Genomic DNA, 144,179 nt, shown 5'->3' with positions numbered 1-144,179 from the left:
GTACACATTACTGTACATGTACTGTAACATAGTGTACCATACACATTACTGTACATGTACTGTAACATAGTGTACCATACACACTACTGTACATGTACTGTAACATACTGTACCATACACATCACTGTACATGTACTGTAACATACTGTACCATACACATTACTGTACATGTACTGTAACATACTGTACAATACACATTAATGTACATGTACTGTAACATACTGTATACACATCACTGTACATGTACTGTAACATACTGTACCGTACACATTACTGTACATGTACTGTAACATAGTGTACCATACACATTACTGTACATGTACTGTAACATACTGTACCATACACATTACTGTACATGTACTGTACCATACTGCACCATACACATTACTGTACTGTAACATACTGTACCCTACACATTACTGTACATGTACTGTAACATACTGTACCATACACATTACTGTACATGTACTGTAACATACTGTACCATTACTGTACATGTACTGTAACATACTGTACCATACAAATTACTGTACATGTACTGTAACATACTGTACCATACACATTACTGTACATGTACTGTAACATACTGTATACACATTACTGTACATGTACAGTAACATACTGTACCGTACACATTACTGTACATGTACAGTAACATACTGTACCGTACACATTTCTGTACATGTACTGTAACATACTGTACCGTACACATTTCTGTACATGTACTGTAACATACTGTACCATACACATTACTGTACATGTACAGTAACATACTGTACCGTACACATTTCTGTACATGTACTGTAACATACTGTACCATACACATTACTGTACATGTACTGTAACATACTGTACCATACACATTACTGTACATGTACTGTAACATACTGTACCATACTCATTTGATAGTTGGATTGATTCTTCCATAAAGATACATTATTGATAGGTATTTTGTTATGGTTCATATCATCTTTTTATCAATACATATTGATGGCACAGTGACTGTGTCATATAAGGTCATGTACACTACAGTACCCACAAGGTCTCCGTCTGGTAGAAATCAGACCTTATCTACTGCCATGGAGCCTGTTCCGAAAACAATGAGAATTGTTTTGGTATTCTAAGGCTCGGCCTGGAACATTTGGTGTCATCTAGACACCAGCAAGGACACCTCTCCCCCCAGGAACCCTGTGGACTCTTAGTCTTGTGATGTGTGGACAAGAAACATATCCTATTAACTGTTGAAACGTCATCCACTGACTGATGAAATGACCATACTTATACTCATGTCAAAACATAATTTGTCAGAGAGAGCACGAACCATTGATTATTCTGTACTGTACCTGTCTTGAATACTCTCTCTCCATAGTAAACATACCATTCTCACTCTGATCACTCTCCTGTCTTATTTCTGTGTGATGGATTATTGTATCTCATATGGGAATAAGAAGGTGTTGTTGTTTAATAATAATATATCAATCAAAATGGTCCTACGTCGCCGCATACAGATGTAATCTTGGCCGACCGATGGATGGACAAGTGACCGTGGGTGCACTTTCTCTCCCCCGGTGGGTCGGTTTTACAACACGTATAAAAGAACCAGCTGTGAGTTTGGAGGTTTACTGTGTTTTCAGACAAGGTTATTATTTTGACAACAGTACAATTTATTTTATAACATTCCCTGCTTGGACATCCGCCACTGGACCGCTGGACACATGGTTTTCTGATTGCATGCTCCACGGTCCGAGGACGGATCTTTATGCACCACTGGTGACCGGAATAATATTTTAAGATAAGTATACTGTTTTCTTCAGTTATCTGTGCGCGATGAGTCGCTTCTCAGTTTGAATTATTGTTTTGATTTTTGATATTTCAGGGAGTCGGACAAGGCTAAATAATGTTTTAGTATCGCTCAGTCTATTTTACCTTCACTTGTTTTAACACATAAATTGCTCGGACACATCCTATCATAGGCTATTGTCCCCGCCAGCCCAACATAGGGGAAATACAGTAGGACAGGAGACACCATTCATTATAACATTCTTTTAAATTATAACATTTGTAATTACTTATTAATCCTTTATAGTTTACGGTTGGCCCCTGTAACATTATGTGTCGTGTCTTTGAATTTTGAATTAATGATGAATTATTGTTCTCCCTCCGTCGAGGAGCCGGAAATCTCCTAATTATGTTCTGGTTTGACACGCGTCGTAAATTAACCCTTATCTGATAACAGTAGATGGTCATTTTATCGGTCGTTATTTCTGTGATTTTCAAACTTCACAGAAACTATTTTTTTCTCTCTGTACCTTTTTGTTGCTTTTTGTTGCACATTGTTTACCAGAATCAGAGGGTTTGCCTGGTTCTAAAGAATTTGGACATAGCCGCCGGTGGTCACGGTTGATGTTATTTTTATCAATAATTGTCCAGTATTATTTTGTTATCTGTCTGTTTTGGTACCGAATTCGCTCCGTTTACTCTGCGCCTCTCACCCCCTCGCTTGCCGTCGCGAAGCAGAGTGAGAAGCTATATGTTATTTTTTAGACCGTATTTTGACCATTTCTGTTCTGGTAAAATAATTGGCATGAAGGCCTCTAATAATATTCAAATGTTTAAAATGTATCTGACAATTTAAGTTAAGACAGAACTAAAATGTCTCCTTCTCCACTTTCTCAAGGAGTGGACCGATTGGACGATTGGACCTGCTGTCGGTGGAACCCCCAGGATTTTTTTTCTCCCCACCATGACACGTGAGCTCACTGTTTTATCATACATGTCACTCAAATTGGCAAAGGGGCAAGCCGACAGCAGAGCCAACAAGATTCACCACCCAGGTACCCTAATACAACTCACACACTGCTCAGAGACAAAAAAACTTGTATAAATGTTGAATTTATACAATTCAACATTTATACTCTTCTCTTTCTCTAATATGCTCTCTGTCTCTCAATTAACCTAAAATAAATCAATATTGTTACTTCCTGTCTTTCTCTCTCTCCCTGAGAAAGAAAATAACAGCTCTACAAGCTCAAATAGTAGTCTTAAAGTCTAATAATTACTGTTACCCCATGATTCTAGAGGAAATAACAGTCCAATATTTGTCTTAAAATAAAAAGAAATAAAAATACTGAAACTTGGAACTACTCAGAAAACAAAGAATATACCTCAAAACCATACTTGATTACAGAACCCAAGTAAATGTACTCAATTACTTTCATCACTGAATCACAGGCAGTCTTTGCCTTGTTTACATTATAAAAGAACACAGTTCCATAACAAACGTCTCTCTGCTCTCACCACTCCAGGCAGGCCCGTGTCCCCTAAAGAAAACCGGTATGTCTCTCATTACAGTTTCCTTCGATAGTTATGAGACAAAAACTTGCTTAAGTTGTTATAAATCATATTTTTTTTTCATCCATGATTTAACCTTGTCCATGAGGCCCCTGTGTCCTAAATAATGTGTTCCAAATTCCGTTGTTTCGTCGTTCCGGTTTGCCTTACAAATTACTTTTTATCTGCGGCCCTGTTAAAAACAGACATTAAATCGGTCGCGTTATTCTTCTTAAGTCTTTGAAGTTGGTTTTGTACACCTTAACTTTCTAAATCTATTTCTCAGTTTTCATTGTAGGCTATTCATGCCTTTTTGGACTGTAAATCACAGAGGTGTCCAGTACTTAAAGATTTATACCTGCTGTCTTAAGAGTCTAGCTAGCTCTTAACACAGCTGCGTTTTTATTGTTTAATGTTTTGTAGTCTATTGTTTTATCGCTTTTCGTTGCACGTTTGAGTAACAGAATAGGGACTGCGGTTTCCTGTTCTGAGGACATAGCAGACTGTTGGTCACAGATTCATGCTTGTCCATATTATTAGTTGGTGTTATTTAGCACGAGACTCCAGTTTAGTGTTGCCAGGACGAAAGTTATTTCTGTCCTGAAGGAAATCTTTACAAGATTTCGTTTAGTGTACCCAGAACAAAAGCAATTGTTCTGAAGGGAGAATCTCTTGGCCAGTGCATAACCCAGCCACTTAATCACATAACAAATCGCGTGGTTATTTTATTAATAATAGCTGTTTCCAGCTACTTAATCACATAAGAAATAGCGTGGTTATTTTAATTGGTAGATTTCCTTTATGTTCCAGAACAGAACGTTCTGACGGAAATCTTCATGCTTTATGCTTACATGTCTTTGTTTTAGTCTTATTATTATTTTTAATTCCATCTCAGGCCAGCTGAGGTGTTGAGAACTAAGAAGCCCCCTTCTGAATGATGACCTCTAAACTGACTGACCCATGTGTGTAAATGTATGAGAAATTGTCTACATGGATACATGTACTGTATGTATGTGTGTTTTAATCCTATTTTTCTCCCCTGGTGATAACCTTGTGAAAGAAAAGGGAAAAATCAAACCCAGTATGAACATGAGCAGTGGTGCATGTGTGTTTGTCCGGCCGTACAGTACTGTACGGTATGTGTGAGTCGCTGGCTCGCATTTAGGCTTGCTGCTTAACGCTTGCTGCTTGCGCTAGCTCTGCCTATGTTTTATTTTATTTGGAGAAACTGTGGGGATCGTTATAAACTTCAAGTGACTTGTTACATACTGTTTCTCTCAAAATGGGTCTTATTGAGTGAATCTGTTTCTATGTGTTTCTCCTAAAAGGGATGTTTGCCACTCTATGTTCCTTAATAACACATCCTGGTATTCTAACATTGTGATTCCGACAGCCTTGACACTGCAACAAGTGTCTGATATTTCACTGGTAAACCATATTTCAGTAAACAATCTTTATCCTCATGGGGTGACGGCAAGAGCTGTCAACAACAAGATTCACCATCATGTCAACAACTCAGTTGTGTTCTGTCCACTGATTAAGGTCAACCCAGCCCATGAGGTGACCACTTGACATGATATTACATCATGTCTTACAGTAACTATATAAATTCATGTCAACTGTTCATTTAATTTTGTTTTGTTTTTCCAGGTTTATGACAGGTTTATTTATTTTGGTTGGACTGGACGGATTTGACCTCATGTTTTATTTACATTTGATTTTGTCCGTTTTTCTCTGTCCTCCTGTCTTGTTGAGAAAGGGGCACCATGTCCGGTGGAGCCGTTCATTTTGTTTTTTGCTTCCCTAGGGGCTGGTGTCCATTTAATTATATTTTATTTATTTTGTTATTATTATCTTTTATTTGTATTTAAACCTTCTGTCTGTGTTCTGATGTCAAAGGGGCCCTGTTCATACAGTGCCTATGTTACAGAAGAGGCTCGGACACTTTACTCCCTCTCTGCCTCTGCGTGCGTGAGCGTGCGTGTGACGGTGCCATGGCCATGGCGGGTTATGTGTGAGAAAGTGTTAGATGTTTTGTCTTCCTTTCAACTGATTTCATCAACATTCTGATTGTTTACTGTCTAAAGTATTTTGTTGATGTTCCATTCTGGTACTGTTATGAAACATTTTAAAAAGACTCGATTACCCACAATCCTTCCTGAGAAGGATGGCTGATTAAGCCAAGGTCCTCTTTGGGTGTCTTACTGGTAGGCCTACTAAGAAACATTTGACACTGACTGAAGATGTAACTATCTTATGATTTTAAGTCATTTTTGATTTTTTTTTGAAAGTTTTGAATAATTGAAGAACTGTGAACAGATTATAAATCTGTGGTTTAAAAATTTATTTTTATTTTTTTATTATTTTATCCATTTAGCCCCAAACATCAACAACATGTTTTCTTGACACACCTTGTGTCAAGAGGGGGGAGTATGCTTGATTGTTTGGATTAGGCTTTGATTTTCATCGTTTAACGTTTAATTTTGATTTTGAAACTTTTGATTTTAAAACTTTGTATGTTTTGAGTATGTTTGTGTTGTGTGCATTAATCCTTCTGCCCAACACAAACAGACTATCAGAACGGCTTACAGCCACTCAACACCTATAAGGGCTAACCATGACAACACCACAGCGGAGGAAAAAATACAGAGGGCGGAGAGTGAAAAGGGGCACCACCAACAGACGATGGGTCACCAGTGCACGAGCCAATCAACCGCAGGACCAGAGCTATGCTCTGGTTGTCGGTGGGTAACGGAAATGCACTGTGAAGAAAAACATTTAGGTGGAGAAATTATGATTGTAAATTGTTGAAATACAAGTGATCTGCCGCCAAGCACTGTCATCCTCTAGGCCCGATGGACGCCAGGCGGTGCCAAGGAACCACCAGAGGCCAGAGGGCAGTGCGAACGCGCCATCATCACAGCGGGGGGCTATTGCAGCCTCCCGGGCCTGTGAGTATTCTGAAATCGCACTGTCGAAGAATTAAGCCGCTATAATTATGACTGAAGAATCCATTGTATCGATATTAGTGAACTGCCGCAAGCTTCTGTCCATAGGAGCTGTCTGAAACCCACCTAAAGAACCCTCTTCCACTCTTCGACCCGTCTCCGCCCATCTCCGACCCGTCTCCGCCCATCTACAACCCATCTCCAACAAAACCTCAACTCGATCCCTGGACTTTGCTCTGTCTCTAGCCCTCATCATATCGAGGACTTATGGACTTATGGACCCCTTTTTATTTTTATTCTGTCCTGACAGGTTGCAGGGGAAGACTGATCAACTAATCTTGACGTATCAATCTGATTACAAGGGGTTATTTCATTTATGTGTAAACATGATAACATTTTTGTCATTAATGTCATGTCAACTCTAACCCTAACGATAATTACAGTCCTTTTACTATTGAAGAAATGTTTTAACCCTAACCCTAACCCTAACCATCTTTCATCCCACTGTTTGCCTATTTTGTTTTCTTTTGTTGATCTATTTGATAAAAAGATCAATATTAACCAGCCGGTGGATATTGATAGGTATTTTGTTATGGTTCATATCATCTTTTTATCAATACATATTGATGGCACAGTGACTGTGTCATATAAGGTCATGTACACTACAGTACCCACAAGGTCTCCGTCTGGTAGAAATCAGACCTTATCTACTGCCATGGAGCCTGTTCCGAAAACAATGAGAATTGTTTTGGTATTCTAAGGCTCGGCCTGGAACATTTGGTGTCATCTAGACACCAGCAAGGACACCTCTCCCCCCAGGAACCCTGTGGACTCTTAGTCTTGTGATGTGTGGACAAGAAACATATCCTATTAACTGTTGAAACGTCATCCACTGACTGATGAAATGACCATACTTATACTCATGTCAAAACATAATTTGTCAGAGAGAGCACGAACCATTGATTATTCTGTACTGTACCTGTCTTGAATACTCTCTCTCCATAGTAAACATACCATTCTCACTCTGATCACTCTCCTGTCTTATTTCTGTGTGATGGATTATTGTATCTCATATGGGAATAAGAAGGTGTTGTTGTTTAATAATAATATATCAATCAATTATAACAAGATTTTACCCATGAAATTGTTTTGCAGTGTTGAAGTGTTTGAGACAAATGTCTGAATGCTTTTTTCATTGACGAAAGCTAAATAACTAAAATCAAGCTAGGATGACTAAAACTAAGACTACATAAATATATTGACATTTGTCAATTAAATACTAAACTAAAATGTTAGGGAGGGACTAGTGGAGAAGAGATCCAGTAGAACTAAAAGACAAGTTATTTTATGTTTGGCGGCACTCGGTTGTTGCACTCTGAAAATAGCAGATCTACAAGCTCACAACGCGCTGCAGTGAGTTTGTAGATCGGCCATTTCAGGGGAAAACCATGTCATTAATATTGAACTATGTCATTAATATACCTTAGAGGAGTTTTGTGGAAATAAAAAAGTTCCCCCCTTTCTGTGTTCCTAGAACTGAGGATTGATTTTGAGGTTTGTATTATAAATCACACCGGTGTGATGTGATCACTCATTTTCAATCTTGAAAATGAGTGGTTTTCCTCTTTAACCAAGTGTAATCTGCCATGACGATGCCATCAAGGCCCGCCAAAATACATTTTAGTCTTTGGTCAACTAAAACGTTTCAGATGACTAAAATATGACTACTAAATGGAAATGAACTCAAAAGACTGACTAAATCTACACACACGCATGCACAAATCTACACACACGCATGCACACACGCACGCACACACACACGCACGTATGCGTGCGCCGCATGCACACACGCACGCACACACACACACACGCACGTATGCGTGCGCGCGCGCACACACACACACACACACACACACACACACACACACACACACACACACACACACACACACACACACACACACACACACACACACACACACACACACACACACACACACACACACACACCTGTTTCTCTTGGCTGTTGATGATGATCAGGTCAGCTTGTCTGGCTTTACAGAATCGTCTGCTTTCATCCCAGGATTTATACCCATCAGCAGGTTTAGAGAAGTAGTAACACACTCTGACTCCATCATCCCATGTAAAACCAACAGACACTAAAAACAAAAAGAATAAAGTTAGTCACGCCAGCATTTTCTTCTCTCCATTTGCTCAGATTAATGATAAATGATTAACATGATGTAACAGAGAATAAAAACACTGATGTCTCACTGACCACACAGCCTCCTCAGTGTTTCATTGACCGGGGTCACAGTGACTGGGTTTACAGGGACCGGGGTCACAGTGACTGGGTTTACAGGGACCGGGGTCACAGTGACTGGGTTGCATGTGGATTCCAACTGTTGATATCTGCACTGGAGCTGATTGTAACGGTCAGTCAGGTTGGCCAGGTTGTCTTTCACCAATTCACAATCTGTAAGAAGAACAAGTAGGTCGGGAGTGGCTTATTGTCGGTATCAGCCGGTAACACGCGGGAGTCTGTCCCCGTTACAATGCGCTAGACCCCTGGGAGATGGACTGCTGAGGTGGAGCGCCACACCTACCATCAGCTCCCAGTACTTGCCGCACAACTTGCCGTGCTACTCATACGCTGAGTTGGCGGTGCCCGGAATCGAACCCATGACCTTGCGGTACAAAGGCGAGAGCTCTACCGACTGAGCTACCCGGGTAAGAAGGAGAAGCAATCATAAACCATTCAGCAATACACTGGGTTTGACCCAGATAATTTACATTATAGAGTCTATAACTCTATATCTACATATAACACATTATAGACTCTATAACTCTATATCTACATATAACACATTCTAGACTCTATAACTCTATATCTACATATAACACATTATAGACTCTACAACTCTATATCTACATATAACAAACTATAGACTCTATAACTCTATATCTACATATAACACATTATAGACTCTACAACTCTATATCTACATATAACAAACTATAGACTCTATATCTCTATATCTACATATAACACATTCTAGACTCTACAACTCTATATCTACATATAACACATTCTAGACTCTATAACTCTATATCTACATATAACACATTCTAGACTCTATAACTCTATACCGGTATATAACATCAATATAGTGGGTTTTGACCCATTCTCTTTGATGTCCTTTTCTGAAACGTAATTTTTTATGTAAAAAAAAGAAAAGAAAAAATATCTGTTTGCAACCTTGACAACTTGTAAAGGCTAAATACACACATAGTAGAGGAAAAAACCCTAAAAAAGAGCCTTTTTTGAGGTACCCCTACCCGGGGTAGAACAAAACGTGACATAGTTTTTTCATATCTTTAGGATGTCCCCTTCATGAAATGGATTGTCCCAAGTTTAACTTTTACTGCAAAAGTCATGAAATTGATCCATGAAGGGACTCACCACATAGGCAAAAAACGCCTATCCTGAAAGATGGAGTTCCATTTCAATCCTTTGTCATTTTCTACCTGCTGGTTGTTTTTACCTCATACTTGCACAGATGGTGTACAGGTAGCATCCTTACATTCCAGAACAATCAGAATGCAAAAATGTGATTCTGTTTTGAATCTGCAGCCTTTTATATAAGGACTTTCTATAGGCGGAAATGACATTCCTAAGGAAAAATCCCCTGTAATCCTTCTATAAGGGGTAGTACAAACCCTGACAGTGTTTTTACTTGTCCTCTTCATGAAATGGATGGTCAGTAGTTTTACTTTTACTGCAGAAGTCATGCAATTGATCCATAAAGGTACTCCCCATAAAAAAGCCTACCCTGAAAGATGGAGTTCCAAGTCAATCCTTTGTCACTTTCTACCTACTGGTTGTTTTATCTCATACTTGCACAGATGGTCTACAGGTAGTGTCCCTACATCCCAAGGCCTAATTCTCTTCACCTCAAAAGCATAAGCAGTCTATGGTAGTCAGACTTAAATGCAGTATGTATGTAGGCCTATATTCAGTAGAATACACTACACTTTGTGCGCCATTCTTAATGCCAAATAATCAGCAGCCTTTTCTCATTTTCATTTATTTAGTTTATTTCTTTTTCAATCAACAACTATTTTGAGCAGTGTAAGGGAGACTGACCAATGTTTGATTATTTGGCATGCAGTAAGCCAAAGATTCTCAGATCCTGAAGCTCATGTATGTGCTTTCCAGCTTGTTGAAAGCTGTTGTTTTGCTTATTCTGAACAGGCTGCTCGTTGCATTACATCCAGTCAATGTGTGCCATGCTGGAAGACTCTCACACGAAGCCACTCCCAATGTATTTGTAATATCAGACATTGGGATGTATCGTTGTCTATCCCATGGCCAGCATGCATGAAAATGGCAGCTACTCCAAGGAGACTGACATAGTAGACGAGCAACACAAGTATATCCATAGTACTGTACACATATAAATTAGGTCAGGGTCTGAGAACCTTTGGCTTGACAGATAGTCTACCAGAGGCTTCAGCATGTTCAAGACAATATGCCCTCACTCTCTATGGCCTAAAAAAGAAGGCAAAGGGCCAGGTGTGTTCTAGTCTTGATGAGCTCCGTTGTATTCTTGCATCAACGACAGCCATGCCAGTCTCACATCTGCCTCCCACTGAGGACACTTTTGAATGTTCAACAGGCTATGTACCAAACTGGTACAGTTGGTGTACAAATGGTGCCACAATCATGTCCCCAAACCCCTTCTGTGGAATTCAGTTGGGAAGGGTTGGATGATAAGGGATACATCACTAACAGCCTGTCCTGTTCAAAATATAGCCTGCATCAAGCAGTAAGAGACCTCACCCAACTCTACTGCTATGATAAGGATTGTTGCAGTCAAAGTAGTACGTGCCTCAATGTCTCTCTGTGGCATTGTGTTGTACATAATATTTATCCTGTATTTACAGTAAATTGCCTATAAACTAAAATAAACAAGAAATGACACAATCCTTTTATACCAGCTTGTGCCTTGTGGACCAGCCTTGACTGTTAGTCCATGGGCCATACGAGATGTCGGTATCGGAAAGGTGGCAAAGATTACCATGCATTTTTGAAAAGCTCTATATCTGTAGATTGTATTTTGGTATGATAACCCTTTCTGACTGAGACACAGCTAAATTGGTGTTATCAGCCGCTAGAGTTGGTGTCCCATTAACTTAACATTACAGGAAAAAAAAGCCAAAAAAGAATCTGCTTTAAGTAGCATATGAGGGGTCAAACTAGGGGATTTTCATGATTCTGAATCCATTGCAAGCATCCTGTTTTGCACAAAAAACATTCCTTGGGCTAAAAAACTGCCCCACAAGACTATGGTTTAGTAGGGACCTAGGGAAATTTATGGAGGGGGGTCACTGGAGGAAAATAGGGGAGGGTCATGTCTTTTTAGTTTTAGTTTGAGGGAGGGTCATCAAATTTTACTTTGAGTCCAAGGGAGGGTCATCCAATTTTTATTTTTAAAATGAGCCCGGATTTTATATGCATATTTTCTTTACAGCTTTCCTGAATAATAGTACAACCAGAGTTCGAGTTATGTGGGAGCCAGTGGGGTCTTAGCTCCCATAGTTAAAGTCTGGGACCCCATAGTCAACAACCCCCTTTGGGGTCTCTTTTTTTCTAAGTGTGTTTTTTTTTTTTTTTCTTTTTTTTTTTTTTTTATGTTCCATTGGAAGAATTTATATTATTTATGTTAACTAGATATACTAAATAAACATGTTAGACAGTAAGACTGAACAATGACATCACACCGTTTAATCCTACTATTCATTTTATTATTATAAATCAGGCGCATTTAATGTGGGGTGTGAGTCTTCCTTTACCGTCCGGGTTATAACACACTCGCTGCAATGGTTCCTACCTTTCTGGATGCAGACCTACCCAGCTGCGTGGTCTCGCCATGGCCTGGGCATAGGCTAAGCTAGGAACCACTGCATCGAGTCTTTGCACTTCTAGCCACGGCCCGGACGGCAAAGGAAGGCGGACACGCCGGAGAGCAACAAAACAACCAAACAAAACAACGCTGTCTTAGCAAGACCATACCCGAGGGAAGTAGGGGTGCTGGGGGTGCGGCCGCACCCCCTCCCCCACGTCCCACCGCACCCCCTAAAGGGGGGTTGGGGGGAAAATATTGCCGATCGGCAAGTAGAGGCTCTGACATCAGTGGCGTGAAGTAGGAGCTATTGGCTACTTCTATTTCCAGTACAATTTCAAAATAAACATGTGTTGAATGATCGATTGTATAGACAAAAAAAAAAAGAAAGGCTCTTGTTTTGAAATGTGCTTCTGGGCACTGTTCAGAGAGGAAATGGCTTTCAAAGGACTTCCCTTTTAACTTGTCTGAACGTCTGTCTCTCCGTGCGTAACTGATGCGTCATGGACTCGGTGGATTATAACAATACGGCCATAAGGAATATACAGAACACCAAGACAACACAACCTAGGCTATGAAGGCATTAAACATCGCCCTCTGCTAGCCCTGGCGTCCTCACTGGTGAGTCGTGGGCTTGTAATGATGAATGAATGCTATGTTATGCTGCTGTGCTGCCTGGCTAGGCTAACGTTTGGGCTAGCTAGTGGCTAATGGCTATGGTGTACCAGAACCATCGCCAATGAAGCCTGGGTTTCCGAGGCTAGCTGTTTCCTAACACTGGGGTCTGGACCGATGTGGCGGACACATTGTATGGGTCACAACGCACTGAACACAGTGCGAAGCAACTCGTTGTGAGCTTGTACATCTGCTATTTTCACTACTTGTTTGGTACAAGGTAGTAATGTCTCTTGGTTCACGGGCTAAAAAGTTTGGGAACCATCATACTTGCTGTTGTAGACAGGTTCACGGGCTAAAATGTTTGCTTGCTGTTGTAGACAGTGGTGTAAAGTAACTAAGTAGATTAACTGAAACGCTCTGGGAACTGAATGATTTTATGAAACTGGCACTTGTTGTCTGACTGTTGGTACCAAGAAATCCAGACTATATACCGAAAAATACCTGATTTAATATGATTTAATATAGGAAAATACTCGTTTTAGCCGACTTTATACCCGAAAAATAGGGCCCCCATAACTATGGGGGCCACCCCCATAGCTATGGGGGCCCTATTTTTCGGCGGCGCCTTTGGCGCCGCTAGAGGGACCCCATAGCTCTCGGAGTATAACTCGAACTCTGAGTACAACAATAGTCATTGACACCCCTCCGTTGCTTATCTTGGTTTTTCCCAACAGCTGGGCTATTGAGCCTTTCCCATTGTTCCTTCTATGTGTCAATCATTTAGCTTGGCCTATCCAGCCAGTAGGCGTGTGCAGTTTCTGGCCAATCACTGACGCTCTTCCTGGCAGCGACAATACTTTTAGTCAGAGGGAAAAGTTCAGAACACAACAAACATGGTGTCTTACAACATCAAGAGAACAAATGTGCATACTAAAAGTTACTTGGATCACAATTTAAGAGCTTCGCTGCAGACCCTCTCTGCTGAGGAGAGTCTTGTCAGACTCGAAACTAAATTAGAGAAGAGCACGGACAACAAGAAGATCAGAGGGGTTAGGCAAGTCCTACTGGAATTGCGTGTGTGTGGCTGTTTGGATTTTGATTTTGGCTTCGAGGTTTTTTCGTCTTTTTTTCTTTCTCCACCACAACGGGAATCTTTTAGGGATAGTCTCATTGATGAAACATATGGCATCCCTGTTTTAATATATAGGGTTAAGTTCGGCCGGCAGTGGATCATCTTAAAGGATGGCAGTGTTCCAATGGAAAGCATTTTTCTTCACTTTCACATTTGCGTATAAAATTTCCCAGACAGATAGATGAAGCGGTGAGTTTACAGATTAAACATTCATAGCCTTCTCCTAAGTCCTGTAACATCATATGATATAGAAGTGGTAGCTTAAGTTCTAGAGTTCACTTTTATTCACTAAAATGTTATCTGTGAAGATAGCTCAGTGCATTAGTCGCTGTGCTAACGATCCATTCGTCCCGTGGGGCCGCCGGTTCGAGTCTCATAGGGGGAGGTGAATTTGCTTTATTCATGTTCTCGTATATAGTGCTATTATTACTGCAGTTGCGTTTATGAATAAGTTTATGTTTTTAGGGATCATTTTACTCATGTATAAAATGTTATGTTTTAGGGGAGGGCCATCTTCTTTTCTTTTTTTGGTTGGGGAGGGCCACTGATTTTTTCCCACATACAGAGGGAGGGTCATAGCATTTTATATCAGGGCATATACATTTCCTCCAGTGACCCCCCTCCATAAATTTCGTTCTGTCCCTTAGTGATGAAAAGTGATGAGTCATCACTTTTCACACTTTTGTGGGGGCCGTTTTAGCCCAATGAATGTTTTTTATGCAAAACAGATGTTTGCAATGGATTCAGAATCATGAAAAACCCCTAGTTTGACCCCTCATATGTTACTTAAAGCAGATAAAGTTTTTGCTTTTTTTCCCCCCTGTAATGTAAAGTTAATGGGACACCAACTCTAGCGGCTGATAACACCAATTTAGCTGTGTCTCAGAAAGAGTTATCATACCAAAATATAATCTACAGATATAGAGCTTTTCAAAAATGCATGGTAACCTTTGCCACCTTTCCGATACCGACATCTTGTATGGCCCATGGACTATGTGGAGCATTGTAGTGGCCTTGTTGTTGTAATCCACTGGGAACTGAATTCCTTCTTACCGTTTATATTATAATAATATATACCATCATACCATATTTATTACCATAACATAAATAGTAAGACGGAATTCAATTAATCCATTGACCAGCCATTGACCAATAGATACACAGCTGATTACATCACAAAATCTCCTGACAAAATTATGTCAGAATTTGGGAGATCACAGCTTTGTATCCATTGACCAGCTTTGCAAATTGGTCAGTCCCCCTCACACTCAAAATAGTTGTTGATATGAAAATATTGAAAAAAATAAAAATAAACGAAATAAATTAAAATGAGAAAAAGCTGCTGTTTGATTATTTGGCATGCAGTAAGAATGGCACACATATACAGTATACCTATATACCTGAGAACCATCTGTAGATTCTATGACTATGAAGTGTGTAGAGACATGGTATCAAATTGTAATCCCACTTCATTCTGAGGCATACAGTATTAATAGAAGAACTCTGGGAAAAAAAAAACCTCCTGATTCACAATACTAGCATATTATGACATATTCTTCTGGTTTCTTTTGGTTGTTGGTGTATTCCCTATTGACAATCGGAATGGAGCTCGTTAATGAGCACCTTATCGATCCTGCTTATTGACCCGAGCCCACTGTTAAGCTCTTTATAATATTTTGTGGGAAGATGTGAGATGACAAATTCTGAACAGAACTGGTATCTTTTTTTTATTGGCCAGTTGTTGTGACTGTGAGTTTGTCTATGAAGATGAGAATTGACAAAAGTAAAAAATATTATCATTTAATATCTTTAAAAAAATCATTCATTAGTGTGCAGTAAGTGTTAAATGGCTATATATTATTGTGACCGTCAGGTCGCATTTACTATCAAAACCTCCACCGACTGTCTGTCCGTCAGTCAGTCAGTCAGTCAGTCCGTCAGTCTGTCTGTCACGTCACAAAATTTTGCCCTGCTCATATCTCCGCCATCGTTGCCCCTATCCATGTGAAATTTCCCACACACACTCCTTGCCTGCCAAACCACAACCTCCACCCATCAATTCTCACATGGCCCTCTTCTAGCGCCACCATGAGGCAGATTCTTGCAAAACACATTTTTGGACACTCCTCCTAAAATGTTTGCCCTAAAATCACGCAAATCGCTACACAGTATGTCTACACTCATCTCATCAACATGGATCTGTCCCATATAGCGCCACCATTAGGCCGATTTTTTCAAACACATTTTTGGACACTGCTCCTAAACATTTTGCCCTAAAATCACGAAATCGGTACACACTTGCTCTACGCTCATGTCATCAACATGGATCTCTCCCATTTAGCGCCATCTTCAGGCCGATTTTTAATAACACATTTTTGGACCCTACTCCTACAGATTTTGCCCTATAATCACGCAAATCTGTACACAGTATGTATACACTCATGTCATCAACATGGATCTGTCCCATATAGCGCCACCATCAGGCCGAGTTTTTCAAACACATTTTTGGACACTGCTCCTACACATTTTGGCCTAAAATCACTCTGCGACCTGACGGTCGCTTATCTCCCGATTAGGGAGTCTTACTGGTGAATAGTACTGTAACAATTTATTGATCGCCTCTTGTCTTCATTATTTAAACATGATGCCATGGGCCGCTATGCTTAATAACAAGCTTGATAAGCCCAAAGCTTATTGATACCGGGATATCAAGTTTGTAGTAGGCCCTTCCCTACCAGTAAGTGGACATGGTGTATGATTAACTTGTGGGGATATTTCTGCACATTCTTGGTAAATCACTTTTTTGCATTCTGATTATTTTGGGATGTAAGGACGCTACCTGTAGACCATCTTTGCAAGTATGAGGTACAAAAAAAAACAGCAATAGAAAATTACAAATGATTGACTTGGAACTCCATCTTTCAGGGTAGGTGTTTTTTGCTTATGTGGTGAGTCCCTTCATGGATCAATTTCATGACTTTTGCAGTTCATGAAGAGGACAAATAAAAGTTATGAAAAAACATTGTCATGGTTTGTACTACCCCCAGAAGGATTACAGGGGAATTTTCCTTAGGAATGTCATTTCCGCCTATAGAAAGTCCTTATATAAAAGGCTGCAGATTCAAAACAGAACCACATTTTTGCAGTCTGATTGTTTTGGGATGTAGGGACACTACCTGTAGACCATCTGTGCAAGTATGAGGTAAAAACAACCAGCAGGTAGAAAATGACAAAGGTTTGACTTGGAACTCCATCTTTCAGGATAGGCGTTTTTTTGCTTATGTGGTTAGTCCCTTCATGGATCAATTTCATGACTTTTGCAGTAAAAGCAAAACTCGGAGTCAGAGCAGGGGAGGGGGAGGAGAGGTACAGAGACAGTAGACAAATAGCCTATATACTCAAGTAAAATACAAATGCTTCAAAAATATACTTAAGTAGATCTACACTACTTAAGTAAATGTACTTAGTTACTTTACACCACCCTATGAGAACACAGACTCCCCTCTAGAGGTGGGACGGTCGCGAACGAATCAAGTCTTTTGAACGGCTCTTTGAAATGAACGATAGGATTCGGTTCACAGTATAGGGAGCCGTTCCTTTCTAATGAACAGTGGTGGGAAAAGTGCACAATTTCTTTACTTGTGTAAAAATATCAATAGGCTACTGCAATCAAGTATAAGTTTGGAATGTTAATGTATTTGAGTAAAAGTAAAAAAGTATTGGTATCAAAATGTACTTAAAGTACCAATATTAGAACATACTCATTATGCAGAATGTCCTGTTTCACAGGTTTTCCAATGAGTAAAATGTTGAAAAATAATTTGAAAATAGCAGATCTACAAGCTCAAAATGTGTCGCAACGCAACGCATTTTGAGCTTGTAGATACGCTATTTTCAAATGGCAGGTTTGTACCTATATAATATATGTCCGAAATAAATGTATATAGGGTTGAAGTTATTTATTATTATAATCAAATCTACAAAGTAACTAGTAGAATGAATCAGTCTTTTGAACGGCTCTTTGAAAGGAACGGATCCCAGAGATCCGGCTCACTTCAAAGAGCCATAAATCCCATCTCTACTTCCCTCATTGTAGCAAGGAGGAGGAGCACAAGGTGACGTAACCACCAGGCAAAGAACTCCGTTTATGGTGTCCACACAATGGAAGAAAAACGGCTGTGTTAGAAAAAATACACTGTTGTTGGAGGTATTGAACATATTAATTCACATCGCTTGCATGTGGACACCCATGGGCAACCACAAATGAAACTCCCTGTGCATGGATTTCTCTGGGCTCGTGTGGAGCCCCTCTAGGTTTGAATGCTGCACAGCAGCCTGAAAAATGAGTGTTGTAAAAGCAATCAATCAATCAATCATCCTCACCTGTGTCTTCACCGTGGTGGTGGTGGTGGCTAGCCTGATTTCCGACTCGACGCTGGGGCTTGAGTCTGAACGTGTATCCGTTCTATTTGATTGACAAGGGGAGGGGATTTCAAATTTGAAATCCCCAATCACAAGAAGACTACACTTCCGTCGACCCTCCCACTCTCTGAGTGCTGCGAGCCTACTGTTAGAACCCCCCCCCCCCCCTCTCTCTTGCTTTGAATTCATTGGTCGGTTGACTCGGTTCGCCAAGACACCGTATCAAGAGTTGCGTCATATGACACATCCAGACCAAGAGATGCAGTTCACTCAGAGAGTGGGCGGGTCTATTGGCTGGAGCCAGGCTAGGTGGTGGCTGTGAGGCTCAGCTCCAGCTCTGTTTCCTGGTGGTCCTGATGGTCCAGGGTCAGCTCCAGCTCTGTTCCCTGGTGGTCCTGATGGTCCAGGGTCAGTTGGAGCTGGACATCAGGGTCAGCCTCACACATACAGAACAGGACCAACAGCAAAGCACCGCAATAAGCCTTCATCCTGAAACTCACTGAACAATGCTAACTTCTAGTGACCCAGCACACATGCTGTCTTATATACTCTCCACCTCCAAAAGGAACAAAGCCCTTTTCAATGTAACTCAACCCTTTAGATTAATCACAAGGGTCTGTTGACAAAGTGGAATTAAATACAGTGTAGGAAAATAACTGAGTACGGAGACAGCAGCGTTGGCTCAGGATGTACAGTGACCTGGCATACTTATTGTGACACACACACACACACACACACACACACACACACACACACACACACACACACACACACACACACACACACACACACACACACACACACACACACAGCTCACTGTTGTTCACTTTGAGGGAACCTGAGATACATTTCCTCAACTTGATACATCTTGATAAGATTATTTCATCAGGGGTAGACAATAAGGGAAATGTACTACTGATTATGATCACTGGCCCTGACACGTATGCACGCACAAAACGTGTGTCCTCATATGACCCCAATGCATAACAAGCCATTGAGGTTTCTGTGGTTTAAATAGCTGGGAGGGAATTCGTAAATATTGGGCACTTAGTGACAAGTTTTTTGGCATGGTTGGGCTCGCCCCCTAGTGGTCTGTTTGCGAGGAATCAAATATTAGATAAGTGATGGAAGAGATTTGTCAATGGATTCTGGTACTATTGGGTATGCTAAATAACATACTAAAAATGTGGACAAAATGACTTCTGTAAAGGCATCATTTTCAAGATGACGTCCACGATGGCTGCCGGGAGCTTAAAATGCCTATAAACTGGGATTTAATATATAAAAAAATCATAACAATTGTGCACTTGATCATAAGATTTAGATTTTTGGCATGATGTTAGGTATGGGTAAAAGGTTTTCAAAAAACATTGCAAACAAGTTGGGTTCGCCCCCTAGTGGTCTGTTTGCTATGAATCCAATTGAATAGGTCAGTATAGGTTGAAACCCCAAATAATCGAGATTTCTGGTACCGTTGGGTATGCTAAATAACAACCTAAATAAATAAGAAAAACAAACTTCTGGAAAGGCATCATTTTCATGATGGCGTCCACGAAGGCTGCCGGGAGCTTAAAATGCCTATAAACTGGGATTTAATATATAAAAAATCATAACAATTGTGCACTTGGTGATAAGATTTAGATTTTTGGCATGATGTTAGGTATGAGTATAATGTTTTCAAAAAACATTGCAAACAAGTTGAGCTCGCCCCCTAGTGGTCTGTTTGTAATGAATCCAACTGAATAGCTGAATAATTGATGGAAGAGATTTTTCAATAGACTCTGGTACTATTGGGTATGCTAAATAACACCCTAAAAATAAGAAAAACTAACTCCTGGAAAGGTGTCATTTTCAAGATGGCACATATTCCCTCCCAATTTATATCCATTTTAAGCTCCCGCGGACGCCATCGTGAAAATGATGCCTTTCCAGTAGTTAGTGTTTCCTAAATTATTAGGAGGCCTTTGCTATTTAGCATTACCAATAGTAACAGAATCCATTGAAAAATCTCTTCCATCAATTATTTGGGGTTTCATACTGACCTATCTAATATTTGATTCATTGCAAACAGACCACTAGGGGGCGAGCCCAACTTACTTGCGAGTGTTTTCGTAAACCTTATAACCATACCTAACACCATGCCAAAAATCTAAAACTTGTCACCAAGTGCCTAAAGTTGATGTTTTTTGACGGATTCCCTCCCAGCTAAGTAGAAGTTGTATCAGTGAACTGTACTGTCCTGTCCCTTTTGCTATTCAAAATGACCATGATTGCCACCATGGCCCCCACCACTGTAACCACTGGCCCAGGACAAGGTCACATATCATTCCCCATAAAAATAACTCATTTGACTCAATAACATGGAGGCCTACTCCTAACACCAGCTGTAACCTGATCCAAGGCTAAGGGTTTATGCTGGCATAATTGCATCATCTTACAATAAATGCGAGAAGTCTCTGCATGTGAGTCTGTCTGTCTGTCTGTAAACCACGTATCTCGAGAACCGTTCGTCCCACCGGCTTCAGATTCGGCATGCGCGTTCCCCGCCGCGGCAGGGAGTGCAGTGCCGGGCCTCGGCCGGACCCGATGCACGGTTTTCCCGAACTGGCACAAAACGTACTGAATCTCCGTATGCAGAGATGATTGTTGACATCAGGCTGTTTCTGAGGAAACCGGTGCAAGCGCTGACTCATTGTGACATCACATCATAAAAGGCTCTGACATCACGTACACCACATGAGTCAACAAAAAATGCCATGGTTACCGGTGCGATATGGGCTTAAATGGACACAGGCAAACATAATGGCCTGTGTCCATATATGACAACATTTATAATGGGGTTTGCATTAAAGGGGGAACCGGCACTGTGTCTGCAACACAGTCGGAGGCACAGACAGATACAGAGATCTCCATAATGGGAATAAAGGGACACAGACAAACAGATACAGAGATCTCCATATATGGGCATATGGACGCTTAGAGACAGATAACTCCATATATTGGGCATAAATGGACACAGGCAAACAGATGGTCAAAACGGGTCCTACAGAGATCTCCGTATATGGGCATAAAATGGACACACACAAACAGATGGTCAAAACAGGTATAATGGGGTTTGCATTAAAGGACGGGGCATTCATTCCCTATTTACATTGTTCCCGAGTTGGCCAGGTTGCCGACTAGACGCTCGGCCGCGGCCGAGCTTCTAGTATTTATAAAACTGTGTATCAACAACTTTCCAACATCCCATCATGCATTGTGCAGAATGTGCAGGCAGCTTCCGGCGCCGCAGCCAAGAGTGATCTACAAGCTCACAACGGTCGCATCTGCGACGCGACGTGAGCTTGTATGTCTGCTGTTAACCGGAGTGTCCCGCAAATAATGCTACAGTAAATTCTTGCGGAAACAGGTGGATACATTCCTGCTCCAGCAGTCATTATACAGAAGACAGGACAGCAATTATAGAAATATTAGACCTTAATTGTTTTTAACATTTAGGAGATTTTCAAATAAAGAATAAAGAATGAATAGATTAATGACAAGTGTTTGTTGAAGTGGAATTTAATACAGTGTAGGAAAATAACTGAGGACGGAGACAGCAGCGGTGGAGGATGTAGAGTGACCTGGCATACTTATTGTGACACACACACACACACACACACACACACACACACACACACACACACACACACACACACACACACACACACACACACACACACACACACACACACACACACACACACACACACCTCACTGTTGTTCACTTTGAGGGAACCTGAGATACATTTCCTCAACTTGATACATCTTGATAAGATTATTACATCAGGGGTAGACAATAAGGGAAATGTACTACTGATTATGATCACTGGCCCTGACACGTATGCACGCACAAAATGTGTGTCCTCATAGGACCCCAATGCATAACAAGCCATTGAGCTTTCTGTGGTTTAAATCCTTTCAGTAGAAGTTGTATCAGTGAACTGTACTGTCCTGTCCCTTTTGCTATTCACAATTACCATGATTGCCACCACTGTAACCACTGGCCCAGGACAAGGTCACATATCATTCCTCATAAAAATAACTCATTTGACTCAATAACATGGAGGCCTACTCCTAACACCAGCTGTAGCATGTTTAATTGCTGAGGGCCCCAGCCCAGATTGACAGCTGTCTGTCTGCCTTCCCAGAATCTCTTAATGTGGGGTTAATTAGCCTAGGATCAAGCTATCAAAGCTGTATTTTATGAATGATATAAACATTTAAATAAAATACATCTATGATATACTTGATCCAAGGCTAAGGGTTTATGCTGGCATAATTGCATCATCTTACAATAAATGTGAGAAGTCTCTGTGAGTCTGTCTGTCTGTCTGTCTGTCTGTAAACCACGTTTCTTGAGAACCGTTCGTCCCACCGGCTTCAGATTCGGCACGCTTGTTCCCCAACGCGGCACGGAGTGCAGTGCCGGGCCTCGGCCGGACCCGATGCACGGTTTTCCCGAATCGGCACAAAACGTTCGGAATCTCCGTATGCGGAGATGATTGTTGACATCAGGCTGTTTCTGAGGAAACCGGCGCAAGCGCTGACTCATTGTGACATCACATCATAAAAGGCTCTGACATCACATAAGCCACATGAGTCAACAAAAAAGGCCATGGTTACCGGTGCGATATGGGCTTAAATGGACACACTCACAGGCAAACATATGGCCTGTGTCCATATATGACAACAGGTATAATGGGGTTTGCATTAAAGGGGGAACCGGCACTGTGTCTGCAACCTGCAACACAGTCGGAGGCACAGACAGATACAGAGATCTCCATAATGGGCATAAAGGGACACAGACAAACAGATACAGAGATCTCCATATATGGGCATGAAATGGATGCAGACAGACAGATACAGATATCTCCATATATGAGCATAAATGGACACAGACAAACAGATGGTCAAAAAGGGTCCTACAGAGATCTCCATATATGGACATAAAATATATACAGAAGACAGGACAGCAGGACAGAAGACAGGACAGCAATTATAGAAATATTAGACCTTAATTGTTTTTAACAATTAGGACATTTTCAAATACAGAATAAAGAATGAATAGATTAATGACAAGTGTTTGTTGAAGTGGAATTTAATACAGTGTAGGAAAATAACTGAGTACGGAGACAGCAGCGTTGGCTCGAGGATGTAGAGTGACCTGGCTTATTGTGACACACACACACACACACACACACACACACACACACACACACACACACACACACACACACACACACACCACACACACACACAAACACACACACACACACACACACACACACACACACACACACACACACACACACACACACACACACACACACACACACACAGAGCTTTGTTCCCTTTAGGGGAATAACTAAGAGATGCTTTTTTTTAATAATTGTTATCCCACGATTTTGTAACCCATTTTCACCCAGTGCTAATTGCCTATGTAATCCTGGGCTCTGCTCTCCCTCTGCCGCGCCTGGGGAGACAACGGACTGACCTCATGCTTCCTTCTATGCATGAGGAGTCCAAGTTGCTTCTTTTCACCTGACAGTGGGGATTTCCCTGGTTTGGGCGTAGCGAGTGGAAGGAACACATTATTCCAAGCCCATAGACCTCGCCTGACACTGTGGTTCCCGACACATCACTGTGACATCACAGGTGACATCACATGTTTACAGTTTACAGTTTAGGCATTTAGCAGACGCTTTTAATCCAAAGCAACTTACAAAAAAGCAGATAATACATCACTATAATAAACAAGATAACATGTCAGAATATCAACAATATAGCAAATGCATATGAATATCAATCTAAAAAAAACAATAACAAATAAAATCAGTAAAGAAAAGGATTCTTTAAAAAAATACAAAAAATGCTAAATAGCTTCATATATGGTCATTGAGTGTTTCATTAGTGCTAAGGGTTTAGGTGGAGTCTGAAAAGGTGTCTTCAGTCCACGGCGAAAGGTAGCAAGTGAGTCCGTTGTTTTTAAGTGCGACAGGGAGTTTATTCCACATGTCACAGTGAAGTGTCAGGGGAACCACACACAGTACCCGTCCAGAGACGGATATATACGGTCAAGCTGTGAAGGATTGCTATAAGCCAGGTCGTAACAATCTACAATATCACAACACAACACATTGTGAGCTTGTAGATCTGCTATTTTTGGATAATGTTCCCCCCTGATGTTCCTGTCCAAACTGATGTCCTCTCATTTTGCCATCAATATTATTTTCTTTTTCACATCAGTTTTACATGAAAAAGTTTGTTTGACACCAAACTCTCATTGATTGTCTATCAGAGTTGGGGTCCGTTACTCAAAAAAGTAGTGCACTACATATTACATATTACCTTTGAAAAAAGTAGTGCCTTACACTACTTCATTACTCCCTGGAGAAAGTAACTAGTTACACTACTCGTTACACTACTTTTTAAAGTCTGAGATGCATTGCCAACATATTAGACGTATTAATATTTATTATATAATAATATCTAATACAATACATTATATTGTTCAATGAAGTGAGTCCCAGTGCTCACTGGTGTTCATTTGAATGAGTTTAATTATAATAATACAATAAAATAAAATAAAATAAATAATAATAAAAACAATAAATACAAATTATAATGTAATTATTTCGGAGCCTCTGGTGCCTTGTTGTAATTTAGGACTCCCATTGTGCAGCAAAAAAAAACAGCTGCCATACATTCATGAGTTTATTCATTTATTTACGGACATACAAGGTTTCCACCTGACATTATATAGCCTATATATGGTTCTGTATCCATTTGTCAGTAAGTTTAAGCAGATTTCATTCCATTTGGCTCCTATGGATTTTACAGGCCAGGGGTGGACAACCTAACCTGGCGGAGATTTTCCCCCGCAGAGCGCAGCACAGCATAGCAGCTGGGGAGAATGATCAACGAGGCGATTGATTTACTGTGTAGGCCTGGCTACAGCTCAAATAGTTCAAACAGTATCAAACTGATAGCTATAGTATAGCCTATATAGCTGCTGAAACTTTATGCTTAAAAAAGCAAGATATCACCGACGTTTTTTGCATAAGGATTAAGGATTATATTTATTCCGTCATCATAAGGACGTCATGTCAGAGTGAGTTCACTTGTCAGAGTTGGCTTCTCTCTTTCCCTTGTGTCACATGTAGGATATTAATCTAGGTCATTAATCAATTGTCGGGTTTGCACATCGTATGCAACAGGGAGTTTATTCCACAACTTGGGAGCCAAGAGGGCAAACCGTCTCGGACGAGTGGATTTTTGCCCTGGAGTTATCAAATGTCGGGTGCCTGCTACTGTTGATTGCAGGCATGTCACCGTGACCTGCTGCTGCGCTGTGTTTGATTATCTCTTCTCTGGTTAGTTATAACTTATTTTAGTTAAATGACAGTTCCAATGTCCTAAAAGACAAGTGATGATGTTTACAATCGGTTCCTGCTGAAGGCAGAAGCAGGAACCTAGGCACGAAAGTAGCGAGTAGTGAGTAACGCGACCAGGCAGTATTTGTAGTGTTATTACTATTTCGGAGGAGTAGTGCCGTTACACTACTCGTTACCGAAAAAAGTAGTATTATTACAGTAACGCGTAACTTGTAACACGTTACACCCCAACTCGGTTTACCAAAATACGTACATGTTTGAAACTTGGAGATACGAGGTTTCTGCCTGACAGTGGCTATATTTTAGTGATTATGTTGCAAGGAAAACGTTGAGATAATAGCCATTTTGGTTAGAACTGACTTAAAATAACTTTATCTATCTATAAATGCGACAAATCTCTGTCTGTCTGCGTGTCTGTCTGTTTGTAATCCGCGTATCTCACACGCAAACAGATGGTCAAAAAAGATCCTATGACAACAGGTATAATGGGGTTTGCATTAAAGGGCGGGGCATTCATCCCCTATTTACATTGTTCCCGAGTTGGCCAGGGCGGGGCCGAGCTTCTAGTAGTTTAAAATGATACTAAATATTTTTTTTTCAAGAGTCCAAATAAATTCCAAATATTATCAAATGATCTTGCGGCACCCCTGGACTGCCGACGCGGCACCCCAGGGTGCCCCGTCACCCACTTTGAAAAGCCCTGCTCTAAGGGTCCATTTGGAACCTTCTCAAGGAACCCTGAGACAGTCGTTCTAAAACCATTTGTGTCAAGGACCCCAGATTAATATCTTTATATAAAATAATGTTTCTATAAATGCACATACGTATGTATGGCCAGTTGGCCACGGAACCACATGTGACAATTTTCTTCCAGGGACCCCCTATGTACCCTGGGATGGGAAACCATAGTCTGGGAGGCTGGGAGCGTGGAACTACCTTTGCTTTTTGGAAACAATTTGGGGAGTCCATAAAAGGCTAAATCTTAACTGTGAACAAAAACTTGCCATATGATGACATAGACAGGGTTCTTGAATATAAATGAACCTTTGATTCCCATTGCTGGCATTCCTCCAAACACAGCTGATTTTAATTACAGAGCTACTACGTTTTGAATGTAATTCAGGATGACGTCCAGTGTATTCGTCCTGTGTATTCGTCATTGTAAACTTAATCAGCACACTTGATAGGTATTTTGTTATGGTTCATATCATCTTTTTATCAATACATATTGATGACCACCTGAAGTTGAAGGCACAGTGACTGTGTCATAAAATGTCATGTACAGTACAACACAAGGTCTCCGTCTGGTTGAAATCAGACCTTATCAACTGCCTGGAGCCTGTACCGAAAACAATGAGAATTGTTTTGGTTTATAAGGCTCAGTGTCATCCAGACACGAGCAAGGACATCTCTCCTCCTAGGAACCCTGTATGTGGACTCTTTGTCTTGTGTTGAAACGTCATCCATTGACTGATGAAATGACCATACTTATACTCATGTCAAAACATAATTTGTCAGAGAGAGCACGAACCATTGATTATTCTGTACTGTACCTGTCTTGAATACTCTCTCTCCATAGTAAACATACCATTCTCACTCTGATCACTCTCCTGTCTTATTTCTGTGTGATGGATTATTGTATCTCATATGGGAATAAGAAGGTGTTGTTGTTTAATAATAATATATCGATCAAAATGGTCCTACGTCGCCGCATACAGATGTAATCTTGGCCGACCGATGGATGGACAAGTGACCGTGGGTGCACTTTCTCTCCCCCGGTGGGTCGGTTTTACAACACGTATAAAAGAACCAGCTGTGAGTTTGGAAGTTTACTGTGTTTTCAGACAAGGTTATTATTTTGACAACAGTACAATTTATTTTATAACATTCCCTGCTTGGACATCCGCCACTGGACCGCTGGACACATGGTTTTCTGATTGCATGCTCCACGGTCCGAGGACGGATCTTTATGCACCACTGGTGACCGGAATAATATTTTAAGATAAGTATACTGTTTTCTTCAGTTATCTGTGCGCGATGAGTCGCTTCTCAGTTTGAATTATTGTTTTGATTTTTGATATTTCAGGGACTCGGACAAGGCTAAATAATGTTTTAGTATCGCTCAGTCTATTTTACCTTCACTTGTTTAAACACATAAATTGCTCGGACACATCCTATCATAGGCTATTGTCCCCGCCAGCCCAACATAGGGGAAATACAGTAGGACAGGAGACACCATTCATTATAACATTCTTTTAAATTATAACATTTGTAATTACTTATTAATCCTTTATAGTTTACGGTTGGCCCCTGTAACATTATGTGTCGTGTCTTTGAATTTTGAATTAATGATGAATTATTGTTCTCCCTCCGTCGAGGAGCCGGAAATCTCCTAATTATGTTCTGGTTTGACACGCGTCGTAAATTAACCCTTATCTGATAACAGTAGATGGTCATTTTATCGGTCGTTATTTCTGTGATTTTCAAACTTCACAGAAACTATTTTTTTCTCTCTGTACCTTTTTGTTGCTTTTTGTTGCACATTGTTTACCAGAATCAGAGGGTTTGCCTGGTTCTAAAGAATTTGGACATAGCCGCCGGTGGTCACGGTTGATGTTATTTTTATCAATAATTGTCCAGTATTATTTTGTTATCTGTCTGTTTTGGTACCGAATTCGCTCCGTTTACTCTGCGCCTCTCACCCCCTCGCTTGCCGTCGCGAAGCAGAGTGAGAAGCTATATGTTATTTTTTAGACCGTATTTTGACCATTTCTGTTCTGGTAAAATAATTGGCATGAAGGCCTCTAATAATATTCAAATGTTTAAAATGTATCTGACAATTTAAGTTAAGACAGAACTAAAATGTCTCCTTCTCCACTTTCTCAAGGAGTGGACCGATTGGACGATTGGACCTGCTGTCGGTGGAACCCCCAGGATTTTTTTTCTCCCCACCATGGCACGTGAGCTCACTGTTTTATCATACATGTCACTCAAATTGGCAAAGGGGCAAGCCGACAGCAGAGCCAACAAGATTCACCACCCAGGTACCCTAATACAACTCACACACTGCTCAGAGACAAAAACTTGTATAAATGTTGAATTTATACAATTCAACATTTATACTCTTCTCTTTCTCTAATATGCTCTCTGTCTCTCAATTAACCTAAAATAAATCAATATTGTTACTTCCTGTCTTTCTCTATCTCCCTCTCTCTCGCCATGTGAAAGAAAATAGCAGCTCTACAAGCTCATATAATGTAGTCTCAAAGTCTAATAATTTAGTGGAAATAACAGCCGGTGAACTATACTAGATTATTATACATTATTGATTATCACAATAATAAAGACACTAAATCAATTTACAAGGAACCCCAATTCACACACTTTGTCTAGAATATTTTCAAAATAATCCAACTTGCTACAGAACAGATTGCCTTGAGTAGCCTGAATCTATCTCTTATCAGTCTCTCTGCTCTCACTACTACTACAGGCCTCTGTCCACTAAAGAAAACCTGTATGTCTCTCATTACACTCATAACCCTTCCTTCGATAGTTATGAGACAAAAACTTGCTTAAGTTGTTATAAATCGTATTTTTTATCCATGATTTAACCTTGTCCATGAGGCCCCTGTGTCCTAAATAATGTGTTCCAAATTCCGTTGTTTCGTCGTTCCGGTTTGCCTTACAAATTACTTTTTATCTGCGGCCCTGTTAAAAACAGACATTAAATCGGTCGCGTTATTCTTCTTAAGTCTTTGAAGTTGGTTTTGTACACCTTAACTTTCTAAATCTATTTCTCAGTTTTCATTGTAGGCTATTCATGCCTTTTTGGACTGTAAATCACAGAGGTGTCCAGTACTTAAAGATTTATACCTGCTGTCTTAAGAGTCTAGCTAGCTCTTAACACAGCTGCGTTTTTATTGTTTAATGTTTTGTAGTCTATTGTTTTATCGCTTTTCGTTGCACGTTTGAGTAACAGAATAGGGACTGCGGTTTCCTGTTCTGAGGACATAGCAGACTGTTGGTCACAGATTCATGCTTGTCCATATTATTAGTTGGTGTTATTTAGCACGAGACTCCAGTTTAGTGTTGCCAGGACGAAAGTTATTTCTGTCCTGAAGGAAATCTTTACAAGATTTCGTTTAGTGTACCCAGAACAAAAGCAATTGTTCTGAAGGGAGAATCTCTTGGCCAGTGCATAACCCAGCCACTTAATCACATAACAAATCGCGTGGTTATTTTATTAATAATAGCTGTTTCCAGCTACTTAATCACATAAGAAATAGCGTGGTTATTTTAATTGGTAGATTTCCTTTATGTTCCAGAACAGAACGTTCTGACGGAAATCTTCATGCTTTATGCTTACATGTCTTTGTTTTAGTCTTATTATTATTTTTAATTCCATCTCAGGCCAGCTGAGGTGTTGAGAACTAAGAAGCCCCCTTCTGAATGATGACCTCTAAACTGACTGACCCATGTGTGTAAATGTATGAGAAATTGTCTACATGGATACATGTACTGTATGTATGTGTGTTTTAATCCTATTTTTCTCCCCTGGTGATAACCTTGTGAAAGAAAAGGGAAAAATCAAACCCAGTATGAACATGAGCAGTGGTGCATGTGTGTTTGTCCGGCCGTGCAGTACTGTACGGTATGTGTGAGTCGCTGGCTCGCATTTAGGCTTGCTGCTTAACGCTTGCTGCTTGCGCTAGCTCTGCCTATGTTTTATTTTATTTGGAGAAACTGTGGGGATCGTTATAAACTTCAAGTGACTTGTTACATACTGTTTCTCTCAAAATGGGTCTTATTGTGTGAATCTGTTTCTATGTGTTTCTCCTAAAAGGGATGTTTGCCACTCTATGTTCCTTAATAACACATCCTGGTATTCTAACATTGTGATTCCGACAGCCTTGACACTGCAACAAGTGTCTGATATTTCACTGGTAAACCATATTTCAGTAAACAATCTTTATCCTCATGGGGTGACGGCAAGAGCTGTCAACAACAAGATTCACCATCATGTCAACAACTCAGTTGTGTTCTGTCCACTGATTAAGGTCAACCCAGCCCATGAGGTGACCACTTGACATGATATTACATCATGTCTTACAGTAACTATATAAATTCATGTCAACTGTTCATTTAATTTTGTTTTGTTTTTCCAGGTTTATGACAGGTTTATTTATTTTGGTTGGACTGGACGGATTTGACCTCATGTTTTATTTACATTTGATTTTGTCCGTTTTTCTCTGTCCTCCTGTCTTGTTGAGAAAGGGGCACCATGTCCGGTGGAGCCGTTCATTTTGTTTTTTGCTTCCCTAGGGGCTGGTGTCCATTTAATTATATTTTATTTATTTTGTTATTATTATCTTTTATTTGTATTTAAACCTTCTGTCTGTGTTCTGATGTCAAAGGGGCCCTGTTCATACAGTGCCTATGTTACAGAAGAGGCTCGGACACTTTACTCCCTCTCTGCCTCTGCGTGCGTGAGCGTGCGTGTGACTGTGTGCCATGGCCATGGCGGGTATGTGTGAGAAAGTGTTAGATATGTTTTGTCTTCCTTTCTACTGATTTCATCAACATTCTGATTGTGGAACTTCCTGTTCCCAGGTCCTCTTTGGGTGACTTACTGGTAGGCCTATTAAGAAACATTTGACACTGATTTAACTATTTTATGATTTTAAGTCATTTTTAATTTGTTTTGAAAGTTTTGAATAATTGAAGAACTGTGAACAGATTATAAATCTGTGGTCTGAAAATGTATTTTTATTTTTATTATTTTAACCATTTAGCCCCAAACATCAACAACATCATTTTTGCCACACCTTGTGTCAAGAGGGGGGAGTATGCTTGATTGTTTGGATTAGGCTTTGATTTTCATTGTTTAACGTTTAATTTTGATTTTGAAACTTTTGATTTTAAAACTTTGTATGTTTTGAGTATGTTTGTGTTGTGTGCATTAGTCCTTCTGCCCAACACAAACAGACTATCAGAACGGCTTACAGCCACTCAACACCTATAAGGGCTAACCATGACAACACCACAGCGGAGGAAAAAATACAGAGGGCGGAGAGTGAAAAGGGGCACCACCAACAGACGATGGGTCACCAGTGCACGAGCCAATCAACCGCAGGACCAGAGCTATGCTCTGGTTGTCGGTGGGTAACGGAAATGCACTGTGAAGAAAAACATTTAGGTGGAGAAATTATGATTGTAAATTGTTGAAATACAAGTGATCTGCCGCCAAGCACTGTCATCCTCTAGGCCCGATGGACGCCAGGCGGTGCCAAGGAACCACCAGAGGCCAGAGGGCAGTGCGAACGCGCCATCATCACAGCGGGGGGCTATTGCAGCCTCCCGGGCCTGTGAGTATTCTGAAATCGCACTGTCGAAGAATTAAGCCGCTATAATTATGACTGAAGAATCCATTGTATCGATATTAGTGAACTGCCGCAAGCTTCTGTCCATAGGAGCTGTCTGAAACCCACCTAAAGAACCCTCTTCCACTCTTCGACCCGTCTCCGCCCATCTCCGACCCGTCTCCGCCCTTCTACAACCCATCTCCGACCCGTCTCCGCCCATCTACAACCCATCTCCAACAAAACCTCAACTCGATCCCTGGACTTTGCTCTGTCTCTAGCCCTCATCATATCGAGGACTTATGGACTTATGGACCCCTTTTTATTTTTATTCTGTCCTGACAGGTTGCAGGGGAAGACTGATCAACTAATCTTGACGTATCAATCTGTCATTAATGTCATGTCAACTCTAACCCTAACGATAATTACAGTCCTTTTACTATTGAAGAAATGTTTTAACCCTAACCCTAACCCTAACCATTTTTCATCCCACTGTGTGCCTATTTTGTTTTCTTTTGTTGATCTATTTGATAAAAAGATCAATATTAACCAGCCGGTGGAATTGATAGGTATTTTGTTATGGTTCATATCATCTTTTTATCAATACATATTGATGACCACCTGAAGTTGAAGGCACAGTGACTGTGTCATAAAATGTCATGTACAGTACAACACAAGGTCTCCGTCTGGTTGAAATCAGACCTTATCAACTGCCTGGAGCCTGTACCGAAAACAATGAGAATTGTTTTGGTTTATAAGGCTCAGTGTCATCCAGACACGAGCAAGGACATCTCTCCTCCTAGGAACCCTGTATGTGGACTCTTTGTCTTGTGTTGAAACGTCATCCATTGACTGATGAAATGACCATACTTATACTCATGTCAAAACATAATTTGTCAGAGAGAGCACGAACCATTGATTATTCTGTTGTACCTTTGTCTTGAATACTCTCTCTCCATAGTAAACATTCCATTCTCACTCTGATCACTCTCCTGTCTTATTTCTGTGTGATGGATTATTGTATCTCATATGGGAATAAGAAGGTGTTGTTGTTTACAAATAATATATCAATCAACACTAAAATATGCATCTTAAAACATTATAGGTTAGAATAATAAGCAACTGGCCCACTGACCGTCTCCCTCTGCCTGCAGATGCAGGCTAATGGTGGCTACAGACATAACATTAGGCAGCACCAAAGAGTATTATATATAATAGAGAGCGGACCAGCCCCGCCCCCAGCTATCATTTCAATGCAAGTGCTCAGTGGCGTTTTGAAGCATGCGGAAGTAGCTGAATGCCAGTGCATTGTGGTTGTGATTTGCCATCCAATTTGCGTTGATTTTAGGCCAAAATCTGTATAGGAGCAGTGTTCAAAAATGTGTTTTGCTAAAAATTGGCCTGATGGCGGCGCTAGAACAGGGAAATGTGAGAAATGAGGGGGGTTGGCAGCCAAGGAGTGTTTGTGCAAAGTTTGGCAACGGTGCCTGATATATAGGGCAAAAGTGTGACGTGACGTGTGACTGACAAAGTGACAGACTGACTGACAGCCGGTGGAGGTTTTGATAGTAACTGCCACCTTAAATCAAACAGGTGAATGTAATCAAAGGTTCATTTATATTCAAGAACCCTGTCTGTCATCACACCACGTTTTTGTTCACAGGAAATAATTAAGATTTAAAAACTCGATATAAAAATACAAAAGATTCAATATCATCTAGTGTTAGGAATGTCCATAATGATTACCACGGATAAGCTCTAAAAGTGTGATTTGTTTTCTTTCATTTCACGCTAACCCTTTAAATCAGGGGTCTTCACCGTTTTCAGGCCAAGGACCCCTTAGCTGAGAGAGACATGAAGCAGGGACCCCCCTCTATGTATTGTATAAATGTTTGATAGAGTTATTCATTGATTTCTTAGACTTGTTAATGTGTTTTTTTCTTTTTGGTTTTTGACCACTTAAATCATTGTTACTTTCTAAACTTGACCTTTCACTTTGTACTTTTTTACCTTTAAACCAAAACTATTTGCCGAAAATATCTGATCTACAAGCACACAACGCCTCGCAGCGCTATTTTTGGCTAAAGTTCTCCTATCCTCAGATTTGGGATGCGAGGGTTCAACTTGTTAATTTTACAAGAATTATCCTATCACACAAAGATTTGGCGGCCCCCCCTGTAGTAATGTTGTGTATTGGAGGGGGTTTTGGGGCTCTCTGTGCCCACGGAAACAGATATAGAAGTCCAGTCCTTTGTCCATCAATGGTTGGTTTTATTGTAGAGACGGGGAGTTCAGGTTTGACAGATGTAGCGTATTCTGAGCCCTCCAACAGACCCCAGCTGCAACAGAGGGCTGACTCCAACAGAACAAAGTACGGAGATTTGGGCTAGCTTTTATACAGTGTCTACACCCAGTGTCTATGCACATGCCTGCATCTTCTAAGTTTGTGCATGAGGTGTGTGTGTTAACTTGAACGTGGATGAGAGAGCTGTACCAGGGTGTGTGTGTGTGTGTGTGTGTGTGCAGGGAGTAGGGGCCGAGTGTGTGCATGTGCACGCACTCTGGATGAAATCCAGATGTCCTGACTCCCTTCACTTGTTTATCCATGGAGGCCCAGGTCGACCTTTCACCCTGCACTCCTAGTGGAATGTCTGGCCTCGCCCTGACTATGTTTTTGTTTGTGTCCAAATGTATTATCATACATATAATGTGTAATGATCTACTTCAGTAACTCTGAGGACCCCCTAGGGGTCCCGGACTAGCCTGACACTTCAGTCCGCACATCACCCCCCCCTGCTGGTGGGTGGTGTGTAGTGTGGACTGAAGCTGCACGTATTTTAATCTATTTCGAAGGCGCCTTTAGAGCGGGCGCTTTGAATGGGCCAATCAGGGTTGTATGCTTGGGGCACGTGGTGATTTCTCCCTCCTGCGCTCCGGTCCCAGCCCCCTCCAAACAGAGCTCTTGAGCTCACGTGAGACTCGCTCGTGGACTCTGATTGGTGTCCTCTGCCCACGTGAGAGTCTAGTGGACTCTGATTGGTCCGTGAAAACTGTCATGGCGGAGTCAGACTTGACTCGTATTATTTTAATAAACTATGAAATAGTGCCGTTTCCTCACGTTTTAATACCATTTTGCACTAACGTAAACATGCAGACATATAATATGTTATGAGAAATAACGTATTTTTGCAATGTCACGTCACATCGACGTCGCACGGCGTGTGTGTGTGTGTATGTGTGTGTGTGTGTGTGTGTGTGTGTGTGTGTGTGTGTGTGTGACGTCAATAGGCTTTAGCCCGCCCACGCCGAAATAGAATCTGCCCTGGTAATCTCAGACTCTCCCGGAGTGAAACGTAGTGAACGTAGTGTGAGATGTCTGGCGCTCGCAGTCAGGCAAGTCCCGGACCCCCTGTTGAAGACCCCTGCTTTAAATAGTTTCCTGGGCATCATTACATCAAGTCACACATTCTAGATTTAAGAAACATGCCAGATCTACAAGCTCATAGCGTTGGCACTCGTTGCCTGCTATTGGCTATTCAAAAATAGCAGATCCACAAGCTCACAATGCGTCATCACGTGCCAGAGTAGTGTGCAGGAGCCAGGGACCCCCACGGGTCTGTGGACCCCACAGGGGCTTACCAGGTGGTTAATGCAACATTTTATCCGCTTTAAACCTTCGGCTGTCTTTTGGCTGTAAAAAAATAGCAGATCTACAAGCTCATAGCGCGTCATTTTGTGCCAGACTAGCATGCGAGGACCCCACCGGTTGACCCCCAGGGGTCAAACTAGCAGATCTACAGGTACAAGCTTGCAGTGCGGCACATCTGCTATGTTTTAAAGTAAACTTTAAAACTGAAAATGATTGTGACACTGTATTAACCAATTTAGCTGGGGACCAAAAGGGGTCCCCGGACCCCATTTAGAGAACCAATGATGTACATAAAATATACATGGCAATAATGTTACAATGAACTGAAAATTGTAAAACATTTATTTGACCTCAGTGTTTATTAAACAATGATATTACTCCATGTTTCAGTGTTGATTTAACAATGATATTAATCCATGTTTCAGTATTGATTTAACAATGATATTAATCCATGTTTCAGTGTTGATTTAACAATGATATTAATCCATGTTTCAGTGTTGATTTAACAATGATATTAATCCATGTTTCAGTGTTGATTTAACAATGATATTAATCCATGTTTCAGTGTTGATTTAACAATGATATTAATCCATGTTTCAGTACAGAGGTGATACAGTGACCATGAGGATTTCATTGAACAACTCTTTCACACATCCAACGTTTAGTGGAAGAACATGAAAAGTCCCACCATCCTCTATCAGACCCAGCTCCATTCCAAAAGTAAACACAGTCTGTGTCTCCTCCACTGCTACCAGGCTCACGAGGACCCCAGAACCTGTAGAAATAAACAACATGTCATTCGTTACAATATATGTACAATGATTTATTTGTATCTCTATTTAGTTGTTTAACCTCTTAAACCCCATGTGGGGCATGTTACTGTATGTGAGGCATGTTACTGTAGATCACATATGTCAAACTCAAGGCCCGGGGGCCAAATCAGGCCCATGAATGAATTATCTTTGGCCCACGGGATGATATTTACCTTCATATGAACCTGTGTTTGGATATTCAGTATACATTGTGTCATATACATGGTCTATATGGTGGCTTCCTGTTTCCGGGCCTAAGTGCCCTGGTTACACCCTTATTATTATTAATGAAGGTAAAGTCTTACGTTGGTGGGGTCAGAGGTTTTCTATCAACCCATTTAAAGGATCCTTCTGTGTCTCTGTCAGTCAAACCAATCCACACCTGGGTGCTGTCAACACTGTCAACAAGGTCCTGGAAGAAAAGCTTCTGGTTACTTAAAGCTACAATCAGTAAGTTTCATGTCTTCTCCAGACAGAGGTCTCAACTAGAACACAGGATTCGAACCCAGGTCTGCTGTGTGGGTAACCAAACCTTCAGACAGGGCTACTTGTCAACCAGTAGGTTGAGTAGGTAGTGTAGTGAGACCACCTCCAACCACTGTACATGTACTGTAACATACTGTACCGTACACATTACTGTACGTGTACTGTAACATACTGTACCATACACATTACTGTACATGTACTGTAACATACTGTACCATACACATTACTGTACATGTACTGTAACATACTGTACCATTACTGTACATGTACTGTACCATACACATTACTGTACATGTACTGTAACATACTGTACCATTACTGTACATGTACTGTAACATACTGTACCATACACATTACTGTACATGTACTGTAACATACTGGACGATACACATTACACATGTAATGTAACACAAGAATTTGATAGTTGGATTGATTCTTCTAATCTATACAGATACATTGTAATACATAATGTACACACAGTTTTGATTAAAATGAATATATATATATATATATATATATATATATATATATATATATATATATATATATATATATATATATATCCTTTGTTTACTGACAAACAGAAAATAACTAAACAATAGCTATAATGACTAAAACTAAATATAATGACATTTTCATCAAATAACACTAGAGTAACACACACACACACACACACACACACACACACACACACACACACACACACACACACACACACACACACACACACACACACACACACACACACACACACACACACACACACACACACACACCTGTTTCTCTTGGCTGTTGATGATGATCAGGTCAGCTTGTCTGTCTATACAGTACAGTCTGCTTTCAGCCCAGGTTTTACTCTCAGTAGAGAGGTAGTAACACACTCCACCATCCCATGTGAAACCACCAGTCTCTAAAAATATAAAGAATACAGTTTAGTCACGCCAACGTTTTCTCTCCATTTGCTCAGATTAATGATAAATGATTAACATGATGTAACAGAGAATAAAAACACTGATGTCTCACTGACCACACAGCCTCTTCTTCCGGCCTTCTTCAATGAGTGGGTTGCATGTGGAGTTCAACTGTTGATAACTGGACTGGAGCTGGTCAAGACTGGACTGAAGCTGTTCTTTCTGTTGAGCCGTTTTATCGTAACTGGACTGAAGCTGTTTTTTCTGTTGAGCCGTTTTATCGTAACTGGACTGAAGCTGATCAAATCTGGTCTGAAGCTGTTCTTTCTGTTCAGTGGTTTTATCGTATCTGGTCTGAAGCTGATCGTAACGGTCAGTCAGGTTGGCCAGGTCGTCTTTCACCAATTCACAGTCTGTACGAAGGAGAAGCAATCATAAACCATCCAGCAATACACTGGGTTTGACCCAGATAATTCACATTATAGACTCTATAACTCTATATCTACATATAACACATTATAGACTCTATAACTCTATATCTACATATAACACATTCTAGACTCTATAACTCTATATCTACATATAACACATTATAGACTATAACTCTATATCTATATATAACACATTATAGACTCTATAACTCTATATCTACATATAACACATTATAGACTCTATAACTCTATATCTACATATAACACATTATAGACTCTATAACTCTATATCTACATATAACACATTATAGACTCTATAACCATATCTACATATAACACATTATAGACTCTATAACTCTATATCTACATATAACACATTATAGACTCTATAACCATATCTACATATAACACATTATAGACTCTATAACTCTATATCTAGATATAACACATTATAGACTCTATAACTCTATATCTACATATAACACATTATAGACTCTATAACCATATCTACATATAACACATTATAGACTCTATAACTCTATATCTACATATAACACATTATAGACTCTATAACTCTATATCTACACATAACACATTATAGACTCTATTACTCTAATCTATATATAACACATTATAGACTATAATTCTATATCTACTAATAACACATTATAGAATATAACTCTATATCTACATATAACACATTATAGACTGTATGGGCTGTATTTGGAATGTCTTAAGTACCAGCTCTTATGCCTTAACTTAAAGGCCTGTCCATACCGTCTCTGGCCACCAAACAATCAAAGAATCGAAATACAGTAGAGCCCTCTAACTATATATATATATATATATATATATATATATATATATATATATATATATATATATACTGTATATAACATCCATATAGTGGGTTTTGACCCATTATCTTACTTGAACATCTTCCACTTCCTTCCACCATTATACAAAATACATTGTATAATGTTAAATCAAATACATTACATGTCATAGTGTAATGTTATGAAAGATTGGAAGATTTTGGGCATTGGGTGACTAATCAACAATACACATGATATAAAACACAATACCATTTGGTATTATTAAAGGGGAGATATAATGGACCGAAGTCAACTTTCCTTACTTTTAGTGCATGATTTATGTGTAGCCTATCTGAGGATTGTTTTTTTATTTTATGTTTTATATTCTCAATACCTTTGCTTTTCTGCAGTTCCTGCAGTAGCTTCTGGAACTCCTCCATCTTGGCTTCACTCGCAGACAATCTGGAAGCCATATCTGAAATTAAAGGGAAAAAAAGAAAAATAACAGTCACTGTGGTATTGATGTATTTAATATATTAGTATTTATTATGGTTGACATCCTCCCTGACAAACAGCCGACTCAATTTCAGAAATTCAGAGATGCCGACTGTGTCTGTGTATAGAATACTATAGAATAAAGACCATATAAGACTGTGTCTGTGTATAGAATACAATAGAATAAAGACCATATAAGGACTGTGTCTGTGTATAGAATACTATAGAATAAAGACCATGTAAGGACTGTGTCTGTGTATAGAATACTATAGAATAAAGACCATGTAAGGACTGTGTCTGTGTCCACTATAGAATAAAGACCATGTAAGGGGTGACGATCTGTCGTAACTCTCTGTACATCTTTTGTGATTGATTGAGTATTTTAACAGACAAAAGTGGAGAACAGAACAAGTATAGTCAATACATTAAAAATAATTTAGTACAGTACAAGTACAGTTAAAACACCCTGCCTAAAAGGAACATCTCAAATAAGTCCTTTCACAATCAAAACATTGTGAAAATTGTCAAAAATCAAGTATCATCACAGCTATAAAAACAGATTATGTACAGGATAGGTGAAACAAGGAGGCTGGGGCTAAGGTAAGGGGGTTGCCTACTTCTGGCCAGTCTATGGGAGAAGTGATAACTACCTCCGCCTCCTGAAAGGTGAGTATTCAGGGCAGTATACATGTGTGTGGGACATTGGTGTTGGGGGCTGATAGTATAAATGTGTGTGGGACATTGGTGTTGGGGGATGATAGTATAAATGTGTGTGGGACATTGGTGTTGGGTGCTGATAGTATAAATGTGTGTGGGACATTGGTGTTGGGGGCTGATAGTATAAATGTGTGTGGGACATTGGTGTTGGGGGCTGATGGTATAAATGTGTGTGGGACATTGGTGTTGGGGGCTGATAGTATAAATGTGTGTGGGACATTGGTGTTGGGTGCTGATAGTATAAATGTGTGTGGGACATTGGTGTTGGGGGCTGATAGTATAAATGTGTGTGGGACATTGGTGTTGGGGGCTGATAGTATAAATGTGTGTGGGACATTGGTGTTGGGGGCTGATAGTATAAATGTGTGTGGGACATTGGTGTTGGGGGCTGATAGTATAAATGTGTGTGGGACATTGGTGTTGGGGGATGATAGTATAAATGTGTGTGACTGTGGGATATTGGTGTTGGGGGCTGATAGTATAAATGTGTGTGGGACATTGGTGTTGGGTGCTGATAGTATAAATGTGTGTGGGACATTGGTGTTGGGGGCTGATAGTATAAATGTGTGTGGGACATTGGTGTTGGGGGCTGATGGTATACATGTGTGTGGGACATTGGTGTTGGGTGCTGATAGTATACATGTGTGTGGGACATTGGTGTTGGGGGCTGATAGTATAAATGTGTGTGGGACATTGGTGTTGGGTGCCGATAGTATAAATGTGTGTGGGACATTGGTGTTGGGTGCTGATAGTATAAATGTGTGTGGGACATTGGTGTTGGGGGCTGATAGTATAAATGTGTGTGGGACATTGGTGTTGGGGGCTGATAGTATAAATGTCTGTGGGACATTGGTGTTGGGGGCTGATAGTATAAATGTGTGTGGGACATTGGTGTTGGGGGCTGATAGTATAAATGTGTGTGGGACATTGGTGTTGGGGGCTGATAGTATAAATGTGTGTGGGACATTGGTGTTGGGGGCTGATGGGGGAAGCTTTGGAGGGAGACGCGAGTCTCTCTCCTCTGTGAGCCTTGCAGTCCTGCATCTTCCTGATCTGTTTAAGTTAACTGACTTATAGTAACATCAAACACTTCCATTACAACTCCACCACTTTTCAACCTATCTTCATATAACCTGTCTGTCAATAATGTTCATGATTAAATAGCACACATTGTTTCTACTGGGTCTGTGGAGGGCCGTGGGCAGTTCAGAAACCCGTCTACCAGTGACATCATCAATGGGGAATCCAAGCTAATATTCTATTCCTGAAAAGTTACCATGCACTAATGGAAGCCATTGTTCTCACGATTATACAAATCCAAATAATTCTGGAAAGATATTGTTTAAAAGAATGATGTCAGATAATGTCACTGGTAGGTGGGTTTTGGAATTGCCCACACAAAGTCCTCATATGAGACACAGAAAGAGATGATGCTATTTTACCGTGAACATTACTCAGGACCTATTAAATGAAGATTTTATTAAATGAAGGTTGAAAAGTGGTGAAGTTGTGATTTAAGTAGTAATAGATGTTACAAGTAACATTCCAGTATTCAGAATTTACTTGAGTAAAAAGCAAAGAATTAAAGAATCTTTTGAAAATAGCAGATCTTCAAGCTCACAATGCATCGCATCGCAACATATTGTGAACTTGTCAAATGGCAGAAATATATTTTTTTATTGATTACTCACACCATGGAGACGTGAGTTCAATAAACTTGAAAATGTGATTATAGTAAATGTTCCCCCATTGATTCCAGATGAAATCCCTTCCGTAATCAATGGGGGTAAATGTATTGTAATCAAATTATTGTCTTAGGAATGTGACAAATACAAACAGTATTAGTGAACTCAAGTCTCCATGGCGTGAGTAGTCAATAGAAATATAGGGCATTTTGGGGGTGAACTACTCCTTTAATGTATGTTCATTGTAATAATAGTCAACATCTTCAAAGAAACTAGTAACTAAAGTTATAAAATAATTGTAGTGGAGAAAAAAAGTAGCCTGCAATATTTGCCTCTTAGATTTAGTGGAGTAGAAGTAAAAGTACTGAAGATTGGAAAATACTCCAGCAGGGATGGATTACCCAACGGGCACAATGGGCCCAGGCCCAGGGGCCCCTGAGCTAGGGGGGCCCCTCAGCTTGAGCCACTGTGTGACCGCGTCCCTGTTTTTTAACGTTGCGCTATTTGCCAGACACTATTGTATTCGTTCATGTCAAAAATAACCCCAAATATTCCTAAAACACCATGATAAATATTATACTGTAAGTGTTTACCTCCTCGGTTTATCCATAAGACTTCAAAACAACAACAACATTACATTTTCTAATGTCCACGCATTACAACAATGTAGTGGTAGTAGATAAACCGGGGTAGATAACATAACTGTTATGTTATCTACCCCGATTAATCTAAATGGGCCCCCTCATTCATACCATAGCATCATATACTGTAACACTTGACTCTATGGTCCTTTAAGTATGTGTTACCACCAGCCTTACCTGGCTGCCTGGGACAAGTCAGATTCTTTGCATAAACATAAAAAGCCCTATCAAATGTATAGGGGCCAAACTCTTGCAAGAAGTATAATGAATAATGTATTATTAAAATTTAGATACGGTAATAATATATCTAAAATAAATAAGTCAGCACCCAATTTTATATAAAGTATTGTTAGATTTTCTTATTTTTTTCTTTTAAGTTGCTTTAGCAGCTAACATAAGCATGATGAAGAATGTTATCACACAGCATAGAATAACTTTGAACCTGGCACCACTGTTTTTAGGGCAGATGAGAGGGAAAATAAAACCATCCAAAATGTTTTCAAGAATAGCTACTATGTTATCTACACAATATTGTGTGTTATAGTTACGGTATAACTATTCTATACATTTCAGGGGCTCTTTTTTTGGGACTTTAAAAACTCTATTTTTTTTCTGGGGCGGCTGTGCCGCGCACACGGAACACACCATCACTATGTCGCTGTGCGGTCGTAAGAAGGGGGGCCCTTTGCATTTTTGGGCCCAGGGGCCCATTTTTTCATAGTCAGTCTATGTACTCCAGTAAAGTAAAACATACTCCTACATGTCTGATCAAACGAAAATCTAAATAAATCAAGCAACTTAAAAAGTGTAACAAAAGAAAGAGGCTAAAACGATCCAACTCATGTCTAAAAGTAGACGCACATTGCTTTTTTAATAAGTTGAATCTAGGGTTGCAATACCTCCCATAAATCCAAACAGTTTGTTTTGCTATCTGATTGTATTAAGCAATGTCACACTCACCAACATGCGTATGGAAGGCTTGAATTATCCTCTTTCTATTTGCAAAGTGTTTGTTTCATAAAAATCCACCATAGACATGTTGTGAAGAAATTAAGAAATTACGTTCAGGTGATCATTTTTTCTAAGTGTTTGAGTTTGGAAGCGCTCGTTAGAAATCAACGGTCCTGTGTACCATGGTTCTAAATGTCACATAGGCTTAATGCAGGAGGGCAGTGGGACGTTGCGGTATTGAAGACAAGCACTTCCAACGTTCAACACTTAGAAAAAAAAAACTTTCTGCTCTGATTTATTGACAGAAAGTAACTCATAACATGTCTATAGAGGATTTTTATGAAACAAACACTTTGCAGATAGAAAGAGGATAATTCAAGCTTTCCATAGAACCACAAAGTAGGTGAGTTTGACATTGTTTAATACAATAAGATAGCAAAACAACTGTTTTGATGCGTTGGCTGCAAATGGGAGGAGGTATTGCAACCCTAGATCCAACATATTTAAAAACAAATCTAGTATTGCAATGTACGGCTAATCTGAAAGTTAAAGCAGTGTCCTGACCTGCATCTTGTCCTTCCAGTTGGCTCTTCAGCTTCTGGATGGCAGCGTTGAACTCCCAGCGGACGTCAGCAGCCTCTGCAGACACACAGAGCAGCAGGAGAAGCAAAGCAGCCTTCATGGTGAACTGAAGACTAGACTGAAGAGAAGCAAGCCTGACGTCTGGTATTTATTGGATGTTTTCAGACCCTAACGTTGGTTGGTGCAGGGGCCATGGGGACAGAGGTATTCTCTTCATGTTTCTCATTGGATGGAGGCGTAGAGAAGTGTGATCTGGGGACCCCATGGGGGAGGAACAATTTAAACACATTTAAATATATTTAAATGCATCCCATCTACAATCTGAGCTGAATATTTTGAAAAGCCTTTTTTGTGAATAATTTAGAATGATCTTCTCTCATGCATGGGGGTTGGTTGTCTTCACACAGGAGCAGCTCTGTTAATGCCTGTGAAACTAGATTTGTTTTTACTTAAGTAAGTAAAAGTATCAACAATGTAGAAATACTCTTCTGCTTCAAGTAAAAGTAGTAGTAGGCCTATTCAAAATGTACTTGAAGTACAAAAGTACAAACTTACTGGCATCAACATGTAGGCTACTTAACAGGAAAGACCACTTTGTAGAGGTTTGGGTTGAGTTGACAGGATCTAAAAAAAAGGTGAGCAAGAAATATAAAAATAATTTCTCCATTTATAGACATGTTCTATTGTATACTGTCTGAATCAGCTTTGTCCATGTTGGTTTGTCCATAGTACTTTACATAGCACTTCCCTACGTTCAATGACCATGCATGTTTTTAGATAGCATTTTTAACTCTGGTTCTTATAGCGTGTTTCATTTTATTTATTACCCGGCTTGGTTGAATGCTTGATTCTGATTGGTCGAGCGCTGAAATCAGCGGTGAATTATGAGCGTATAATGACCGCTCCGCTCTATAATTCACCGCTGCCTAATCAAAGGCTCAGAGCAGCTGCTGCATTCAGGCTGAGCTGTGTGAATTTACTGCCGTATCCAACATGGCAGCCATGCGCTCGGAGGGGACGCACTTTCAGCCGTCTGTAAACAAGGAAATACTTTTTGTTTTTAATTTTGAGTCAAATTATTAATTTTATGTATTAGCCGGATAATAAGTGCTATAAGGTCTTGCTGCTTGGTCATTATGGCTTATATGGACACTTCGGGCTGATAATTCCCCTTGGCTCCGCCTCGGGGAATTATCACCCCGTCGTGTCCATATAAGCCATAATGACCGCGCACCCATGTTCCTCTTAGATTACTATTGCTGTGCATTTGATTAATTGATGTTGATGTGTCACCTTGCTTATTGTAAATCACTCTGGATTAACACTCATTCACCGCCATTTTAAAATGGCTGCTTTCAGGCTCAACGGCCAAATTCACCATAACAATAAAAATAATAATGCACGCCAAATGCACAGATCATGCACCACTTGTGTGCACGCGGTTCACAGATTTCAAAGAAAATTATCCGCTTGGAAATCCGTTCAGACATTCATCAGCCATTATGTTTTCTTCAAATGTAAACAAACATGGCTGCCATGTTTGAAAGATGGGGTCAAACATGCAATTTCGCGATAACGATCATGCCTATAGCAGATAGAAGGAAGTCCAAAAATAACTTTACTTAAAATTTCATACTCGTCATAGGCAGCATGGACACCCTTATATAACTCGTCAAACTAGTCATAGGCAGTCACTTTAAGAGGGTCTGTGTGGTAGTGGGGTGTGATTGGGGCTCTGCTGTTAAATGTAGCACGTCTGTTGCTACGGTGGTTACTTCTCAGCCACGAAGGTGCAGGTTAACACTTTTATTCCGTTGACACAGACTTCAGAACATTCAAAGTTAACAAAGGCTTCTCACAACATAAAGCCCAGCCATGCTGGGGACATGCCTGCCTGCCACACAGGATTTAGTTCCAAAAGTTCTTCTTGTATGGATGCAGCTCGCTCAGCATGCAGCTTTCTCCATGTCTCCAGTCTGTGCTTGTTAAGGGCGACGCCCAGCCCCAACACTCTACTAAATAGAGACAAACCTCATTAGTCAGACTACAAACACCTTTGCCATTCAATAAACCCTGGCACTGAGCCACATCCATAACCCTAACAGCAGAGCCCCAATCACACCCCACCACCACAGTCTCTTAAATGCCTAAATTGTAAATTGTTTGTGGGCATAAAAGAGCTCAGAGTGCTTTTATTTACTTACTTAACTTATTTTTAATGGCATCATGGCAACGTAACTACACCACCCAAACCTCCATTAAAGGTCCTGCCCTTTAAAGTAGGCTAAAAGTAAAAGTTCTCATTGCAGAGAATGTAACTAACTAATGTTTTTAATGAACTGTGTTGGACACATCATCAGTGCTCACTGTGTCTGAACATGCTGATAACATATTGATCCAACTTAATAAATTTGCATCTGTAATCTGAACATATTTATTGATCTAAATGAATAATTCCTCATCTGTAATCTGAACATGTAGATATGTACTGATCTAAATTAATAATTCCTCATCTGTAATCTGAACATGTATAGATATTTAATGATTTAAATTAATAATTCCTCATCTGTAATCTGAACATGTATAGATATTTAATGATCTAAATGAATAATTCCTCATCTGTAATCTGAACATGTATAGATATTTATTGATTGATCTAAATTAATAATTCCTCATCTATAATCTGAACATGTATAGATATTTGATGATCTAAATTAATAATTCCTCATCTGTAATCTGAACATGTAGATATGTACTGATCTAAATTAATAATTCCTCATCTGTAATCTGAACATGTATAGATATTTAATGATTTAAATTAATAATTCCTCATCTGTAATCTGAACATGTATAGATATTTAATGATCTAAATGAATAATTCCTCATCTGTAATCTGAACATGTAGATATGTACTGATCTAAATTAATAATTCCTCATCTGTAATCTGAACATGTAGATATGTACTGATCTAAATTAATAATTCCTCATCTGTAATCTGAACATGTAGATATGTACTGATCTAAATTAATAATTCCTCATCTGTAATCTGAACATGTATAGATATTTAATGATCTAAATTAATAATTCCTCATCTGTAATCTGAACATGTAGATATGTACTGATCTAAATTAATAATTCCTCATCTGTAATCTGAACATGTATAGATATTTAATGATTTAAATTAATAATTCCTCATCTGTAATCTGAACATGTATAGATATTTAATGATCTAAATGAATAATTCCTCATCTGTAATCTGAACATGTATAGATATTTATTGATTGATCTAAATTAATAATTCCTCATCTATAATCTGAACATGTATAGATATTTGATGATCTAAATTAATAATTCCTCATCTGTAATCTGAACATGTAGATATGTACTGATCTAAATTAATAATTCCTCATCTGTAATCTGAACATGTAGATATGTACTGATCTAAATTAATAATTCCTCATCTGTAATCTGAACATGTATAGATATTTAATGATCTAAATTAATAATTCCTCATCTGTAATCTGAACATGTAGATATGTACTGATCTAAATTAATAATTCCTCATCTGTAATCTGAACATGTATAGATATTTAATGATTTAAATTAATAATTCCTCATCTGTAATCTGAACATGTATAGATATTTAATGATCTAAATGAATAATTCCTCATCTGTAATCTGAACATGTATAGATATTTATTGATTGATCTAAATTAATAATTCCTCATCTATAATCTGAACATGTATAGATATTTGATGATCTAAATTAATAATTCCTCATCTGTAATCTGAACATGTAGATATGTACTGATCTAAATTAATAAATCCTCATCTGTAATCTCAGCTGCTGACCAGGTGCTGTGCCATGTTGTGATGTGGCTCAAAGGTTGACTCAATACTTCAGCTCAAACCACAAAGAGACATTCAGCGCAAATACATGATGGAATCACTGAAGCCCTGTTTAAAACATAGTGAACAAAGCTCACAATGCTCACAAGCTTGTAGATTTGTTAGTTCTGTACAGCTTAATAAATGAATGCATAATGTAGTGGACAAAATTTCAACACAATTCAAATTAATCAGTCATTGTGGTATTTTTAAGCAATATTACACGAGAGGGTGTGGGATAACTGAATTATTTGCACGACTGTGATGCGGCCAGGAACGAGCCGAAGGCGAGTTCCGCCGCGCATCACAGGAGTGCAAATAATTCAGTTATCCCACACCCTCGAGTGTAATATTGCAATTATACAACAACCACCAACAAACAAAACACATCAACGTATATATTCACACTGTGGGGCAATTCACAATTTAAACAATCGCTAATCTGACTCCTTGAAAGAGTTTGACTGACATTAAATAGTCCCTTTTGTTGATTAAAAAGAGCTGCGCTCTGGGCGCACTGCAGCGACAGCAGCAAAGCAATCGCCACAGCTGAGCTAGCCTGGGATCGCTTCCAATTTCGGGCTTTTGATCCGGTCGGGAGCGGATGACGTCCCACGTCATTTTGTATTCAAAACGGTTCTAGCAGTGCATCTGTGCTCGTTTGATGCACGGCTGGAGAGCCTGTTTTCCATTGAGAGCCGGACTACTTGTTGTATAAATTTACGTAATATATTAGTATGAGCAACTTACAACCCTCTGCAGGGTTGACATCACTGATTCAAACAAACCTAAAATGTTAGGAGTGAGAATCTGTTGTTAGGTGGAACATTGGTGTTAGGGCTGCCGCTGAGGGAGACACAAGCTGGTCAATACCTCTACATCTGACCTCACTGACTCCATATATGGATAGAGCTGACCTGTTCTGACATCACAGTGATGACTCGACCAGTGAAAGCATATTCTCATATTTTCATCAGATATGTTCATACATCCAGCAGGTTATGAACTGAACTATTTTCATTTAGGCATCTGATCTGTGTATTTGTCAGCTATAGTTGAACCAAAGCTTCCCCCAGGGCTAGACTTGATTATAAGTGTATTTACATTTCCACTGTTTTCCAAATCCTGTCCTTTGTTTAAGTGACAACTGGATGACAACAGGTCTATTCTAAGCATGGGTTAGAGGTGCTAGCATTGATTATAATTCTCTTTGTTTATTTGGAGGTGGGCTTTGAGACCCAACGTCTCGGCCCCTGTCCTTTCGACACTTAATTCTTTACATAGTGTGACCCGCTCTATGACAAACTCAAGGACTTGGTACAAATATAAGTAACAATGGTTTTATTTAGAAAAGAGGTACTAACATAGTTTAAAAGTCATTAAAAGTGATTCAATGGGAAATATCAACAAAAACTAATAAAGAGGGGAAAGGAACAACGGTCCAAGGAGCTGCTTGTTCCTCATAAGACCTGCAGTACTTGTTGTGTGAAAACACAGGTGAACACCTCAAGGTTATGCACCAACCAGCACGTTAAGCAGTGAACACACCACCTGAGCAATGACAGTAAAACATGCATGTCAGACACTAGCCATGTTTCCATAAACATATTCGAATTAGGGAAGCAAATTATCAGAAATGCGTATTAAGACAATGCGAATTTAGCCTGTTTCCATCTATACTATAATTTTGCGAATGTCTGTCTGTCTGTCTGTCTGTCTGTCTGTCACAGCGTTTCTCCTCAGTGGCTGGAGCAATTGATCTGAAATCGCATCACAATTAGCATATGAACACACCTAACATAACTGTGAAGCCCGTTTGTCACTTTCACAAATCGTATGCTGTATATTAGCATTTTTATGGTGTATCTACTATCTATTCTGCATCTAGCTTGAGGCTCATCTATTCTGCATCTAGCATGAGGCAACATGTTTAACCAGCTCTCTCTGTGTGTGTGTGTGTGTGTGTGTGTGTGTGTGTGTGTGTGTGTGTGTGTGTGTGTGTGTGTGTGTGTGTGTGTGTGTGTGTGTGCAGGCAGGCAGGCGGGTGTGTGCGTGGGCGGGTGGGGGAGGGGGGGGGGAGTGGGGTAGCCATTAAACGAAACGGGTATTTCTTACATTGATGCTCCTACATATTATCATGCAAGCACCAGTTACAGTTACTTTCCATCCCTCATATACTGTATGCAGAGTGCACATCCCATAACCCACACACTGCACATCATTTTGGAGCTCATATCTTTGAACGGGTAAGGGCTAGTTAAACTGATTCTTGGGAGATCCTGCCTGGGTCTAGCCTCGCAAGCCATCCCGAGTTACGTCATCACCAATGTGCTTCCTTTCTCGGTCTGGTGTCCCTCCCATCGAGTCTCTTTATGAGAATTTAGGTTCTCAATTTCCAATCAAAAGACTGCATTTCGAGCGAACCCGCCTCACACCGCTCCTGATTGGTCGAGCGGCTGCTACAGATCTCGCATTTAGTAAACAAACATGGCGAACCCCATGTCCGATGCTACTTCACAAATCGCAAATAAAAGCTGCATTAAGCAAAGTTTTATCTGAAATCAAAGGCATCTCATAACTTAAAAACAAACAACAGTTTGCACTTTTGGAATTTCTGTCTGGAAAAGACGTATGTGATGTTTTCCCGACGATGTTTTGATGCGCTGATGACTACTGAATGGACCTGTTAGTCAAAGTGAGTAATGCCGTCATCGCATAATGCATCGTCTATGGAGAACTCCCAGACTCTCCTTTTGGAGAGTCTGGCTGTTGTGAGGCTAGCCTGGGTCCGTCTGACCGACCTGCTGTAAACACTTCCCGTGGGCTTGCACATAGTGCACAGAGCTGGGATGGGGCTGATCTTTTCAGACCGACAGACCCGACGTGAGCACTGCTGTGACTCGCTGCACACTCATCTTGCAGCGTTGCAGATGCGAGCTGCTGTGAGCTTGTAGATCGGCCACTATTGGCACGCACAACACGGTGTGATGACGAAGGGTCACTCTGTGTGTAACAACCGGTTTGTTTTGTGGGCTAACGCTATACAATGGACGTTAATTAAGCGGCAAAAAAGTCCATATGAGGTGGTGGAGGTTAACGGTATCCTACCCTACCCTCCCCTGACCATTCTTTGTATTTATCTACTATATGTTTTTTTTTAAGCGGTGAAAGCCGCTTCCAAGGAGTGGCTTTGTGTGTCCCATGTCCATATATGGTCATTTCAGTCCAGAATGAACAGGTTTTATCAAAAACAAAATGTCTGTCACCTCATGTCCATATAATTATGGTAATTTCAGTCCAGAATGAACAGGTTTTATCTGTCCCGTACGTCCAGAATATGTGTGTAGTGTCCGTCCCGGTCTGATGATTGGATACTTTGAGGATTGGTCAAGCTTCACATGACAATTCGGCCCTCCAGATAAAATCATTCATTCATTCAGAATATAAAGAATGTATAGATCACAGAGTTCATAACTCTAGAACACATCGCTTCACTTCGAACCGAGGTTTGATTTTCTTTTTATGTTTCCCCCTTTTATATCTACTGCATATACTGTGTTCTATCCGTCTGTCATTCAATGTTATATGAGATACTTCAATGGTTTCCTGTGGAAATATGTGATCTGGCCTAATTCTGAACGTCACCGGAAGATGTTACAATACATTTCTCAATACATTGAGTACCAAGGTCCCCAATGTAAACAAGCCATAGTGCTTTCTTGGGTTTAAATCCTATTAGTAGCAGACGTTGTATCTGATGTGTGTCTTGTGCTTTTCCTGTGCAAACTGCTAATACATATTCAATCAAAAATCAATCATCGGTGGAATACTGTTATGGACTCAAATTGTACATTTTGGAATAGAATAAAATTAAATTAGCTCGATATAATTATGTGCACCTTTTATCATTTAGATTTTTGGGGATTGGTTTTGTTTTTACATTTGAGGAAGGTTTGGGCCGTATTGAAATCGTCCAGGGGTCCGGGTCTGGCCCCCGGGCCTTATGTTGCCCATGTGTGTTCAAGACTCTGTTTCATCCAGTAGTGAAGGATTTAACCACCACAAGGTGGGGCTAGAGTACTGCTACCATTTACATATTGTTAACAAGGGTCCATGATCAGACAGCAATGCTCAACATAATATAGAATATATTCTAGTCTGTGGACTTCTGTTTTTGTAGCTGCTGCAAAGGACCTACATTATAGAATGCATGCAGTATTTTTTTTATCTCCTACCAGGACCTCTAGTACTGCTGGTTTTATCTCCTACCAGGACCTCTAGTACTGATGGTTTTATGTCCTACCAGGACCTCTAGTACTGCTGGTTTTATCTCCTACCAGGACCTCTAGTACTGATGGTTTTATCTCCTACCAGGACCTCTAGTACTGATGGTTTTATCTCCTGCCAGGACCTCTAGTACTGATGGTTTTATCTCCTACCAGGACCTCTAGTACTGATGGTTTTATCTCCTACCAGGACCTCTAGTACTGATGGTTTTATCTCCTAACAGGACCTCTAATATTGCAGAACTTTTTCTATCCTGTTTCTTTGTGTACTGTATTTGCCAGAGGTGTAAAGTAACTAAGTACATTTACTCAAGTGTACTTTTACTCCACTACAATTATTTGAAACCTTTAGTTACTTTGTAGATTTATATTATTATTACAAAACATATATTAACCACTTTAGCCCCATATGCATTTCGGCCATTTAAAAATAGCAGATCTACAAGCTCACAATGCCTCACACTGCTCTTTCATTCTACCATGAGGACACATTCTGACAATGCATTTCAATAGGAATGGAGCGCTTTGCTTTGCTGCCATTTGAGGATTTCTCTGAGGGTAAAAAACACGTCCCGTTGACTCCTGTTCAAAGCTCTGTCTGGATCAGCCTGCATTCAACACCATCTAACTTTCCATAGCTTTCATAACTTTCCATTTTGGGGCTGATCTACTCCTTTAAGTTGAGTAGCCCTGATCTATACTGTATGTATGACAATGATCTACTATGACACTATGGCACATTAGGAGAAATGCTTTATTTGCTTAACTCTGAGAGTGTAAAAATGTACACTCTCAGAGTTACAGACCTGCAAGGGTCTATTTGGTTCCATTTGTACACTCTCAGAGTTACAGACCTGTAAGGGTCTATTTGGTTCCATTTGTACACTCTCAGAGTTACAGACCTGCAAGGGTCTATTTGGTTCCATTTGTACACTCTCAGAGTTACAGACCTGTAAGGATCCATTTGGTTCCATTTGTACACTCTCAGAGTTACAGAGCTGTAAGGGTCCATTTGGTTCCATTTGTACACTCTCAGAGTTACAGACCTGTAAGGATCTATTTGGTTCCATTTGTACACTCTCAGAGTTACAGATCTGTAAGGGTCCATTTGGTTCCATTTGTACACTCTCAGAGTTACAGAGCTGTAAGGGTCCATTTGGTTCCATTTGTACACTCTCAGAGTTACAGACCTGTAAGGGTCCATTTGGTTCCATGTGTACACTCTCAGAGTTACAGATCTGTAAAAGGTCCATTTGGTTCCATGTGTACACTCTCAGAGTTACAGACCTGTAAGGGTCCATTTGGTTCCATGTGTACACTCTCAGAGTTACAGACCTGTAAGGGTCCATTTGGTTCCATGTGTACACTCTCAGAGTTACAGACCTGTAAGGGTCCATTTGGTTCCATGTGTACACTCTCAGAGTTACAGACCTGCAAGGGTCCATTTGGTTCCATTTGTACACTCTCAGAGTTACAGACCTGTAAGGGTCTATTTGGAACCCTCTCAAGGAACCCTGAGACGGTGGTTCTCAAACCTTCTCATGTCAAGAACCCAAATTAATGTATTTATATAAAAGATTTCTAAAATGCATATTTATGAAAATATCTTTGGCCACAGAACCACCTGTGAAAATGATGTTCCAGACCCCAGATGTTTAAGATTGTATTTTCTGTATTTTTGTATGTTCAAAATTAGCAGATCTACAAGCTCAAGTGACGTACTGAACTTGGTAACAAACATCCTGGACAACTAGCCCACTAGCCGTTCCCCTCTGCCTGCAGATGCAGGCTAATGGTGGCTACAAACATAACATTAGGCAGTACGTCAGTCAGATGTTACCATCCCATTGCCTGAAGGGCTGGTCCCTTCTGATTGGTTCAGAAACACACTGGCTTGTGTTTCAGAATGATACTACTTAAACCAGTAAGACTCCCTAATCGGGAGATAAGCGACAAACTGGCAATCGTAGCCAATCAGGAGGGAATATGGGAAATCCATGTTGATGACATGACTTTAGAGATACTGTTAGCGCTTTGTGTGATTTCAGGGCAACATCTGTAGGAGCAGTGTTCAAAAATATGTTTCGCAAAAATAAGCCTGATGGTGGCGCTAGAAGAGGGGCATGTGAGAAATCAGGGGCGGAGGTTGTGATTTGCCATCCAATTTGCGTGATTTTAGACCAAAATCTGTAGGAGCAGCGTTCAAAAAAGTGTTTTTTTTTTGTGTTTTTTTTTTGTTGGCAGCCAAGGAGTGTGTGTGCAAAGTTTGTCATCACACAGGAAATAAGGACAACTTTGTTTTTTTACAAGGGTTCATATTTTAGATTGTAATTAGAGAAAAGAAAAAGTGAGTGTTAAAATGTTTTCATTTGCTTCGTTCTATTGTTTTATTGCGTTTACCGTGCTAAAATGTGGGGCATGAGTACGCTTGGGGGCACGCGTACAAGTGGCTAAATATGTCTTCTTAGACACAATAAGCCAGCAGTTTCTTTATTGCTATTTACAGTAACACTTCTAGCCCCCATAAGTCACATCCAACCATGAAAGGTTGCGTTGTATCTTGGAAATGGGCTGATTCCGTGTAAAATGACATATTTAGCCACTTGTACGCATGCCCCCAACCACTGAAATAAGAATATCTAAAATAATAGAAAGAAGTAAATTAAATAATGTTAACACTCATCCTTTATATTCTTTAATTACATTCTGAAATATGAACCCTTGTTGTAAAAAAACAAAGTTGTCCTTTAAGATTTAGCCTTTTATGGACTCGATATGAAAATACAAAAGATTCAATCACCTAGTGTGATTTTCTTTTTCTTTTTTTCATTTCACCCTAACCCTTTAAATCAGGGGTCTTCAACGTTTTCAGGCCAAGGACCCCTTAGCTGAGAGAGACATGAAGCAGGGACCCCCCTCTACATATTGTATAAATGTTTGATACAGATTTTCATTGATTTATTAAATAAATTCATAGACTTGTTTGACAGCACTGTCATCATCAGTCGGTGTTAATGTGTTTTTTTGTTTGTTTTTGACCACTTAAATCATTGTTACTTATTAAACTTGACCTTTCACTTTGTACTTTTTTACCTTCAAACCAAAACTTATTTGCCGAAAATATCTGATCTACAAGCTCACAACGCCTCACGCTGTGAGGTGTTGTGAGCTTGTAGATCTGCTATTTTTGGCTAAAGTTCTCCTATCCTCAGATTTGGGATGCGAGGGTTCAACTTGTTAATTTTACAAGAATTATCCTATCACACAAAGATTTGGCGGCCCCCCCTGTAGTAACTCTGAGGACCCCCAAGGGGTCCCAGACCCCCTGTTGAAGACCCCTGCTTTAAATAGTTTCCTGGGCATCATTACATTAAGTCACACATTCTGGATTTAAGAGAAAATGACAGATCTACAAGCTCATAGCGTGGCACTCGTTGCCTGCTATTAGCTATTCAAAAATAGCAGATCCACAAGCTCACAATGCGTCATCACGTGCCAGAGTAGTGTGCAGGAGCCAGGGACACCACAGGGGCTTGGTTAATGCAACAGTTTATCCACTTTAAACCTTCAGCTGTCTTTTGGCTGTAAAAAAATAGCAGATCTACAAGCTCATGCGAGGACACCACCTGTCCGGTTGACCCCCAGGGGTCAAACTAGCAGATCTACAAGCTTGCAGTGCGGCACTGAGTGCAGCACTGCGAGCTTGTAGATCTGCTATCTTTTAAAGTAAACTTTAAAACTGAATATGATTAGCTGGGGACCAAAAGGGGCCTGGACCCCATTGAGAGAACCAATGATACATACATACATACGTACATACACACACACACACACACACACACACACACACACACACACACACACACACACACACACACACACACACACACACACACATACATACATACATACATACACATACATACATACATACATACATACATACATACATACATACATACATAAATTATTCATGGTAATAATGTTACAATAATGATTAATTGAACACTTAACACTTGAAAACTGTAAAACATTTAATTGATAGATTTGATTTGATTTAGTGTTGATTTAACAATGATATTAATCCATGTTTCAGTGTTGATTTAACAATGATATTAATCCATGTTTCAGTACAGAGGTGATACAGTGACCATGAGGTTCTCACTGAACAACTCTTTCACACATCCAACGGAGAGAGGAAGAACATGAATCGTCATGCCATCCTCTATTAGACCCTCCTTGATTAACATAGTAACCACAGTCCTGGTCTCCTCCACTGTTATCAGGCTGACCAGACCTCCAGAACCTGTAGAAATAAACAACATGTCATTCATTACAATACATTTACAATGATTTATTTGATCTCTAAATGTTTACTTATTTAACCCCTTAAACCCTGGAGTCTCTATTTGGGTCATGTTACTATAGATGAACATATTGTGAAAATAAGTCTTACATTAACTGTTTGTGTAACTTCATGTCACCAACTAAGTGTGTGTGTGTGTGTGTGTGTGTGTGTGTGTGTGTGTGTGTGTGTGTGTGTGTGTGTGTGTGTGTGTGTGTGCGTGCGTGCGTGCGTGCGTGCGTGCGTGCGTGCGTGCGTGCGTGTGAGTGTGTGTGTGGGTGTGTGTGTGTGTTTGTGTGTGTACCTTACTGTCTGTGTAACACTATTATTATTATTATTGTTAATGAAGGTAAAGTCTTACGTTGGTGAGGTCAGAGGTTTTCCATCAACCCATTTAAAGGATCCTTCTGTGTCTCTGTCACTCAAACCAATCCACACAGCGGTGCTGCTGGGAACAACTCTGACAACAAGGTCCTGGAAGAAAAGCTTGTGGTTACTTAAAGCTACACTCAGTAAGTTTCATGTCTTCTCCAGACAGAGGTCTCAACTAGAACACAGGATTTGAACCCAGGTCTGCCGTGTGGGTAACCAAACCTTAGCCGCTCAACCAAGAGGGAATCTGCACTTTAGTAGGAGAGATACTGAACTGAAGAGCTTCAGACAGGGCTACTGGTCAACCAGTAGGTTGAGTAGGTAGTGTAGTGAGACCACCTCCAACCACTGTACATGTACTGTAACATACTGTACCATACACATTACTGTACATGTACTGTAACATACTGTACCATACACATTACTGTACATGTACTGTAACATACTGTACCATACACATTACTGCACATGTACTGTAACATACTGTACCATACACATTACTGTACATGTACGGCAGACCATACAGATTTGATAGTTGGATTTATTCTTCCATACAGATAAATTATAACAAGATTGTACCCATGACATTTTTTGCAGTGTTAAATTTGTCGAATAAAACTAGGGAGACAAATGTCCGAATGCCTTTTTTCATTGACGAAAACGAAATGACTAAAAACCAAGCTAGGATGACTAAAACTAAGACAAATATATATATTGACATTCTTCAATTAAAAACTAAACTAAAATGTCAGGGAGGGACTAGTGGAGAAGAGATACAGTAGAACTACCGATGTTTCCCTTTGAGATTGGCACATTTCACCCAGGTATTTTCATCTCACTCACGTCACTTTGTCTGCTGGCCTCATTCAGCAACGGAAAATAAAACAAAAATAAAAATAAAACAATTCACAGGAGGCAAGCAGTGATCACCCCATGATGTGCACTGCAATGTAGTTTCAAATGCACTGCTTTTTTGAGAGTAAAAAAGAAAAAAGACCCATGTGACGTGTGTGATCTTGGCAGCTTGCCCCAGGAAATGTGCCAAGCTCAACAGGAAACAACAGTAAAAGACAAGTTATTTTATGTTTGGCGGCACTCGGTTGTTGCACTCTGAACATAGCAGATCTACAAGCTCACAACGCGCTGCAGTGGGTTTGTAGATCGGCCATTTCAGGGGGAAACCAAACATTTTCAATATTGAACTATGTCATTAATATACCTTAGAGGAGTTGTGTGGAGAAAAAAAAAAGTTCCCCCCTTTCTGTGTTCCTAGAACTGAGGATTGATTTTGAGGTTTGTGTTATAAATCACACCGGTGTGATGTCACCACTCATTTTCAATCTTGAAAATGAGTGGTTTTCCTCTTTAACCAAGTGTAATCTGCCATGACGATGCCATCAAGGGCTGCCAAAATACATTTTAGTATTTAGTCAACTAAAACATTTCAGATGACTAAAATATGACTAAAACTAAATGGAATTTTACTCAAAAGACTGACTAAAACTACATGCACGCATGCATGCACCGCGCGCACACACGCACGCACGCACGCACGCACGCACGCACGCACGCACGCACGCACACACACACACACACACACACACACACACACACACACACGCACACACACCTGTTTCTCTTGGCTGTTGATGATGATCAGGTCAGCTTGTCTGGCTGTACAGAATCGTCTGCTTTCATCCCAGGTTTTACTCTCAGCAGGTTTAGAGAGGTAGTAACACACTCCACCATCCCATGTAAAACCACCAGACTCTAAAAACAAACAGAATAAAGTTAGGCCATGGCTACACAGAGCTGGATATTTCTGAAGCTAGACATTTTTTTGTGCTGTTGGGGCTTGCAGCCACATGAAGCTGAATATTTCGGCTGCGAAGCTGGATATTTTTTTAACCGGATAAATAAGTGGAAAGATTGAAAAATATCCGATGCACTGGATCCGTGTAGACAGGGAACCCGGATATCTCTGAAGACTTGACTGTGCTTGTTAGACCTAGATATCTTTGTTGTGTGGACCTAGATATTTTACTATGTGGATATCTGAAAAAACGGGATATATGAAATATCCAGCTCCGTGTGGACCTAGATATTTTTCTATGTGGATATCTGAAAAACCAGGATATATGAAAAATCCAGCTCCGTGTAGCCATGGCCTTAGTCACGCCAGCGTTTTGTTCTCTCCATTTGCTCAGATTAATGATAAATGATTAACATGATGTAACAGAGAATAAAAACACTGATGTCTCACTGACCACAGTGCAGCCTGAGTACTGTGGACCGTAGGGTGATATGGCTGGTCTTCAGCTGATCCAGACTGGACTGAAGCTGACTGTAACTGTCAGTCAGGTTGGCCAGGTCGTCTTTCACCAATTCAACATCTGTAAGAAGGAGAACCAATCATAAACCCAGTGGTGAAGCCGCCAGGGCCAGCAAGGCCGAAGGCCACACACACACACACACACACGCACACGCACACACACACCTGATAAAGACATTTATATTCATAATATACAGTATATTTATTTTTCCAGTGTCATGTTGTCATGTTGTCTCCAGGGGAAAACTCTCCACCATGAGCCTTCATAATAGGTCATTTAAGCAGCCCATTTCTACAACCGCGACATGAGGCGGAACTACGGCTGCTATGACGTAATCGCCATAGCAGTCAAAATCGTTAAGCAACAGCCGTCGGCGACGGGGTCCCACCCTTTTTACTGAACTCTTTGGTTCCCATTGCGACACATATATGCAGCAGACGTAGCCACAACGTGGAAAGGGAGCTTATGGCGTTGTAGAGACGGCTGTGATGGCGGCAGATCATTTCCGGTTACTGTTGCCATCTGCTGCAGCCGTCCATTGCTTAAATTGCCTAATGTCCATTGAATCCAGCCACTGTTCAAGTGAAGGAGCCAATATTTTGATTGCCAGGTTCTTTAACCAATCAGATCTTGAGTTTGCCCTGCTGGACGTATTCTTTCAGGTAGCAGAGCCTTCTATCTGGCCCTGATGACGTTACCATCTTGCTAGCATCCCATATCCCTATAGTCCATAGATCCCATCCCTGCAAAGAATTGTCCAATGAGAAAAGGGAACCGCTTCATACAAACTTTTGTTTCACTTTCATTTTCTTCCATCTCCTCTGAGCCGATGAGTTTGCTAAATTAACTCACAAACAAACGCACAAATAACAAAACATGGCTGAAGGAGAAGAAACAGATTTGGTTGAATTAATAGCAATTTGGCAAACCTTTTTTGAGAAGGACATTTTAAGAAAACCTTGGCATTGATGGACACATGACCTCACTATGGTGAGTTTAATCAATCTTTATAGCCTATTATTTTGTACTCGCTATGATTGATCGTTTTATAGGCTATATTGTTGTTGTTGCCTGTTTGTGTGTTGTAAGTTCAGTGGCTTTGTCTGTGTGTGTGTGTGTGTGTGTGTGCGCGCGCGCTCGCGTGCGTGAATGTGCTCGTGCAATGTGTAACTCAGCAGCCAGTTGTGTCTTCCACATATGTGTTGGGTGCTTTTGTGTTGTATAAGAGTAAGGGACATGCTGGCCATTGGGAAAAGCGGGACAACTCTCGAATGGATGGTCCATTCCCAGCCTGGTCCAGGCCGGACAGTTCCATCTTGGGGGCTGGGCGGACCACAAAGTAAATACAACTCATGTAATTGGCTCACTGACCTGACGTGTCTCTCATGATCTGAAATGGCCAATCTTTCAGTAGCATCAGCTACTCAATAGTGCTGAGTAGCAGTGAACCACAGATCTGGTGGTGGCCAGAAAAAAAAAAAGAAGAAAAAAAAAATATATATATATATATATATATGTATTATATCTTCCAACTCATTTTCCTGGGCAGGGAACCAGCACGTCCCTTTATCCGCCTGTTAATTACCTTCCATTTGCTTTTTCAAGGTGAGGGTGATGTTCTCACTGCTATCCAGTCTGCTCTGGAGGACTTGGGTGATGTTCTCACTGCTATCCAGTCTGCTCTGGAGGACTTGGGTGATGTTCTCACTGGTATCCAGTCTGCTCTGAAGGACTAGGGTGATGTTCTCACTGCTATCCAGTCTGCTCTGAAGGACTTGGGTGATGTTCTCACTGGAATCCAGTCTGCTCTGAAGGACTTGGGTGATGTTCTCACTGCTATCCAGTCTGCTCTGAAGGACTTGGGTGATGTTCTCACTGGAATCCAGTCTGCTCTGAAGGACTTGGGTGAGGTTCTCACTGGAATCCAGTCTGCTCTGAAGGACTTGGGTGATGTTCTCACTGCTATCCAGTCTGCTCTGAAGGACTTGGGTGATGTTCTCACTGGAATCCAGTCTGCTCTGAAGGACTTGGGTGAGGTTCTCACTGGAATCCAGTCTGCTCTGAAGGACTTGGGTGAGGTTCTCACTGCTATCCAGTCTGCTCTGAAGGACTTGGGTGATGTTCTCACTGCTATCCAGTCTGCTCTGAAGCTCTGAATGTGAAATATGTGAAATATTAAAACATATGTCAAGCTGTTCGTTAAAACTAACTTACTGACAGATTTTGACTGATTTAGCTTCTGCCAGCCATTTTCAAAATGTTCACCTTTCTTTAAAGACCCAAATTATTTGTTGTACTTCACCTACATATACACATATAGCTCAAAATAAAGATCTACTCCTCTATTTTCCAACAAAAAAATGTTCCTGGCACGTTCTGTTTTTTTTTTTCTCGTTTTTTTTTGGTTATCGGCTGGAATAGAGCAGGGCCAAAACATGTCAGGAACACTCACATCAAAGTACATTTAACCATTTATTGCAAAAAATTGAATACAGTTAAACTTGGCGTTAAAGGGCTCCATGTTCTGAGATGTTCCATGAATTTTGTATGCGTGCTTGCATGCAGAATCAGGGAATGTTAAGCAAAACCCCCATAAGTATACAATACTAGTATAAGTATGCGATAAGGTCTTACTGCGCGTTCATTATGGCTTATATGGACACGACGGGGTGATAATTCCCCGAGGCGGAGCAGAGGGGAATTATCAGCCCGAAGTGTAGCCCGAAGTGTAGCACTTATTACCCGGCTAATACATAAAATTAATAATTTGACTCAAAACTAAAAACAAAACAAAGTATTTCCTTGTTTACAGACGGCTGAGTGCGTTCCCCCGAGCGCAACACGGTCGCCTTGGAAAACAAGGAAGTGCTGATCAAATAGAATCCATTTTCTGTTACTGCGTCGTCTATTTCTCGCCTCAAATGTTTTTTAAAACATTCTTCAGGGCAACGTTTGGTTGTAAATGACGCTGGGTGTTTGTTTACATGGAAGACATGTTGGATACGGCACTAAATTCACACAGCTCAGTCTGAATGCAGCAGCTGCTCTGAGCCGTTGATTAGGCAGCGGTGAATTATAGAGCGGAGCAGTCATTATACGCTCATAATTCACCGCTGATTTCAGCGCTCGACCAATCAGAATCAAGCTCCCAAACAAGCCGGGTAATAATAGCAATTATTACTGCCCTTTAATACGGCTCAAATACCAAGGGCTTTGACATAATAAACGGACAAAGTAAGGTCTCAAAAAAGCATTGATTGAATGTTTATTTTAGATACAAAATAGTGCATAATGCAAGTGCTTTTATTGTTGCACAACACAAATGGTGAAATATTTGCCAACAGGTGTAACAGAACTGAGACCTATAACTAAGGTTCCAACAAAGAAAAGAAAAGGATGGGCTGAGCTCCATAAACTACCAAAACAATGAACTGGGTGAGCCAGCCTACCACATCTCCATAAACTACCAAAACAATGAACTGGGTGAGCCAGCCTACCACAGCTCCATAAACTACCAAAACAATGAACTGGGTGAGTCAGCCCACCACAGCTCCATAAACTACCAAAACAATGACCTGGGTGAGCCAGCCTACCACATCTCCATAAACTACCAAAACAATGAACTGGGTGAGCCAGCCTACCACATCTCCATAAACTACCAAAACAATGAACTGGGTGAGCCAGCCCACCACACCTCCATAAACTACCAAAACAATGAACTGGGTGAGCCAGCCTACCACAGCTCCATAAACTACCAAAACAATGAACTGGGTGAGCCAGCCTACCACATCTCCATAAACTACCAAAACAATGAACTGGGTGAGCCAGCCTACCACAGCTCCATAAACTACCAAAACAATGAACTGGGTGAGCCAGCCTACCACAGCTCCATAAACTACCAAAACAATGAACTGGGTGAGCCAGCCTACCACAGCTCCATAAACTACCAAAACAATGAACTGGGTGAGTCAGCCTACCACATCTCCATAAACTACCAAAACAATGAACTGGGTGAGTCAGCCTACCACACCTCCATAAACTACCAAAACAATGACCTGGGTGAGCCAGCCCACCACAGCTCCATAAACTACCAAAACAATGTGAAAAGCTAAACTATAAGGTCACGAAAACACATACTAAATAATACTATGACCAGCCTATCAGAACTCCAGCTATTTCTGTTATAGTTTCCCCTTCTAAACTGACGTTGCTGAAGTTGCTCCATTGTTTGTAATGCAGGCTGCCATCCCACGTGGTCATGTGATCAAAGATGGCCACGGTGTGAATAAGGTCTATCGCGCAGGTGAGTGTCTAGCCATGCAGCAGAGAAGCAGATCAGAGCAGCAGAGCCAGTAGCCAGCCTTAGACACACACACACACACACACACACACACACACACACACACACACACACACACACACACACACACACACACACACACACACACAGTCTAAAGGTGGCCTTACATTAGCAGATAATCGGGCACGATTGAATCTGGTAGCATTAAACACTTCAGGAAAATTATCTGAACAGATAATCTAAACGCGCTCACACTAGTCGTTTTGAAAAGTCGGGCGCTCCGCTCGCTACAGGATTCTATCCCGATTGAGTCGGGCTCGAACACAGCAATAACTAGAAGCAGTGCTCTTCCGAGCACAGGTCTCCACCAGGCCAGGCGTCCTGGAGGTGTTATAATAGGCCAATGTAAAAAGGGTGGCATTTGTTCTTCACCAATCTTAGACCTTTCATGGCAGTCGGATGCAGCATGCCTGATTTGAGACATTGTGTTCCAAAAATGTGTTTTGATAAAGTCTACCTGCTGGTGGCGCTATAACAGGATTTGAGAAATTTGAAGTGGCATTTCTTCCTCGGCCTAGTGGGAATGTGCGCGCCCAATCTCACCAAGATTGCACGCTGTGTTCATGATTTGAGGCATTTTGTCCTGCAAACTTTGGAAGCCAATTGTAGCCAATCAGGATGGAATATGGAAAATCGGACAGATCCATGTTGATCACATGACTGTAGAGATCGGCCACTAGGTGGCGCTAGAACATGGCCATTTGAAAAATGTGGGGCATAGGTTCTGAATTGGCATCCAGGGAGCGTGTGTGCTCAGTTTGGCAGCGACCGGGCCAACGACGCCGGAGATTAGCTGGTAACAAACTGGAGGACGCACGGACGGACGGAGGGGAAAACATACTCTCCCCCTTGCCTTTGGCTGGTGGAGACAATACATAATATAATGAAATAGAAGCAGTGCTCTTCCGAGCACAGGTCTCCACCAGGTGTGGTATGTTGGTTGTGGGTGTGCATTGGGTGGTATTGAATTAGGTGGTTATGAATGAGCGGGGTCAAACGCAATCCAAGATGAGTGGACAAGTTAGCTTCAGAGACAGTGAAGTGTCAAAAAATGTGTTTGTCAAAAAACAGCCTCATGGTGGCGCTATAAAAGGCTGATGTGAAAAATGCAGGGAAAGGGTTTTTCCTTGGCCTCTAGGGAGTGCGCTTACAAAGTTTGAAACTGATTGGTGGAGTTATAGGTAAAACGACAAATCGGCCTGTTAGAGCGCCACCATGAGGCTGATTTAAAAAAGATTAAGTGGCATTTCTTCCTCGGCCTAGTGGGAATGTGTGTGTGCGCGATTTCATGAAAATTGCACTTTGCGTTTGTGATTTGAGGCATTTTGTTCAAAACGGCTCAATCCTACAAACTTTGGAAGCCAATCTTAGCCAATCAGGATGGAATATGCAAAATCGGACAGATCCATGTCGATCACATGACTGTCGAGATACTGCCTACCGATTTGTAGGATTTTTGGACAAAATCTGTAAGAGTAGTGTACAGAAATGTGTTTTGCAAACATCGGCCTCATGGTGGCGCTGAAAGGCTGATGTGAAAAAAGCACATCTGCCTAAACTGTAATCCTGGGCTCTGCTCTCCCTCTGCCACGCCTGGGGAGAGCCCTGAACTGAGCTCATGCTTCCTCCAATGCAAGAGGAGTGAGCGGGCCGCTTCTTAATACCTGACAGGGGGGAGTTTCCCCGGTTTGACATAGCGTGTTGAAGGAACACGTTATTCCAACCAGTTCCTTTCTTTAGAGCCCCGAGGCAGACGAGGCCTCCTCCCCTGAGCTTCCCGTAAAAAATAATACGTTTCAGTTTGCCTCTAAACACAACGTCACTCTGTGAAAGCTGCGTCAAGGCTCTCTCGAACGTCAACCCTTGACTATTCTTTCTTAATGTTACATTTTTTTCTGCACACACAGCGTTGAGGCCCCCCAAATTCTACTTTGTGGGGAGCCCCCTATTTTCTAAATCCGCCCCTATGTGTGTGTGTGTGTGTGTGTGTGTGTGTGTGTGTGTGTGTGTGTGTGTGTGTGTGTAAACACTAACCCTCATTTTGTTTGGCCAGTCCGTCCAACCTTTTTTCATAGTACTCCCTCAAGTCAGCTTCTGCTTCATGGTCCATGCTGCTGACCACAGCGCTCAGTCTGGCCTCCAAGCGCGTCAGCCTCTGTTTGATTGGTTGAAGAGTTTATTAGCAGTTTGCAATAGAAAAAAGTATAGTTTCATGACAGCACAAATCACTGGTACAAGGTCAACTAAAAAGGAGATCCTAGTAAGCTTGTCAGATGTCAGATTCCTTTATTTGCCATCAGTGGTGGAAAAGTACTTAAGGGTTAAGTTTTACTTAAGGGGGAAGACCACCCATTTTCAATATTGAACTATGTCATTAACACACCTTTAGAGGAGTTGTGTGGAAATAGAAAAAGAGTTCCCCCCCTCTTCTGTGTTGCCTAGAACTGGAGGATTGATTTTGGGGTTTGTATTGTAAAGTACAACTTGATGACATCACACCGTTGTACTTTACAATACAAACCCCAAAATCAATCTTCCATTTCTAGCCAACACAGATAGGGGGGGAACCTTTTTCTATTTCCACACATCTCCTCTAAGGTATATTAATGACATAGTGCAATATTGAAAATGGGTGGTCTTCCCCTTTAAGTAAAAGTATCATTACTGCAATATAGAAATGTACTTGAGTAAAAGTATGAAGGGATTGGCATCAAAAGGTACTTAAAGTACCAAAAGTAAAAGTATATAATTATATATTATCTGTACTTCTTAAAATAAATGTATCATGCCTGTTGCTAAGGTATGGCAACATGACTGGTGTCTTGCACTACACCAGTCATGTTGCCATACCTTAGCTTTTTCTGAACTGACGCCACTGGGAGAGCCGAGTCATCCTCGAACAGAAACAGATTGCAGTCACAAGCAGATGACATGTCGTTTACATATTAAGAACAACAGTGGTCCTAGTATGCTTCCTTGGGGGACTCCACAGTTTACTGGGAGGGGGGGGGGGGGGGGGGGGGGGACAGGGTTCCGTTGACTTCCACCATCTGTTCCCTCCCCACCAAGTAAGAGTGCATCCATCTCACTGCTGTGCTGTCAAGACCAATAGCTTTGAGTTTATCTATCAGAATAGAGAGATCAACGGTGTCAAATGCCTTCTGGAGGTCCAGCATGACCATGCCGCAATATTTGCCATTATGAATTGCACGTTTGATGTAATTATTCAAATAGATACCAGCTGTTGGTACCTTACCTGTTCCATGGTGGAGAGCCTCTCTCTCTCTCCCTGAACCCCACATTCACACAAACACAACAGTTAGTTAGTACCATACCTGTTCCATGGTGGGGACCCACTCTCTCTCTCCCTGAACCCCACATTCACACAAACACAACAGTTAGTTAGTACCATACCTGTTCCATGGTGGGGACCCACTCTCTCTCTCCCTGAACCCCACATTCACACAAACACAACAGTTAGTTAGTACCATACCTGTTCCATGGTGGGGACCCACTCTCTCTCTCCCTGAACCCCACATTCACACAAACACAACAGTTAGTTAGTACCATACCTGTTCCATGGTGGGGACCCCCTCTCTCTCTCCCTGAACCCCACATTCACACAAACACAACAGTTAGTTAGTACCATACCTGTTCCATGGTGGGGACCCACTCTCTCTCTCCCTGAACCCCACATTCACACAAACACAACAGTTAGTTAGTACCATACCTGTTCCATGGTGGGGGCCCACTCTCTCTCTCCCTGAACCCCACATTCACACAAACACAACAGTTAGTTAGTACCTTACCTGTTCCATGGTGGGGACCCCCTCTCTCTCTCCCTGAACCCCACATTCACACAAACACAACAGTTAGTTAGTACCTTACCTGTTCCATGGTGGGGACCCACTCTCTCTCTCCCTGAACCCCACATTCACACAAACACAACAGTTAGTTAGTACCATACCTGTTCCATGGTGGGGACCCACTCTCTATCTCCCTGAACCCCACATTCACACAAACACAACAGTTAGTTAGTACCATACCTGTTCCATGGTGGGGACCCACTCTCTATCTCCCTGAACCCCACATTCACACAAACACAACAGTTAGTTAGTACCATACCTGTTCCATGGTGGGGACCCACTCTCTCTCTCCCTGAACCCCACATTCACACAAACACAACAGTTAGTTAGTACCTAGTTAGTACCTTACCTGTTCCATGGTGGGGACCCACTCTCTCTCTCCCTAAACCCCACATTCACACAAACACAACAGTTAGTTAGTACCTTACCTGTTCCATGGTGGGGACCCCCTCTCTCTCTCCCTAAACCCCACATTCACACAAACACAACAGTTAGTTAGTACCTTACCTGTTCCATGGTGGGGACCCACTCTCTCTCTCCCTAAACCCCACATTCACACAAACACAACAGTTAGTTAGTACCTTACCTGTTCCATGGTGGGGACCCCCTCTCTCTCTCCCTGAACCCCACATTCACACAAACACAACAGTTAGTTAGTACCTTACCTGTTCCATGGTGGGGACCCACTCTCTCTCTCCCTGAACCCCACATTCACACAAACACAACAGTTAGTTAGTACCATACCTGTTCCATGGTGGGGACCCACTCTCTCTCTCCCTGAACCCCACATTCACACAAACACAACAGTTAGTTAGTACCTTACCTGTTCCATGGTGGGGACCCACTCTCTCTCTCCCTGAACCCCACATTCACACAAACACAACAGTTAGTTAGTACCATACCTGTTCCATGGTGGGGACCCACTCTCTCTCTCCCTGAACCCCACATTCACACAAACACAACAGTTAGTTAGTACCTTACCTGTTCCATGGTGGGGACCCCCTCTCTCTCTCCCTGAACCCCACATTCACACAAACACAACAGTTAGTTAGTACCTTACCTGTTCCATGGTGGGGACCCTCTCTCTCTCTCCCTGAACCCCACATTCACACAAACACAACAGTTAGTTTGTACCTTACCTGTTCCATGGTGGGGACCCACTCTCTCTCTCTCCCTGAACCCCACATTCACACAAACACAACAGTTAGTTAGTACCTAGTTAGTACCTTACCTGTTCCATGGTGGGACCCACTCTCTCTCTCCCTAAACCCCACATTCACACAAACACAACAGTTAGTTAGTACCTTACCTGTTCCATGGTGGGGACCCACTCTCTCTCTCCCTGAACCCCACATTCACACAAACACAACAGTTAGTTAGTACCTAGTTAGTACCTTACCTGTTCCATGGTGGGGACCCACTCTCTCTCTCCCTAAACCCCACATTCACACAAACACAACAGTTAGTTAGTGCCTTACCTGTTCCATGGTGGGGACCCCCTCTCTCTCTCCCTGAACCCCACATTCACACAAACACAACAGTTAGTTAGTACCATACCTGTTCCATAGTGGGGACCCACTCTCTCTCTCCCTGAACCCCACATTCACACAAACACAACAGTTAGTTAGTACCTTACCTGTTCCATGGTGGGGACCCCCTCTCTCTCTCCCTGAACCCCACATTCACACAAACACAACAGTTAGTTAGTACCTTACCTGTTCCATGGTGGGGACCCACTCTCTCTCTCTCCCTGAACCCCACATTCACACAAACACAACAGTTAGTTTGTACCTTACCTGTTCCATGGTGGGGACCCACTCTCTCTCTCCCTAAACCCCACATTCACACAAACACAACAGTTAGTTAGTACCTTACCTGTTCCATGGTGGGGACCCACTCTCTCTCTCCCTGAACCCCACATTCACACAAACACAACAGTTAGTTAGTACCTTACCTGTTCCATGGTGGGGACCCCCTCTCTCTCTCCCTGAACCCCACATTCACACAAACACAACAGGAAGAGCAGCAACGCTCCACACTTCTTCATGATCACTGGAGGCACATGCAGACCAAAGTCAACTCTGAGCAGTTTGATATGACCTGCTGTTCTCACTGCCTGGAGGGAGGAGTTTACTGTGTGTGTGTGTGTGTGTGTGTGTGTGTGTGTGTGTGTGTGTGTGTGTGTGTGTGTGTGTGTGTGTGTGTGTGTGTGTGTGTGTGTGTGTGTGCACGTGCGCGCGCGCGTGTGTGGTGGGTGCATTTGTGATCGACCCCATATAAGGCAATCATTGGCCTCAGAGAGAGAGAGAGAGAGAGAGAGAGAGAGAGAGAGAGAGAGAGAGAGAGAGAGAGAGAGAGAGAGAGAGAGAGAGAGATTATCATAATGACACTGTTTATGTGCTTAAACTAACTTACAGCATAGGGGTGCACTGATGCAGGGTGGCCTTTTTGTTTAGTTTGTCCATGTTTCTTTAGCTAAGTAGAGTTCAGGTCATTTCTAGATACTTTTATCTAGAGTTCAGGTCATTTCTAGATACTTTTATCTAAGTAGAGTTCAGGTCATTTCTAGATACTTTTATCTAAGTAGAGTTCAGGTCATTTCTAGATACTTTTATCTAAGTAGAGTTCAGGTCATTTCTAGATACTTTTATCTAAGTAGAGTTCAGGTCATTTCTAGATACTTTTATCTAAGTAGAGTTCAGGTCATTTCTAGATACTTTTGGTGAAAGTTCAGCACAGGTCATTGATCATGGTTTGGCCACCGGGAGGTAACAAACCCATGTCGTTTTATTAACAAACCATATACTGTATTTAAAGGACAACTTTGGTTTTTTACAACAAGGGTTCATATTTTAGATTGTAATTAGAGAAAAGAAAAAGTGAGTGTTAAAATGTTTTCATTTGCTTCGTTCTGTTGTTTTATCGTGTTTACTGTGCTAAAATGTGGGGCATGCGTACGCATGGGGGCATACGTACAAGTGGCTAAATATGTATTTTTAGACACAATAAGCCGGCAGTTTCTTTATTGCTATTTACAGTAACACGTCTAGCCCCCATAAGTCACATCCAACCATGAAAGGTTGTGTTGTATCTTGGGAATGGGCTTATTCTGTGTAAAATGACATATTTAGCCACTTGTACGCATGCCCCCAACCACTGAAATAAGAATCTCTAAAACAATAGAAAGAAGTAAATTAAATAATTTTAACACTCTTCTTTTATATTATTTAATTACAATCTAAAATATGAACCCTTGTTGTAAAAAACTAAAGTTGTCCTTTAAAGGACAACTTTGTTGGGTTCATATTTTAGATTGTATTTAGAGAAAAGAAAAAGTGAATGTTAAAATGTTTTCATTTGCTTCGTTCTATTGTTTTATCACGTTTACCGTGCTAAAATGTGGGGCATGCGTACGCATGGGGGCATGCGTACAAGTGGCTAAATATGTCTTTTTAGACACAATAAGCCAGCAGTTTCTTTATTGCTACTTACAGTAACACTTCTAGCTCCCACAAGTCACATCCAACCATGAAAGGTTGCGTTGTATCTTGGGAATGGGCTTATTCTGTGTAAAATGACATATTTAGCCACTTGTACGCATGCCCCCAACCACTGAAATAAGAATCTCTAAAACAATAGACAGACAGACAGACAGATGTGCAATGGAGCTCAATGGAGTTAGGAGGTTTTTATATTATCATCACTTTACCCACATACAGCTCAATGGAGTTAGGAGGTTTTTATATTATCATCACTTTACCCACATACAGCTCAATGGAGTTAGGAGGTTTTTATATTATCATCACTTTACCCACATACAGCTCAATGGAGTTAGGAGGTTTTTATATTATCATCACTTTACCCACATACAGCTCAATGGAGTTAGGAGGTTTTATATTATCATCACTTTACCCACATACAGCTCAATGGAGTTAGGAGGTTTTATATTATCATCACTTTACCCACATACAGCTCAATGGAGTTAGGAGGTTTTATATTATCATCACTTTACCCACATACAGCTCAATGGAGTTAGGTGGTTTTTATATTATCATCTCTTTACCCACATACAGCTCAATGGAGTTAGGAGGTTTTTATATTATCATCACTTTACCCACATACAGCTCAATGGAGTTAGGAGGTTTTTATATTATCATCTCTTTACCCACATACAGCTCAATGGAGTTAGGAGGTTTTTATATTATCATCACTTTACCCACATACAGCTCAATGGAGTTAGGAGGTTTTTATATTATCATCACTTTACCCACATACAGCTCAATGGAGTTAGGAGGTTTTTTATATTATCATCTCTTTACCCACATACAGCTCAATGGAGTTAGGTGGTTTTTATATTATCATCTCTTTACCCACATACAGCTCAATGGAGTTAGGTGGTTTTATATTATCATCTCTTTACCAACATACAGCTCAATGGAGTTAGGAGGTTTTTATATTATCATCACTTTACCCACATACAGCTCAATGGAGTTAGGATGATAGGGGTGCCGTCATCCCCCCCCCCCCCTTCCCCCCACCCCTCCCTCACATATTATGATTATACTAGGAGGAAGATTGTTTAAAAAACTAAAAAAAAAAAAAAAACACCAGTTCATTAAGTATGCCTGGTTGTCATGGTGGGTGGTGACGCAGCTGAAGTTAACCACACCCACAGTGTAAAAGTGGAGGGGTGATTTTCAAAAATCATGATTTTATGATGTCAGTAAAGCGGTGTATTTCAATTGTTGCCAGAGGCTTTCAGCATTTTGGTTTGATAATGTTGTGGGCAGAAGAATTTGTCCTTGTTATTTGACTATTTTTACTTTAATTGTAATTAAAGACACTTCATAGTGAATTAGTGATTGTAATAAATAGCTTATATCATGATTGTTGTTATTGCTAGATCAGATTGTGTTTATAATATAACGCCGGCGCGCCTCCGTCATCTCCACCGAAAACAAGCGCTCCGCCCTTGTTCCATTGTTGGAACCGGGATGTTGTTTTGATACACGTGTCTAGACCGGATGGCAGGAGCAGCGTCACTTTGTTTTGGTTCCCCGTTTGTTTCCCCAATCCCTATTAAAATGCTAGAGGAGTGTTAGTCTTGCCAAGTCACTGTGAGTTGCACTAAAAGATGGATATAGCAAACAAACTTTTCAAAAAAATAAGCAAAACTACACCGCATCAGGGGTTTTATTAGCCTCGCAACAGCCAGACTCGAGTCTGGGAGTTCTCCACAGACAACGCTTTACGATGACGTAGTTACTCACTTTGACTGACAGGTCCAGTCAGTAGTCATCAGCGCATCAAAACATCGTCGGGATAACATCAAATACGTCTTTTCCAGACAGAAATTCCAAAGGTGCAAACTGTTGTTCGTTTTTAAGTTATGAGATGCCGTTGATTTCAGATAAAACTTCGCTTAATGCAGCTTTTATTTGCGTTTTGTGAACTCGCATCGGACATGGGGTCCGCCATGTTTGTTGTCAAAATGCGAGAGCTGTAGCAGCCGCTCGACCAATCAGGAGCGGTGTGAGGCGGGTTCGCTTGAAATGCAGCCTTTTGATTGAAAATTAGAAAAAAATGGCTAATAAAGAGGCTCAATGGGAGGGACACCAGACCGAGAAAGGAAGCACATTGGTGATGACGTAGCTCGGGATGGCTTGCGAGGCTAGGGTTTTTATTGGGTAGGTACTAAAACGATATCATTCAACGCAGGGAATTGTTTTGAGTTAAAACTGATTCCGGTTTGTTGTTTCCGGCCAAAGTTGACTTTTTTTACTACAAAATGACGTCGGACACCATCCGCTCCCGACCAGATCAAAAGACAGAAGTAGGAAGTGATTCCAGGTTAGAGTAATGTTAACTCCATAGACACATATAAAACATATTATAACCACACCTGGGGGTCTGTTAGAGTAATGTTAACTCTATAGACACATACAAAACATATTATAACCACACCTGGGGGTCTGTTAGAGTAATGTTAACTCCATAGACACATATAAAACATATTATAACCACACCTGGGGGTCTGTTAGAGTAATGTTAACTCCATAGACACATACAAAACATATTATAACCACACCTGGGGGTCTGTTAGAGTAATGTTAACTCCATAGACACATACAAAACATATTATAACCACACCTGGGGGTCTGTTAGAGTAATGTTAACTCCATAGACACATATAAAACATATTATAACCACACCTGGGGGTCTGTTAGAGTAATGTTAACTCCATAGACACATACAAAACATATTATAACCACACCTGGAGGTCTGTTAGAGTAATGTTAACTCCATAGACACATACAAAACATATTATAACCACACCTGGGGGTCTGTTAGAGTAATGTTAACTCCATAGACACATATAAAACATATTATAACCACACCTGGGGGTCTGTTAGAGTAATGTTAACTCCATAGACACATACAAAACATATTATAACCACACCTGGGGGTCTGTTAGAGTAATGTTAACTCCATAGACACATACAAAACATATTATAACCACACCTGGGGGTCTGTTAGAGTAATGTTAACTCCATAGACACATATAAAACATATTATAACCACACCTGGGGGTCTGTTAGAGTAATGTTAACTCCATAGACACATACAAAACATATTATAACCACACCTGGAGGTCTGTTAGAGTAATGTTAACTCCATAGACACATACAAAACATATTATAACCACACCTGGAGGTCTGTTAGAGTAATGTTAACTCCATAGACACATACAAAACATATTATAACCACACCTGGAGGTCTGTTAGAGTAATGTTAACTCCATAGACACATACAACACATAACCACACCTGGGGGTCTGTTAGAGTGATGTTAACTCCATAGACACATACAAAACATATTATAACCACACCTGGGGGTCTGTTAGAGTAATGTTAACTCCATAGACACATACAAAACATATTATAACCACACCTGGGGGTCTATTAGAGTAATGTTAACTCCATAGACACATACAAAACATATTATAACCACACCTGGGGGTCTGTTAGAGTAATGTTAACTCCATAGACACATACAAAACATATTATAACCACACCTGGGGGTCTGTTAGAGTAATGTTAACTCCATAGACACATACAAAACATATTATAACCACACCTGGGGGTCTGTTAGAGTAATGTTAACTCCATAGACACATACAAAACATATTATAACCACACCTGGGGTCTGTTAGAGTAATGTTAACTCCATAGACACATACAAAACATATTATAACCACACCTGGAGGTCTGTTAGAGTAATGTTAACTCCATAGACACATACAAAACATAACCACACCTGGGGGTCTGTTAGAGTGATGTTAACTCCATAGACACATACAAAACATAACCACACCTGGGGGTCTGTTAGAGTAATGTTAACTCCATAGACACATACAAAACATAACCACACCTGGGGGTCTGTTAGAGTGATGTTAACTCCATAGACACATACAAAACATATTATAACCACACCTGGGGGTCTGTTAGAGTAATGTTAACTCCATAGACACATATAAAACATATTATAACCACACCTGGGGGTCTGTTAGAGTAATGTTAACTCTATAGACACATACAAAACATATTATAACCACACCTGGGGGTCTGTTAGAGTAATGTTAACTCCATAGACACATACAAAACATATTATAACCACACCTGGGGGTCTGTTAGAGTAATGTTAACTCCATAGACACATACAAAACATATTATAACCACACCTGGGGGTCTGTTAGAGTAATGTTAACTCCATAGACACATACAAAACATATTATAACCACACCTGGGGGTCTGTTAGAGTAATGTTAACTCCATAGACACATACAAAACATATTATAACCACACCTGGAGGTCTGTTAGAGTAATGTTAACTCCATAGACACATACAAAACATATTATAACCACACCTGGGGGTCTGTTAGAGTAATGTTAACTCCATAGACACATACAAAACATATTATAACCACACCTGGGGGTCTGTTAGAGTAATGTTAACTCCATAGACACATACAAAACATATTATAACCACATCTGGGGGTCTGTTAGAGTAATGTTAACTCCATAGACACATACAAAACATATTATAACCACACCTGGGGGTCTGTTAGAGTAACGTTAACTCCATAGACACATACAAAACATATTATAACCACACCTGGGGGTCTGTTAGAGTAACGTTAACTCCATAGACACATACAAAACAAAACCACACCTGGGGGTCTGTTAGAGTAATGTTAACTCCATAGACACATACAAAACATATTATAACCACACCTGGGGGTCTGTTAGAGTAACGTTAACTCCATAGACACATACAAAACATATTATAACCACACCTGGGGGTCTGTTAGAGTAATGTTAACTCCATAGACACATACAAAACATATTATAACCACACCTGGGGGTCTGTTAGAGTAACGTTAACTCCATAGACACATACAAAACATATTATAACCACACCTGGGGGTCTGTTAGAGTAACGTTAACTCCATAGACACATACAAAACATAACCACACCTGGGGGTCTGTTAGAGTAATGTTAACTCCATAGACACATACAAAACATATTATAACCACACCTGGGGGTCTGTTAGAGTAACGTTAACTCCATAGACACATACAAAACATATTATAACCACACCTGGGGGTCTGTTAGAGTAATGTTAACTCCATAGACACATACAAAACATATTATAACCACACCTGGGGGTCTGTTAGAGTAATGTTAACTCCATAGACACATACAACAAGTACAAAACTATGGCACCACCTTTTAATCAGGTCAGACTGGGAGAAAACAACTGAGTTGGAGTTAAAGGAGATTTGACGCACAGTTTGGGGATCCAATGGAGTTGGGAGATTTGGTCAGAGGACTCCAACCTCCCCCGCCAAATCAAACTCAGCTTCTTCTTTGCAGCGGTGGAGTCTGTTCTCCTCTATGGCAGTGAATGCTGGACCCTGAAGCCAACCCTGCAGAAGTCGCTTGACGGGTGCTACACCAGAATGCTGTGTGCAGTACTTAACATCAGTAAGAGTGCACATGTTACCAACAAGAACCTGTATGAGGGAATACCAAGGGTGAGCGAGAAAATTGCTGCCAGAAGAATGAGACTAGCAGGACACTGCCAGAGACATCAGGAGCTTCCTGCCAGCAAACCGGTGCTGTGGGAACCAACACGTGGGCACCGGTCACGAGGACGTCCCACAATAACATGCGTGGATGTACTCAAGAAAGACGTAGGAGCGCAACGAGCTGGCCAGATGTATGGAGAACCGGGATGACTGGAAGCGACGATGGAAGGCTCGTCTGAGGACGACCTAGAGAGGAGCTTTTTTAAAGCTTTTCATTGGTTGAACATGCTGTAAAAGCCACACACAGACGTCCAATAGAACTGATTTATTGAAACAAACAAAGTTGAAAAATGGTTTCTACCCGACAGCAACGATATGCTAGGAGGATAAAGTCTATGTACAGTTACTGTCTTAAACATGTACATTATACTAGAGCAGGGTTCCCCAAATAGTTTTCCCCAAGGGCCGAATTATGTCTAGGGTACCAAGCCGAGGGCCACAGCATTGAATTATGTCTAGGGTACCAAGCCGAGGGCCACAACATTGAATCATGTCTAGGGTACCAAGCCGAGGGCCACAGCATTGAATTATGTCTAGGGTACCAAGCCGAGGGCCACAACATTGAATTATGTCTAGGGTACCAAGCCGAGGGCCACAGCATTGAATTATGTCTAGGGTACCAAGCCGAGGGCCACAACATTGAATCATGTCTAGGGTACCAAGCCGAGGGCCACAACATTGAATTATGTCTAGGGTACCAAGCCGAGGGCCACAACATTGAATTATGTCTAGGGTACCAAGCCGAGGGCCACAACATTGAATTATGTCTAGGGTACCAAGCCGAGGGCCACGACATTGCAGGGGGCGACGGTGGCGTTTCCACTACTCCAGCGACAGTTCAGATATCGTCACTCTCAGGCAGAAACCTCGTATCTCAAAGTTTCAAATGTGTACGTTTTTGGAGCCCTGCTTCATCATACAAGATCGTCGCACAAAACTAGTGAAAACAGCAGATCTACAAGCACACAACGCCTCGCGATGCGAGGCGTTGAGTACATTTTTTAGATGATAAATACAAAACGAAAGGTTTTGGACATACAAGGTTTCCACCCGACAACGACGATATACTAGTGTTGTTGCTGCTCTTATACCACCATTATTACTGGGGTTGGTGGGGGCCAGACAGTAGCCCGCCGCGGGCCGCAAATGGCCCGCGGGCCGCCTATTGGGGAACCCTGTACTAGAGCCCTACTAGAGCTGGGATACCCTGCCCAAAACCCACGGGACCCGACGGGTACCGACAGACCGGGCTCGGGCGGATGCATTTGCTAAACCCATTTAGGCCGGGTACGCATTAATACTTTAACCATTATTTGATGTTTTAACTATTGAAAAATAGCAGATATACAAGCTCACAGCGCATTTGCTATTTTTCCAAAAAATCAAGAACATTTGTGTACGACTTGAAAAAATCAACATGAAATCCACAAAAGTGGATTTCATCTCGTAATCTAAGCCCAGATCAGGTTCATGTTCACGTTCATGTTTAAAACGAGCCCTTCTCTACCGGCACTGATGGCCGCGATTGTTATTTTTCTGTTCTGAGTGAAGGAAAAATATTATCGCAACAAAAAAAATACTCTGATGACTTTTACTCATACTCTAGCCTCGCAAATAAGACTAAAAAAACACCTGGCACTCTGCAATGAAAATCATTGTTTAATCGACAGCATTAAACGCGTTTGCTTAATAGGTGGTCGGGCTTCGATTAGGAATAAAAGGGTAGCTGCGTTGGTGTCGGGACGCGGAGAGGGTCGGACGCATATTCATAATTAACGGTCGCATGTCGTTTCGGGTCGGACAGAAAACTGCCGGTAACGCCCGGGCTTCGATCCCAGCTCTAAAACAGTTTCATTTCATTTTTGAGGTGAATCTTCAAAAAGACATTGCCTGCATTTACTTCAAAACTATTTTTATATCCGTAGGGCTCAGAACACTGGCTTTGATGAGCAAACCTCAGTAGCAGTAGACAGTTTATATACAGTATGTATATATATATATATATATATATGTGTACATTAGGGCTGTCACGATTCCCATTCGAATTGAACCGAAATTGACGTTCGATTCAGTGAATCGAAATCACTACCCGAATCGCGATTCCCTTCTGTGCACGACTGCATGAGCACACGTCCAACTGCACGTCCGAACCACAAGGCTTTATGTTTTCCTGTGCATCCAGCACATGTGTGCTTCCGACGGGGGAGAGGAAAAAAAAGAGTGAAACAAGTGTCTTTCTTGATAAATCAAGACGATAGCTTAAATTAATAGCATAATATAGATCTCAGTGCTGGAAAAGGAGGTTCAAAGAATAGTATATCGTCGTTGTCGGGTGGAAACCTTGTATGTCCAAGACCGTTCGTTTTGTATGTATCATTTTATAAAAGAACTAAACTAGTGAAAACAGCAGATCTACAAGCACACAACGCCTCGCGGTGCGAGGCGTTGTGTGCTTGTAGATCGGCTGTTTTCACTACTTTTGTGTGACAGCCTTGTATGATGAAGCAGGGCCTTACTTGGTGAAAAGTAAGGCCTTGAAACTTGAAAAACTTGAAACTTGGAAATACGCGGTTTCTGCCCAACAGTGACGATATCCTCGTATCGAAAATCGAATCGTGACCTTAGAATCGAAAGTTGAATCGAATCGTGGGTTAGGCATATCGTGACAACCCTATGTGTGTGTGTGTGTGTGTGTGTGTGTGTGTGTGTGTGTGTGTGTGTGTGTGTGTGTGTGTGTGTGTGTAGAGGGAGAGAGAGAGAGAGAGAGAGAGAGAGAGAGAGAGAGAGAGAGAGAGATCTGAACTCGGTAGTGAAACATAACATACTGTGATATCTAATAATAGTAATAATAATAATTAATACATTCATATAAAATATTAAACACGATAAAACTCAAATACCTTAAACCTTGACTGCACAGCCAATGTGTGCAAATACTCTGACGGACACACACGCACGCACGCACACACGCACGCACGCACACACACACACACACACACACACACAACAGCGCTGCACGCAGGCACACGCACACACACACACACACACACACACACACACACACACACACACACACACACACACACACACGTACCGCGTGAATATTTGTGCGCGCGCGCGTGTGTGTGTGAAACAGTCTGTAGATAGAGAGGGGGCGGGGTCAGTCGTCCTTGCTGTGATTGACATCTAGGTTGACCACTTGCAGCTCTGTCAGGTTGCTGCTGCCACTCCCACTGGCCTGCTGCTGACCAATCACCATCTAGATGAGGATAAAAAAAAATACATCAAATAAAAACTTGTTGGTCTCATTTCTAGTTTTTTAACAGGCATTTATGGCGACCGTCAGGTCGCAGTTACTACCAAAACCTCCACCGGCTGTCTGTCAGTCTGTCAGTCAGTCTGTCCGTCACGTCACACTTTTCCCCAACTCATATCTCCGCCACCGTTGCCCCAATACATGCCAAACTTTGCACACACACTCCTTGCCTGCCAATCCACAACCTCCACCCCTCCAGGGACCCCCGGAGCTCCAGGGACCCCCCAAAAAGTGCAAAAATGACCAAATGCCGTAACTCGGGCTAGGAGCGACCGGGAGAGCCGGGGCCGGTACCCACGCGTCCGCCTCGGCGGCGCCAAGAGAGCCATCAACATGAATCTGTCCCATATAGCGCCACCATCAGGCCCATTTTTTCAAACACATTTTTGGACACTGCTCCTACAGATTTTGCAATAAAAATCACACAAATCGGTACACAGTATTTCTACACTCATGTCATCAACATGGATCTGTCCCATATAGCGCCACCTTCTGGCCGATTTTTTCAAACACATTTTTGGACACTGCTCCTACACATTTTGCCCTAAAATCACGCTGCGACCTGACGGTCGCTTATCTCCCAATTAGGGAGTCTTACTGGTAACTATTAATGGGACGATATATACATTTCACATCACGGTTATTGTGACCAAAGAAAACATGAATTACGATATGAGTTTGACCCCACGTTCAACCCAGAGTCAACTCAAACAAAGGGTCAAACTCGTTCTTCTGCTATACCACCGAAATGTGGAACGCCTTACCGAAGGCCATAAAGGAGTGTGGATCGCTAGCATCCTTTAAAATCGCCCTGAAAAGCCACTTACAGGCAGCAGCCGTTCACAACTGGTAAAAACAAACCTAGCCCAGCCCTACCCTCCCCTGCCCCCTCTTTGTATTTACCTACTGTATGTTTTTATTTAAATGTTTTCCCCTTTTTTCCTGACTATATCTACTGCATAGTACTGTGTTATATCTGTCTGCCATTGACTAGCGAAGTGTGATGTCACTTCCGTGAAATGGCGTGAAATGTCGCCCTCTACGGGGTTCATGCTGGTATTGTTTTGTATTCAAATCGCCATTGGTGAATTTGCGATCACCGCATATAAGAACTGTGTTAAAAATATAAACACACCATGCTCTCGGATTGACCCAAATGGATATGAAGCATCGACTAAGGTGGAAATGTACAGATTTATCCAAAGAGTAACACAATAAACGCTAGAAACGAGTTACACAGGCTATATCAGATATGAATGAATATCATAAACTATGCAGAACCCCCCCGCTGACAGAAACGCGCACATGGTGTGATTATTTTTTTAACACAGTCCTTATATGCGCCGATCGCAGATTCCCCAATGGCGATTTCAATACAAAACAATACCAGCATGAACCCCCTAGAGGGCGACATTACGCACAAATGACGACATGGCTTCGCTTCTCAATTCAATGTTGTATGAGATACTTCAATGGTTTCCTGTGGAAATAAGCTTAGTCTTTTCTAGGATCTCCTTTTAGTTGACCTTGTACCAGTGAACTGTACCATCATGAAACTGTACCTTTTCCTATGCAAACAGAGGCGTCAATTGGGTATGGCAAGCTATGGCAGCTGCCATACCTTGGCTACAGGGAGGAAATAATAAAATGTACTGTAATCGTGCCTGTTGCTAAGGTATGGCAACATGACTGGTGTCTTGCACAAGACACCAGTCATGTTGCCATACCTTAGCCTTTTCTGAACTGACGCCGCTGTATGCAAACTTCTAATGAAGTCTTCAATCAATCAATCAATCAATCAATCAAAATATCCCCAACATCCATTCTCCTGGAGCGGAACATTTGCCCCCCAAACAAATAGCAGATCTACAAGCTCACAAAGCGCTGTGTTGCGACGCGTTGTGAGCTTGTAAATCGGCTATTTTTTGGGCAAAGAGATTTAGTAGAGAGTGAAAAAAAGACTGTATTAAGTAGGTATATTAAGTAGGTATATTAAGTAGGTATATTAAGTAGGTATATTAAGTAGGTATATTATAAGTATGTTTTACCAATAGAGGGTTTAAATGGTACCGGATATGCAGCTCTGCAAATAAAAGGTGAATTACTGTATTTACCGGACTATAAGGCGCACTTAAAAGCCTTTAATTTTCTCACAAAACAACAGTGCGCCTTATAGTCCAGTGCGCCTTATATATGGACATTGACATTCCCTTTAGCACAGCTCCATCTGTTGGATGCATAACGCAACGGTAGCGTCTATTATGTGCGCCTTATAGTCCGGTGCGCCGTATATATGAAAACAGTTCGAAAATAGACGGGTAATACGGGTAATCCCAGTGCATGTTCCCCAGAGGGGTACAGTATCGCCCTTCATTTTGAGCGGTTACCATCAGGCAGGAGCCTTTGAACGTTCGCTAAATTCGACACAAGGGCGAATAAAAAACAGACGCCTTTTCGCTTTTTTGAAATTCGCTTTTGGTGTGGATGCTTCCATTGACTTTATAAGGTTTTTAAAAAAAGGCGAATTATATGCTAATTCGCTATTCGCCAATTGGCCCTCAGTGTGTACGGACCTTTAGGGTACCTCTAGCCAAGAAGAAGGGTTACAAGACATCATTTGTGCCAACTGCAGTGGAGATTTTAAATAAGAATCTGTTTAAATAGTTCCAACTCCCACAGCCCTTCATCACTGTTGCTATGTCATGGGATGCGTGTTTATATAAATATCGGTTCGATACCAATTTTAAGGCCAGCATCATTTTCCTATTAATAATACAAATAAGAGTCCTCAGGGCGACAAGCTATGCCCATACATGGAGATCCCTGTATGTAGAACCAGCCCCACAGAAATGGGCTGTCTTGGCCATCTATCTTGGCCATATATGAATTGTTAGTGTGGTATATATGTGGACAATGTCCTCCATATACGGCCATTTCCATATGAAGTCCTAACAGAATCCCTTTTGTGCTCATATATGGCGATCCCTGCTCTGAGTATCTGATATCACTGTGGTGTCACCTGTTTATGCCCATATATGGAGATCCCTGCCACAGATATAAAGAGCTAGATGCCTCGTTCGCCTCTGCAGTTCATTGGAGCGATGTGCAAAAGATCTAGTCCGGACTTCCTGGAAAAACCAAGGGAACGCTGTCAGTCAAAGTGACTACTGGCCAATCACAGCACGACTTTTCCGGGACTTATCCAAGGACCACAATTCATTTCAACAGAGCCAGTTCCGATGTTGCGCTGCTCAGCTGTTCTTACAGGCTGCATACGTAAAGACCCGCCCCCACCTGCCTCTGATTGGCCTGGCAACGTCCCTATGTGTGACGCACGCGGAAGCAATGAACACGGAAGTGATGAAGATTCCCTTGGTTGCTAAATGCATACGCCCCCTAGCCGAAGGAGGCGTCTACCTTTCTATGTCTATGACCCCTGCTCTTGAGTACCTGACATCACTGTGACGTCACAGTGATGTGTCAGGGGAACCACACCGTGTGTCAGGTGTTACCCGTACAGACGGACGACCGGACAGACAGACAAGCTGTGACGGTTCTGATAATGACCACTCCTTTTAAACCAGACTTGATAATGACCACTCCTTTTAAACCAGACTTGATAATGACCACTCCTTTTAAACCAGACTTGATAATGACCACTCCTTTTAAACCAGACTTGCTGTGACGGTTCTGATAATGACCACTCCTTTTAAACCAGACTTGCTGTGACGGTTCTGATAATGACCACTCCTTTTAAACCAGACTTGCTAAAACAGACCCGAGTTGCACGGAACTTGGTGAAATCTTCTACACCAAATCTCCTTGCCAAAAAATAGCAGATCTACAAGCTCACGATGTGTTGTACTTCCCATAGATTCCATATTGGAACAATATAAATATTCAAGAGAATTATTGTCATACTATAATTAATATGCTTTAGGTTTCCAGTAGGGTTGAATTCAATGTAGTTTTTGACAGCACATTTTGATTTAGTTTTAGTCTTTTGCATAAAATGTCATTTAAGTTTAGTCATAATTGAGTCACCTGAAAAGTTTTAGTTTTAGTCTTAATTAGTCGACAAAATATCATGTTTTTAGGCGACTAAATCTAGTTGATTTAGTCAACTGAAATGTATTTTGGCAGGCCTTGATGGCATCCTAATGACTGATTTTACACTTGGTTGTGTACTGAAAATAGCAAATCTACAAGCTCACAACGCGTCTATTTTCAGCACACAACACCTGAGAGCAACCAAACATAAAATGACTCTCTTCTCCACTAGTCCCTCCCTAACGTTTTAGTCTAGTTTTTATTTTGTTGACGAAATTGTCAATACATTTAGTCTTAATTTTAGTCATCACAGCTTAGTTTTTTAGTTTTTATCTAGTTTTCGTCAGTGAAAAAAACGCAGTCGACAAACATTTTTACTCAGTTTTAGTTGACAAAATCAACACTGGTTGAATTTACACCAGTTTTTACAGTAAAATGTGACAGTGGATTAGGGGTGCCACGGTTCAGTCAACCCACGGTTCAGTTCGTATCTCAGTTTTTGGCTCACGGTTTCGGTACAGTAAAAATTGAAAATGAAAAAGTAAAGAATCCAAAATGTTCAGTTAATTTTAAAGATGGGGTGCAATCATTTGTTTCCCCCCCTAAAACATAATCAGTTATTATGATTTTACTAGGAGGAAGACTTTCTCCAAAAAAAAGTGTACAGAAAGAGTTAACATTATGTTTTTATGTGGCCACACCCAAAAAAATAAAGACATTCGGTTCATTCGGTATGGGCTGTTCGATTCGGTACAGGGCCATTCGGTTCGGTATACCGGTTGGGTTCAGTATTGTGGCACCCCTATGGTGGATGTGGAGACAAAGACCAACACAAACACAATACATAGTTTTATACCATGGTTTATTAAACCTGCTGAAAACAACATCACAGCTGTAGTAAAGACATAGTTTTATACCATGGTTTAATAGCCCTGCTGAAAACATCACCACAGCTTTAGTAAAGACAACTCTTTCATTGGTTCTGCAGGTTTTCTTAGCCTGTTGAAAAAAAAAAAAGATTCTCCTTGAAAAATTTGAAGAAAAGAAAACACTGATTAAATCTGCAGCCTTGCATAATCATCACAAAAAAGGCTTATTTTTTTCTCCCCCGCCAGCTTCACATTCAAAACATAAATATTATAAAATAACAATCAAATCAAAATGTTGGCTCAAATATCGTGATTTTCCAGTTAGCAGATTTGACAGATTTTGCGGTTAATATCAGGCAACAGCAGCGCTCTGATGAATCCTGTATCCCTGATATACAGTAGACCAGGTTTCCCCAATTAGTTTTCCCCAAGGGCCAAATTACGTCCAGGGTACCAAGCCGAGGGCCACAACATTGAATTATGTCTAGGGTACCAAGCCGAGGGCCACAACATTGAATTATGTCTAGGGTACCAAGTTGAGGGCCACAACATTGAATTATGTCTAGGGTACCAAGCCGAGGGCCACAACATTGAATTATGTCTAGGGTACCAAGCCGAGGGCCACAACATTGCAGGGGGCGACGGTGGCGTTCCCGCTACTCCAGCGACAGTTCAGATATCGTCGTTGTCGGGTGAAAATCTTGTATGTCCAAAACCGTTCGTTTCGCATTTATCATTTTAAAAATTATTTAAACTAGTGAAAACAGCCAATCTACAAGCACACAACGCCTCGCACCGTGAGGCGTTGTGTGCTTGTAGATCAGCGGTTTTCACTACTTTTGTGCGACAGCCTTGTTTGATGAAGCAGGGCTTTACTTTACGAAAGAACATACACATTTTGAGATACGGGTTTTCCACCCGACAATGACGATATACTAGTGTTGTTGCTGCTCTTATACCACCATTATTACTGGGGTTGGTGGGGGCCAGACAGTAGCCCCCCCGCGGGCCGCAGATTGGCCCGCGGGCCGCCTATCGGGGAACCCTGCAGTAGACCTTGGACATCAAGTGGTTTGTTCCTGTCCAGGTTTTAAACGTCCATAAACTCCAACACACTGACGACACTCTTCATATTATTTTGGCGTCGTTTATGGGCAAAACATTTCAAAAAGAATAAATACAAAACAATAAAATGAAATAAAACAAGTCAAATCGGATATATTTGCTCTGGGATCACAGCATGTCACACATGGCTTGTAAATCAGATTATTTCCGGGACACCCGAGCGTGACAGTGTCCTACGACGAGTCCGACAAGGTCAAATGAAAACAGGGCGATAATTTAAGTGGCCAAGCGGCTGACCTTTGACCCTTGACCCCCTGACCCCCCTTACACTACAGTCTCAACTCAGAAACAGCATCTGCTTTATTTAAATAAACCTGTTCTTTTCCAAACCCCACCTACCATCTCTTTATTTAAATAAACCTGTTCTTTCCCAAACCCCACCTACCATCTCCTCCCCCAATACTAGCTGATCTACAAGCTCACCTCTCATTGCGAGCTTGTAATTGGCAATTTTGGGCAAAAGACCAATCAGAATAGACCCTGCCCCCCCCCCCCCCCCCCCCGAATAGGGGATGCTGGGGTTAAAGGAGTAGTTCACCCACCAAAATGACTTTTTTCCTTTTCTATTGTTTACTCACACCATGGACACTTTGAATTGAATGATTTATTTTTGTATTTGTCGCATTCCTAAGACAAAAAATGAATTATAGTAAATTTACCGACATTGATTCCGGATGGGCCAGAAATAAAAATAAAAATTATTGAACTCAAGTCTCCATGGCGTGAGTAATCAATAGGGAAAAAAAGTCATTTTGAGGGTGAACTACTCCTTTAAGTAGTAAAACAAATGAAATAAAGGACAGCATGTTTCTGCTTCCGTTGAGATGAACTTCCTGTTTCGTCCTATTTCTAAATAAATATCATCATACAAACAATGAATAAATAAACTCGCCTGTGTGCGTGTGTCATGTTTGAATGATACCAGGCCAAGTGAGCGCAAACACGACGACACACGTGAATATCTCCTAATATGGGCCGTTCTGTCCGTGACGTCCGTTATCTCCATACATGGAGTTCCGTGATCGTACGGACATACACACAAGGCCAGATGTAGGAGCGGTTAGCACCGAAAAAACAAACAAACAAACAAAAAACAAAAAAAAAAACTAAAAAACTAAAAAGAAAAAAAGGCCCATTTGGCTCAGGTTGTCATGTGTCGTCCTCTGCTGTCCTTCCCTAGCGCCCCCTAGTGGTCATGTGTTGTCCCTGCGTGTCCTCTGGAGCGGTGGCTCCCGGACACGTGGCGGGTCGCCAGAAATATGACTTTATTTTGTGTTTATCATCATTATTACTTCAAAGGTATTAAAAAATGTCAGGAAAAAATCTAAAGAAATCACAGTTATTCAAAAAGGATTCAAACTAATTCCTTATTAAATTAGAAAAAATAAGTAGCGGAAAATAGGCGATCTACAAGTAGCTCACCACGAGCCGCATTGCGTCAGCACGTCGTGAGCTTGTAGATCGGCTATAGCAGTGGTTCTCAACCTCTTCAGGCACTGACCTCCAAAATAATCATATCCCCCCCCCCCCCCCCCCCCCCCGACGAGCACTAAGAGTTGAGGCATTACGTTTTGTATAACACGGTTCTATTGTGAAAATAGCAGATCTACATGCGGAGAGGGAAAGTCACACTACGCTGTTTGGCTCTGTGCTCTCCAACTGTTCCAGAGCAAACTCCACCCCCTGGTGGCACTGTGTGGTACTACAGGTCCTTTACCACACCCAGCCCCCTGGTGGCGATGTGTGGGTACTATAGTCAGAGCGTTTCAGGCAAAAATCGTGCACTTTATGATAGAAGCATGACATTTGGCACACAGAACAGGCCATAGGGAACATTTTTGGCAATAGGGGCATCACAGATTTGTCTTGGGAAACTTGTGGGAGCCAATCAAAGTTGGGCTCTCATAGACCTTACCTTACAGTACAATAATACAAAAAAATAAATATGCTTTAAGTAGCATGTGAGGGGTCAAACTAGGTGTTTTTCGGGATTCTGAATCCAATTTAAGCATTGGTTTTGCATGAAAAACATACCTCTCCGAGAAACGGCCGCCGCAAAACTGTGAAAAGTGATGACTCATCACTAAACCATGGTTTTATGGGGTCCGTTTTTAGCCCAAGGAATGTTTTTCCTGCAAAACAAATGCTTGCATTGGATTCAGAATCCCGAAAAACACCTAATTTGACCCCTCACATGCTACTTAAGCAATATTTATTTTTTGTATTATTTTACTCTATAGTAAAGTCTAAGAGAGCCCAACTTTGATTGGCTCCCACAAGTTTCCCAAGACAAATCTGTGATATCCCTATTGCCAAAAATTTCCCTATGGCCTGTTCTAACTGTGTGCCAAATGTCATGCTTCTATCATAAAGTGCACGATTCCACCCTAAACGCCTGGACTACTACAGGTCCTTCACCACCCAGCCCCCTGGTGGTGATGTGTGGTACTACAGGTCCTTCACCACCCAGCCCCCTGGAGGTGATGTGTGGTACTACAGGTCCTTCACCACCCAGCCCATGGAGCTGCCTCGGCTCAGGCCCAGCCTGATGGTGCTCTTGCTGAAGGTGGTGTTCTCTGCCGCGCCGCCGCTCCGCGGTGAGGTGGTGGAGGAAGGGGGCGGGGTTTCGCTGGGGTCGAAGGTCACGGGCAGAGGTTCCGTCACCCAGCTCATCCTCTTGGTGTCGGCGGACGCTGTCAATCAAACGACAGAGAGCAGAGGCGTTAGCACGCAGTGGCGTCATTTCAGCTACAGTTTACAGTTTAGGCATTTAGCTGACGCTTTTAATCCATTTAGCTGACGCTTTTAATCCATTTAGCTGACGCTTTTAATCCATTTAGCTGACGCTTTTAATCCATTTAGCTGACGCTTTTAATCCATTTAGCTGACGCTTTTAATCCATTTAGCTGACGCTTTTAATCCATTTAGCTGACGCTTTTAATCCATTTAGCTGACGCTTTTAATCCATTTAGCAGACGCTTTTAATCCAAAGCCACTTACAATAAGCAGATAAAAACATCACAATAATAAACAAGATAATATGTCAGTACATCAACAGCAATATAACAAATGCAAATGGATATCTATCTAGAAAAAACACAATATAATCAAAGTTCTAAAAACCTAAAAAACAAATGCTAACTAGCTTCATGTATGGTCGGTCATTGATTTTTTTTCTGTAGTGCTAAGGATTTAGGTGGAGTCTGAAAAGGTGAGTCTTCAGTCCACGGTGAAAGCTAGCGAGTGAGTCCGTTGTTCTAAGTGCGACAGGGAGTTTATTCCACAACTTGGGAGCCAGGAGGGCAAAAGCTAAAGCGAAGGTATGGCAACATAGACTGTAAAACAAATATGGACGGTGCGAAGCCATTGGTTTCTATGCGGCGAAAATTACGCTTTTTTTGTCCCTTGTATGGGTGTTGCCATCATTGTTTGAATGGTACCCCAGGAATCATAAGGAATGCTATTGGCTGCCAATGGTCATGTGCAACCGCAGGGATACATGGGAGAATGTGGTCGGAGCCTCCCGAAATACAGCACACGAAGAAGAACACAGCCGGCTGGTATCAGTTTAGTTGGCCACGCCCCCCACAACTGTATCATCAAGTTTAACATAAATGAGACCATATTTGCACAAAACGCATACCATGCTAATTGAAAGGCAGTTTTTCACTAGCGACAGGAATCATAAAGTATTTACGACGATGTTTATTAAGGTTCGAAAATCAAAGAGGAAAATTAATGGGGTCCAATGGAGAAATATTATTTTTGGTACCTTGCGGGGGGAAAACAGCGCAACTAGTGGCCAATCATGGGATCTTTCTCTTCCGGGAAAGCTTCATGAATAATCCAGCCAACAACACCTCTGTATGGCACCAGTCATGTGGCCATACTACAGGTAAGTAGTAGATTGTTGCGACCGTTAGGTCGCAGTTACTATGAAAAGCTCCTCCGTCAGTCAGTCTGTCCGTCATGTCACACTTTTGTCCCTACTCTTATCTCTGGCACCGTTGCCCCTATCCATGCCAAACTTTGCACACACACTCCTTGGATGGCAAACCACAACCTCCGCCCCTGATTTCTCACATGGCCCTCTTCTAGCGCCACCATCAGGCCGATTTTTGCAAAACACATTTTTGGACACTGCTCCTGATTTTGGCCTGTTCCAGATGTCATCAACATGGATCTGTCACATTTCCCATATTCCCTCCTGATTGGCTACCATTGCCTTCTAAAGTTTGTGTATGCGACGTGACGGTCGCTTATCTCCCGATTGGTTTAGAGAACCGCTGGTTTTGTGATTGTATAATATCAGCTCTGACAGTTTGATAAAAACCCACATTTCCAGAGTCAGACTCCGGTTCCACCCTGTTGGATCCACTCACCCTGTTTTCTTCTTCTCTTCTTCTTCAGTCCTGCCGGGTCGCTTGAGGCCACGCCCTCCTGCTGAAAAACAACACGCCATCCCATAATAACCTCTTAATATCGGTAACAATAACATGTATTAATGCCATGCAAAAGGCTACGCAATCGCCATGCTATCGCTAGTTAACGTCAACAGTCAACAGCAAGAACGCTACACACAGCAAGGCGTTAGGCTAACGTTAGCTTGTTGCTTTCAACCGTAATGTTACTGTGCTTAATGAAACAGCTGCTAGCTAGCTTCCCGGTTAGCATAGCTTCACGTTGCAACTACGTAGCTAGTATGTTTAAACTTACCGTCTTTGGTCTGAATGACGTGAAAAGTCATCCGACGACAAAGTTGTCAGCAAACACTTAAAAGCATTCCGAAAAAGAAAAAAACTAAATTCAAGCACAACCAAGATGCAGGCCTAACCTCCACTCACTACGTCCCATAGCCTGGAAGAAGCGTTGGAGCTCTGATTGGCCCATAGGCTACGCTCACACTACATCCCACGGCCTGGGGGGAGCGATTACTCTGACCAATGGATGGTTAGTAAAGATGTAACGTTCTGAAAGCGAATCGGAAGCGGCGATCCAAGCGTGATCCCACGCTCCAGCATTGTTATCCCACGGTCCAGCAGGTTTGTATAAAAATAAATATCCTACTATAAATTTAAAGCTTAATTTTCTACCGCCGTGTTGAAACTCATTTCCTGATTATTTTGTTTTACCATTGAGCTAATAGAGCCAGCATGCTTGATCAGGGGATACATTTAACCTTGACCTTCAGGTCAAACTTCCTCGGTCTAAAATGTCTGTGACCTAACCTTTGACCTGTGTAGGCTTGTTTTACATTCATGTTTTCCAAAAATGAGTCTTGAAAAATGGACGTCGTCTTATAATCAGAGTTGTCTTATATTCGGTACAATACGGTATTTCTTATTGCGACCGTTAGGTCGCAAGGTACAATGCAAAGCTCCACCGGCTGTCCCTCCGTCAGTCAGTCAGTCTGTCAGTCTGTCACGTCACACTTTTGGGCCCTACTCTTATCTCCAGCACCGTTGCCCCTATCCATGCCAAACTTTGCACACACACTCCTTGGCTGGCAAAACCACAACCTCCACCCCTGATTTCTCACATGGCCCTCTTCTAGCGCCACCATCAGGCAGATTTTTGCAAAACACATTTTTGGACACTGCTCCTACAGATTTTGGCCTAAAATCACGCAAAGCGGTACACAGTATCTCTAAAGTCATGTCATCAACATGGATCTGTCCCATTTCCCATATTCCCTCCTGATTGGCTACGATTGCCTTCTAAAGTTTGTGTATTGACCTTACGGTCGCTTATCTCCCGATTAGGGAGTCTTACTGGTAATATTATTTCTCTCATTATTATGTTTGACCAGTTTTTATAGCTCATCACTTCACCGTCCCCAGGTGGCAGTGACGTGACTAGCTAAAAAAAAAAAAAATATATATATATATATATATATATATATATATATATATATACTGCACCAAAAATAATTAACAAACTACACTATAAAAACTGTATACTATAATTAAAAAAAATCTAACCCAAGTTTAAAGTGAGCGGTGGTGCGTGTGCCTGTGTGTGTGTGTGTGTGTGTGTGTGTGTGTGTGTGTGTGTGCGTGGCCATGTGTGTGTAGCAGTTCATTTCAGGGTTGAGCGTGTGCGCGTGTGACGCAACAGCGCCACTTGGTTCACCACAGCGGTACTGCAGCTCATGCTCAGGCTACATACCCACACACGCACGCATAGTAACGCACGCACTCACGCTACGTATAAGACATACACAAACAGCACAGTCCAAGAATGGGTCTCAAACAGAGCAGCTCCACACAGACACACACTGTACTCTGTACGGTTGAATAGAGCAGGGGTTCCCAAACTTTTTTGTCTCAGGGCACCCCATAAATATTTGTTTAATCCGAGGCACCCCTACATTATCACTCCCAGCACCTTATATTTATAGCATATCGTCGTTGTCGGTTGGAAACCTTGTTTGTCCAAAACCGTTCGTTAATGTACAAAACTAGTGAAAACAGCAGATCTACAAGCACACAACGCCTGCTTGTAGATCGGCTGTTTTCACTAGTTTTGTGCGACAGTCTTGGGCTTTGCTTTACCAAAAGACGTACACATTTTAAACGTGGAGACACAAGGTTTCTGCCCGACAGTGACAATATTTTAGCGATTATGTTGCGAGGAAAACGTTGAGATAATAGACATTTTGGTTAGAACTGACCGAAAATAACTTTGTACTTAAAGTTTAAAATGATACTAAATATATTTTCAAGTAAATTCCAAATATTATCAATTTATCTCGCGGCACCCCTGGACTGCCGTCACGGCACCCCAGGGTGCCCCGTCACCCACTCTGAAAACCCCTGGAATAGAATACAGACACACACTGTACTCTGTACTGTTGAATGGAGTACAGACACACGGTGCACCCCCCACCCAAAATGTGGAACGCCCTACCGAAGGTCTTAAAGGAGTGTGGATCCCTAGCATCCTTTAAAATCACCCTGAAACGCCACTTACAGGCTGCAGCCATTCGCAACTGGTAAAAACAAACATAGCCCAGCCCTACCCTCCCCTGACCCTTCTTTGAATTATGTTTGTATATATTTATTTTTCTTTTTCCCCTTTTTTTCCTGATTATATCTATTGCATAGTACTGTGTTTTATCCGTCTGTCATTCAATGTTATATGAGATACTTCAATGGTTTCCTGTGGAAATAAGCGTAGTATTTTCTAGGATCTCCTTTTAGTAGACCTTGTACCAGTGAACTGTACCGTCATGAAACTGTACCTTTTCCTATGCAAACTTCTAATAAAGTCTTCAATCAATCAATCAAAAGGAAGGAAAAATGTGTGTGGCTAAAATGAGAGACTGAAAGAAACTCAGAAGGATATCCTGCGATTCCTAATATTAAAAATGCCAGAGTGATATGTATGCATATTATGTTCTATCATAGTAATATGTATAGGCTATGTGCAAATTATGCAACTGAAGACATTATATTGCCTTTTGATAGCTATTCAACATCTTATTATTAATCTATAACCCATTTAGGCCTGTGATTATTGAATGCTTTAACTATTGAAAAACAGCAGATCTACAAGCTCACAGGTCGAGCTTGTAGATCTGCTATTTTTGAAAAAGTCGTGAAAATGTGTGCAAAATCTTTGAATACATGTATTTTTTTAAGCGAACGTTTGTAACTCAAATTTTGCTTCTGGGTGGGTCCCTGGAACTAAATATTTTGAGATGGGGTCCGTGGCCAAATACATATCATTTTGGGGGTCCTTCACATGAACCACTGACATAGTAGTCTCTCAAGAACAGACTGACTGAGCTCCGGTTAAGTGAAAAGGATCTTTTCTTTGATGATGGCTATAGCCAGATTGCTGACATTGCTCAAAAAACCTTAGAAGGATTCAAAAGACACAGCTCAAAATCGGCTCAAAATTCAAATGTTCGCGATTTAAAAAAAATAGCAGATCTACAAGCTCGCAGCGCGGCACTTGGTGCCGCACTGTGAGCTACTTACAGTTCTGAATGGGATAATGTGTGAATGGGTTAATGTGTGAATAGGATAATGTGTGAATGGCATAATGTGTGAATGGGATAATGTGTGAATGGTATAGTGTGTGAATGGGATAATGTAATGGGATAATGTGTGAATGGTATAGTGTGTGAATGGGATAATGTAATGGGATAATGTGTGAATGGGATAATGTGTGAATGGGATAATGTGTGAATGGGATAATGTGTGAATGGGATAATGCAATGGGATAATGCAATGGGATAATGTGAATGGGATAATGTGTGAATGGGATAATGTGTGAATGGGATAATGTAATGGGATAATGTGAATGGGATAATGTGTGAATGGGATAATGTAATGGGATAATGTAATGGGATAATGTGAATGGGATAATGTGTGAATGGGATAATGTAATGGGATAATGTGAATGGGATAATGTGTGAATGGGATAATGTAATGGGATAATGTGAATGGGATAATGTGTTAATGGGATAATGTGTGATAACGTGTGAATGGGATAATGTGTGAATGGGATAATGTGTGAATGGGATAATGTGTGAATGGGATAATGTGTGAATGGGATAATGATAATGTGTGAATGGGATAATGTGTGAATGGGATAATGATAATGTGTGAATGGGATAATGTGTGAATGGGATAATGATAATGTGTGAATGGGATAATGAGTGAATGGGATAATGTGATGGTATAATGTAATGGGATAATGTAATGGGATAATGTGTGTGTGAATGGGATAATGTGTGTGTGAATGGGATAATGTGTGAATGGGATAATGTAATGGGATAATGTGTGAATGGGATAATGTGTGTGAATGGGATAATGTAATGTGTGAATGGGATAATGTGTGAATGGGATAATGTGTGAATGGGATAATGTGTGAATGGGATAATGTGTGAATGGGATAATGTGTGAATGGGATAATGTGTGAATGGGATAATGTGTGAATGGGATAATGTGTGAATGGGATAATGTGTGAATGGGATAATGTGTGAATGGGATAATGTGAATGGGATAATGTGTGAATGGGATGTGTGAATGGGATAATGTGTGAATGGGATAATGTGTGAATGGGATAATGTGTGAATGGTATAATGTGTGAATGGGATAATGTGTGAATGGGATAATGTGTGAATGGGATAATGTGAATGGGATAATGTGTGAATGGGATAATGTGTGAATGGGATAATGTGTGAATGGGATAATGTGAATGGGATAATGTGTGAATGGGATAATGTGTGAATGGTATAATGTGTGAATGGGATAATGTGTGAATGGGATAATGTGAATGGGATAATGAGTGAATGGGATAATGAGTGAATAGGATAATGTGTGAATGGGATAATGTGTGAATGGGATAATGTGAATGGGATAATGAGTGAATGGGATAATGAGTGAATAGGATAATGTGTGAATGGGATAATGAGTGAATGGGATAATGTGTGAATGGGATAATGTGTGAATGGGATAATGAGTGAATGGGATAATGTGTGAATGGGATAATGTGTGAATGGGATAATGTGTGTACTTACAGAATGCAGCTGAACAGCAGACACCGGAATCTGAGTGACAGGAGGAAGTGATGTCAGAAACACCTGGGACACGCCTCCTAAACACACAACAATAAAGAACATTAATACACGGCTTATTTGAATGCGTGATTCTGATTGGTCAATCGCTGAAATCAGCGGTGTGATATTTCTTGATAACAGACCACTGCCTAATCAAAGGCTCAGAACACCTGCTGGACTCAGGCTGCACTGTGTGAATTTAGTACCGTATCCAACATGTCAGCCATGTAAACAAACACACAGTGACATTTACAACTAAACGTTGCTCTCAAGAATGTTTTTTGAAAACATTTGAAGCGAGAAATAGACGATGCAGTAACCAGATATGGATTCTATTTGATCAACACTTCCTTGTTTGCGCCGAGACAACGTTGTGCTCTGCGCACGGCCAGTGCAACAGTACAAGCCGTCGAAATGGGTTTCCTCAGACGGGTGGCTGGTATCTCACTTAGAGATAGTCAGTCACCCGAGAGAGACTTGGAGTAGAACCGCTGCTCCTACACTTGGAAAGGAGTCAGCTTAGGTGGTTCGGGGGAATCTAGTACGGATAGGGTTACCAATCGTCCTGTTTTTGGAAACTAAAAGACGTGTCCCATATTGAACTGATACGGGACGCTCTTTGTCCCGTATTTGAAGATTGGGGGATAAATATGAATGACGGGATGATTTAAGCCCTTTGCACACAGGCGCGTTTAACCGCACGGATAAAACGGACAATATAATTTTTCGAAAAGAAAACAATGATTCTCTATGACCTCATGCACACCGGCTCCGAATTAGCCGTGCGACGAGTGGCTGCCGCCGTGCGTTTTTTTCTCGATCGAACCCAGTTCGATTCGTGAGTCTTGTCGCATGCGGTATAAAACTCATCACTCCTTTTATGACTCCTTTTTGGATCCGCAGCGTCGATTCCGCACAGCCTTGCACACCAAATCCAATGCAATGCAGTTACTCATATGGAGACCCCTTCATGATAGTTATGTTATGTCAAAACATGCCCATATATGGACATTACCAAATATGGGCATTCCCATATATGTCCTTAATATTGATAACATAATATCCTTAATAATGTCCTTAATATTGACAATATAGGAATCTCCATATATGGGCATAAAACGTAGTTAAAGGGGAAGACCACCCATTTTCAATATTGAAATATGTCATTAATAGATGGATGGATGGATGGATGGATGGGTGGGTGGATGGATGGATGGATGGATAGATAGATGGATACCTTTATTATCCCAAGGGGGAAAATCAGTTGCCCGGAGGCAGCACAGCAGTATAAGGTTATTTAAAAAGTTACAGAGAAGTAAGAAAAAGATAAAAGAAAAACAAGAACAGAGTACAGTAAAGAGCAAGGTACATCAAGAGAGGGAACAAATAATATATAAATATATATACATAAAGCGTCCTTAACTCATACCCTGCCAAGCCCGAGGAACCCGAGAATTTTGGGATGTCCCTCCCTGCCACGCCCGAGGAACCCGAGAATGGCCGCCATTTTGAAAACATTTTTTTTTTTTTTTTTTTTTTTTTCATTTTTTTTTTTTTTTGGACCCCAAAAACGTTAGTAGGCATGATAGCGATCGCGAAATTGCTTGTTTAACCCCCATACAACCCCCATACAACTCAGGTAGCAGACCTCCAAGCTCACAACAGTGTAAAACATAGTGGCTGCTATCTCATGAATGCCTGAACGGATTTCCATTCGGATTCTTTTGTTTGAAAGCTGTGAGCAATGTGGACACACGTGGTGCATTATCTAGGCATGGGTGTGCATGATCCGTGCACTATGAATTACATGGAAGTCTATGGAGACAGTTTGGCAGGATTGGAGTACGAAGGTATTGTTAAATGGCAGCAAATGAGTTAACACTCACCCTGCCAAAAAAGACGTTTCTTTAATAAAAACGTCTTTTTAACTATGGACCTCCCTGCCAGACGTCTTCTGGACGTTTTTTCAAAAAAGAAAAAATAAAAAAAAAAGATTTTGGACCTCCAACAATGTACTAGGCATGATCGCGATCGCGAAATTGCATGTTTAACCCCCATACCAACCCCATCTTTCAAACATGGCAGCCATGTTTGTTTAAATTTGAAGAAAACATAAGGGCTCCTTTCTCCTGAATGCCTGAACGGATTTCCAAGCGGATTTTTTAGTTTGAAAGCTGTGAAAAGCATGCACATGCATAGTGCATGATCTGTGCACGAATGTGTGCACCAGCGTGCACACAATTTTTTTAACCCTTTGTTGGCGAAACGGCAATATAAGAGGTCCCAGTTAAGCACAACTATATGAATAGTACAGATAGACAGATAGAATAGATGGCTGTTGCAGTTGCGTTCGCATGCGCTTCTGCTGTCTGTGCAGACGCTGCAGCTCCGTACTAGGGGTGGGCGATATGGAAAAATACAATATCACAATATTTTCCCAAGCTGTATCACGATACACGATTTTATCACAACTCTTTTTTTCAAGTTGTTTTTTATGGATATTTTTCAAGTCAAAAAAAAAAAACTAGACTCTCAGGGTTTCCTTTTGGGAGGTCTAAATTGAACTTTACAAGTATGTAACTCTGACAGTATACAAATGAATTAAATGGAGACATTGACATTTTACATTTTGAGAACTACTGATTCAGACCAAAATGCAGGTTTACATTGAATTCTGCAATGAATCTCTGTATTAACGATTAAACAGGATTTCTTTTACAAGGCCCCATCAATTGTATCACGATATATACGATACCTCTGAAAAGGCATATCGTGGAGACATCGTATCGTCTCAACGATAATTATCACCATATCGCCCACCCCTACTCCGTACCCCGGAAGCGTTTCTCTGCAGCAGCCTTCTCCGTGCGATGCTCACGCCGCCGACGCTGCAGCTGCGTATCCCGGCGGCGTTTCTCTGCGGCAGCCTTCTCTGTGCGATTCTGGCGCCGACGACGCTGCAGCTCCGTATCCCGGCGGCGTTTCTCTGCGGCGGCCTTCTCCGTGAGATTCTCAAGCCGACGACGCTTCAGCTCCGTATCACGGCGGCGTTCATCTGCAGTGGCTTCCTCCGTGAGATTCTCTCGCCGGCGCCGCTGGCGTTCCCTGCCAATACGGCGGCGGCGCTCGTCGGCAGTCTCCCCTGGAACATGGCAGCATGTGGGCATGTGGGCATGGGTGGCTGGGGATCCTGCTCCATGTTCACGCGGTGGTGAACTTTGACATGTGATCAACTTTCGCTTTGCCACGCAATCAACTTCAGAGCAGTGATGTGGCACAGAGTGACAGTGAGTCACAGTGATGTGGTACAGAATGACTCATATATGGGCATAAAAGGGATGTCACGTGACATCACTTCCTGTACTGACAGTCAGACAAGTGTGACATCACTTCCTGTCATTACCAAATATGGGCATTCCCATGTGTCCTTAAATTAACTCATTCTGTGCCAATGCCATTTTTTTTTCAAAAGCCCTGGGTGCCAATGACGGTTTATGACGGCTTTTGTTTTTTGTATAGAAAAAAAAAACTTTTTTTGTCAAAATGACCTGAGATCAGAGAGATGCTTTTCACTGTTTGTGTGTTCGCTCCCTCGTTTAGCTGATTGAGAAAATGTGTGTTCATTCTAGTGGATGGACACTTTTTTTCATTCAAACAGCTCTATCTCTGGAACCATTTGTCTGATTGACAAAATCCTTTTTGCCACTGAATCACAACAACTGTGTCTGTTTCTGTGGGGAAAAAAATATATAAAAAAAAAAACTTTTTTTTCCCATTGCATAGTAAAGAAAAACATACAAAATCGTGGCACACCTACCTTGGAGCCATTTTGGCATTTGGCACAGAATGAGTTTAATATTGATAACATAATATCCTTAATAATGTCCTTAATATTGACACTATAGGAATCTCCATATATGGGCATAAAACGTACGTTAATTTGTAATGCCAAGCAGGGCCTTGGTGAGTTAGGGCCTTGGTTTGATGCCTGTGGATCTCCATATATGGGCATAAGGGGGTACCCTAACATTCTCATTTTCGGCCTGGGATTTATGACATCAGAAATCTCCATGTATGGGCATAAAAGGTTTTTTCTTTTTCTGGGATTGACCATATATGGACTTTTATACCCTGAGAAATCTCGTAGCTTGTCTGACTGTACAGGAAGTGATGTCATGTGACATCCTTTTTATGCCCATATATGAGTCATTCTGTACCACATCACTGTGACTCATCACTCTGACATCACGCGACATCACTTCCTGTACCTGTATGCCAATATGATTAAACTAGTGTTGGGTAACCAGAGAGTGGGCACATGAGAACCAGGTAGACCTTTATGTTTTGGAAAATTGAGAGAAATAAAATATAGTTAGGTGGCCCAAAGACACAAATTAATATTGTGAAGGGAAAAATATGATTTAATATAGGAAAATACCCGTTTTAGCCAACTTTATAACCGAAAATACCTGATTTTTCCTCAGAAGTATAATGAGGTGTCCCGTATTTGAAACTCTGGGAATTGGCAACCCTAAGTCCGGATGCCCCCCGAGTGCCTTCCTAGTAGGAAGGTCCTCGATGCACGTCCCACTGGGAGGAGACCCCATGGCAGATCACTGGTTGAAAACCACTGTACTGGACTATTTCACCTTGGCCATGTGTGTGTCATAGACTGTATAAAAGATATGGACAAAGCGAAGCCATTGGTTTCTATGCAGCGAAAATTACACAATATGGGTCCTTGGCATGGGTGTTGCCATCATAGATTGTAAAGGCATCAGAGGATGCTATTGGCTGCCAACGGTCACGTGCAACCGCAGGGATACATGGGAGAATGTGGTCGGAGCCTCCCGAAATACAGCACATGAAGAAGAACACAGCCGGCTGCATAGATATATTAGTTGGCCACACCCCGCCCCCCAACTTTATCATCAATTTTAAAATAAATGGGACCTTATTTTCACAAAACGCATATCATCGTGATTGAAAGGCAATTTTTAACAAGCGATAGGAACCATAAAGTATTTATGAAAATGTTAATTAAGGTTAGAAAACAAAAGGGGAAAATGAATGGGGTCCAATGGAGAACAATTCTTTTTGCGATCGGCCGGGGGGGAAAACAGCGCAACTAGCGGCCAATCATAGGAAGTTTTAGTTCCGTATTGGGCTCATTTTAAATCGGCGGAACTATACCCCTGGTGTGTGTGTGTGTGTGTGTGTGTGCGTGTGTGTGTCTGTGTGTACCTGTGGTCTCGTGGGCGTGGTTATGGGCGTGGCCGTGGAAGGCGTTGAGCAGCGTCAGACTTCCGTCTGTCAGGGAGGAGGTGGGCGTGGCATACATGACTGTAGCGCCACCTAGTGGAGGGGAGGGGAGAGGAGAGGAGAGGAGTATATTATCCCATTTAGGCCTAGGATTATTGAATGCTTTAACTATAGAAAAATAGCAGATATACAAGCTCACAGCGTGGCACCGAGTGCCGCGCTGCGAGCTTGTAGATCTGCTATTTTTGAAAAAGTCGTGAAAATGTGTGCAAATCTTTGAATATATGTATTTTCAAAGCGAACGTTTGTAACTCAAGTTTTGCTTCTGGGTGGTCCCTGGAACTAAATATTTTGAGATGGGGGTCCGTGGCCAAATACATATCATTTTGAGGGTCCTTCACATGAAAAGGTTTGAGAACCACTGACATAGTATAGTCTCTCAAGAACAGACTAACTGAGCTCCAGTTAAGTGAAAAGGACCTTTTCTTTGACGATGGCTGGCCAGATTGCTGACATAGAAACACAGGTTTTTCAAAAAAAAATTGAAGAATTCAAAAGACAGAATCGAGTAGAAATTCAAATTTTCACGATCTTTCAAAAAATAGCAGATCTAAAAGCTCGCAGCGCGGCACTCGGTGTCTACATTCTCACACCATTCAGGGTGAGGCATAACACAGCCTGCTCTTTAAAGGAGTAGTTCACCCCCAAAATGACTTTTTTTCTATTGATTAGTCACGCCATGGAGACTAGAGTTCAATAATATTTTTTGTTTTTTGTCACATTCCTAAGACAAAAATTTGATTCGAGTAAATTTACCCCCATTGATTCCGGATGACATCCATTCCATTGACATCCAGAAACGAGTGGGGGTAAATCTATTGTTATCACATTTTTGTCTTAGGAATGTGACAAAAACCCAAAAATATTATTGAACTCTAGTCTCCATGGCGTGACTAATCAATAGAAAAAAAGTCATTTTGGGGGTGAACTACTCCTTTAAGGCAATGGCACCTGGCACGCTGATTGGTTGCTAGCGCAACGTGGGCGTAAAAATATGGCCCTGGCTTCTCTATCAGAACAATACATAAAGACTGAAGCTAAAAGCTTATCGGGGTGGTTTTGGTTTTGATGGATTGGGGGGCGGGGCTGTGATGTGGTTACCTGTGGAGGCGGAGCTATGGCCCAGCTCAGAGCTGTTCTGATTGGTCAAGGCGTGGCTGGTCTGTACCTGAATGGCCTGAAGGTGCTGCGTTCCACCTGCACACGCACATGCACACAAACAAACATACACACACACACGCACATGCACAGAAACAAACATACACGCACACACAAACACACACGTTTTGTGTCAAAATGATATTACACTTCATGTTTTTTTAAGGATAGCTTGTAGCTCATATCTTCCTAAACAAACTGTCACTTGGAATCCTACATATATAAGGAAGTGATATTACACTGATTGTACATCTGTTCTTGAGCTAATTCTTCATCCCCCAATATCATGAAGGCTAATTTGAACTTTGGGCGACACAAATAAGTCGGTGTGTCCGAAAACGTAGTTACTGCACTCTGCCTTTGTAGGGCAGCGTACTGAACTCGTTGCTGTGTATCTATATTTGCGGAGGTTAAACCTAGTGGCCATGAATGCACTCAAACGTGCCCTCCAGTAGTTATAGAACACGTTAAAGGTTAATTTTCACCGGTAGTGAGAGTAAAATGTACCATAAAATAATGATTTAAAAGAGTCTGACGGGAGCCCTTCCTTCCCTGTTGCTGGTTCAACCACGCCCCCAGGCATTACATGTTTTCATCACAGTTCTATTGTGAAAATAGCAGATGTACATGCTCACAACGCTCTGAGAATAGCAGATCTACATGCTCACAACGCTGTGAAAATAGCAGATCTACACACTCACAACGCTGTGAAAATAGCAGATCTACATGCTCACAACGCTGTGAGAATAGCAGATCTACATGCTCACAACGCTGTGAGAATAGCAGATCTACATGCTTAAAAGTCACTAGAAATGTACAGATAACCTACACTTAAACTGTATGTTGGTTAGTTTACTGTTGAGTGTGCCACATATTATCATCTGGGGACCCACCAAAATCATTTGGGGACCCCCCTGGTTGTCCCGACCCACAGGTTGAGAACCGTTGTCCTAGAACTCTCTCTGCCTCACATCGTAAACCAGGGTTTTCTCTTGGCAGATGAGTAAGCCTGGCTACAAGAGGTTATGAATCTATCCATCCATCCATCACAACTATCACAACCACAAACCAGGTTATGAATCTATCCATCCATCCATCACAACTATCACAGCTTCAAACAGGGTCGTGCTGGGCCCCTGATTCAGCCCGGGAAAATTACATGAGTTATATTTCGTCGTTGTCGGGTGGAAACATTGTATGTCCAAAACCGTTTGTTTTGTATTTATCATTTTAAAAATGATTTAAACTAGTGAAAACAGCCGATCTACAAGCACACAGTGCTTGTAGATCTGCTGTTTTCACTACTTTTGTGCAAACAGTTTAATTTTTACTTTTGTGCAAACAGTTTAATTTTTTCCTAATGGCCGGCCTGGACCGGCCGGGAATGAACCGGCCGTTCGGGAGTTGTCCCGCTTTTCCCAATGGCCAGCATGTCCCTGGCTTCAAACCAGGTTATCAACTATCCATCCATCAAAGCATCACGCCAGCTTTTACCTGCGAGGGAGACCGTGGCCGGCAGGCGCAGCAGTGTTGCATGCTGGGATGGCTGGTGGGCGGAGCCTGAGGGTACGGTGGCCTGTAAGGTCATGGTGGGAGGGGCCTGTAACTGACCTGTACACGCGCACACGCACACGCACACGCACACACACACACACACACACACACACACACACACACACACACACACACACAAAACCGTTAAGCGACTTTCAGACGGACCCCGGTAATTCATTTTCAATACATTTTTGGGACGCACAGAGAAGCTGCACGCGCGTGGTCGTTTGTGCACGTGCTCGCGGGTGGCAAGAGCTGTATTGAGGTCATCTTTGCATTTACTCGCGGAGCGATCCCCGCTGATGCAAGTGAGAACGCCCGCGGCAACCACCGTCCACCTGTAAGGCGCTTTACTTTTCAAGATTCAAATCCAAAAGCACCAAAAGTAGCAGATCTACAAGCTGGACACATTTTGAGCTTGCAGATCTGCTACTTGTCATGCTTTTTGTGTGATGCTGTAGTGTGATCAAGCAATTGCAGTTTCTGCATGAAGGGTGCTGTACAAATAAAGTGTATTATTATTATATTTAGTTTTAGTCATAGTCTTTTGAATAAAATGTAATTTAGTTTTAGTCATAATTTAGTCACCTGAACAGTTTTAGTTTTAGTCGACTAAATATCATAAGATGTATTGGCTGGCCTTGATGGCATCGTAATGACGGATTACATTACATTTGGTTGCGTGCTGAAAATAGACGATCTACAAGCTCACAACGCGTCGCAGTGCGACGCGTTGTAAACTTGTAGATCTGCTATTTTCAGCACGCAACACCTGAGAGCAACCAAACATAAAATGACTCTCTTCTCCACTAGTCCCTCCCTAACATTTTAGTCTAGTTTTTATTTTGTTGACGAAATTGTCAATATATTTAGACTTAGTTTTAGTCACCACAGCTTAGTTTTTATTTAGTTTTTATTTAGCCTTCGTCAGTGAAAAAACGCAGTCGACAAAAACATTTCGTCATAGTTTTAGTCGACGAAATCAACACTGGTTTGGGGCGATCGTTCCGATTACCTGAGCATCTGTCAAGTGTTTGGCAACAGAGCACAGTGCAGTACCTACAGTAGGCATATCTTTCCCCTTTACAACACTAACAGTACAGTACCTACAGTAGGCATACCTTTCCTCTTTACAACACTAACAGTACAGTACCTACAGTAGGCATATCTTTCCCCTTTACAACACTAACAGTACAGTACCTACAGTAGGCATATCTTTCCCCTTCACAACATTAACAGTACAGTACCTACAGTAGGCATATCTTTCCCCTTCACAACACTAACAGTACAGTAGGCATATCTTTCCCCTTTACAACACTAACAGTACCGTACCTACAGTAGGCATATCTTTCCCCTTCACAACACTAACAGTACAGTAGGCATATCTTTCCCCTACACTAACAGTACAGTACCTACAGTAGGCATATCTTTCCCCTACACTAACAGTACAGTACCTACAGTAGGCATATCTTTCCCCTTTACAACACTAACAGTACAGTACCTACAGTAGGCATATCTTTCCCCTTTACAACACTAACAGTACAGTACCTACAGTAGGCATATCTTTACCCTTTACAACACTAACAGTACAGTACCTACAGTAGGCATATCTTTCCCCTTTACAACACTAACAGTACAGTACCTACAGTAGGCATATCTTTCCCCTTCACAACATTAACAGTACAGTACCTACAGTAGGCATATCTTTCCCCTTCACAACACTAACAGTACAGTACCTACAGTAGGCATATCTTTCCCCTTTACAACACTAACAGTACAGTTCCTACAGTAGGCATATCTTTCCTCTTTACAACACTAACAGTACAGTACCTACAGTATGCATATCTTTCCCCTTTACAACACTAACAGTACAGTACCTACAGTAGGCATATCTTTCCCCTTTACAACACTAACAGTACAGTACCTACAGTAGGCATATCTTTCCCCTTTACAACACTAACAGTACAGTACCTACAGTAGGCATATCTTTCCCCTTCACAACACTAACAGTACAGTACCTACAGTAGGCATATCTTTCCCCTTTACAACACTAACAGTACAGTACCTACAGTAGGCATATCTTTCCCCTCCTCCACAACACTAACAGTACAGTACCTACAGTAGGCATATCTTTCCCCTTCACAACACTAACAGTACAGTAGGCATATCTTTCCCCTACACTAACAGTACAGTACCTACAGTAGGCATATCTTTCCCCTTTACAACACTAACAGTACAGTAGGCATATCTTTACCCTTTACAACACTAACTGTAGTACAGTACCTACAGTAGGCATATCTTTCCCCTTTACAACACTAACAGTACAGTACCTACAGTAGGCATATCTTTACCCTTTACAACACTAACAGTACAGTACCTACAGTAGGCATATCTTTCCCCTTTACAACACTAACAGTACAGTACCTACAGTAGGCATATCTTTCCCCTTCACAACATTAACAGTACAGTACCTACAGTAGGCATATCTTTCCCCTTCACAACACTAACAGTACAGTACCTACAGTAGGCATATCTTTCCCCTTTACAACACTAACAGTACCGTACCTACAGTAGGCATATCTTTCCCCTTCACAACACTAACAGTACAGTAGGCATATCTTTCCCCTACACTAACAGTACAGTACCTACAGTAGGCATATCTTTACCCTTTACAACACTAACAGTACAGTACCTACAGTAGGCATATCTTTACCCTTTACAACACTAACAGTACAGTACCTACAGTAGGCATATCTTTCCTCTTTACAACACTAACAGTACAGTACCTACAGTAGGCATATCTTTCCCCTTTACAACACTAACAGTACAGTACCTACAGTAGGCATATCTTTCCCCTTTACAACACTAACAGTACAGTACCTACAGTAGGTATATATTTCCCCTTTACAACACTAACAGTACAGTACCTACAGTAGGCATATCTTTCCCCTTTACAACACTAACAGTACAGTACCTACAGTAGGCATATCTTTACCCTTTACAACACTAACAGTACAGTACCTACAGTAGGCATATCTTTCCTCTTTACAACACTAACAGTACAGTACCTACAGTAGGCATATCTTTCCCCTTTACAACACTAACAGTACAGTACCTACAGTAGGCATATCTTTCCCCTTTACAACACTAACAGTACAGTACCTACAGTAGGTATATATTTCCCCTTTACAACACTAACAGTACAGTACCTACAGTAGGCATATCTTTCCCCTTTACAACACTAACAGTACAGTACCTACAGTAGGCATATCTTTCCCCTCCTCCACAACACTAACAGTACAGTACCTACAGTAGGCATATCTTTCCCCTTTACAACACTAACAGTACAGTACCTACAGTTGGCATATCTTTCCCCTTTACAACACTAACAGTACAGTACCTACAGTTGGCATATCTTTCCCCTACACTAACAGTACAGTACCTACAGTAGGCATATCTTTCCCCTTTACAACACTAACAGTACAGTACCTACAGTAGGCATATCTTTCCTCTTTACAACACTAACAGTACAGTACCTACAGTAGGCATATCTTTCCTCTTTACAACACTAACAGTACAGTACCTACAGTTGGCATATCTTTCCCCTTTACAACACTAACAGTACAGTACCTACAGTAGGCATATCTTTCCCCTTCACAACACTAACAGTACAGTACCTACAGTTGGCATATCTTTCCCCTTTACAACACTAACAGTACAGTACCTACAGTAGGCATATCTTTCCCCTCCTCCACAACACTAACAGTACAGTACCTACAGTAGGCATATCTTTCCCCTTTACAACACTAACAGTACAGTACCTACAGTTGGCATATCTTTCCCCTACACTAACAGTACAGTACCTACAGTTGGCATATCTTTCCCCTACACTAACAGTACAGTACCTACAGTAGGCATATCTTTCCCCTTTACAACACTAACAGTACAGTACCTACAGTAGGCATATCTTTCCCCTTTACAACACTAACAGTACAGTAGGCATATCTTTCCCCTTTACAACACTAACAGTACAGTAGGCATATCTTTCCCCTTTACAACACTAACAGTACAGTACCTACAGTAGGCATATCTTTCCCCTTTACAACACTAACAGTACAGTACCTACAGTAGGCATATCTTTCCCCTTTACAACACTAACAGTACAGTACCTACAGTAGGCATATCTTTCCCCTTTACAACACTAACAGTACCGTACCTACAGTAGGCATATCTTTCCCCTTTACAACACTAACAGTACAGTTCCTACAGTAGGCATATCTTTCCTCTTTACAACACTAACAGTACAGTACCTACAGTATGCATATCTTTCCCCTTTACAACACTAACAGTACAGTACCTACTAGTGATGCGCGGGCCGACCCGGTGCCCCCACCCGCCCGCCAACCCGCCCCGCAACCCGTGGGTGGGTCAAGGTGTTTCCGACTCAGTTGGCGGGCGGCGGGCGGGCGGGTTAGCACCACTCTATGCATAAAAAAATAAAATAAAATCACCTGTTCTTGTTTTGCCTTTTAAATTCTTAATATGAGTAATATAAGAATATACATGCTGCCTACTGCAGGTGGTATTAACCACACTACCTGTGTCATATCCTATAGTGGTATGATCCGTAGTTGTTCTGGGCTGGCGCGAAGTCACAGAGAGGGGGGAAAAGGAAGTGTGTGTGTGTGCGCGCAGCCGGCAAACAAATTAACATCATGGCAGAAGAAATCAGAGCGAAATTGCGAAGAGGAGAGGCTAAAATTGAACGCAAAACTGACGGTAAAAGTGATGTGTGGCAGAGGTTCGGACTGGTTGTCATGTCTGATGACACCGTTTCAGAGTATGCTGTTTGTTTGAAGTGTGAGGCGCTGTACAAGTATGAGAGCCATAAAACCGGGACAGCAAATTTGAAACGTCATTCATGCCCCGACGATCCCAAACCAGCAGATCCTAAACGAGCTCCAGGAGCTAATCAGTCCGTGATTGACTCGTTCGTTAGAAAAGTCATTGTTCCACTTGCAGCGAAATCCAAGCTTGTGGATAATTTTGTGGTGTGGTGCTGCTCTGATCTGCGGCCTTTTGACGTGGTGTCCGGAGACGGATTCAACAGTGTTGCACAAGGCCTAATTAACATTGGTGCACGATATGGAGCAGTGGAAGCCAACTCTGTCCTCCCACACAGGCAGACCATCTGCGACAGATCAAACAAAGAAGCTACACAACTAAGGGCTATCCTCTGTGAGTTAGTCAACAAAGCACTGCAATACGGAATAGCGATCACAACCGATATGTGGACAGACAGCTATAACATGAGAACATACACAGTGCTGACATGTCACTACATCACTGATGAGTGGAGGCTAGAGAGTCGAGTGCTTTGTACGGTGGAGTTTGATTCAACATTGAGGAAGACTGCGGTAAACATACACGACCAAATCGGCAAGGAGCTTCTAAAAGTTGGCATATCCGCTGAAGACTTGTCAAAGGTTGTATTTGTCAGTGATCAGGGTCCAAATATCAAAGCTGCGCTTAAGAACCATTCGTGGTTGCCCTGTTCCGCGCATGTAATCAATACTGTCCTGAAGCATACATTTGAGGACCGGGATGCGCCAGAATTCATGGCTGAGGTGACTGAACAAATAGATAAGTGCAAAAGCCTGGTTGCTTACCTGAAGAAGTCCGGTAGCACGCTGAACCTTCCATACGCTGTTTTACAAGAAAGCGAGACCAGATGGAACAGCAAGGCAGCAATGATTCACTCCGTTGCCAAACAACACAACGCTATCCTGGAATTGCTCAAGACAAAGGACCAAGAACACCGCATGGAAGGCATCCAGGTGGAGGTGCTTAACTCACTTGGAGAGTTCTTGTCCGAGTTTAAAGATGCATCTGAGGTTTTGGAGGGTGAATATTACCCAACGATTAACAGCGTCCTGCTGTGGTTCAATAAGCTGAAATCCCACTGCGCAGCTCACAGTGGGGATCCCTGCTACATGCAATACATCCGCAGGCGAGCAGGAGAAGTCTTAAAAAAGAAGTTCATCATCAGCCCCAAACACAAGATAGCCACTTTCCTCACTCCGCGTTTCAAGTCGTTGAAAATGCTCCCTCCAGATGAAAGGATGCTAGTCCACGCAGAGGTACGACAGCTGACAGCAGCGCTGGTACCAACCCTGCAGGCCCAGGCTTTAGACACTAGTACAGAAGGTGAGGTTCAATATAATTCCTTTATTAATCACGAATAAAATATCTAATTGCATTAATCACATAATCACTAATAATCACACTCGGATCTGACTGAGCTTGTGTTCATTCATTGTTTTATGTTATGCGCAGCTGCATGTGTTCAGTCAAATTGCTTTTTTATTATAGCCTTTTATTATCGCTACTGCGATTTTTCTCTCTTTTTAAAATGCTTTATTTTTTATTTATATTTCGTTTTAACCTATATGTTTTCTTATTAACAAAACACAATTCAAAAAAGATTCACGTTTAACTCATTGAATGCCATTTCAAGATGGCCCCCAAGTACCAGACTGCCACTATCCTAGATTTCTAGTGCACGGATCAATTTTTAGTGCACGGTTCGTGCACGCCCATGCACCATATATGCATCATATGTGTAGTACTTTTTAACAGCTTTCAAACAAAGAAATCCGCTTGGAAATCCGTTCAGGCATTCATGAGTTACAAGCCTTCAAAGTCAGACAAAACAGCCATTTTTGACATTTTGAAAGATGTGTTTGTTTGTTATGGGGCTACACATGCAATTTCACAATTGCGATCATGCCTAATACATTTGAGGCATTTTTAGAAATTCTTTTATAAAAAAAAAATTTGAAAAAAAAAAAAAAAACGCTATCCTGGAATTGCTCAAGACAAAGGACCAAGAACACCGCATGGAAGGCATCCAGGTGGAGGTGCTTAACTCACTTGGAGAGTTCTTGTCCGAGTTTAAAGATGCATCTGAGGTTTTGGAGGGTGAATATTACCCAACGATTAACAGCGTCCTGCTGTGGTTCAATAAGCTGAAATCCCACTGCGCAGCTCACAGTGGGGATCCCTGCTACATGCAATACATCCGCAGGCGAGCAGGAGAAGTCTTAAAAAAGAAGTTCATCATCAGCCCCAAACACAAGATAGCCACTTTCCTCACTCCGCGTTTCAAGTCGTTGAAAATGCTCCCTCCAGATGAAAGGATGCTAGTCCACGCAGAGGTACGACAGCTGACAGCAGCGCTGGTACCAACCCTGCAGGCCCAGGCTTTAGACACTAGTACAGAAGGTGAGGTTCAATATAATTCCTTTATTAATCACGAATAAAATATCTAATTGCATTAATCACATAATCACTAATAATCACACTCGGATCTGACTGAGCTTGTGTTCATTCATTGTTTTATGTTATGCGCAGCTGCATGTGTTCAGTCAAATTGCTTTTTTATTATAGCCTTTTATTATCGCTACTGCGATTTTTCTCTCTTTTTAAAATGCTTTATTTTTTATTTATATTTCGTTTTAACCTATATGTTTTCTTATTAACAAAACACAATTCAAAAAAGATTCACGTTTAACTCATTGAATGCCATTTCAAGATGGCCCCCAAGTACCAGACTGCCACTATCCTAGATTTCTAGTGCACGGATCAATTTTTAGTGCACGGTTCGTGCACGCCCATGCACCATATATGCATCATATGTGTAGTACTTTTTAACAGCTTTCAAACAAAGAAATCCGCTTGGAAATCCGTTCAGGCATTCATGAGTTACAAGCCTTCAAAGTCAGACAAAACAGCCATTTTTGACATTTTGAAAGATGTGTTTGTTTGTTATGGGGCTACACATGCAATTTCACAATTGCGATCATGCCTAATACATTTGAGGCATTTTTAGAAATTCTTTTATAAAAAAAAATTTTGAAAAAAAAAAAAATTTTTTTTCTTTTTTTTTCAAAATGGCTTCCAACTCGGGAAACTCGGGCTCTGGCAGCCTGGGACTACTGTAATAACTCGGGAAACTCGGGCCTTGGCAGTCAATGAGTTAACACAATTGAGCCTTTCTGGCCTCGTCAGAACCACTGATGGTGGAGCTTCGTGTTAAAACTTTATAGCAAGTGGCATGACTATACTAGCCTACTGCTAATTCATTTCATATTACTTTTTGTAGAACTAATCGGTGACCCAATCGATTCAAGCACTCCCGTGGATGTGGACGAGGATGCTTTCGAGGAAGGTAAATGCATCACGCATCCTGAATTTATATAGCCTATAACACTATATTATTTTAGGCTTTTCAAATTCATAAACAGTATGTTCCAGAAATAGATATGAGTGTGAACTCCAGGTTGTGATATAAAGTTATCTAAATAGCCAAATATGTTGTCCAGCCAGTCCAGGCCATTGTGATGACAGTTGTTTTGTTTTTTAATACCAGCGCTTGCAGTGAAAAGGCGGAGGTTGTTCGTGGAGTGGGAAGACACCCCAGACCTGATAGAGCCAGATGAAGTTGAACGTTATCTGCAGGCTCACTTCACCGCGAACCAGTGCGAGGACGATGCCATCCTTGAGTTCTGGCAGGATCAGCGTTTAACGTTCCCTCTCCTCTCCATGCTGGCTAGAGCGGTGCTGTGTGTTCCAGCATCAAGTGCATCTAGCGAGCGCAACTTCAGCTCGGCTGGTCGCGTGCTTGAAGCACGTCGAAATAGATTAAATCCGGGGACGGTAGATTCTATTCTCTTTATACACAGCGCTGCGCTGTCTGATAAAAGAAGGAAAGAATGGATCGAGGCAGAAAAAAAGAAGAAAGAAAAAAAGTAGGCCTTCTAGGCATAGCCTATGGTAGGCTATAGTATATATGCATTATTGCATGTAATACCGTTAAGGGTAGGGGAGCCGATATTGGTTAAAATGGGTTGATAAGATGTAAAGGAATACGCACAGTCGTACATTAATTTGGTTTGCCTCATTCATGCATGCAGGTTGTGTTGTCTTAATTCTTTCTGAAAAAGAATTGCTCATAAAATAATTAGGTCTGCTGCTTAGATTGCTGCTTATGCCTATTCATGTTCTATAGGCCTACAGGCCTATGGGGATAAACAAAAGTAAAGTTTATAGGCCTATTAATGCGACATCATCGCTGCACAAAATAAACGAATTCCTGCATGGTGTTTAAGGACCGAGCAAGGCCCTTTGATAATTTCATTTGTTTCAAAATATATAAGAATATTTTGTTCTCTACATTTCAGAGACGGTATGCTCGCTGTGTTTAGGCTACTTTGTCCTAGTCCTATTTAGAGAGAAATACATTTTGTTTGTCCGTTTGCTGTCAAATAAAGAACCCCATTTTGAACAACATGCTTGTTTATTTAGTTAATTACAATATTGTGCTACATAATAGACCTTTATGTAAAGACTTTGGGTATATTTAAAAGAGCGGTATATAAAGATAAGCTCTTGTGGTGATGATTAATATATTTTTTTAAAATGCGGGCCGCGGTGCGGGCGGATTCGTTGATTTGTATATTGTTCTGCGGGGCGGGCGCGGGCGGGTTACGTTTCGTGCGGGCTGTGGGTCGTGCGGGTTATGAAAAAAAGGTGACCCGCGCACCACTAGTACCTACAGTAGGCATATCTTTCCCCCTTTACAACACTAACAGTACAGTACCTACAGTAGGCATATCTTTCCCCTTTACAACACTAACAGTACAGTAGGCATATCTTTCCCCTTTACAACACTAACAGTACAGTAGGCATATCTTTCCCCTTTACAACACTAACAGTACAGTAGGCATATCTTTCCTCTTTACAACACTAACAGTACAGTACCTACAGTAGGCATATCTTTCCCCTTTACAACACTAACAGTACAGTACCTACAGTAGGCATATCTTTCCCCTTTACAACACTAACAGTACAGTACCTACAGTAGGCATATCTTTACCCTTTACAACACTAACAGTACAGTACCTACAGTAGGCATATCTTTCCCCTTTACAACACTAACAGTACAGTACCTACAGTAGGCATATCTTTACCCTTTACAACACTAACAGTACAGTACCTACAGTAGGCATATCTTTCCCCTTTACAACACTAACTGTAGTACAGTACCTACAGTAGGCATATCTTTCCCCTTCACAACACTAACAGTACAGTACCTACAGTAGGCATATCTTTGGCTACCATCTTGGCTGTCCAATCAGTGCTCCTTTCTGCCCGTGCATCACAACGTGGAGGTTTGGTTTCACGGTGCAGTCTGCCACTCTGCTCTCAGACGGGGCGTCTGGCATGTGATTTGACATCACCGATGTTGACGAGTAATACACACACTCTGTGTTGTGTTTTATCGTTAACCTTGACAAAATCATCGCACACGGTGCTGCCATTTCCAAGCCAGCTTTACGCACACGGCCAGACCATGCAGACATAGCCTGGCGGTGCCAGCCTCTATCACAAGAGAAGAGAGTCTGGGATTGCAGGGAGAGATTCCATTTCTGGGGGGGGGGCGGGCTGGCTAAAGCCTAAACAGAGCTCTTAATTGCTCCCTTTGAACTTCAAAGGGGTTTTGAACTGCGGTAACTGATTGAGCCAAGTGTCAATAGCTATAATACGACCTGTTTGATGTCTGTAATTAGAGTGGAGGGGGGAATGTGTTTGAATACACACAGACTCGCCTGATTGCTTGAATGGTTTTGAACCAGGCCACCTCCCACCACCTGCCCCAAGCCTACAGCCCTGATTGGCTAGCCCTTTCATCGGGCTGGTGGAAAATGCTTATTTAATGTGGAGGGCCAGACTTCACTACAACACCACTACCGCCAGGGGGTGGTGTTGAGTGCAGTCTGGTTTATTAACCAGGCAAATGCAGACATGCACTAACACAGACTCTATGACACAAACACACACCATTCCTCTCCCTTTTGGAAAACATTAACGTTTATAACGTTTTTTTTTAACCATAAGATTTTTTGTAAATGATTTTTCAATACATTTGAGTCGAGATGAGCCTGATTTGAAAATGGAAAATGTACTTTTTAGACAGACAGACCTGATGACATCAGAGTGAACCCCGCAGGCAACATGACTCCGGTGGTGGATGTGGTTGTTTTCAGCAGCGTGCCGTTGGTGGCCGAGGGGGTGGGGTTAGAGGCCGAGGGGGCGGAGCTCGTTGAGGTGACCTGCTGCCAGGAGGGGGCGGGGCCCAGGCTGTTGGAGGTGGAGCTTGCGTGCGGCGCGTTGCTCGACGTCGACTTGCTGCTCAACTCCTGGACGAGAAACACCTTATTATCATCATCATCATTATTGGGACCGTCAGGTCGCAGTTACTATCAAAACCTCCACCGGCTGTCAGTCAGTCTGTCAGTCACGTCACGTCACACTTTTCCCCTACTCATATCTCCGCCACCGTTGCCCCTATCCATGCCAAACTTTGCACACACACTCCTCGGCTGCCAAACCACAACCCCCACCCCTCATTCCTCACATGGCCCTCTTCTAGCGCCACCATCAGGCCGATTCCTGCAAAACACATTTTTGGACACTGCTCCTACAGATTTTGCCCTAAGATCACGCAAAGCTGTACACAGTATGTCTAAAGTCATGTCATAAACATGGATCCTATTTCCCATATTCCCTCCTGATTGCCTACCATTGCCTTCTAAATTTGTGTATGCGACTGTATGAGTGAAGCTTGTAACCTTCAGTCAGCTGTTCTCAGCGTGCAATGCCGTCCGTCACAGCGGCCGGGTGAAGTTAAATGTCTCGCTAGGAGCGTATATGTCACAGTTAGTTTGGGATTCAGTTAGATTGAGAACAGGAGCGCTCGTTTTTGGGCACAAGGTGGAGCAGGCAGTGCTTCCTTCGGGGAACTAAGAATAATTTGACTGAGGTTAGGGTTAGGGTTAGGTTTAGGCATAGTTTTACTGAGGTTAGGGTTAGGCATAGTTTTACTGAGGTTAGGATTAGGGTTAGGTTTAGGCATAGCTTTACTGAGGTTAGGGTTAGGTTTGGGGTTAGGTTTAGGGTTAGGTTTAGGTTTAGGCATAGTAGCATTTACCAGGTTAGCATTCACCAGCGTGGGTCTAATGCAGTCAAATGCTCTACCACTGAGACATGGGCTTCTTCCACATCCAGGTGAATTTCTTCCACATCCAGGTGAACAAAAACAAGTGCTCCTACCCCAATCTAACTGAGTTACCCAAACTAACTGTAACATATATACCACACTTCTCACCACAGTCACCAGCCAACAAAGAAAGAAGAGGTACGAATGAAATGAAACATGCACTGAGACTGAGCGCTCCCCAAAATAACACATTTGGGGAATTGATTACATGAAACAGTTGCACCTAAGCATGCAGTCTCAAATGTCTCTTTTTCTTCTTTATTTTTTCTTCAACTTTTGACTTTCCCTGATGGGAGTGGACTTAGTAATCAAGTCGATTGAATCGATTTGTTGATTTCTTGGTTAATGCCTTACCACCCACCTTGTTAGTTTTCATTTACCATGATAACCTTACCACCCACCTTGTTAGTTTTCATTTACCATGATAACCTTACCACCCACCTTGTTAGTTTTCATTTACCATGATAACCTTACCACCCACCTTGTTAGTTTTCATTTACCATGATAACCTTACCACCCACCTCGTTAGTTTTCATTTACCATGATAACCTTACCACCCACCTTGCTAGTTTTAATCATAGTAACCTTGCCACCCACCTTGCTAGTTTTAATCATAGTAACCTTGCCACCCACCTTGCTAGTTACCTTGCTAGTTTTAATCATAGTAACCTTGCCACCCACCTTGCTAGTTTTAATCATAGTAACCTTGCCACCCACCTTGCTAGTTACCTTGCTAGTTTTAATCATAGTAACCTTGCCACCCACCTTGCTAGTTTTAATCATAGTAACCTTGCCACCCACCTTGCTAGTTACCTTGCTAGTTTTAATCATAGTAACCTTGCCACCCACCTTGCTAGTTACCTTGCTAGTTTTAATCATAGTAACCTTGCCACCCACCTTGCTAGTTACCTTGCTAGTTTTAATCATAGTAACCTTGCCACCCACCTTGCTAGTTACCTTGCTAGTTTTAATCATAGTAACCTTGCCACCCACCTTGCTAGTTACCTTGCTAGTTTTAATCATAGTAACCTTGCCACCCACCTTGCTAGTTACCTTGCTAGTTTTAATCATAGTAACCTTGCCACCCACCTTGCTAGTTACCTTGCTAGTTTTAATCATAGTAACCTTGCCACCCACCTTGCTAGTTACCTTGCTAGTTTTAATCATAGTAACCTTGCCACCCACCTTGCTAGTTACCTTGCTAGTTTTAATCATAGTAACCTTGCCACCCACCTTGCTAGTTTTAATCATAGTAACCTTGCCACCCACCTTGCTAGTTACCTTGCTAGTTTTAATCATAGTAACCTTGCCACCCACCTTGCTAGTTACCTTGCTAGTTTTAATCATAGTAACCTTGCCACCCACCTTGCTAGTTACCTTGCTAGTTTTAATCATAGTAACCTTGCCACCCACCTTGCTAGTTACCTTGCTAGTTTTAATCATAGTAACCTTGCCACCCACCTTGCTAGTTACCTTGCTAGTTTTAATCATAGTAACCTTGCCACCCACCTTGCTAGTTACCTTGCTAGTTTTAATCATAGTAACCTTGCCACCCACCTTGCTAGTTTTAATCATAGTAACCTTGCCACCCACCTTGCTAGTTACCTTGCTAGTTTTAATCATAGTAACCTTGCCACCCACCTTGCTAGTTACCTTGCTAGTTTTAATCATAGTAACCTTGCCACCCACCTTGCTAGTTTTAATCATAGTAACCTTGCCACCCACCTTGCCGGGCTCGGGCGACCCGTCCATGTCGGTGACCTGGTAGGTGAGGTCGGTCTCCTCGAAGCCCGTGGCGCTCATCCTCTGGTCGCTGCAGGGGTCGTGGCGGGGCGGCGAGTCTGGAGAGTTCAGACACGTCTGGATCAGAGCCTTCCCTGAGGAGAGACACACGCACGGACGTTAACGCATTAACACTTGGGATGCCATTATTTTTGTAATTATTTGGCTACAGAGTGCCGCCAATCACTTGCACTTTATTTTGAAGAGCCCCGGAAGCCAAGATCATGTCCATGTTGTGGAAATTCACTAAACCCGTATGTAGACCAGGATGTTTACTTTCACACGGAAATGAAAAATCATAACCGCGGTCGACCGTCGCGGCCCAGTGTCGCCGTGAAAAGAAGCGGTTCCGAGATAAAGCTGTTTCTTTGCGGCAGCAATGAATAGGAGCCTATCTGGAGTTTTTCCGCTCACCAGCGGCCGCAACAGCGCCTGTTTACCTGGTAACCATGGTAACCAGGTAACAGTCCCTGGACGCGATAACGAACTCATGCCGCGCTGTGAGCTTGTAGATCTGCTATTCTTTAATAGTTAAAGCATAAAATAAGTCCAGGTCTTAATGGGTTAATGGGTTAACTCATTGACTGCCGTTGACTCGTCAGTTGACTCGTCTGCTGCTTTTTGTTGAAAACAAACCTACCTATAACTCTACTATTTAGTTATACTAGTTAGTAAACTAGTTATAAAACTCTGCGACAGATTATCGCGCGGTTAAAGCATTAAAAATCGTTTAGAAAACGTTATACCGTACCCGTCTCACTGGTGATCATGTCTCACTCTCTACCCACCTGTCTCACTCTCTACCCACCTGTCTCACTCTCTACCCACCTGTCTCACTCTCTACCCACCTGTCTCACTCTCTACCCACCTGTCTCACTCTCTACCCACCTGTCTCACTGGTGATCATGTCTCACTCTCTACCCACCTGTCTCACTCTCTACCCACCTGTCTCACTCTCTACCCACCTGTCTCACTGGTGATCATGGGCTGCAGCTTCCGGGTGGCGAAGGTGTAAACGTGACCCGTCTCACTGGCCACCAGCAGCAACACCTGTGTTCCTGTCAACGTGGACAACTCATAGGCCTGGGGAGAGAGAGAGAGACAGGTCAGAGAGACAGACAGACAGACAGACAGGTCAGAGAGACAGACAGACAGACAGACAGACAGACAGACAGGTCAGAGAGACAGACAGACAGACAGACAGACAGACAGACAGACAGACAGACAGACAGACAGGTAACTCATAGGCCTGGGGGAGAGAGAGAGAGACAGGTCAGAGAGACAGACAGACAGGTCTGAGAGACAGACAGACAGACAGACAGGTCAGACAGACAGACAGACAGACAGACAGACAGACAGACAGACAGACAGACAGACAGACAGACAGACAGACAGACAGACAGACAGACAGACAGACAGACAGACAGACAGGTCAGACAGACAGACAGACAGACAGACAGACAGACAGACAGACAGACAGACAGACAGACAGACAGACAGACAGACAGACAGACAGACAGGTCAGACAGACAGACAGACAGACAGACAGACAGACAGACAGACAGACAGACAGGTCAGACAGACAGACAGACAGACAGACAGACAGACAGACAGACAGACAGACAGACAGACAGACAGACAGGTCAGACAGGTCAGACAGACAGACAGACAGACAGACAGACAGACAGACAGACAGGTCAGACAGGTCAGACAGACAGACAGACAGACAGACAGACAGACAGACAGACAGACAGACAGACAGACAGACAGACAGGTCAGACAGACAGACAGACAGACAGACAGACAGACAGACAGACAGGTCAGACAGACAGACAGACAGACAGACAGACAGACAGGTCAGACAGGTCAGACAGGTCAGACAGACAGACAGACAGACAGACAGACAGACAGACAGACAGACAGACAGACAGACAGGTCAGACAGACAGACAGACAGACAGACAGACAGACAGACAGACAGACAGACAGGTCAGACAGACAGACAGACAGACAGACAGACAGACAGACAGACAGACAGACAGACAGACAGACAGCTCAAAGGCCTGGGGGAGAGAGAGAGACAGGTCAGACAGACAGACAGACAGACAGACAGACAGACAGGTCAGAGATAGGAGAAGGATATCAAATGGAACAAAACCATCTTAAAGACTACAGATCATGGTGTACACATCCTTGCTCTGTCCACAACCATCTTAAAGACTACAGATCATGGTGTACACATCCTTGCTCTGTCCACAACCACCTTAAAGACTACAGATCATGGTGTACACATCCTTGCTCTGTCCACAACCACCTTAAAGACTACAGATCATGGTGTACACATCCTTGCTCTGTCCACAACCACCTTAAAGACTACAGATCATGGTGTACACATCCTTGCTCTGTCCACAACCACCTTAAAGACTACAGATCATGGTGTACACATCCTTGCTCTGTCCACAACCACCTTAAAGACTACAGATCATGGTGTACACATCCTTGCTCTGTCCACAACCACCTTAAAGACTACAGATCATGGTGTACACATCCTTGCTCTGTCCACAACCACCTTAAAGACTACAGATCATGGTGTACACATCCTTGCTCTGTCCACAACCACCTTAAAGACTACAGATCATGGTGTACACATCCTTGCTCTGTCCACAACCACCTTAAAGACTACAGATCATGGTGTACACATCCTTGCTCTGTCCACAACCACCTTAAAGACTACAGATCATGGTGTACACATCCTTGCTCTGTCCACAACCACCTTAAAGACTACAGATCATGGTGTACACATCCTTGCTCTGTCCACAACCATCTTAAAGACTACAGATCATGGTGTACACATCCTTGCTCTGTCCACAACCACCTTAAAGACTACAGATCATGGTGTACACATCCTTGCTCTGTCCACAACCACCTTAAAGACTACAGATCATGGTGTACACATCCTTGCTCTGTCCACAACCACCTTAAAGACTACAGATCATGGTGTACACATCCTTGCTCTGTCCACAACCACCTTAAAGACTACAGATCATGGTGTACACATCCTTGCTCTGTCCACAACCACCTTAAAGACTACAGATCATGGTGTACACATCCTTGCTCTGTCCAAAACCATCTTAAAGACTACAGATCATGGTGTACACATCCTTGCTCTGTCCACAACCATCTTAAAGACTACAGATCATGGTGTACACATCCTTGCTCTGTCCACAACCACCTTAAAGACTACAGATCATGGTGTACACATCCTTGCTCTGTCCACAACCATCTTAAAGACTACAGATCATGGTGTACACATCCTTGCTCTGTCCACAACCACCTTAAAGACTACAGATCATGGTGTACACATCCTTGCTCTGTCCACAACCACCTTAAAGACTACAGATCATGGTGTACACATCCTTGCTCTGTCCACAACCACCTTAAAGACTACAGATCATGGTGTACACATCCTTGCTCTGTCCACAACCATCTTAAAGACTACAGATCATGGTGTACACATCCTTGCTCTGTCCACAACCACCTTAAAGACTACAGATCATGGTGTACACATCCTTGCTCTGTCCACAACCACCTTAAAGACTACAGATCATGGTGTACACATCCTTGCTCTGTCCACAACCACCTTAAAGACTACAGATCATGGTGTACACATCCTTGCTCTGTCCACAACCACCTTAAAGACTACAGATCATGGTGTACACATCCTTGCTCTGTCCACAACCACCTTAAAGACTACAGATCATGGTGTACACATCCTTGCTCTGTCCACAACCACCTTAAAGACTACAGATCATGGTGTACACATCCTTGCTCTGTCCACAACCACCTTAAAGACTACAGATCATGGTGTACACATCCTTGCTCTGTCCACAACCACCTTAAAGACTACAGATCATGGTGTACACATCCTTGCTCTGTCCACAACCACCTTAAAGACTACAGATCATGGTGTACACATCCTTGCTCTGTCCACAACCATCTTAAAGACTACAGATCATGGTGTACACATCCTTGCTCTGTCCACAACCACCTTAAAGACTACAGATCATGGTGTACACATCCTTGCTCTGTCCACAACCACCTTAAAGACTACAGATCATGGTGTACACATCCTTGCTCTGTCCACAACCACCTTAAAGACTACAGATCATGGTGTACACATCCTTGCTCTGTCCACAACCACCTTAAAGACTACAGATCATGGTGTACACATCCTTGCTCTGTCCACAACCATCTTAAAGACTACAGATCATGGTGTACACATCCTTGCTCTGTCCACAACCACCTTAAAGACTACAGATCATGGTGTACACATCCTTGCTCTGTCCACAACCATCTTAAAGACTACAGATCATGGTGTACACATCCTTGCTCTGTCCACAACCACCTTAAAGACTACAGATCATGGTGTACACATCCTTGCTCTGTCCACAACCATCTTAAAGACTACAGATCATGGTGTACACATCCTTGCTCTGTCCACAACCACCTTAAAGACTACAGATCATGGTGTACACATCCTTGCTCTGTCCACAACCATCTTAAAGACTACAGATCATGGTGTACACATCCTTGCTCTGTCCACAACCACCTTAAAGACTACAGATCATGGTGTACACATCCTTGCTCTGTCCACAACCACCTTAAAGACTACAGATCATGGTGTACACATCCTTGCTCTGTCCACAACCACCTTAAAGACTACAGATCATGGTGTACACATCCTTGCTCTGTCCACAACCACCTTAAAGACTACAGATCATGGTGTACACATCCTTGCTCTGTCCACAACCACCTTAAAGACTACAGATCATGGTGTACACATCCTTGCTCTGTCCACAACCACCTTAAAGACTACAGATCATGGTGTACACATCCTTGCTCTGTCCACAACCACCTTAAAGACTACAGATCATGGTGTACACATCCTTGCTCTGTCCACAACCATCTTAAAGACTACAGATCATGGTGTACACATCCTTGCTCTGTCCACAACCATCTTAAAGACTACAGATCATGGTGTACACATCCTTGCTCTGTCCACAACCACCTTAAAGACTACAGATCATGGTGTACACATCCTTGCTCTGTCCACAACCACCTTAAAGACTACAGATCATGGTGTACACATCCTTGCTCTGTCCACAACCACCTTAAAGACTACAGATCATGGTGTACACATCCTTGCTCTGTCCACAACCATCTTAAAGACTACAGATCATGGTGTACACATCCTTGCTCTGTCCACAACCACCTTAAAGACTACAGATCATGGTGTACACATCCTTGCTCTGTCCACAACCATCTTAAAGACTACAGATCATGGTGTACACATCCTTGCTCTGTCCACAACCATCTTAAAGACTACAGATCATGGTGTACACATCCTTGCTCTGTCCACAACCACCTTAAAGACTACAGATCATGGTGTACACATCCTTGCTCTGTCCACAACCACCTTAAAGACTACAGATCATGGTGTACACATCCTTGCTCTGTCCACAACCACCTTAAAGACTACAGATCATGGTGTACACATCCTTGCTCTGTCCACAACCATCTTAAAGACTACAGATCATGGTGTACACATCCTTGCTCTGTCCACAACCACCTTAAAGACTACAGATCATGGTGTACACATCCTTGCTCTGTCCACAACCATCTTAAAGACTACAGATCATGGTGTACACATCCTTGCTCTGTCCACAACCACCTTAAAGACTACAGATCATGGTGTACACATCCTTGCTCTGTCCACAACCACCTTAAAGACTACAGATCATGGTGTACACATCCTTGCTCTGTCCACAACCACCTTAAAGACTACAGATCATGGTGTACACATCCTTGCTCTGTCCACAACCACCTTAAAGACTACAGATCATGGTGTACACATCCTTGCTCTGTCCACAACCACCTTAAAGACTACAGATCATGGTGTACACATCCTTGCTCTGTCCACAACCACCTTAAAGACTACAGATCATGGTGTACACATCCTTGCTCTGTCCACAACCATCTTAAAGACTACAGATCATGGTGTACACATCCTTGCTCTGTCCACAACCACCTTAAAGACTACAGATCATGGTGTACACATCCTTGCTCTGTCCACAACCACCTTAAAGACTACAGATCATGGTGTACACATCCTTGCTCTGTCCACAACCACCTTAAAGACTACAGATCATGGTGTACACATCCTTGCTCTGTCCACAACCATCTTAACACTTTGACTGCCACAATGTTAAGGGTTTTAAGGGTATAACCCTTGCCACCATAGACGGCCATTCATTTTTGACGGAATAAATTGAAAATGGTAGGATGTACGAAAATTGACAAAAATTTCAGAGAATATAGAGTCGGAACCTTAGCTTTCACCATAAAAATTTCGTCCTGCTGTGGTGTTCTGCTGTGGAGAAACCTGAGGGAGAGCGAAAGCTGTACAGATGAAAAAGGAGCATCAGAAATTTACTTTCTGAGATAATTGAGGTCAAAGGAAAAAAACTTTCAGAAGCCCTAGAAACAAATTGGTAAATGGTACAAGAACACACAGTACCTCTAAATGACGAACAGGGTGCCGGCCATAATGCTGTAAAAAAAAAAGTTAAAAAAAGTTGTACCGTGGTCTAGTTATAAGGCAGGAAAGTGGAAGAAGCCAGGAGACTGACAGAGGCTCTTTTTTCATCTTCCCAGGATGAAGGAGAGACAGAGTAGAATCCACTGTGTTTTGACCTGGGATTTTTTATTCAAGCCTTCAGTTAGACATCAGACATCTCAAAAATAAAGATAAAAACTCTGATAAAGATTAAAAAAAAACTTTACATTGCCGTTTCACTTCAGTATAGTTGTAGATGTGTTCCATTGCAATCATCATTTTAGTCACTTCAAACTAAAACGGTCAAACTACCCTGAGCAATTCAAAGTCATAATACATAAAATTAAATAAAAATTTATGTACATTCATATGGAAATGTTTGTATTGACAAATTCAAGCCAACTGCGACAAACTTCACCATGTTAGAATCCAGACCAGGCAACTGCAAGTAAGAGTAATTATGAAAAAAAAAACATAATTACCATAAGGTATATATAATTATTTGCTATACATTTTATATACACAGGTACATATATTTCCAAAATAGCAGATCTACAAGCTCATAGCCCGGCACCGCGCTATGAGCTTGTAGATCTGCCATTTACATATGATGCCTAATAGCCGATCTACAAGCTCATAGCCCAGCAAGGCACTATGAGCTTAGTATTTTCATGGCTCTCCTTTTAGTAGACCTTGTACCAGTGAACTGTACCGTCATGAAACTGTACCTTTTCCTATGCAAACTTCTAATAAAGTCTTCAATCAATCAATCAATCAATCAATCAATCCCTTCTTTGTATTTACCTACTGTATGTTTTTATACTGTTTTTTATTTCCCTCTTTTTTCCTGACTATATCTACTGCATAGTACTGTGTTCTATCCGTCTGTCATTCAATGTTATATGAGATACTGCAATGCTTTACTATGGAAATAAGCATAGTCTTTTCATGGATCTCATGATCTCCTTTTAGTAGACCTTGTACCAGTGAACTGTACCGTCATGAAACTGTACCTTTTCCTATGCAAACTTCTAATAAAGTCTTCAATCAATCAATCAATCAATCAATCTCTCTCTCCCCAACTTTCTCTCTTGTATCATGGCTGTAAGGTTTATTCTAACGCAGTTGGTTCTCTAGCGAAAAAAAGAGAGAGAGAGAGAGAGAGAGAGAGAGAGGGAGAGAGAGAGGAAGAGAGAGAGGAAATCTGAGCAGGCTTAGCAAACAACGTTGGCACCGCTTCGATGGGTTACCTTTAGAATAAAACACGATAAAACTATAAACATACAATGAGGATTACCACTGGGATTCTTTTTCGATCTCCATCTCGCTGGATTGGTCAGACTGCGACGTTTGCGAGTGACTTATAGTGGTTGTTTTGCTGGGATGTGTTTGTTTTGCACTAAATGGAGCATCTGTCCTCCTTTCTCACCAAGCTAAGCTAAAGAGGCGTCAATTGGGTATGGCAAGCTATGGCAGCTGCCATACCTTGGCTACAGGGGGAATATAATAAAATGTACTGTAATCGTGCCTGTTGTAAAGTTATGGTAACATGACTGGTGTCTTGCACGCGAGCCTCGCGCGCGTGAAAGACACCAGTCATGTTGCCATAACTTAGCTTTTTCTGAACTGACGCCGCTGAGCTAAACGCCCTGCTCGATCGGTGGTCCGCGCGTTGTGATCCGAGATGAGCATAATCATCTCTCATCTCATGCTTGCTCTCGGAGCGACGTCGGCGAACCCCCAAACACGCCAATACACCACTGTATATCAATCAATCAATCTAGCAACAACCACTTACTTTATATAGCAGTTCTTTTCGCTGCGACGCCGCGGCTCGGTGGTCCCTGGTGGCCTGGTCGATGAACCATGACGATCCAGTAAAACTTTTCAGATCACATGTAACTGCTGTAGAAGTAGTCCTCAGTAGTATAGTAAAGCACTAAACTAAACCCCCCCCCCCAAACACATGGCTGCTGTTCCTTCCGTGAATGCCGTCCATCCAGCAATCCCAGGCCTGGGGAGGACGGTCATGTACCAAATCACCATGGTAACACAAGGTAACACAAGCTGATTGGCCACACAATGGTAACCATGGTGATTTTAGTCATTCCAGGGCCCAGGACGGCTGAATCCAAGCGTCAGTGATACATATGCTCCTAATCTTGTGTTTAATAAAAAAAAGACATTTATGTGGCATATGCCGTTCGTGGCGGTGAAGGGGGGGGTAAAAACGTATGTGGCATATGACCTCCGTGGCGGTCAAAGTGTTAAAGACTACAGATCATGGTGTACACATCCTTGCTCTGTCCACAACCACCTTAAAGACTACAGATCATGGTGTACACATCCTTGCTCTGTCCACAACCACCTTAAAGACTACAGATTATGGTGTACACATCCTTGCTCTGTCCACAACCACCTTAAAGACTACAGATCATGGTGTACACATCCTTGCTCTGTCCACAACCACCTTAAAGACTACAGATCATGGTGTACACATCCTTGCTCTGTCCACAACCACCTTAAAGACTACAGATCATGGTGTACACATCCTTGCTCTGTCCACAACCACCTTAAAGACTACAGATCATGGTGTACACATCCTTGCTCTGTCCACAACCACCTTAAAGACTACAGATCATGGTGTACACATCCTTGCTCTGTCCACAACCACCTTAAAGACTACAGATCATGGTGTACACATCCTTGCTCTGTCCACAACCACCTTAAAGACTACAGATCATGGTGTACACATCCTTGCTCTGTCCACAACCACCTTAAAGACTACAGATCATGGTGTACACATCCTTGCTCTGTCCACAACCACCTTAAAGACTACAGATCATGGTGTACACATCCTTGCTCTGTCCACAACCACCTTAAAGACTACAGATCATGGTGTACACATCCTTGCTCTGTCCACAACCACCTTAAAGACTACAGATCATGGTGTACACATCCTTGCTCTGTCCACAACCACCTTAAAGACTACAGATCATGGTGTACACATCCTTGCTCTGTCCACAACCACCTTAAAGACTACAGATCATGGTGTACACATCCTTGCTCTGTCCACAACCACCTTAAAGACTACAGATCATGGTGTACACATCCTTGCTCTGTCCACAACCACCTTAAAGACTACAGATCATGGTGTACACATCCTTGCTCTGTCCACAACCACCTTAAAGACTACAGATCATGGTGTACACATCCTTGCTCTGCATCCAGTAATCTCCATACATGAAAACTGTTCCACCCCTTTAAATTGTACATATTTTATTTTGATTGTATTATATTGATTGATTGTATTATATTGATTGATTGTATTATATTGATTGATTGTATTATATTGATTGATTGTATTGTATTGTGTACACTTCTGCTTTGGCAACGTAAACGTATGTTTTCTCATGCAAATAAAGCCCTTTGAATTGAATTGAATTCAGGGCCGTTTTTAGCTCTAGGCAAACTAAGCGGTCGCCTAGAGCGCCATCCTAGAGGGGGCGCCGAAATGGAGGGGGTGGACCCAAACCAGCCCCAAACCGGCCCAAACCAGACCCAAACCGGCCCAAAACCCACTCAAATCACGCCAAAACCCGCACGCCAGTGGAGAGATGCACATTCGAGAGAGCTCGCATAGAGCGCTGATTAGACGCGCTACGGCCCTGATTGATGATATTCTTCCAAGCTGTATCACGATACAGGATCTTATCACGATTCTTTTCCATGTTGGTTTTTAAGGTTATGTATCAAGTTACTTAACAGTACAGCCACCTACTGTACAAGGTAACAAAAAAAGGAGTAACAGGCCATTTATACCAGTGGTCCTCAATGTGGGGTCCAGGGACTCTTACCCTTACACGTATGTAACCAAATGGACCCGTAAGGTTTAATTTGTATACTGTGAGTTAAGGGGAGGCCTTGACATTTTAGAGTTTGAGAACTACAGATTAAGACCAAAATGCGGGTTTAAATGAATTCTGCAATGAATCTCTGTATTAACAATTCAAAAGGGATTTTTATAAGGCTCCCTCATTGTATCACGATATATATACGATATCTCTGAAAGGGCCTATCATGGAGACATTTTATTGTCTCAACAATTTTATCACCATATCGCCCACCCCTAGTCAAGAGAGAGAGACAGACAGACAGACAGACAGACAGACAGACAGACAGACAGCTCATAATAATAATAATCTCAACAATAACCTTCTTCATGATGCCAGTCTTGCGTTTACTAAACGTGGTGTATCGTCTCAGCTTGTTGTCGATGAACTCCATCTTGATCTTGACACGTCCTCGGGTCTTCTTCCCCGGCTTGGCCCCCCGGGCCACGCCCCCGGCCCCGCCCCGCGGGGCGTGGTGGGGGGGGTACCCGGCCCCCCCCGGGGCCCCTGAGGAGCCTCCAGGGGCCTCGTCCTCCATCTGGAGAGAGAGGGAGAGAAAGAGTTTTTTGATAGAGAGAAACAAGACTGGATCAAGTATGTATATTATAAGTACCTTTTACCAGTTATAGAGGGTTTAAGTGGTACAGGATATGCAGCTCTGCAAATAAAAGGTGAATTGATCCCATGTGCATGACGGAGGACGATATCGATATCACGAACATTCACCAAAAAATAGCAGATCTACAAGCTCACAGCGTGTCACTAAGGGACACGCTGTGAGCTTGTGCATCTGCAATTCTTGGTGAAGATACTTGGTGTACTGTAGGCTGGGAAAGGCACTGTAGGCTGCAAGTGACATTGATCAATTCCAAATATTATCGCTCCCCAAGAAATGCATATGTGGTTCCACTTCCTGTCCCAAACCGGAAGCACTATCGTTGAGGCACTTTAGCCTAGAGCAGGATTGTTTTTAATCAAATCTAATTGATCAATAGCTCTGGAAACTGGGGCGTGGGCAGTCAATGAGCTCAGATTGGCGCAGCGCATGGCATGGTGTGGGCAGCACATCCTTGGTGGCACAGACCCTGGAGCGTGGCAGGGCAGATCATCCAAGGTTTAACATCCCAATTCACATTTTTTTGGATACTCTGTGCCAACAACGCAGAGTTCTACCCACTGGCTAAGCTCATCAAAGAGAGGGACTCGATTATCTGGGACCAGATATTCAGTGTTGACCAATTTAATGTTGAGAGCATGGAAAGAACAGTGAGAGACCTCATGCACTCACAGCAACCTTGGGGAGGCAAAACTGTCCTTCTGTGTGGAGAGTAGAGACCCTAGGATCTGAATAATGTGAATTCAAACACCTTTCCTGTCACACCAAATTCTGGGCCCTGGGTACAAGGATTCACTGCGGGCTTCACTGTAGAATAGCTTGTATATCTGGTATTCTACCACTTTTTCACATGATCAAATACTGGATTCTGATTGGTTTAAAACAGTGGTAAATGAGCCAACTCCAGTGACTTTCTCAAAGTCCCCGGATGCGTTGTCATGCTAATGAGGCACATTTCCGAGATCAATGCGCCTCACAACGCATCCGGGGACCAGCGGCTGGCGGCTCGTGGCACAACCCTGAAACAGTGTGTAAATCAGACAACAACCCACTCCCTCTCATGGTAAATGGCTTACTTTTTCAATAGTTAAAGCAACACCCTGGCCACAATATGCCATGTGAATGACCGGTAGACACCGGAAGGCCACAATATGCCATGTGAATGACCGGTAGACACCAGAAGGCCACAATATGCCATGTGAATGACCGGTAGACACCAGAAGGCCACAACATGCCATGTGAATGACCGGTAGACACCAGAAGGCCACAATATGCCATGTGAATGACCGGTAGACACCAGAAGGCCACAATATGCCATGTGAATGACCGGTAGACACCAGAAGGCCACAACATGCCATGTGAATGACCGGTAGACACCAGAAGGCCACAATATGCCATGTGAATGACCGGTAGACACCAGAAGGCCACAATATGCCATGTGAATGACCGGTAGACACCGGGAGTGGCCGAAGTGCTGTGGTCAACGGAAGTTACGTCATGCGTTGCATGAGTAGCACCCATTATTATTTTGGGGGTCCCCAGTTAAAATATTTGGGGGGTCGCTGCCTGAAAAGGTTGAGAACCACTGCATTAGACCTGTGGTTCTCAACCTGTGGGTCGGGACCCCCAGGGGGGTCCCCAAATTATTTTGGGGGATCCCCAGATGATTAACTTAATCTGAAACATTGTTTTCTCACTCAACAGTAAACACACCAACACAAAGTTGAAGTGTATAGAGAGTACAATGCACATTAAAATAAAAGTGTCAATTTAAGGAATTTTTAACACCTCTAAAATGACAAATTAAACATTGGCCAAATTGTCAAATAGCAGATCGACATGCTCACACATGTAGATCAGCTATTTTCACAATGGAACCGTGTTATACAAAATGTAATTCCTCAACTCTTAGTGCTCGTCAGGGTGGTGGGGGTCCCAGGGTGGGGGGTCCCCAGTTAAAATATGTTATGTTGTGGCCTGAAAAGGTTGAGAACCCCTGCATTAAACGAGAGTTCCCAATCTGCTTTCTCTGTTACCAGGATTCCCACACATTTTTACCAATTCATTTCTAAAACTTTTCCAAAACTTTTCCAGAATATTTAACCCAATTTCCAGGGCTATATAACTATAATTCAGCTCAATAACAGGTTGCTTACTCCTATGCGCAATGCCCAAAGACAGGTAGTGTATGCCAGTGGTTCTCGACCTTTTCAGGCTGTGACCCCCGAAATAATCATGTTTTAACTGGGGACCCCCCCCCCCCCCCCCCCCCGACAAGCACTAAGAGTTGAGGAATTTTGTATAACACGTTTCTATTGTGAAAATAGCAGATCTACATGCTCACAAAGCATGTAGATCGGCAATTTTCACAATTTCTGCCTCTAATATTTGACAATTTGGCCCATGTTTAATTTGTCATTTCAGAGGTATTAACAAAATCAATAACCAAAGACAATGCATAGCTATTTTATCCAGGACCTTCCAGGACCCTTGATCAATTCCAAAACTTTTCCAGGAATGTCATGACCGTGGGAACCCTGTGTTACCATCAATAAGGGTCAGGGTCATAAAGACTTATATTATATAATACAGTAATGATGATGCTTCTGTCTAAAGTAACTAATATGGCTGCAGCCACGCCCAAATATGGCGCGTGTCATCACGCTGACTGCGAGAGCAGATTAGAACAGACAGAGTCTGTCATGATGACATCATCAGACTCAAACACCATGACCTTACATGGAGTTCCTGGTTGACCGGTTACTGTTATGTCACTAGTGCTGCGAGGTCACTCACTCTGACCTAGTAACCATGGCGACCAATCTGATGTAGTCAACCCTTGACCAGAGGTGGTCAAAGTGGGGTCCAAATGACCATTATGGAGACACATGACCATATATGGATCAAATGCACATATAGTGGCTTAAATGCACATTATAGAGATCAATATGCACAGATTTTCAAACTATTTATTTACGGACCGTCTGTCTGCATGCTGACATCTAGCCGCAAATTGCAACACTAGATTTGTTTTAATTGGTTGAATCTAGGGTTGCAATACCTCCCATAGGCAGCCAATGCATCAAAACAGTTTTTTGCCATCTGATTGTATTAAACAACGTCAAACTCACCAATATTGGGGCTGTATGGAAAGCTTGAAGTATCCTCTTTCTATCTGCAAAGTGTTTGTTTCATAAAAATCCACATATTATGAACTACTTTCTGTCAATAAATCCAAGCAGACATCTTTCGCAGATGTCTTGAACTTCGGAAGCGCTCATCTTCTATAACACAACTTCCGCTGCCTCCTGCATAATGTGACATTCAGAACCAGCTGGTAGCCTGGTACACAGGACTGTTGAGTGACTTCCCACGAGCGCTTCCAAACTCCAGCACTTAGAAAAAATAATCACCTGAAGCCAATTTCTTGATAGAAAGTAGTTAATATGTCTATGGTGGGTTTTTATGAAACAAACACTTTGCAGATAGAAAGCGGATACTCCAAGCTTTCCATACAGCCCCAATATTGGTGAGTTTGACGTCGTTTAATACAATCAGAAAGCAAAACAATGTTTTGGCTGCCTATGGGAGGTATTGAAACCCTAGATTCAACCGATTTAAAAAATCTAGTGTTGCAATTTGCGGCTAACTGACATCACTGATACTACACAGTGTCGCCACCATGGTAAAAATGCCCAACGACATCACTGACTGACATCACTTCAGTGCCCAAATTTGGACATGACATCACAGACACGCCTGCACAGTGGACACGGAACACCATAGGCCTACGGGCATAAAAGAGTGCCAGCCAGACAGACAGCCAGACAGACAGCCAGACAGACACAAAGGGTATTTATTGTACAACTGGACATCGATGGTGACTGTTCTGCCCAACGGTCACCAGTCTGGGTTCTCCAACATTACTTCTGAGACTCCTACATTCAACCCCTCATGGCACCCCTTAACCCCCGGGCACAGGACTAGTTTAAACTCATTTAACCCCTCATGGCACCCCTTAACCCCCGGGCACAGGACTAGTTTAAACTCATTTAACAAAAAAAATGTTGACCCGCAGTCTGATTATTACCACCATGCCAACATGATGGCATGATGCAGTCTGATTATTACCACCATGCCAACATGATGGCATGATGCAAACAAAGGGTCAAACTCGTTCTCCTGCTATACCACCAAAATGTGGAACTCCTTACTAAAGGAGTGTGGATCCCTAACATCCTTTAAAATCGCCCTGAAAAACCACTTACAGGCTGCTGCTTCTTCTTCTTCTTCTTTCGTGTATCATCATCCTTGATGATTGGTTGACAACATTTTATTTCACAAGATTTCTTGTTACTTAGGGGAGGCCACTGGCAATAACAAACCTAGCCCAACCTTAGCCTCCCCTGACCCTTCTATTGTAAATATTCTATAAATTATATATTTTTCTGACAATATCTACTGCATAGTACTGTGTTGTCATTCAATGTTATAGTATGAGATACATAACGGTTTCCTGTGTAAATAAGCCAAAAAGCTTACAAGGATCTCCTTTTAGTTGACCTTGCACCAGTGAACAGTACAGCCATGAAACTGTACTTTTTCCTATGCAAACTTCTAATAAAGTCTTCAATCAATCAATCAATCAATCAATCAAAAGAGCCTTGTCCAACAGTCTTATTATTACTATGATGATGCCCACCCATAGGGTGCCCACCCAGTCCCAGTCTCACCTCAATCATACCCACTCAGTCTACCCTCACTGCCCACTCAGTGCCCACCCAACAGTCTCACCTCGGTGCCCACGGCCCTCTCCAGCCTCTCCCTCTTCACGCCTCTCCTCTCCGGTGGACCCCCGTCCCCGTCAGGGCCCCCCACCACCACCAGGCCGTCCCGCTCCTCGTCCTCATCCTCGGACTCGGAGTCCTGCTCGGAGCCGCTGTAGGTCACCTCGGCCTCGGCCACCGAGCCGCCGAACTCCCGCTGCTGCTGCTGCTGCTCGCCGCTCATCGGCGGTGCGCCGCAGGCCGCCTGGCCGCTCATGAACGCCTCTGTGCCGGCGAGGCGGAGGAGGCTGCTCCGGTGCCCACCACCACCACCAGGACCACCACTAGGAGGACCACCAGTCAAATAAAAGCTCTGATCGATGTCCCGCGGACCACCCACTCACTGATCATTAATGACCTTTGATTATTGATCGGATAATAAAGCGATTAATTAACAAATCTGCACTTTTGTCAGTGTGTTGAATTAAAAGTTGAGAACATTGTGAAACACAGAGCTGTATGTTAGCCCGTTAGCCGCCAGATGCTAACTACACTACACTACTGTACTAAACTATATTATAACACACACACACATACATTATGCTGATCAGATCCACTGATCGATAATGTGATCGATCGATGAGTTTTAAATGTGATCAAAGTGATCGGATTGTAATGTAGAGACGATCAGAAAATAAACAGTGTGTTCATTTAAACAACACTGTGTCCATCCAGCAGCACGTTGACACACACACACACACACACACACACACACACACACACACACACACACACACACACGGACGCGCACGCACGCACGCTGCATCGGTGCATTATTTTTACCCTGACTAGTGATTTCTAAGGCATGTTATGTTCTTTTAATTAATTCCACTCTCAAACATTTCTAAGCCCTGATCTGAAAATATAAAATGTCTCATTTTGATTTAAGATGCATCAAATGGACAGACATTTTTTTTACAGTAAAGGACTCTCCATACTTCGACCGAAATGTTCGGTGAGTTGTGTTTTCCGACGTGCAAATTTCCGAACTCCCGTTCGGTCCAATGCTTTTCAGAAGTCCCGAGGGATATAATTTTATGGTAGAAAAGGACCTTTTGACCGAAAACGGCGGTTTCGGTCGAAGTATAGACAGGCCTTAAGGGTCCATTTGGTTCCATTTGTACGCTCTCAGAGTTAAAGGGATATTCCACTTTCAACAGGGAGCAGTGGTAGGGCCTCTCTCCACATACACACCCATTCTAACTTCAAACTCCATTTTAACCATGATAGATTCATTAAAAACACCCATTATTGTGAATTTGAAGTTACAATGGGTGTGTGTGGGGAGAGGCCCTGGGCCTGGTAACATTTACATCAAATATCTAAATATTCAATCAAGCTAATTAAAAACTGTTCAGGGTATTCATAAAAGCCTGATTAGATGATAAAATTACCAAACGTTTTTTTGAAAGTGAAATATCCCTTTAAGGCCCATTCCCACTGGGCCATCTATCTATTAAACGAGCAAACTCACACTTTAACGCTCTAACTCACGCTCTAACGCTCACGCTTATCCACGTTTATCTATTCACTCGCTTCAGCAACCGATCCCAAAGTTCACATGGTATTGGCCATTAGCATTATACAGACGGTGACGGAGCCCGAATTTAATTTCTTCCAAATTAAAGCTGTTTATTAGCGTTTTCTGCTGTCTGTTGCCAGGGTTACGGTCCGTTCCTCCAGGCCATGGGATCTGTAGCCCCACACACAGGTCACCAGCACTTTCGCCTATAACATACTCGCCTACACGCATTTGGTCCTTTCGCCTGGCATTTTCGCCTTGGAGGAGAGTCTTTTCACCTACCTGTCTGAGCCATTTCGCCTACCCTCAATTCTGCTGTCAGACTGTCGATGTTTGCAAATTATCTCTTTGTCATTTAAATATTATAGTGACTGTGACAGTGGTGTCAAGTGAATCTAACAGTTTATTTGACATTTATTATTTTCATCACATTTTATTCCTAAAAAATGGCAAAATAGTTTTTTTTATGCCTTTTGACAGGCAAGGTTGATTTTAGGTGTAGCATATATCTTATATAGACCTATATAGGCTAATAGCCTACATATATATTTTGTATACCCTAATGTTAAAACAATATAGGCCTACAATACTGTTCATTTTACAATACTGTTCAATACTGCACCAAAGAATGTATAGTATCGGGACATGGATTAATTAATTATTTGGGCGCACCTGATTCCAATAGCTCTATATTTATGTGATTACTATGGAGTGCATAGGATAGCCGTGTGTAGGTTTGACATGTAACACCACTGTCACAGTCACTATAATATTTAAATGACAAAGAGATAATATGAAAACATGGACAGTCTGACAGCAGAATTGAGGGTAGGCGAAATGGCTCAGACAGGTATAGGTGAAAAGACTCTCCTCCAAGGCGAAAATGCCAGGCGAAAGGACCAAATGCGTGTAGGCGAGTATGTTATAGGCGAATATGCCTGACACCCACACACACACCCCTCTCTCTCACAGTTAGGAATGTGCATGCTCTCTCTCTCTCTCTCTCTCTCGCGCTCTCTCTCTCTCTCTCTCTCTCTGTCTCTCGCTTTCACCAGGTGCGTTTGATGTGTGTCTCATCCTCCAACGGGTATGAAAAAACTATGTGGAGCAAGCGCATTCATCCCCATATTTCTATTCACTTACATTTGCTGTTAAATTATTTGTATCCATCATAAATATACACTCCTCCATGGGCTGCTCCTTACATTATGATGCTCCCACATATTCTCACGCACGCACCAGTTACAGTTACTTTCCCCATAACCCACACTGTGCACATATTTTGCAGCACATATCTTCGAACGGGTAAGGTCTAGTATAAACAAATACAAAAATATCTTTCTCCACTTTCTCCAAGTGGATGGTAAGATACAGATAAAAAGTATCTGTGACACATATTTTTTTTGTATCTGTATATCACCATCCACTTGAATGGAGAAAGATATATTTTTTAATATTTTTATCTGGCCCAGTGAGAATGGGCCTTAGACCTGTAATTGATTGATTGATTATTTTATTAGACAAAAATGGAGAACAGTTCAAGTATAGTCAATACAATATAAATATAGTACAGTACAAGTACAGTTGAACACCCTGCCTAAAAGGAACATCCCAAATAAGACCTTTTACGGTCTTTTTTTCTCAGAGTTACAGACCTGTAAGGGTCCATTTGCAAGTGCAACGCAACGCAAGATCTGTTGTTTTCAGAATGTCCAATTTCTCTTTTGGATCTCGAGCTGAAATGTCTGGGAAGTGGAAACCACTGCTTTACCAAAGCGTGATCATTTATTCTTTTATTTTGGGATGTTTTGGAAAATAACAAATAGTCAGTTTAACATTGTATCAAGAGTATTGGTGAGTAAGGTGTTGGACGGTGCCTGGACATTGTCACGCAAAGGCACAAATAAATACCTCATGTACTGTCCTTATATGGACAAAGAGCCAAATGAGGAGCGTGCGCAGTGTTGCCAGATTCTGATGGAGGAATAAGCAAACAGAGACTGTAGGCTATATATTTTGTGTATTATTGTTTTTATACTACCTACCTACCTACCTACCTACCTACCTATCAATTAAATTAAATTCAATATTTTAACAACACAAATCTGGTGCGGGGGTCCCTGGCAGAATATGTTTTCAGATGGGCATTAATTGTATACGTGGACAATTATATATAGACTATTAATTCATTTGTGGGCTTAAAAAATGTTTAAGAACCACTGGTGTAACAACGTTTAGAAAGAAAAGCTCACCAATATTTACAAGCAACTTAAAAAAAAATATATATATATATATAATATATATATATAATAATTTAAAAAAGAAAAAGGAAAACGAAAGACGCTTATAGCCTAATGACATGGCAACACTGAGGAGCACCCGGTAAAGGCATGAATTATAGGCTATTATATATAATAGTGTACATTATTTATTATATATAATAGTGTATATTATTTATTCATATTCATTCGCGATACAAAATCTAATCCCCCAAAAAACACAATGATATCCTCACTCAGGCCCGCCCAAAAAATAAATAAATGAAACCATAAAATATATTTAAAGCAGGAAAAATTATTATAAAAATAAATGATTTACCGGTAGTAGTAATACAAAAAGCAGACACAGGAGGGGGAACTACTTCTGTCCATATATAGACACACATGCCCTTATATGGTGAGGTGGAAGCCTTGCGCTGGCTGAGAAACCTTTATTCAAATGATTGAACAGACTTTAGGTTTATTTGTATTTGAAACAAAAACTAAACAAATAACTAATTGAAATATAGTCGATTCTATCTATAAAAAAAAGAAAAGAAAAAAAACTCAGGTACATATACTCCAAAATATACTTAAGTACATATCTCTAGTAAATGTACTCTAGTTCACCATGGTTATTATAGACCAATATTGTTGATGTGAATTTGGGACTTATGGTAGCCTGCTTCCAGACCAGAGACCCCGCCCACTCTCAGAGTGGACTCGCGTGAGCTGAGTCTGAGATCAGGCTAGACTTATGCGTTTTCAAAGTATTTTATTGAATTTTGCACATAAGTTACAGGTCATTTCAAAAACTTTACATAATAGGAGCATTTCAAAAATAAATTTTACAAACTGGGTATTATAATAAAGGAGCAATTTCGGGAATCATTTTCACTGGGCATTAAATAACAATAGAGGAGAAAATTCAAGTTACAAGTTACAAATTACAAATCATACAAAATATCCCATAACAAAAAATATTTCAACAGTAAGAGAAAATAGTAAATATCAGTGCTTAAAGATTACATTTGAAAAATAAGATAACATACATTTGAAAGAATAAAACAACATTATAAAGTAATTACTGACCAATTTAGCTTTGGGGGGGTTTCTTTTCAAGTCCATTGTTTTTCGTTTTCTTAATTCAGTTTTTATTTGCCTCAGGACTGTGGCAGAGTCCACAAAGATGTTGTCCGTTGACATCTTACATCTTGTTTTCCATATTTTATAAATCGTAACACATATACACAGCCAAAATAAATCAAAATTCTCTTTTTCACAGATAAAATTGGCGTATAAAGTGTCTCTGTGGCAGGGCACCTTGACTCCCATGTCAAACATTTGGCTCCAGACAAGTCTTGACCTGGGGCAGTCAATCAATAAGTGATATATTGTCTCAAACTCTTTACAGTCTGGAACCGGGCATTCTGTGGTATTGCAGGCCCATTTTAAAACCCCTCTGACGGGGAGTCGGCCATGCACGGTTAACCACATTACATCTCTGATATAACCGGTGACAAGGCCGCTATTTAGGCACTTTATGAGTGTTTTACTTTGTTCTAAGGACTGGTCTCTAAACACTACCAGACCTCCATATAGATAATCACTTATTATATTATATATTACTTTATTTGACTGAGTACCCCAATTAATATTTAAGTTGGTATATTTATCTATAAAGTCACCATATGCTATTTTATAATAAGGTAGTTTTGATCTACCTCTGCCTCTTTTTTTACTCCATTTCAGGGACTTATGGAGGACATCTGGATCCTTACTCAGACCAGAGGATTTGATGCCCTCTGGTGGTCAGAACTTGACAATACAGTGCCAGTGGCACTTTGATGAAAACATTGTCCAGTACACAATACACATCACAATAGAAGTTCAGGAGGAAAAGAGAAGGTTCCTGGTTTGATCCTGGGCTCGCAACGTGTCCTTGAGCAAGACTCTGAACCCCTAACTGCTCCTGATGACAAGCAGGTTGGTGCCTTGCACGGTTGAAATGTAATGTAATGCACACTGTAAAGTGATTTGCATGAAGGCATTATACAAATTTACCATTTATTTTAACACATCTATTTATTACCAATATAGCCTTATTGTCCATTAAAGGAGTAGTTCACTCCCAAAACTACCTTTTTTCTATTTACTCACCTCACGCCATGGAGACTAGAGTTCAATAATATTTTTAGTTTTTTGTCACATTCCTAAGACAAAAATGTGATAACAATAAATGTACCCCCATTCGTTCCGGATGGGGACCCGTTTCGAAACGGGTCCGGAATCAATGGGGGTAAATTTACTTGAATTTTTTGTCTTAGGAATGTGACAAAAAAACAAAACATATTATTGAACTCTATTCTCCATGGCGTGACTAATCAAAAAAAAAACTCATTTTGGGGGTGAACTACTCCTTAAATCCAATTTTTCTGATGTGAGATCTATAAAATAGTGTGGCAAAATATACCCTATGTCAGGGGTCTTCAACATTTTCAGGCCAAGGACCCCTTAGTTGAGAGAGAGATGAAGCAGGGACCCCCACAACCCGTTCATAGATTCCATATAGTTTCATTGTTTGACAGCACACTCATCAGTGTATTTTGGATTCATGTCAATTTGTGTTTTCAGATATTTAACCACTTGAACCGTCAATACTTAATGAACTTGACCTTTCACTCTGTACTTAGTCTGCTATTTTTCCACACCAAAGCTCTCCAAAATAGCCGATCTACAGCTCACAACTGCGAGGCGTTGTGAGCTTGTAGATCTGCATGCTATTCCCGGACCCGTCTTCTGCGTATTTCTTCACAGAATGCTGAGAACACTGAAAGATGACGTGAACGTTCCATGCATTCTGGACGCTCGATTATGTGAACCAATGCTCTCTGTGTGTGACTTGCGCACTCTGGTCACTGGACTTGTGGAATATTCCCTCTGGACATGAGTCGAACACTTGTGCATTATGTGCAATAGGGCTATGTGCAATATGGTCAAAATGTATTTATTACTCTCTTTACTTAACCATATTTATCTATTTATTCATTTATTTAATACTGCTCATCTCTGCATTTATTATTTATTACTGTACTCCTTAATGCTGACTTGTTTGCACTCTGGATGAGATGCGAAAATACTTTTCGCTGTACTGTACTGTACTTGTACTGTACACTGACAATAAATTGAATCTCATCTCATCTCAATATCTTTCATCAATCCATGACCTTCAACATAGAGATGCTCCGACTGCTGTTTGGGGCCGATACCGATCACCGATCAACTGGAATCAGTATCTGCCCGCCCGATACCGATATTCCCGATCACAGCGTCAAATCCATAAATTCTTCTATTTATTGTGTTACTGTAGCAGCATTTATATATTTAATGATTATTTTTTACAAAACACTGACATTGTATATTAAGTATAAACAATAGGAGATTGATTTAGGGTTATCCAATTCAACTTGTAGGAGTTGAAGCTGAGGTTACATTCAGTCCTACAGATAAATATTGTGAAAATAGCTGATCTACAGTAGCTTGTAGATCGGCCTAGGGGTAGTCTCTCGAGGACAGACTTCTGAAAAGGACTGACCTTTTCTTTGACGAGGGCTTCATGCCAGATTGGTCTACACTCTGGTCTATAGCAGGGGTGGGCAACTTTAATGATGGAGAGGGCCACTATATTTCCACACTCACTCCAGAGGGCCACTATATTTCCACACTCACTCCAGAGGGCCACTATATTTCCACACTCACTCCAGAGGGCCACTATATTTCCACACTCACTCCAGAGGGCCACATTGCATATTGCTATGTCGTACTTTGTCATTCTACTATATTTCATACAAAAGAAGCAAAAATAGCAGATCTACAAGCTCAAAACGCGTCGCAGTTTTTGCTTCTTTTTAATTGGAATCCTAAATTATGTTTTGTTATTTTTTTAATTGGAATCCTGAAATGTACCATTTTGATTTAATGTCAAATGCATTTACTTATACTCATGTTAACTTTATGAACTTAAATACAAATACGTTGGACATAAACAAATAAATGTTAATACTACTAAGGTTACTAATATAGACTGAAGTAATTAAAGCGGGTCATGTTTGCACGTTTGGAATTGTAACAGCTGAAAGCAATAATACATCAGTATTCTGATATTAACCTGAGGGCCGCATTAAGTGAAGGTGGGCCCCCGGGCCGCCAGTTGCCCATGTATGGTCTATAGGGTGACCCAGAATAATCTGATAATATGTGTTAGTCGTGAACATCACTTCACTATGATTAGTAAAACAGTTTCAAAATGTGCACTGTACTTGATGAGTGTAGCAGGAGTGACTCACACTCACTGCCTCATCTGATGGCCTCAAAGCTCTAATATCTCCCCCAGTCCAAAGGGACGTCCCTTTGGATCAGATATTGAACTTTCATGTGGGAGACCCGGGTTCGAATCCCAGGCGTTACACCTACAGTGTAAAACATTTCTTCAAAGGACAAAATATGACTAAAACTACATATCAACATTTGCTGTAAAAAAGTAACTTCAAGATGAAACAAAAGAATTAACCTTTATGACATTGTGTTTTATCTGTGTCTTATTTAATATCGCATTGAAAAATAAATTAACCAAGAAAACAACTTTCAATCGCAAAACAGAAAAAACTAAACTAAAACAATAAAAGATTATAAATAATATATCTTTTTTTTTTGCCAGCAATAAAGGGGGTGAAACTGCACTGATCCACGTGAGATTAAATGTACAAATATATTTATATAATATATATATTTAAAAAAAGAAGAAAAAAAGGACATAATTATACACATAATGATGACAAGCATTCCTTTACAGCCTTTACGGTGCCATTTGATCTCCCAGCTACAAAAAACCTATAGAAAACTTTATTCATATTTATATATGTATAATTCATACACATGCTGCCCCCCCCCCCCCCCCCCGCCCTCATGAATATTCATCAACTCATTAACTGTACAACATTAAAATGAAAGCACACTGAAGGCCGAGGATGGAACGATTGTTGGAGAAAATTAAGACAAAGGTTTCATTTGACATGACTTCACCTTTACTGTGACGACAGCACCCCCTGCAGTTAAGTGAAGGTAACAAAATAAAAGAGTTAATTGTGATATTGATCATTGCTACAGTCAGAGTGTCTGTTCAGTTAACAGGAGTCTCTCCAGTGCTTACATATAGCGTCGTTGTCGGGCGGAAACCTCGAATCTCAAAGTTTCAAATGTGTATGTTCTTTCGTACAAGTAGTCGGGGGATATCTTCAGGAATAGTGTCAAATCCTGGAATAAATTCCTTACCAAAAAAAAATTATTCGCCAATGTGTTTGTAAAGGTGTCTAGTAGCACATCTCACAAAGACTGGCCAAAGGAAGACATTGTAAGTGTTTTAAATTGTATATTTTGATTAAAGAGGGTTATTATAACATATTAAGGCCTACATGGCTTACAAGCCAGGGATCCTTTTAAGATATCCCCCGACTAAAGGCCGTCGCACAAAAGTAGCGAAAACAGCCAATCTACAATCAATTGGCTGTTTTCAATAGTTTAAACGAAAAATGCAAAACAAATGTTTTTTTTTTGGACATACAAGGTTTTCACCCGACATCGACGATAGGTTACTGTTACATGAACACTGGATACATTTTCAGGGCCAGGATACCAGTTTCACCCAATCAGGAGCAACGCAGGATAAACAAGGGAAATTAGAAGTGATTAAATAAATAACTATATACACATAAATAAATACATGAGCAGACACAAGGGCCAATCAACAACCTTTTGTGGGGTTCATTTTACACTCTCAAGAATTCAGTGATCGCTAAACATCTGCATCACTTCATTCATAAGAAATCTACAGAACGTAGAAGAATTGTTATTTTGATCAACGTTTGCCTTTCTATTAATCTCTCCTTATATCTTAACCCAATTAGAACGGGTACACATTTTGTGTATCATTATTTTATGCTTTAACTATTGAAAAATAGCAGATATACAAGCTCACAGCGTGGCACCGAGTGCCGCGCTGTGAGCTTGTATATCTGCTATTTTTCACTGGTTAAAGCATTCAATAATTCTAGGCCTAAATGGGTTAATCTTATCCAATGACAACGGAATCTAAATATTTATGTTTTGGGTCTGAGAGGCTAACATGCTATCAAATGATGGTCCATGACTCAAATGCCCAATGAATGATGGACCTTGATGCTCTAGTCTATAGCAATGATTACTATCACAATATGGAGATTTAACCTTTCAACATACAGTGTGTTTTAACACAACATATAGTCCAGGGGTCAACACTGATTTTTTTCTTTTCCTATTTTATATTCCAACGACTCTAGTTTATATTTTGATAACTCTGCCGATCTCACAGCTTAATGGTTAAGATATGAGATGTAAAGGTTGAATAGTAATTGAGATTTTTTTTTTTTTTTTTTTATATGCTTATTTTTATATCCAATAATTACAGAATCCATTGAAAACTGGTCCAACTTGTATGCAGGGTTTTTGGAAACCCTAACAGCATGGCAAAAATCTAAAACAATAAGTGCCCAATCTTTGTTTTACACTTTTTGAAATATCTAACCGTAATTGTATTCTTCATGAAATTATTTCCACAA

The 144,179-nt window shown here is 41.6% G+C and overlaps 2 protein-coding genes across 4 annotated transcripts; both read right to left on the bottom strand.

Moving 5' to 3' along the window:
- Positions 1-56,568: 56,568 nt before the first annotated feature.
- On the bottom strand, positions 56,569-69,832 carry LOC308281662 (uncharacterized protein). 3 transcript variants are annotated; one of them, XM_080721895.1, is made up of 7 exons: positions 69,731-69,832; positions 65,945-66,065; positions 61,136-61,282; positions 59,485-59,610; positions 58,848-58,987; positions 57,207-57,319; positions 56,569-56,806 (listed from the first exon to the last, which is right to left on the bottom strand). In XM_080721895.1, the coding sequence occupies exons 1-7, from the start codon at positions 69,821-69,823 to the stop codon at positions 56,662-56,664; spliced, it is 885 nt and encodes a 294-aa protein (XP_080578021.1). In that variant the 5' UTR covers positions 69,824-69,832; the 3' UTR covers positions 56,569-56,661. The 3 variants fall into 3 exon arrangements, with proteins under 3 accessions (XP_080578021.1, XP_080578023.1, XP_080578022.1); XM_080721897.1 differs by lacking the exon at positions 69,731-69,832 and adding an exon at positions 68,837-68,868; XM_080721896.1 differs by lacking the exon at positions 69,731-69,832 and adding an exon at positions 67,246-67,302.
- A 9,864-nt stretch (positions 69,833-79,696) lies between these two features.
- Positions 79,697-133,793, bottom strand: LOC308281749 (serum response factor-like). Its single transcript, XM_080722034.1, has 11 exons — positions 133,715-133,793; positions 128,627-128,842; positions 118,762-118,879; positions 117,740-117,891; positions 114,938-115,154; positions 103,834-103,950; positions 102,283-102,378; positions 101,104-101,214; positions 95,821-95,897; positions 79,989-80,187; positions 79,697-79,940 (listed from the first exon to the last, which is right to left on the bottom strand). The coding sequence occupies exons 2-10, from the start codon at positions 128,840-128,842 to the stop codon at positions 80,089-80,091; spliced, it is 1,203 nt and encodes a 400-aa protein (XP_080578160.1). The 5' UTR covers positions 133,715-133,793; the 3' UTR covers positions 79,697-79,940; positions 79,989-80,088.
- Between the last annotated feature and the right edge of the window lie 10,386 nt (positions 133,794-144,179).

This window comes from Nannobrachium achirus, assembly GCF_963921795.1.
Source record: "Nannobrachium achirus genome assembly, chromosome: 3".
NCBI classification, from domain to species: Eukaryota; Metazoa; Chordata; class Actinopteri; order Myctophiformes; family Myctophidae; genus Nannobrachium; species Nannobrachium achirus.
The sequence above is the reverse complement of the archived record's forward strand: the minus strand, read 5'-3'. Positions and strand labels throughout refer to the sequence as shown.

Coding starts and splice junctions, on each gene's coding strand:
- LOC308281662 (XM_080721895.1), bottom strand. CDS start 69,823: ATGAAGAAGTGTGGAGCGTTGCTGCTCTTCCTGTTGTGTTTGTGTGAA. Junction 58,988..59,484: donor AGTACTCAGGCTGCACTGTG/GTCAGTGAGACA, acceptor GTTTGTTTTTAG/AGTCTGGTGGTTTTACATGG. Junction 56,807..57,206: donor AAACCTCTGACCTCACCAAC/GTAAGACTTTAC, acceptor TTATTTCTACAG/GTTCTGGAGGTCTGGTCAGC.
- LOC308281749 (XM_080722034.1), bottom strand. CDS start 128,842: ATGGAGGACGAGGCCCCTGGAGGCTCCTCAGGGGCCCCGGGGGGGGCC. Junction 118,880..128,626: donor AGACTGGCATCATGAAGAAG/GTTATTGTTGAG, acceptor CTCTCTCCCCAG/GCCTATGAGTTGTCCACGTT. Junction 117,892..118,761: donor CATGATCACCAGTGAGACAG/GTGGGTAGAGAG, acceptor GTCTCTCCTCAG/GGAAGGCTCTGATCCAGACG.